We start from the raw sequence: 120449 nt of genomic DNA, 5'->3' as shown, positions 1-120449 counted from the left end.
TTTTTAAAGATTTTATTTGACAGCATGCACAAGCAGGGGGAGCAGGAGAGAGAGAGAGAGAGAGAGAAGCTGGCTCCCTGTTGAGCAGGGAGCCTGATGCGGGGCTCCATCACAGGACTCTGGGATCATGACCTGAGCCAAAGGCAGATGGTCAACCAACTGAGCCACCCAGACGTGCCTAAAAAGACTTCTCCCATAAGAGACACGTCCAGACCACTTAGGGTTTTTTGTTTTTTTTTTTGTTTTTGTTTTTTTTTTTAATATATACTCTTGAGCCCAGTTTCCTCATCTGTAAATGGGGTTAACCTATTTAAGTTGTTGTAAAGGTTGAAACAAGATAATTTTAAGAATGTTGTACTTGGTAGGGACATCAGGCTGGCTCAGGAAGTACAGCATGGGACCCTTGATCTCAGGGTTGAGTTTGAGCCCCACATTAAGTGTGGAGATTACTTAAAAAAATAAAACCTTTGGGGCACCTGGCTGGCTCAGTCTCAGGTCATGGTCTCAGGGTCCTGGGATCGAGCCCCACATCAGGCTTTCTGCTCAGCAGGGAGCCTGCTTCCCTTCCTTTCTCTCTGCCTGCCTCTCTAGCTACTTGTGATCTCTCTGTCAAATAAACAAACAAAATATTTTAATAAATAAATAAATAAAATCTTTAATAAAAAGATTATGGGGTGCCAGGGTGGCTTAGTCTTTAAGTATCTGCCTTTGGCTCAGGTCATGATCCCAGGGTCCTGGGATCGAGCCCCCACTGGGCTCCCTGCTCAGCAGGAAGCCTGATTCTCCCTCTCCAGCTCGCTGTGCTTGTGTTCCCTCTCTGTCATAAAGAAATAAAATCTTAAAAAAAAAAAAAAAAACGTTGTACTTGGTAAACTAAAGCTTTCTACTAGAGCTGCCCCATCCTGGCTGCACATCAGAATAACCTAGAACCTTTTAAGGAATACAAATGAATGCCAGCCCTATCTGAGATATACCGAATTGGAATTTCAGTTGGGGGAGGCAGGGCGGGTAGAATCTAACCATGGATATCTTTAAGAACCTAAACAGGTCACATGTGGCTTGGGCTGAGAACCTTTGCTTCAAAGGTAAGAGATCAGTCCCAAGGAACCCTTTTAATCTAATGATTTGTAAAGAAGAATAAATTATGTAAAGCATATCTGATTAAGGCCATAGGAAAGGCCTGTTTGGCGCATTGTATTTTTAAAGTAAAATTGCCAGGGGTATCTGGCTGGCTCAGTTGGTGGGCATGTGACTCTGGATCTCTGGGTCGGGAGTTCAAGCTCCACATACAGCTTACTTAAAATAGGGTTGCCTTTGTGGCTCAGGTCATAACCCCCGGGTCCTGGGATGGAGCCCTGCATCGGGCTCCCTGTTTAGTGGGGAGTCTGCTTGTCCCTCTTCCTCTGTTCCTCCCCCTGCTCATGTTCTCTCTCAAATAATTAAAAGCTTTTAAAAAAATAAAGAATCCTGCCTTAAGTAAAATTGCCAGAAATTTCCAGAATAACAAGCTTTTCCGTTGACTTGTTCATGTCCATAATAATTTTGACTAAAATCACTGTACTCCACTTTTTTCTCCAAGTCAAGAGATTTGGGATAAAACATGACATACAGGTTTGCTATAATGACCTTCGCACCAGATGACCAACTCCACTGAAAACGGGACATTAATAAAATTAGTCTGTTCGGGCGCCTGGGTGGCTCAGTGCATTAAAGCCTGTGCCTTCGGCTCCGGTCATGATCCCAGTGTCCTGGGATGGAGCCCTGCATAGGTTTCTCTGCTCAGCAGAGAGCCTGCTTCCCTTCCTCTCTCTCTGCCTGCCTCTCTGCCTACTTGTAATTTCTGTCAAATAAATAAATAAATAAAATCCTTAAAAAAAATTACAGTTTGTTCAAAAGATCAACACAGATCAGATCAGTCAGTATCAAAAGATTCAAAAGGATGGCTGTTCTCAAAATCATGAAGGCCCATCGTTGATTTGTAAAATTCATATTGAGGACTCAAAGTCAATACAAAATTCTGAACCCTTAAGTTGACCTAAAAACCTAATGAAATAGGGGCGCCTGGGTGGCTCAGTGGGTTGGGCCATTGCCTTCGGCTCAGGTCATGATCTCAGGGTCCTGGGATCGAGTCCCACATCGGGCTCTCTGCTCAGCGAGAAGCCTGCTTCCCTCTCTCTCTCTCTCTCTCTGCCTGCCTCTCCGTCTACTTGTGATCTCTCTCTGTCAAATAAATAAATAAATAATCTTTAAAAAAAAAAAAAAACCTAATGAAACATTAGATGAATTCTTATGACAAGGAATGGTCCAACAGCTATTTCATGACTATAAGCAATGTTTTTCAAACATTTATGAAGCAGAATCCAAATATATAAAATAGATGAACAGACCAGCTGTGACTGAAAGTGAGCAGAGGGTCCGAAATCCTGGCCCCTTCCACTTCTCCATCCCTGGCTGGCCTTCTCTCCACTGTCCTCTTTTGCACAACCCCATGGTTCCACGCAATTTCAAAACCACGGCCCTCTATGTATGTTCCGTTTTCACCTGCTTTTTAAACACAGTGAAGGGGGGCATGAGCAGTTAGCCATACTCTGCACAATTTCTCACATCTTTAAGCAGTCAGTGCCCCCTGATTTCACTTAGTCCCATGCTGCCACTTCCATAGTAGGGAGTATAGGCTATTTGGAAGATAGTAGCTTCCAAGTACTAGGCTTTCATTTGTATTTCAATTCAGAAAGCCTAGTGATCAGCGTTCCCAAAAGGTTTTGGTAAACCCAGTATTCTCAGAATTTCCTCAGAACACAGTCTATTGTTCTGAAGCGGGTGGCAAGAAATTACTATTTAAAAGATGTCAAAAAATGTTTAAAGCTCTAATAATTTTCCTTTAACATGGACATAAATCCTATTGGTTTTTAAATTTGTTACTGGGTATGTGGAGAGTTTTATTCAAGAATGCAATGTACAACTTACTCAGAATAGAATAATCTGGAAGTCATTCTTCACCACTTGAAGCCTACTAAGGTAATAACTAAATTTAAATGAAACACAAAAAGATGTATTGACATAGCATCTCTTAGCTCTCAAGCATGTTTTTTGCCTTGAACTTTACCAACTTTGTTCTCAATCCAGTTCAATCTGCCCCAATTTATTCCAGAATGCCAATGGAAATGGGCAATCTCCAGCACCTCATTATTGGGATTTACTCTACCGAGATTATGCAATCAAGTTTGAACCAATTTCTTGGATTAGTGTCTCTCACACTCTGATCCAAACACACATACTGGGCTGAACCCATATGAAATTGCAGACATTGGACTAGTTCTGACCTACAAGAACAGTAATTGTTTTTGTTCAACCATACTTTAATGTGTTTTCTTTGTTTTCTTAAATAATCTCTATGCCCAACGTGGGGCTTGAACTCATGACCCTGAGATCAAGAGTTGCATGCTCCACGGACTGGGCCAGCCAGGTGCCCCAGCACATTTTCTTCCCATTTTCTATTCCTCCTATTGTTAAAAAGAATTTGCTGCTCTTGTGCCTTTGAACTTCACGAAGTAACTGAATTAATGACTCATTGACAAGTATTTCTAACCAGCTTTTCAACCCCAGGATTCCAGGGTGCCTCCATGTTACTTCTGTGTGACTTAGCCATACATATTTACACATACATTCTGTATCCATCACTCCTAAAGCCAAATTTAGTATGCATCTGTCCATTCTTTTCTTAGCTGTATCCCCCCACACACAAAGGCAGATTAATGTCACAGAGAGACAACTGAAGGCGTTTATTTCCTCTTGAAACTCATTTGCCATAAAACAAACCAACTACCTGATATGGAAAATGGTGGTCATGTTCTACCTTCTCTTTGTCAAAGGTAAACAAAATGACACATACTCCCTACTAGATCTGACATGCCACTCTCAGGTCCTTTTTAATCACTGGATTGTGGCGGGACAGCATGATTCCTATCTTCTCATCCTTTCCCCTTCTCTCAGACTGACCTGAATAAAATGATGTGGATTTAAGTTTATTCGCTTTCCCCAAACCCAAGCTAATATTTATTTAGTAAATAAGCAAAAAACTCCCCTAAACCATCTGTCCTGCTCTCCTAGAGATGAATTTGGCCTCCTTTGCAAAAATAATTGCTAAAATTACAAAATCAAATAATTTTAAACAGCATGCCCTGAAAAATGTGAGAAGATTCTTAATATTCCAAATTCTGTAACTTGTGGCAAAGTTAGCCATATAATATGCCTTAAAATACGAACTGCAAGAAAGCAAACATTACACAACAATTCTGAGACTTTAAACGGTTTCATAAAGGCCCCAGGGGTATAGGAAATCCTAAAATGATCTCATAGTCACATGTCACTGCTTACAGGGAAATAACACTCCACATTCCAAATAGATTAAATTCCTAACCTGTTTATATGCTCTATTCTAATTATGTTCCACTCTGAAGGACTCTTTTCATTAGCTAACTAACCACTTTACAGACTAAAGTCTCAAAAAAGCACCTGTGTATGCTGCTACATGGAGGGCCAGCTCTCAGATCACCACCTACATAATGAGAATGCCAAAGCATGTTGTGGCTCGGTCTTTTGGTTTTCAGAATATTAGAAAATCATTAAAATCCTCAGGACTGTTCTTCCTTAAAGACTCCTTAGGGCACAATTTAGCATTAAGCATTTATTTAAAAACCTAACAAGATGAAGACTACATTGTTTCAGAAGTGAATAGAAAATTCTTGGCCTTTATATGTTAAGTACAAGGCATGGGCACAGATCACAGAATTCTGTTGAGCCTCAGCATCCTATGTGGCAGAGCCTTTACTGCACACCGAAAATAATAACTTTTATTTAAAGAGTTCGTGGGAGGCATTGTGCTAGGTGGCTGAAACATTTATTATCTCATGTCATCTTCACCATCCATTAGGTGTTAATTTTTTTTTAAGATTTTATTTATTTGACAGACAGAGATCACAAGTAGACAGAAAAGCAGGCAGGTGGGGGTGAGGGGAGCCCACAGAGCACGGAGCCTGATGCGGGGCTCGATCCCAGGACCCTGAGATCATGACCCGAGCTGAAGGCAGAGGTTTAACCCACTGAGCCACCCACGCGCCCCTGCTTATTAACTCTTATTTTTAAGATTTTATTTATTTATTTGACAGAGAGATCACAAGTAGGCAGAGAGGCAGGCAGAGAGAGGGGGGGAAGCAGGCTCCCCGCTGAGCAGAGAGCCGGACGTGGGGCTCGATCCCAGGACCCTGACATCACGACCTGGGCCGAAGGCAGAGGCTTAACCCAGAGTCACCCAGGCGCCCCTGCTTATTAATTCTTAAGAGTTGTGATGATGCCTCCCAGGATTGCTTCTCATTCCATTGCTGTGAAAATATATGTCTAGGGGTAGGACTCAGGCATTGGTATGATTTTAATAGCTCACCAGGGGATTCTAATGCAAAACCACAATCCAGAATCACTGCAGCAATATCTGAACTCAAAAATAACCCGAACCAGCACAGCTGGCCCTCTCCAATACACCCTAATGCCTACAAGGGCCCCAACAGGCTTCCCTCCTGTCCGGGATTCCACTTCCCACCGAGCTCCTGCTGGCACAATCTCCTATAGCCCTACACACTCTGACCAAAGTCTACCATTTCTCCTCTATGCTGCTACTCGCCACCTTCCCTTCCATATCATCCCCTTTCGGGAGAATATAAACGAGGTGTTAGAATGCAACTAATGAATTATTGAACGCTACGTCAAAAACTAATGATATACTGTATGTTGGCTAATCGAATTTAAATAAGAAAATAAACTGATCATCAGGTTACAGTAATTTCCACAAAAACATGAACAAGCAAAAAAAAAAAAAAAAAAAAAGAACCAACTTGACACTCCTATTTCTGAAAAGTTGCTAATACCTTTTGTTTTGGCCTCAAGCAGTGTGGATGAATAGGAGGGGTGCTTCGGAAGAAAAATTCTCTCATTTCCCTGTACAGAACTGTGTTCATTTAGACACTATTTCCTACTTTCAGGATATAAATATGGGGATATTAATGTGAGAGCAGCCAGAAAGAGTTCAGTTCAATTGTTCCAACAATTAATCAAAATGCAAGTATAACTCCTATCATTTGAACCTCCCTACCAAAGGTAAAAAAAATTAAAATGCAAAGATTACTTCCAGCATTTTCAACAATTCACTTATTTTCCAAGTGTTCTTTAAAAAGCACTCCTCATGGGACGCCTGGGTGGCTCAGTTGGTTAAGCAGCTGCCTTCGGCTCAGGTCATGATCCCAGCGTCCTGGGATCGAGTCCCACATCGGGCTCCTTGCTCATCAGGGAGCCTGCTTCTCCCTCTGCCTCTGCCTGCCATTCTGTCTGCCTGTGCTTGCTCTCTCTCCCTCTCTCTCTCTGACAAATAAATAAAATCTTTAAAAAAAAAAAAAAAAAAGCACTCCTCAGGGGCTCCTGGGTGGCTCAGTGGATTAAGCCTCTGCCTTCAGCTCATGATCTCAGGGTCCTGGGATCGAGCCCCGCATCGGGCTTTCTGCTCAGCAAGGAACCTGCTTCTCCCTCTCTCTCTGCCTGCCTCTCTGCCTACTTGTGATCTCTGTCAAATAAATAAATAAAATCCTTAAAAAAAAAAAAAAAAAGAGCACTACTCAGGGAGCTGAGGAGCTGGCTGGCTCAGTTGGGAGAGTGGGCAATTTTTTTTTAATAGATTTTATTCATTTATTTGATAGACAGAGATCACAAGTAGGCAAAGAGGCACACACGGAGAGAGAGGAAGGGAAGCAGGCTCCCTGCCGAGCAGAGAGCCCAATGCGGGGCTCGATCCCTATGACCTGAGCTGAAGGCAGAGGCTTAACCCACCGAGCCACCCAGGCGCCCCGGAGAGTGGGCAATTCTTGATCTTGGGGCCATGAGTTCAGGCCCCACTCTGGGTAGAGATTACTAAAAAACAAAACAAAACAAAAAACCCTTAAAAAAAAAAAAAAAGCTCCTTAAGTTTTTGCATAGAAAATCTGTCTTTATGGTAACAAGGTAAGTGAAACGGGAACAATGAAGAATACTTAACAACAGTGGTAGTTATACACTGACCCAACTATTAATAAGCTACAACACACATTACCAAACAGTGCCTTTTCCATGCTTTCTCCTCTGGCTTTTTAAAATTCTAACAGGTTTTCCTACTATAAAGTTTATATTCCCCCCCAATATGGCAAAAGCTCAGACATTAATCAGTAAACTCCTAATTAAAGAAGAATACAATTCAAGACCCTTTATATAATAAAGTTCCCTAGCTTGAATTTCAATCCTAATTTTTAATTTTTAGGGCACCACCAAAGTCCACCATTCAACAGTACCTAGTACAACATCTCAAGAGACATGCACTTACCTGATCTAAGATTTCTTGGGTGGTAGCCTTCCCACACAGGTGCACAATACAAATTGTAAACGGAGGTTGGTAACACTATACATACAGGAAAATAAAAGTTGTTGGTTCGAGATTAACTCATATATACAGAGCGAAAGAACTATGGAATAGGGGAGCCTGGTTGGCTGTCAGAAAAGCATGCAATGCTTGATCCTGAGGTCATGAGTTCAAGCCCCACACAGGGTGTAGAGATTACTTCAATAAAGAAAACTTTAAAAACCTACAGAACACCTGCTGTCTAGGGAAGCTCATTCACCATAAAAATGGATGTAAAAGACAAAACCAAACCAAACCATACTGCAACAGTGGTAGAGTGAACTAAGTGAATGACAAGGCATGATAGGACATGGGGACTCAATCCCAAAAGGCCACATTGGTGAATAGCAGGGGTGGAAATTCAGTTTCTTGAGAACCAATACAGAAGAACTGAATTAACAGGCACCAGACCTGTTCTCTAGTCCTAGTTTCACAATCATCTAGCTGTGTGACAAGTAACAACCCTCAGGGCCTCAGCTTCCTTATCTCTAAAACAGGGGTTAGAGTTAGGGAATCTGTCTTTCCAGCTCTAAGATTCTATTTACTGGTTCTATAGCTGTTACCCTTCCTCATACATTTGGGTTTAAAAACTGTGGTGCCCTGCATATTTAAGGCTCTAAGAGTGGATATCTGTGGATATTTACTGGCCTTCAACATCCTCAAGGAACAAAGACTCTATTTTGGGTCAGGGAATATTTATTCACCAAAAGAGGCTAGCATGTTTAAGTGATTTATCAGCAGTTAGCAAATTCATAACTTTCTCTTAGCTGCATGTACTAACCCATTCTGCTAGGTAGTGGTTACAGAAAAGAATATTTGGGAATAAATCCACATTACGACCCAATTTTTTTTTTTTTTTTGCTAGTAAAGTTGCATATTTGGAACTGCCTAAGCTTTTTAAACAAAGAGGCTGTAACATTAGTTGCTAGTCACTTATAAACTTTGTTATTCTTTGTTTTGTATCAGTCTGTCAGGAATGCAATGTAGCTTTGTCTTCCTTGAAATGTTACTTCTAGTAGGCCTACTCATTTCATGGTTTTTTTTTCTAAGCTTCTCAATATTCTTCAGAATAAAGAAAACAGCTCATTTTAAACAAGAAGTTTATTTAAACAACAAGACGCTTGACTTGAAGGGAAAACTATCTAGGATTCATTTCTTTTAGAGTAATTTATCCCTACTTAAAGACAGATTGCCCTACATGTAACAGCTACGTACAAAAAAGTTATAAAATTGTCCTTGGTTTTACAATGATAAATGAAAAACATTAAAATTCTCCAATCGAACAAGGTATGCAAGGATTTTTATGTTGTTCTTTTTTTTGTTAAACAGTGAGAGCAAAATAACTTACTGGAATATAAAGATAAGAGCTGACTGAGCATGCCACTAATGGAGAGAGGGGGTATTTTCACAGAAGCAGTATTTTCCCCCATCCCATCTCCATTTGATGTCGATCAAAACATACCATTGGCCATTTAGTTAAAAAAAAATGCAATATGCTTGTGCACATACACAGTTACTTTATGTACAATAAAGGAATGGGGAAGGGGAAAATGAAAGAATAGAGAAAACTATACTGTAGTAGTCAGGATGTGGTGGAACCAAATTGCGGCTTTCTAATTGAGAATGTCTTCTTGGTCTGGAGGAACAGAGTTCTGGAGTAAAGTAGCAGGTTTCCTTTTTAGTAGACACCTCCTGTCTGCTGCTGGAACACATCAATTGTATCTTCATCCTCCATTTCCAACTGGCATATGAGAGAAGAAAAACAAATGGAAGGCCACTGATTATCAGCTCTTAAGATTTTTAACTCTAGGACTTAAGTACCCCCAAAACTCCACAAGTTCCACCCAAATCCAGTGTTCATTACTGTAGACCTCCTACAGCTTAATGTAGCAATAGTCTTCGGTTTAAGTTAATTTTTCACTTGGTCTTCCTTATATGGAGATTATAGAAAGCTTAGGGGGTTGGTTGGTTTGTTTTTGAAAGGAGGGGTGGGAGTTGTTGCCTTTTTTTTTAAGATTTTATTTATTTATTTGACAGGCAGGTATCACAAGTAGGCAGAGAGGCAGGCAGAGAGAGAGAGGAAGGAAAGCAGGCTCCCTGCTAAGCAGAGAGCCCGATGTGGGGCTCGATCCCAGGACCCTGAGATCATGACCTGAGCCAAAGGCAGAGGCTTAACCCACTGAAGGTGCCCCGAAAGCTTAGTTTTTAAGTGAAAAAGCTTGGGAGTGCCTGGGTGGCTTAGTTGCTTAAGCATCTGCCTTCTCTGCCTGCCTCTCTGCCTACTTGTGATCTCTGGCTATCAAGTAAATAAATAAAATCTTTAAAAAAAAAAAAAAAAGGTTGTAAAAATGGTAAAATAGGGGTACCTGGGTGGCTCAGCGGGTTAAAGCCTCTGCCTTTGGCTCAGGTCATGATCCCAGGGTCCTGGGATCCAGCCCTGCATCCCATCACATCTGGCTCTCTGCTCAGCAGGGAACCTGCTTCCCCTCCTCTCTCTCTGCCTGCCTCTCTGCCTACTTGTGATCTCTATCTGTCAAATAAATAAATAAAATCTTAAAAAAAAAAAGGTAAAATAATTCATCATGATAAAAATAAATGATATAAAAACAAAATAAACGAAAATAAAAATGATACGTGTAAAGGATCTCACTGCAATGTTGTTTAGATGAGCAAAACCCTGGAAATAACCTAAATATAAAAAACTCAAAGAAATGTGGTACACTCTTAACATAAAACACCACACATATTTACATGTGTAGAAATGGAACTATCCCTAAGATACAATATTAGGCTAAAAACAAATTTAAAAACTAGGTAGCAGAGTGCCTGGGTGGCTCAGTCAGCTGGGCACCTGACACCTGATTTCAACTTGGGTCATGATCTCAGGGTTGTGAGATCCAACCTTAAGCTGGGCTCTGGGCTCAGTGCAGGGTCTGCCTGGGATCCTCTCTCCCCCTCTTCCTTTTCCCCTTCCCTCTGCTCACGCTCAATCAAATCTTAAAACAAAAAAACAAAAAACAAAAAAAAGAGACAGAAAAATTGGTTATAGTATGACTATATTTGTATTTCTAAAAGTTTTGTGTGTGTGTGTGTGTGTGTGTGTGCGTGCATGCGCACAAACAGCACGGCAGTTAGCTCTGTGCAGTAAGGGAGGAGATACATATAAGGACAGACTTACTAAGAAAGTACTTTAAATTTTAAACTGCTACTCACAAACCAAGTTTGCAAGACTCACTACCCATACATAAAACAACCATCCTTTCTACCAGAATAGCAAAATCTTGGTACATATGGCAGCGCTGTAAAATAAATAACCTTTGTAACAGTTTATTATGCTGATAATTACCCCCAAAAAAATACGTTCTAAAAACTGGTAATTTGGGGGGCGCCTGGGTGGCTCAGTGGGTTAAGCCGCTGCCTTCGGCTCAGGTCATGATCTCAGGGTCCTGGGATCGAGTCCCGCATCGGGCTCTCTGCTCCGCAGGGAGCCTGCTTCCCTCTCTCTCTCTCTCTCTCTGCCTGCTTCTCTGCCTACTTGTGATCTCTGTCTGTCAAATAAATAAATAATAAAATCTTTAAAAAAAAAAATAAAAAAAACAACTGGTAATTTGGGAAGAAAAAAACAAAATACAAAACAAGAACCCTGGGTACCTAAAGACAAGAAACAGAATCATTTCCAACAAAGTTCAAAAACACTAAAGTAGGACCATAGCATTAAAATGTTAATGACTTGGGCGCCTGGGTGGCTCCGTGGGTTAAGCCTCTGCCTCTGGCTCAGGTCATGATCCCAGGGTCCTGGGATCCAGCCCCACATCACACTCCCTGTTCATCAGAAAGACTGCTTCTCCCTCTCCCACTCCCCCGACCTGTGTTCCCTCTCTCACTGTGTCTCTGTAAAATAAATAAATAAATAAAATCTTTAAAATAAGGGCGCCTGGGTGGCTCAGTTGGTTAAGCGACTGCCTTCGGCTCAGGTCATGATCCTGGAGTCCCAGGATCGAGTCCCGCATCAGGCTCCCAGCTCCACGGGGAGTCTGCTTCTCCCTCTGACCTTCTCCTCGCTCATGCTCTCTCTCACTGTCTCTCTCTCTCTCAAATAAATAAATAAAATGTTAAAAAAAAAAGAAAAAAAAAAGAAAAAAAATCTTTAAAATAAAATAAAATGTTAATGACTAAGTTTCAATTCCCTCTTTGTAAAATGAAATAGCATTCAGTTATGAGAATTAAATGAGTCGAAGAGAGTATTTAACAGAATGTGGACACATAATTACATTACTATTAAAAATGGTCATTAAGATATTCTATTTTTCTTAAATATTCTATTTATTTATTTGACACAGAGAGAAATCACAAGTAGGCAGGGGTAGGCAGAGAGATGGGGAAGCAGGCCCCCCCGCTGAGCAGAGAGCCCGATTTGGGGCTCGATCCCAGGACCCTGAGATCATGACCTGAGCCGAAAGCAGACCCTTAACCCACTGAGCCACCCAGGCACCCCAAGATATTCTATTTTATATAATTCTATTTAATAAACATTGGGAGAATAATTCTAAAATGAATCAGTTTCATTCTACAGCAAATTCAATTCCAAATACTCAAAGGAGTTTGAGTCCACTTTCAACGTAAAATTTCATAATGCAGTTCCAAACAAATCCTTCTCGCAGTTTAATATTCGCAGCCAGCAATGTAGAGACCAGAACTTGGTTTTGGGGGCAGATGAGAGCATCAAAAGACAGCAAATGCATTCTAAACATCCGAGTTTAGTGTAAATAGGTTTCTATTCTTTTTAAACCATCAAAACATGTCTTCAGCCTATCTATTGATATAAAACCCCAGGGATGTTACATTTTACAGTGAAACTTGAAATGCCTCAAAGGATAGAAGTGTCTTTCCTGTCTCTCACTCACCAAGAGAACGCAGCTCCTCCTTGTGGCTATCTACTATAACTGCTTCTTAGAGACTCGGGAAATTACTTCAAAACATTCTCTCCTCAATTACAACCCAGACATTTCAAATTTTTTTTTTGACATTTCAAATTTTTAAAGATTTTTTTTTTTTTATTAGAGAGAGAGATCACAAGTAGACGGAGAGGCAGGCAGAGAGAGAGAGAGAGAGGGAAGCAGGCTTCCTGCTGAGCAGAGAGCCCGACGTGGGACTCGATCCCAGGACCCTGAGATCATGACCCGAGCCGAAGGCAGCGGCCCAACCCACTGAGCCACCCAGGCGCCCCGACATTTCAAATTTTTAAAACACAACCAGAATAGGCTGCTTCACTCATACCATATTTATTACTTTCTAGTTTTTATGGACTGATAAAACATTTGAAAGTAGACAAGCTTCAATTTAAACTTCTATAAAAATATTTTTTTCCCCAAACTAAGTCTTGAGTGGAATCTCAGAGAGTAAAAAGAAACAAATATGAAGAGCTTTTGCCACAGAAGACCACCCAGCTGATCCCTTGCAAAGTGACTCGTAAAGAGATTAAGGGAGGGGCGCCTAGGTGCCTCAGTCTTGTTAAGCGACTGCCTTTGGCTCAAATAAATAAAATCTTTAAAAAAAATTAAAAAATAGATTAAGGGATCAGACAGCATCACCTTTTGCAAAAGGCTTTGGAAAGTCACCTATTATCAAAAACCCTATTGATCAAGCTAAACCATCAAGAGACTTCCAGTTAGAGCCCCCAAGGTCCCTTTAGTTCACAAGGGCTGGTGAAAGAGAAGTCAGCATGAGAAGTGAAAATGCTCAGGGTCTACAGCCAACCAATCACCTGCTGGGAACCTGGAGCATGATCAAGAGCTGTGGCGACAAAAACAGCATTCTGAAGTATTGTCTCCAAATAGTGCTGGCAATGGGAAAGATTAGACTAAATTAACTAAATGACCTGTCAGCTTTACAAAATGGTAACTGGATATTTAAAAACCACTAACATTTCCTGATGAAATACTAATATTCATGATATTTCAGAGTTTTGCACTCTGGTGAAAAACTCTACTCCAATGTCTAAAAGTCTACAAATAAAAACAAGGCTGCTGAGCAAATCACAAAACACACTGACTTTTCTAATTAGCACAAAGAGATTTTTACCTGTGCAGGTGTGTCTGTTTCATTGATTGGCTGCCCATCAAATCGGAATCTGATCTGCCTCATTGACAAACCCTGCAAGAGAGTTTAAAAGCAGTTAAGAATGCAAGGAAACACTAAGAACTAAAATTATATGCATATTTAAACCTAAATAAATGATCATCAACATGTTCACATTTCTATGTGGTTTGGCATGACTTTCACATCCTCTGAACTATGTTTGAACTTCTTAGGAAGAATGATTTTTTTTTTTTTTAAAGATTTTATTTATTTAATTGAGAGAGGGAACAAGCTGGGGGAGGAGCAGGAGGAGAGAGAGAAGAGAGAGAAGCAGACTCCCCTGAGCCAGGAGGCTGAATCTCTGGCGTTCTCCCAGATTCCAGGATCATGACCTAAGCCAAAGGCAGACGCATAAACAACTAAACCACCTGGGCGCCCGAAAAATGACCAAAAGGTCTTTTTTAGGGGTGCCCGGATGGCTCAGTTGGTTAAGCAGCCAAATCTTGATTTTGACTCAGGTCATGACCTACTTGATTCTCTCTCCCTCTCCTTTTACCTGTCCCCAGCTTACTCTTTCACTCTCTCAAATAAATAAATCTTTTTTTTTTTTTTAAAGGGTCGTTTTAAAAAAGGTGTATTACTTTGAGACCACAGCTACTCCAAGTTTGAACAGATCATAGCTTGAGTCAAACTGCATTTAAATGAGTAGAAAAATAACTGAAATTTATTTTTTTTTAAGATTTTATTTATTTGACAGACAAAGATCACAAGTAGGCAGAGAGGCAGGCAGAGAGAGAGAAGGAAGCAGGCTCCCCGCTGAGCAGAGAGCCTGATGTGGGGCTCAATCCCAGGACCCTGAGATCATGACCTGAACCGAAGGCAGAGGCTTTAACCCACTGAGCCACCCAGGCGCCCCAACATACTGAAATTTAAAGTAACATATATGCACAGCAACATTCTCCATTGCAGAAAGAGCTCTCAAAAAGGGAAAAAAACCCACCCTTAATAATGAAAACTGGAAGTCACCTAAATGTAACAATTAAAATTTTGCCTTAGAGCTACTTAAGCTTCGGATGCCTAGGTGGCTCAGGTCATGATCCTGGAGGCCCAGGATCAAGTCCCACATCAGGCTCCCTGCTCAGCAGGGAGTCTGCTTCTCCCTCTGACCCTGCCCCTTCTCATGATCTCTTTCTCAAATAAATAAAATCTTAAAAAAGAAAAGAAAAGCTACTTAACCTTCATTTCTATCCAAACAATTCCTATCACCAAGCAAGAGTAACCAAGCACAATGTTAGGCGCGCCACAAGAATTCAACCCTTGGCTAAACAGCATTTCCACCATTACTGTCCTAAAACCATCCATAAGCATGTAAGCTTAAAAACGTGGATACCTCAAAAGAACCACCTGCTTTTTAAATTCCTTCTTAGTACTTACCCAGACCAGCAATGATTATTTGTCAACCTCTCACTGAAAAGCAAGCTCCAGGAGGGATAGGAACCGCTGACTGTCTTGGTTACATACTGCATTCCTTGCACACAGTAGGTGCTGATGGATAGGTTACTGATGGAATAAAACGGATGAAAAGGAGTACCTACCTTACCATGCTTCGCTTTATTTAAAATAAATCAATTTAAAATAAATCTAAAGCCTACTAAGTTGAGGAGCAGCTTTATTACAAAAAGGAAATTTTAAAATTACAAGTTCAGCTTCAAGAAATTTTTGTATGTATTTGAGGAGATAAATGAGCTTAAGCATGCCCCTTCTGCAAAACAGATTCCAGTGTTTCACTAATCATTACCTACCTGACATAGGAGTGGGGAAAAGGGGAAAGGAGCAAAGCTGGCAACTGCAGCCAAATAAAGACAAGATGGGAAAATAAAGTCTCTATGGACATAAGCTGTAAATATACTGACTGGAAAAAGAGCTTTTTAGGAAGCACCCTACCAAAAAAAAAAAAAAATCACTCCTGTATCGTCCTCATACCACAAACTGTTACTATTGTTACACAAATCCCTGCTTCAACTAAACTGAGTTCCTAGGACTAGAATATTGAAACAAAGTGCTCAATACTTACTTGACTCCTGTATTCCTTTATTAAACATGGATTCATTAAGTCTGTCTTTAAAACTACCCCTAACATCAAGATTGTATTACCTACTTTGAACACGCTAGCCTGTGACACATACCACTTTCAGACTAGCCTTTGTCTTAAAGAATGTGATTCCCGGACCAGATAGGGGACACAACCTTAATTCATTCCTCATGACATCCAAATTTAATTTGTGATTATGCAAAGCAACCATGAATTAAATGCCAAGCCATTAACTACTAATTACACATTTAGAAACACTCCATTGAAGACCCATTGCTTTAACAAAATATGAAGCCATATGCTGGTTTCTTCCTCTATGTCCATAAGTAAGGTCCTAACATCAATGGCATGGCCGTTCAAAGCAAGAAGGGAAAAAAACACAAGGCCAGAACAGGCATCATATTCCTTTATTACTACCTGTTTGCATGCTTTTCCTCATCAATAAAATGTTTTATTTTGCTACAGACCAAACGTCCAAATTCAGGAGACCTGCCTTTCAGATTCCATAAACCACGTAAATTCAATGAATTTGGAAACCAGTATTTGGGTTCCACTTCTGAGTAAATCTTATCTCTGAGCTTCAGCTTCAGAGTTGTGCCACAGAAGAGCTGTGTGAGGGTATCTCTTTGGATCCCTACTTCTTCATTTCACAAAACCGAACAGGACTAAACCAATGAATCAGTCTGGGCTCTCTAAAGCCACTTAACATTCCACGAAATCATTAGTTATAGTAAATGCACACTAGAATGGAACAGTATGCCCTCAGCCAAAGAGGGCAAACTCAATTCTACCTTGTGAACAGAAAATTTATTTACATCCCAACTTCTGGAGGCAGCTTGAATGTTCGCTATCACTTTATAAGCATTTACCGAACACACTCATATATACATCAGGTACTAGTTTAAGTTCTAGAGAAACAGTGAACAAAAAGGCCCTACGCTCGTGTAGCTTACATTTTAATGGAGGGGCAATTACAGTGATCAATAGAGAAAACAAAAACAGTGAGAGGACCGAGTGATGGGAGCAGAAGCACTGTGAATTAATCAGAAAAGTCTCCAAAGATAGTAATCAACGAGGAGTGGAATAAAACGGCTAAGGGCTCAGCACTATCCAAGAGAAATCTTATTATGTGAGCTACACATCATTTTAATTTTTCTAATTGCCACATTAAAATCAGGTAAAATTTTAATGTTTTAAATCAATATGTTAAAAATCCTTTTAACATGTAATTGACATTTGAAAAATTAAGATATTTTACTTTTCCCACTATGAGTTTTCAAAATCGGGCACATACTGTACACTTTGCAGCACATATTAATTTGGACTAGCCATGTTTCAGGAGATGAGCAGTCACACATGGCTTGTTATCTACTGTTCTGAACAGCACAGGTTTAAATAGAGAACAGAATTTGTTGATGGATTTTATAGGAGTTATAAAGCATCATCAAGGATGATCCAAGGTTTTTACCTCCCAACTAGATATAACATAGCGCTATTTACTGAGTGGGGATACCAGAGAAAAAGATTTCTAGGAGCACAATCAAGAGTCTTTCAATAAATAAATAAAATCTTAAAAAAAAAGGGGGGGGGCACGCCTGGGTGGCTCAATGGGTTAAAGCCTCTGCCTTCGGCTCAGGTCATGATCCCATGGTCCTGGGATGGAGCCCCGCATCCGGCTTTCTGCTCAGCAGGGAGCCTGCTTCCCTTCCTCCCTCTCTGCCTACTTGTGATCTGTCAAATAAAATCTTAAAAAAAAAAAAGTCTTTTGCACATGCAATTTTGAGATGCCTATCACACAGCTACTGGAACTCCTCCAAAGATCCAATTGAGTTCATTAGAAAATAAATATGAGCATTCAATTAATCTTGATAGGAAATCCTTAGTCAAGAATCCTCAACTGTCCAAAACAAACAAAACAACAACCCTTTAGCTATGCAAATTAAATTAAGTAAATATTCTAGACTTTTGAGAGGCTATACCCACACCTAAAAAGAAAATGGGGGGAGGGGCACCTGGGTGGCTCAGTGGGTTGATCCTCTGCCTTCAGCTCAGTTCATGATCTCAGGGTCCTGGGACTGAGCCCCACATGGGGCTCTCTGCCTGCTGTTCTGCCTACTTGTGATATCTCGCTCTCTCTCTGTGTCAAATAAATAAATAAATAATCTTTAAAAGAAAAAGGGAACTAATCTTTCCATATCTTCCTGAATCTTATCTTCAAATTATATTTGCATTCCAAGTGATATGCAGTGGAATTATATTTTTAATGGATTACCAATGCTTTTCCCCCAGTGCAAATTAAGAGTGGCCCCAGTTTAGTCAACTTAAACCTGAGAAAATTCAAGAAAAACTTTATTTACATGAGTAATATACTAAATTTTAACATACCAGGAAAACTGCCTAATTCTTGATTGACCCACTAACTCAATCCTACAGAGCAATTTCTTCTATTTTTAAAAATTTTTTAAATAAAGATTTTATTTGACAGAGAGACATAGCTAGAGAGGGAACACAAGCAAGGGGAGGGGGAGAGGAGAAGCAGGCTTCCCGAGGAGCAGAAAGTCTGATACGGGGCTCAATCCCAGGACCCTGGGATCATGACCTGCGCCAAAGGCAGATGCTCAACCAACTGAGCCACCCAGGTGCTTGTAAAGACAATCTCCATATGGGATGTACTATATGTCTTTGTTTTTCTGGTGCACAGTACGATGCCCCATCACATGGTAGGCATCTGATAAGTATCAGATAAGTAAAAAGATCCTTTGGGGCCCCTACAGGAAATAAAGGAAGACTTAAATATGAACTTTTAGGATTAATAGAGGTTATCAATAGATATGTCTAGTAAAATGCTAATGGTTAAACTAGGTGGTAAGCATATGGGTATTCAATGTAAAGTTTTTTCAACTTTGCTCTACATTTGAGTTTCCATGTTAAGTTTTGAAAAATAGGACTCTTTAAAAAATGTGTGACGATTTAAAATCTAAAACTTGGTAAAAAGATATGCTAAGAACTTTGTTGAAAACCACTAAATCTAAGCATGAGTTTCTACTTTGTAAGAAGTGTGCTATGTGAAAGTTCTACAAGACGATTACCTTTTAAAATTCCCCTGTAACCTGAAGGGGCGCTAGTGTTCAAATATGGAAGATGCTAGAGCAAAAAATTCTTTAGCACAAGTAGGAAGTACATATTTATTAGTTGTTCCAAGGAATTTTACCAAAATTCTTCAAATAAGATACACTGAAAATCATTATCTTTTAAGGAATTATAGGATTAGTTTACATACGAAGCTAAAAGAATCCTATAAGCACAGTGTTCTATTACAAATAAATTATGCATAAAATAAAGCTTCAATCTCAAAATGAAGTTTATCTTCAGTTTCCTCCAAATGGCCTTAGAGCTCATGCAGGAAGTCCAACAAGTATCAGCTCAAACTCAATCTCCCAACTTCCACAGTTGTTTTTTTTTCCAACTTCTACAGGTTTAAGTCTTACTCTATTTTGAGCCTATTTTTTAAGGCAATTTGCATTGCAGACAACTTGTTTTAGTCTAAAAGAATGACTTTCCCAACTTTAATGGTATGCATTCAGAGTTGAATTAAAACAAACAAACAAACAAACAAAAAAACCTTCTACCAGGTTATTATTAACTGATAAAGGTATCAGAGTTTTTGTTAGACTTGCAAAAGTCATCTTTAAAGTTACCTCTTTATTGTTACAGATTCAACCTCACAAAAGGAAGCTTCTTTGTCTTAAACCCTGCATTCACCTCCCAGCATCTATTCATCTCTACTTCCTCTTCTTGCTGTCCATTTACTAATTTCTGAGTAAAACGCAAGTGTCCCTATAACATAGGAATGTTTTTGCCTGACTCAGGAGGTTAAATTTCTTGACCTCTACCATTAGTTAAGAAAATACTACAATTTTACATGCTTCAGGAAAATTGCAATGTTGTTAAACTCACAATTTAATTTTATATCCAAATTGGTTTAAATGCTCAAAACAAACTGTTCTGACAGGATACAAATTCTAAATGGATTAAAAAAATTAAAAAAGAGCCTGAGATGAAATTTTATCAAGTTCATGCTTATTCTCTTATCAAAGTAGAATCAAGTCCCCTGGGGAACAAATTGCATGTTGTGACTATAATTTGATGAATTCTGGCATAGGACTAGAATCATACAGAATATTAACCAAACCATCCTAAGGGTTTTCATGAAGCATCAACATACCAAGCGTAGGACAGAACTGATATGTGAAGTATATAAATGCATTCATTCAACCAAAGATAATTATATTATGCCAGTCTAGTTTCTATTCTCAAGAAAATTAAGTTTTTCTTAATAAGTTTTATTGGAAGTGCATATGTCAGTTCCTCACCTGTCGTTCACAATAGGCTTTCATTAGTTTACTAAGTGGTGTATGCCTCTTAATCTTAAACTGCACCACAGAACCATCCTGCCCCGCCACCTTCAAATTAATATGATCGTTGTTCTCAGTCTTGACTCCTTCCTGTTGAAAGAAAAATAAAAGTATAATTTGGAAAATGTGAAAAACAAACACCTTTTAAAGTAGCAGCAGCCCAACTTGCTTCAGAAATCAACAGGTTTCTCATTCTCTATGATAAAAGAGTATACAGCTGTTTTCAGCCGCTGAAATCAATCTGAAAGATGGAAAATCCTGGAGCAACGATATTAAATAGCTGTCACAGAAACAGAAAAGCAGACTACATGCAATACCGGCAGCGATCACCATCGATTTTTAAAGATGGGTCCCACTCAATGCACTGAAAGGTACCCCTGTATCTGAATTTTCTAAAATGACATATTTTATCCCCCCAAAATATATCATTTCCCTTAAAAAGATTAAAATAACCATCTTTTCTCTTTATAAAATACAGAACGCACAGATAAAAATCTAGACCTTGCAACTGAAAACTCATTACAACTGTCTTGTTAAAAAGTTACTAAACTCAGTTTAATAACATATCTCAACCACATTTTAAAAAAACCTCACTGAGGAATATCCCCCGATTCTCCGAAGCAGCGGTAATAACTCAGAACCACTATTCCTGATCGCCTCTATTAGCAGCCTCGCTTTTGTTTATTTTCAGTTAAGGGCTCTTATTCTCCCCTCCCCTTTGTTGTCATGGGTCAAATGCCGTTTTCTTCCAAGTCTTCCTCGTAGATTTCCACCCAACCTGAAGTTCGCCAAAATCAAGGGCTGATGGGATTCTGTAGCCCCCAAGTCACTTCAGAAAGGAAGGGGCAGGGGGTGTCACAGAACAAACCCTACCAATATCCCGTGTGCCAGGAAGAAGTGTGAACCTCAGTCCTCACGGGAAGAGCCTCCCGCTGCCTCAAAACCCGCGTTAAAAAGTTCAGCCCGACCAAGTCTTTCTGCTCTCCCTCTGCCTGCAACTTCTCGAAACCGCATGGTCTCGGCAGGTTAGGGGTGATCTGGCACCAACGGAAAAGCCCCTGCCCAGCCCCCTGGGGACCCCGAAGCCGGGAAAGTGGGAAATACTCCCCGGGAATCCCGGAACCCCAGACCCTTCACGACGGCCCGATGGGGAACCCATCGGCAGCCCATTGATTCTCCTCGAGCCCTCGCCAGGCCAGCGCGGCGCGGGGCAGGGGTCCCCAGATGCCCTCAGCCCCCCATCTCTGAGGGGAAAGCCGGGAGCGGAGGGAACTCCCCGCCACCGCGGAGGCGGCAACACTCGCCACTGCTCCGCGCGGGGTCCGCGGAGGGTGGGGACACCGCGCGCCCTAACGCCCCTCCGCACGCGCGCCCGGCTGGCCGGGCCCGAGGAGCTCCGCTCGCGGCCGGTGGGGCCGCGGGCGTCTGCGATCCGCCCGCCCTACTCGCGCCCGGCGCGCACTCCGAGGCGGCCGGGGGCGGGGGAGGGCGGCGGGGCCTCCTCCGGCGCGGGAGGGAGGAAGAGGGGAGGGAGGAAAATGGCGCGGAGCGCCCGGGCCTGAGCCGCGGCCGGCCCCGTGGGGGGCCCAGGAAGGCGCGGGGAGCCCGCGGCGGGCTCAGGCCGGACCCCGGCCCGCGCCGTGACCCCGACCGCGCAGGGAGCCGAGGGAGCCGGCGCCGAGCTCACCTTGGGCTTTTCGTCGGCCATGGCGAGCGCCGGAGTCTCCTCAGCTGCCGCTTCACAAAAGAGGTACCAGGTCCGCACCGAACGAGCACACAAGCAGCACCAGGAGCGGCAGAAGAAGGAGGCGGCAGCGGTGGAGGAGGGAGAGGGCGCGCGCACGTCGTGCGCTCCCTCCCCCCACCCTGCGTGCGCGAGCACGAGCCGCCGGGGCTTCCCATTGGTTGCCGCCTCGCGGGAGCGCGCAACGCTTACATAACCACCCCCACCCCCCGCCTCGCACCGCCCCGGCCTGGGCCCGGCGCCCGCCAGGCCGGCGGGAAGAGGCGCGGACACGCGCACCCGGCCCGCCGCGGGGGCGCGCCTGGCTCTGGGCGGGGCTGTATTGTCCTCCTTCTGTGGTGGAGCTTAATCAAAATGGCTTCCAGCTGGTCCTCGGTGGGGACGAGGAGGCTTGAGGCCTAGACCTGAGACTCAGGCTGGAGAAGGCAGACTGACTAGAGCAGGAAGGGGGAGCCTAAGTCAAAGCCTTAGCATGAGGTTCTGGGGAAGAAACCCTCTTGTTGGTGGCCCAAATGCAGCTTTCTACATGGTTGGAGGAACATCACACTCACTCAGCCTCTCATCCTCTGAATTTCAAAGCTTCAGCCTCAAAGCGCTTCCCACCTGGCTCTTGCTTCAGTGCGGTGCCTACTCCTTTCTTGCTGGTAAATCCGTACTTTGCTAGCTGAGGAAAAAATGTTCATCCTACAAACTCCTTACTCATGGCCTGGGTCCCAGCCTCCAAGAGGAAACAGGATCCCTGACAGTGAACCACCCAATATGGAGCTTCCAGACCAATCGGTCAGGTTAAAAAATAGAAGTAGGTCCTTCCTGTCTTAGGAGCAGTCCTGACTTCAAGGCAGTGGATTCCTCCTGCTACTCTAGGTAGGTTTTATTATTCCCTTCGTCTTTATGCTTTCTTCCACTCCTCCCTTAGCATAGAAAAGGCCTCTCTCCATTCTGTTTCCTTCTTAAGTTACCAACATATCTTGCTCCATTCTTGGCCAAACATCTTGAAAAACTGTCCATGCCAGCTGCCTCCACTCCCTCACCTCCCACTCCCTCCTCAATCCACTGCAGCCTGGTGCTGTCCCTGGAGCTCCCCTAGAAATGCTCTCTGCAAGGTCACCACAGACTTCTGTGCGGAATCCAGTGTGCTTCCCCAATCCTCACTCCTCGGAATCCCCTGTCCGTGACTTTGGGCTGTTGATTCCGGCCTGTCCTTGATCCCTTTGCAATTCTTTTCCTACTCAGGCCTTCCCTTAAATGTTCCATGCGTTGTGTTTTAGATCCTTTTCTCTTATCATTCTGTTCCCTCTCCTGGGATGATTTCACCCACCTTCTATCACCACCTATTAGCTAAGGATTCTCAAATATGTGTTTCTAAACTAGGTCTTGCTCTGAGCATCCAACCCACAAATCCAGCCGACCTGTGAAAATCCCCACTTGGATGTCCCAGAGGCACATCAAACTCAGCAAATCTCAACTAAAATTCCTCACTTCACCTTCTGGGAACCCACTGCCTTTCTCCTTTGAGTTCTTGGTTCACTGAATGGCACACCATTACAACTGTTGCTCCTCTAGGCCGGAGAGCCAGGGGGCTTCCTTGATCTTGTTCTTCTTCACCCTCACCCCCTCACCTCCCCATGCAATGGATCTCCGAGTCCAGTCTATTCCACCTTCTAAATACCTACCAAATCTAGCTGCTTCTCTTTCAGGCTCTGTCTGGTCTCCGAGCCCATCTGCATTTGCTGGACTTCCGGCTGATCCTTCATGGGGAAGAGGAGGCTTAAGGCCCTACATGAAAGACAGGCCAAGGAAGGCCGATTAATCAGGGTGGGCAGGGGAAGCCTAAATTCAAGTCAGCTTACCCCGAGACTACTGCAATAGCCTCCTGTTTTGTTATTGTTTTTGTAAGGTAAGTTCCTCTTGTGCCTGTATATTTGAGTGGCTCAGAAGCATCTGAGGTACCATTTTTTGTTTGTTTGTTTTTGTTTTGTTTTGTTTTGTTTTAAGCAAGCTCTACTCCCAGCATGGGACTTGAACTCACCTCCCAGAGATTAAAAAAAAGTTGCATGCTCTACCAACTGAGGCAGATGGGTGCCCTTAGAGTACCAGTTTAAATGCATATTTGTAAGAAAATAAAAGAAAATAAATGCATATTCTTGGGCAGTGTGGCTCTGGAATCCCCCATTTTTTGGAAAGATTTTATTTATTTATTCATGAAAGACACAGAGAGAGGAAGAGGGATGTGGGACTTAATCCCAGGACCCTGGGATCATAACCTGAGCTGAAGGCCAGCATTTAAACAACTGAACCACCCAGGTACCCTAGAATCCCCCCTTTTTAACAAGCTTCCCTGATGATTCTTTTTTTCCCACCTGATGATTCTTAACACACACTGGTCTGAGAACCACAAACCATTCTAAAGTAAAAACAACAACAACAAAAATTTGCCACTCCTTGGTTCATTGGCAGTCCTCTGCCTTGAAGGGTAAAGTCCAAAATTCCTATAAGGCCTACAGAGCCCTTTGAGAGTTAATCCAGGCTAACCATTTTAGCTCTTTCTCATCATTTCCTCCTGGAAATCTCTGCTTCAGTCATATTCAATTACTTGGGATTCCTGAATGTGCCAGCTCTCTATCAACTCCAAGCTTTCATCCATTGTAAGTACTCAAAGATTCACTGAGTGAGTAAATAAATTGAAGCTATCACTATGTGTAAGGTCACATGCTAGGCATTGGGCAAAGTCCCTGATTCAAGTAACTTATAATCAGGTCAGGGGTGGGTAGGAAATACACAAGAAGTGAAAGGGGAAGAGAACCAACTTCTGGGCGTCAGGCACTGAGTGGGGCTTTACTAATATTAGCTCGTTTTCTCCTTACACAAACCCTTCCAAGTAGGTGTAGTATTTATTGGCTACTGAGGGTCAAAGGAGTTAAATAACTTGCCCAATATCACACAGCTGGCAAGTAGTGTTGATTGAGGTTCTACTGTATGCCAGGGAATGAACAAGCTGGGTGCTATGCCAGGTACTACAGAGAAAGAAAGAGAGAAGCTATCCTTGCTCTCCTGTACCTAGGTCTTCTGTTGCCATCACATACCTTCCCAGCCTGATAAGACTGGAGAACCATCAAAAAGGAATATGTCCTGTTAAACTTACCCTGATTAATATATGTGAGTCTCCAATAATCAAATGGTTGTTTAGTCATTAGCTTTTAGGCGACAGGTGTGTCTTACAGTATCCTTCCTCTCCAAAGTTATGCTAAATTACAAAATCACCTTCAGGCAAAGGAGGAACTCCTATAAAAAGTAGTTAACATATTCAAATGTGTGAGCAATATATATTCCAATGGCAGGGGCACTTGGGTGGCTCAGTTGTTAAGCCTCTGCCTTCAGCTCAGGACATGATCCCAGGGTCCTGAAATCGAACCCTACATCAGGGTCCCTGCTCAGCAGATTCTGCTTCTTCCTCTCCTACTCCCACTGCCTGTGTGCTCTCTCTCTTTTTTCCTCCCTCTCAAATAAATAAAATCTTTTTTTTTTAAGATTTTATTTATTTATTTGACAGAGAGATCACAAGCAGGCAGAGAGGCAGGCAGAGAGAAGAGGAAGCAGGCTCCCTGCCGAGCAGAGAGCCCGATGCTGGGCTCGATCCCAGGACTCCGAGATCATGACCCGAGCCGAAGGCAGCGGCTTAACCCACTGAGCCACCCAGGCGCCCCTCAAATAAATAAAATCTTTAAAAAAGAAAAAATATAGTACATTCCAATGGCAGACTGGAATTCTATGAGCTGAACCTAGGGGATCTGCTAAAGTTGTATACGAGAGTCTCTTTACAATTTCCAAAGGGAAAAAAATGTGAAAAGATAGAAATTTCCCAACATTAAGCTTGTCCTCCATCATTTAAAAAAAATATATTTTAGTTATTTATTTGACAGAGAGAGGAGAGACAGCGAGAGAGAGAGAACACAAGCAGGGGAAGTGGGAGAGGGAGAAGCAGGCTTCCTGCTGAGCAGGGAGCCTGATGTGGGGCTCTATCCCAGGACTCTGGGATCATACCCTGAACCAAAGGCAGACATTTAAGGACTGAGCCACCCAGGCCCCCCCCCCATCATTTTTATGGGGGAGGGAAAGGGGGTGGCTGTGCACTGGAAGAGGATGCTTTAGAGTAAAAAGTAGAAGGGGTAGCAGATACAGAAGACAACAATGGCAGATTTTCTTTTTTTTGCCCCAAAGATTGATTGATTGATTCATTCATTCATTCATTTGACAGACAGAGATCACAAGTAGGTAGAGAGACAGACAGAGAGAGAAGAAGGGAAGCAGGCTCCCTGCCTAGCAGAGAGCCTGACACAGGGCTTGATCCCAGGACCCGGAGATCATGACCTGGGCCGAAGGCAGAGGCCTAACCCACTGAGCCACCCAGGCACCCCCAATGGCAGATTTTCATCGAGTGATTATTATCTGGGGATTCTGTGCTAACCCCTTGATCCTCACTAAACCTCTATTATTGTCCCCATTTTACAGAAGAAGAAAATAAGACATAGAGAGGTTGGCCAACTTGGTCACCCAGCTTGAAGTGGCAGAGCCAGAATCCTATGGAACTCGGGCTTTCCAACTCAGAGCCCAGTGCTTAGTTCCTGTGGAACCACATATAGATCCCTATGCAAGGAAGAGAAAAAACAGGCAGAAAAAAAATCCTAGAATAGTCCAGGAGCACCAGTTGAATTGTTTTGACTTAAATTTTTGTTTGTACTCTCTTGGCAGAATGAAGGTTCCATGAAAGCAGAGACCTGTCCGTCTTGTTTGCAGTTTTATCCCCAACACCTTGCATAGTTCTTGGATCCTGAGGATGAGAGAAGTGGTAAGTGAGGAGGAGAGCTGTGTGGTGAGTGTTTTCACCATTAGGGGTTGAGTAGGGGGGCGCCTGGGTGGCTCAGTGGGTTAAAGCCTCTGCCTTCGGCTCAGGTCATGATCCCAGGGTCCTGGGATCGAGCCCCACATCGGGCTCTCTGCTCACCAGGGAGCCTGCTTCCCTTCCTCTCTCTTTGCCTGCCTCTCTGCCTATTTGTGATCTGTCTGTCAAATAAATAAATAAAATCTTTTAAAAAAAAGGGGGGGTTGAATAGGAACTTGGGCAAAGAAAGGCCTCATTCCTCTAGAAATCTAATTAAATATCAATAATTGGTGTAAAAAGGTAAGTAAGGGTAGGGTAAACCTGCCAGAAGGTACTTCTCATGGCCAGCTGCCAAAGAAAAAACAATATTCCTACAAGTAGTAGGAAAACAAGAATCACAGAGTCTTTTTTTTTTTTAAGATTTTATTCATTTATTTGACAGACAGAGATCGCAAGTAGGCAGAGAGGCAGGCAGAGAGAGAGAGAGGGAAGAGGAAGCAGGCTCCCCGTCAAGCAGAGAGCCCAACGCGGGGCTCGATCCCAGGAGTCTGGGATCATGACCCGAGCTGAAGGCAGAGGCTTCAGACCCAGGCACCCCAAATCACAGAGTCTTATTTAGAGCTTTAAGTCTTTGCCAAAAACCCCAAGAAACACATAACTGAATTTATAACACAGACAACTAAAGCGTGTAGTTTATAACATCAAATTTCCTTCCCATTCTAACAAAGGTTAGTTGAGTCCTTGAGCTATGTGTGTGAACACTGTAAGAACACTGAATACTAAGGGGCGCCTGGGTGGCTCAGTGGGTTAAAGCCTCTGCTTTCGGCTCAGGTCATGATCCCAGGGTCCTTGGATCAAGCCCCACATTGGGCTCTCTGCTCAGCAGGAAGCCTGCTTCTCTTCCTCTCTCTCTCTCTCTCTCTCTGCCTACTTGTGATCTCTGTCTGTCAAATAAATGAATAAAATCTAAAAAAAAAAAAAAAAAAGAACACTGAATACTGAATGCCTAAATACTGCAGAAATCTGGAGGCAGAACAGTGATATTATAGAAAACTTCCAGCTTTCTATCTTTGCGTCATGGCAAAGATGGGACTCAAGATAGTGCCAACAGCCAAAGCCAAGAACCTGCTATATTGCACTTTAAATGTGTCAGCTGGGGTATAACTGTAGGGAAATATTGTCCCACATCACAATACCATACATCACTATGTAGTAATATACATATTGCACACACATGACTTAGAGGATGGCTCTGTAAGGACCTTTTTGAAGGCAGGTATCATTGCTATTCTTATCTTCGTAGTCTCAGCAGGTAACAAAGTCCTGAGATCCAGTGATCGATAAATATTTACTGACAGAGCAATACTTACATAGTACTTGTCATGAGAATACCAAAAGTGCCTGCAGTGGGTTTCCTGAATGCAGCTTCTACACTGGAATGACAATTTCTTCTAACCCGTTAATGCTCTAGTCCTTCTCTGTCCATTTCTGGACTCTAGCAGGGCCCAGTGACTCGAAGCTGTTTGCTCCATAAAATGAACAGAAATCGGTGCGCCTGGGTGGCTCAGTGGGTTAAAGCCTCTGCCTTCGGCTCAGGACATGATCCCAGGGTCCTGGGATCGAGCCCCACATCAGGCTCCTTGCTCTTCGGGAAGCCTGCTTCTCCTTCTCCCACTCCCCCTGCTTGTATTCCCTCCCTCGCTATGTCTCTCTCTCTCTCTCAGATAAATAAATAAAATGGTTAAAAAGTTTATATATCTATACTCTTCAAGCTCCTGTTTGTGAGTGATTCCACTCACCCTGCGGTGGAGAAGATAGCTGGGAGAATGGTTCTCGAACAGTGGTCCCTTGGGCAGCAACATCACCTCTACTTGTGAATTGGGTAGAAGTGCAAATCCCCGGGTGGTACCCTAGACCTTCCGAATAAGAAGCTCTATTGATAGAGTCCATGAGTCAGTGGTTTAACAAGCACTCTAGATAATTCTGAAGCTTCCTGAAATTTGAGAGCCACAGGACTAGAACAGCTTTTACTCCTCCAGTAGTGACTTTGTCACATATATAATTTTATTTCTCAACTTGAAGTCTTACATGGGGCTATAAAGCAAGTTCTCACAAATAAGGCCTTATTTGTGTATGTGCACATATGTATGTATCAATATACATATATATGTATATGTTTAAAACATCTATCAGGGACACCCGGGTGGCTCAGTTGGTTGAGCAGCTGCCTTCGGCCCAGGTCATGATCCCAGCATCCTGGGATCGAGTCCCACATCAGGCTCCTTGCTTGGCGGGGAGCCTGCTTCTCCCTCTGCCTCTGCCTGCCTCTCTGTCTGCCTGTGCTCGCTCTCTCTCCCTCTCTCTCTCTGACAAATAAATAAATAAAATCTTTTTAAAAAATAAAAAAATTATTATAAAACATCTATCAGGAAATTACTTTTATTTATTTATTTTTTTTAAAGATTTTATTTATTTATCTGACAGAGAGAAATCACAAGTAGGCAGAGAGGCAGGCAGAGAGAGAGAGGGAAACAGGCTCCCTGCTAAGCAGAGAGCCCGACACGGGGCTCGATCCCAGGACCCCGAGATCATGACCTGAGCCGAAGGCAGCGGCTTAACCCACTGAGCCACCCAGGCGCCCCAGGAAATTACTTTTATTTTTATTTTGTAGTTTTGTAATTAAAAAAAATTTTTTTACAGCTTTTTAATTTCTTTGATGGATGGAGAGACCTAGCACATAAGAAGGGGGAGCAGCAGAGGAAAAGAGAGAAGCAGGATCTCCACTGGGCAGGGAACACGACGTGGGGCTCGATTCCAGGACCCTGGGATCATGACCCAAGCGAGCCGAAGGCCTACATTTAATGGACTGCGCCACAGAGGCGCCCCTGTTTTTTTATGTAGGGTCCATACCTAGTGCAGAGCCCAATGTGGGGCTTGAACTCATAACCCTGAGATTAAGACCTGGTCTGAAATCAAGAGTCTGATGCCCAAATGACAGTCACTCAGGTGTTCCAGGGAATTATTTTTATTTTTATTTATTTTTATTTTTATTTTTTGTTAAAGATTTTATTTATTTATTTGACAGAGAGACACAGTGACAGGGAACACAAGCAGAGGGAGTGGGAGAGGCAGGCTTCCCGCTGACCAGGGAGCCAGATGTGGGGTTGGATCCCAGGACCCTGGGATCATGACCCGAGGCAAAGGAGGACACTTAACAAATGAGCCACCCAGGCGCTCCTTTACTTTTATTTTTAAAGATTTTATTTATTTGTTGAGGGGGTGGTGAACACAGGACCAGGGGACGGCGGGCATAGGGAGAAGCAAGCTCCCTGCTGAGCAAGAAGCCTGATGTGGGACTTGATCCCAGGACCCTGGGTTCATGACCTGAGTCAAAGGCAGATGTGTAACCCACTGAGCCACCTAGGCATCCCGGGAATTATTTTTTAAAGGAATAAAAATTTGGGGGACGCCTGGCTGGCTCAGTTGGTAGAGCATGCAACTCATGATCTTGGGGTTGTGAATTCAAGCCTCACAATGGCTGTGGAGACTACTTATAAATAAGTAAATAAAATAAAGGATAAAAGATTTTAATTCCTTCACATTCCCATAATACCACACTTATCTCTCAATTTTGTCCACTTATTTTTCAATGTTATTTATTTATTTTTAAAGCTTTTATTTACTTGAAAGAGTGTGCGTGCCCATGCACACTGTGAGCAAGGGTGCAGGGGTGGGGGGTGGGGGAGGGGCAGAAGGGGAGGGAAAGGGAGACTCTGAAGCTCACTCTTTGCTCAGTGTGGAGTCCTATTTGGGGCCTTATCTCAGAACCCTAAGATCATGACCTGAGCTGAAATCAACTTAACCAACTTGCCACGCAGGTGCTCCTTATCTCTCAATTTTAATTTGGTCTTTATCCACATGTAAATGTCTTTATATAATTGTAGAAATGTTAATTGTAATTAACTGTAGAAAATTTTTTTGTTTACTTTTGAATTTAAAATTATCTGGTAAACATGCTAAAAGAGGACTTTTTATTTATTTATTTATTTTTAAGATTTTATTTATTTGACAGACAGAGATCACAAGTAGGCAGAGAGGCAGGCAGAGAGAGAGGAGGAAGCAGGCTCCCGGCTGAGTAGAGAGCCCAATGCGGGGCTCGATCCCAGGACCCTGGGATCACGACCTGAGCCGAAGGCAGAGGCTTAACCCACTGAGCCACCTAGGTGCCCCAGAACTTTTCTTTTTAAAGATTTTATTTATTTATTTGAGAGAGAGAGAGAGAGCGCATGAGAGGAGAGAGGTCAGTTGGAGACGCCGACTCCCTGCCCAGCAGGGAGTCTGATGTGGGGACTCGATTCAGGGACTCCAGGATCATGAACAGAGCCAAATGCAGTCGCTTAACCAACTGAGCCACCCAGGTGGCCCTAAAAGAGGACTTTTTCTTCCTTTTTTTTTTTAAGTTTTTAATTTCAGTTAGTTAACATAAACAGTGTTATATTAGTTTCATGTGCATTACATAGTAATTACAAGTTCAGAAAAGATGACTTTCAAAAAAATTTTTTTTTTATTATTTTTTAAAGATTTTATTTATTTGACAGACAGAGTTTACAAGTAGGCAGAGAGGCAGGCAGAGAGAGAGGAGGAAGCAGGCTCCCTGCTGAGCAGAGAGCTCAATGTGGGGCTCGATCCCAGGACTCTGAGATCATGAGCTGAGCCGAAGGCAGAGGCTTTAACCCACTGAGCCACCCAGGTGCCCCAAGATGACTTTTTTTGATGTTAAGGTAACAATACTCACTCCTACTAGTCTTTCTTTTTTCTTTTTTTTTTTTTTAAGACACTCTCTTTTTTTTTTTTTTTCCTTAAGATTTTATTTATTTTTTGACAGAGAGAAACAGCGAGATAAGGAACACAAGCGGGGGGAGTGGGAGAGGCAGAAGCAGGCTTCCCGCCAAGCAGGGAGACCGATATGGGGCTCGATGCCAGGACACCGGGATCATGATCCGAGCCAAAAAGCAGACACTTAAGGACTGAGGCATCCAGGCGCCCAAAATTCTCTTTTGAAGTAATCCCTACAACCAGTGTGGGGCTCAAACTCATGACCCTGAGACCAAGAGTCACGTGCTCTACCAATTTAGCCAGCCAGGTGCCCTTCTTTCCTAGTCTTTTTTTCTACATGAATATTGATAGATATCTTTTATTTTTTATGAAATTTTACTTTTATCTTCGTAAAATTTTGCTACAATTACCTTTTAATGATTACATAAGGCTTTTCTGTGGGACGTTTAGATTACTTCCTTTTTTCTGGTCATTATTCAAAATGTCCTTGATCATTTCCTGGAAATACAATTATAGGGACAAAAAAGGTGAACATTTTAAAACATTTGAGAGAGTTTTCCATGTTCTTTATGGTTCTTCGAAATAGCTGAGCAATCTCATTGCTGTTAGGTTTAGTTCTTTCTCTGTTCCTCTACGGTGGAACATCGATACCAGCAATTGTTAGCAGAGGTGATTTTTGTCACCTAGGGCACACTGAGAATACCTAGAGACACTTTAAGTTGTTAAAATTGTTGAGGGGTATTACTGGCATCTAGTGGGTAAAAGCCAGGGATTCTAAACATCCTGCAATGCACAGGACAGCTCTTATAACATAGAATTTTCTGGTCCAATAGGTCAATAGGAGAAATTTTTTTTTGTTATGTATAGCACATATAAAAATTCATGTACCATTTTTGTACTGAAGTTATTTGAAATAAAGTTTTTTTTTAAATAATTTATTTATTTATTTGAGAGAGAGAGAGAGATCACAAGTAGGTAGAGAGGCAGCAGGTAGAGAGAGAGAGGGGGACACAGGCTCCCCACCTAGCAGAGAGCCCGATGCGGAACTCGATTCCAGGACCCCAAGACCACAACCCGAACCGAAGGCAGAGGCTCAACCCACTGAGCCACCCAGGCGCCGAAGTTTGTTTGTTTGTTTGTTTTTTAAGATTTTATTTACTTATTTATTTATTTGAGAGCGGGCAGAATGAGAGAGAGCACAAGCAGGGGGAGTGGCAGAAGCAGACTCCCCACTGAGCAGCGAGCGAGATGCGACGGAGGTCTGGATTCCGGGCCCCCGGGGTTCATGACCTGAGCCAAAGGCAGACGCTTAACCAACTGAGCCGCCCAGGCCTCCCTCTTGATTGTAGGTTTCTACCTTGTTTCCAAAATAGTTATGTTGCTTGATACGATTATGTATTTATTCCTCTGTAGGCTAGGGAGATTTGATTTTACAAGGATGGATGAAATGTATCTACTTAGCACTTTTTTATAGGCCACATCTAGAGCTAGAGCACAATTCTTCTGGCTTGATCTGAGAATGATTCTTAGTTTGACTTTGGAGTGACTGAAAGTGATTTCTGGTTTGACTTTTGGGCAATAAATATGTTTTGTTTTAGGAGATTTTCATTTGATTCCAAACATATTTTATTCTTTCTGTCTTCCTTGGGTTCTGATATACCACAGGTTGAAATTTCTCTTGCATAATTGAAGAGTCTTCAGTATAGATACAGGAATTCAGGAGTTAAACCAACTGATATAAGGAGAGGAGGAGACTGGGGAGGACAAATTAGACAAAAAGATTTGTATACTGATCATCTGTTTTTTCCAGAAGTATTCCTTTATGATTATATGAAAGAAAAAGAGGATTTTTTTATATGATTTTATTTATTTGATAGAAGTCAGAGCAAGAGAGGGAACACAAGCAGGGGGAGTGGGAGAGAGAGAAGCAGGCTTCCCGCTGAGCAGGGAGACTGTTGGGGGGCTCAGTCTCAGAAACCTGGGATTATGACCTGAGCCAAAGGCAGACGCTTAATGACTGAGCCACCCAGGTGCCCTAAGAGAAAGAGGATTTATAAACTATGTAATTGAGGGACGCCTGGGTGGCTCAGTTGGTTAAGCGGCTGCCTTCGGCTCAGGTCATGATCCCAGCGTCCTGGGATGGAGTCCCACATTAGGCTCCTTGCTCGGCAGGGAGCCTGCTTCTCCCTCTGCCTCTGCCTGCCTCTCTGTCTGCCTGTGCTCGCTCACTCTCTCTCCCTGTCTCTGACAAATAAATAAATAAAATCTTTAAAAAAAAATAAACTAGGGGCGCCTGGGTGGCTCAGTGGGTTAAGCCTCTGCCTTCGGCTCAGGTCATGATCCCAGGGTCCTGGGATCGAGCCCCACATCGGGCTCTCTGCTCAGCAGGAAGCCTGCTTCCCCTCCTCTCTCTCTCTCTCTGCCTGCCTCTCTGCCTACTTGTGATCTCTCTCTCTGTCGAATAAATAAATAAAATATTAAAAAAAATAATAAACTATGTAATTGAAACATCATTCTTGGGGCGCCTGGGTGGCTCAGTTGGTTAAGCATTTGCCTTCAACTCAGGTCATGATCCCAAGGTCCTAGAATGGAGTCTGGCATCTTCCTTTAAAAAAAAAAAATTATTTATTCATTTGAGAGAGAGCGGGAACGCACTTGTGAGCAGGGGGGAGGGGCAAAGGAAGAGGGAGAAGCAGAATCTCTGCTGAGCAGGGAGCAGGACACAGGGCTCAATTCCAGGACCCCGAGATCATGATCTGAGTCGAAGGCAGATGCCAACCAACCAAGCCACCCAAGCGCCGCCAAAATATGTTCCCAATACTTTTTCCCAGTATTATCCAGCCCTAAATCAGACAATTTCAATGTTTCTCTTATTTTCAAATGAGAGTCTTTCAGGAATTTTTTTTACTCTTTAATCACTACACCCAACGTGGGGCTTAAATGCACAACCCCAGGCTCAAGAGTCACATGCTCTACTGACTGAGCCAGCCAGACACCTTACAAATGACAGGTTTGTTTGTTTTTTTTTAAGATTTTATTTATTTGACACACACACACACAGAATCACAAGTAGGCAGAGAGACAGGCAGAGGGAGGGGGGGAAGCAGGCTCCCTGTTGAGCAGAGAGCCTGATGTGGGTCTCGATCCCAGGACCCTGAGACCATGACCTGAGCCAAAGGCAGAGGCCCAACCCACTAAGCCACCCAAGGCGCCCCAAAGACAGTTTTAAATTTTTTTTTTTAAAGATTTTTATTTATTTATTTGACAGAGAGATCACAAGCAGGCAGAGAGGCAGGCAGAGAGAGGAGGAAGCAGGCTCCCTGCTGAGCAGAGAGCCCGATGCGGGGCTCGATCCCAGGACCCTGAGATCATGACCTGAGCCGAAGGCAGCGGCTTAACCCACTGAGCCACCCAGGCGCCCCCAAAGACAGTTTTAAAATATCAAGAAGCTATACTACTAAAATTTTCTAAGGTCTTTTGTCATGCAAATAGTTTTTTTTCTCAGGTCTCCCTTTGAGAAAGGTGGTTTTTCTTTTTGGTCTTTCATCCTGTTATTATTCTTTTTTAAGATTACATTTATTTGAGAGAGTGAGACCGAGAGAGCATGAACAGTGGTGGTGGGGGGGGGACAGAGCAAGAGGGAGAAGCTGGCTCCCCATTGAGCAAGGAGCCTGATGCAGGACCAGATCCCAGGACCCTGGTATGACCCAAGCCGAAGGCAGATAGATACTTAACTGACTAAGCCACCCAGGTGCCCCTTTATTATTATTTTTTTAATTTTATTTTTTGAGAGAGAGTGAGAGAGTGGGGGATAGGTGAAAGGAGAAGGAGAGAGAGAATCTTAAGCAGGCTCCATGCTAAAGGCAGAGCCCCATTCCGGGCTTGATCTCACCACCCAGATTATGATCTTAACTAAAATCAAGAGTCCGATGTTTAAACCATTGCCACACAGGCACCCCAAGATTTTATTTTTTAAGATTTTATTTATTTATTTGACAGAGATCACAAGTAGGCAGAGAGGCAGGCAGAGAGAGAGAGGAGGAAGCAGGCTCTCTGCTAAACAGAGAGCCCGATGTGGGGCTCGATCCCAGGATGCTGGGATGGTGACCTGAGCGGAAGGCAGAGGGCTTTAACCCACTGAGCCACCCAGGCACCCCAAGATTTTATTTTATTTATTTTAATTTTTATTTTTATTATTTTTTAAAGATTTTATTTATTTATTTGACAGAGAGAAATCACAAGTAAGCAGAGAGGCAGGCAGAGAGAGAGGAGGAAGCAGGTTCCCTGCTGAGCAGAAAGCCCGATGTGGGGCTCGAACCCAGGACCCGGGATCATGACCTGAGCCGAAGGCAGCGGCCAAACCCACTGAGCCATCCAGGCGCCCCCCAAGATTTTATTTTTAAGTAATCTCTATACTCGATATGATCAAGAGTCACATGCTCCCCCCCCCCCCCCCGCCAAAAAAAAGAAAAAGAAAAAGAAAAGTTGCATGCTTTACTGACGGAGCCAGCCAGGCACCCCCTCAATGTTCGTTTTACTTTCAGAAAATATTAGGTTTCTTTTCACTCCCTGGAAAATGGGCATGAATACTTTCCTCATACTTCATAGCTGCACCACTGCTGTTCGAAATTCTCAGATCAGTGAAACTGAAACATTTGGAAAATGCATTAAGACATAGGTGGTAGAACAGTGCGGAATTTTGTGCAAAACTGCATTAAAGTTCATCCTAGGGATGGCAGTCTTCAGAGACAAGGATTTTTCTTCCCTTGCTTCACGATCTGTACTTCGAAAGAACGAACTATTGAGGTGACAGGATTTTCCTAATCACTCCAAGTCATCTTTTTCTACCCATTGAAATGCGCTGTTCAGAAGAACCTCAGGGAAGGGAGCGTTTTGAAATTTTGTTTTCAGATCAAATTTCTTCTCTAAATAAAAGCAGCTGCTACATTTTCAGACAGTATTTCCTAAGACTTACTATCTTCAATTCGTTAAAAAACTTATTTGCTAACTTAGAAAGTCCTGTTCTCTTCCCTGTGTATTTGCAAATATGGCATTTACGAAATAAATCACTCCTTTAAGTTACTGGAGCACTTCTGAGCTTTCCATAACAAGGTCTTGGATTCCCTGATTTGAGTCCTCTTTTCTGCTTTGCTTTGGTGAGACAACAAACTAGTCTTTGTATTTAATTAAGCAAGCCCAGCTGTCTCGGTTTCACAGTTGTTTCAGCCGCTTTAATTTTGTCTGCGTGCCTTACAAGCGTTTTGGGGGTGGGAGTGGGCGGCAACCGCCTTTCGTACCCAAGCCCAGTGCACCGACGGGGACTGGGCAAGGCCTGGATACCGTTCAGAGAAGCAGCTGCGACGACCTTAACTTGCAGACCCAACAGGGGCGAGTACAGCCAGAGTAGACAGACACCACGGGTTCGCTCACCGCGGCTCCAGGCCCTGCGCTCGCCCCAGAAGAGCCGCCCCAGTCCGCGCAAGCGCAGCCGCACAGCCGCGGCTCCCGCTCTCTCCGGGGGCCTTTTCCCGGCCCGGCGCGGGGCTGTCCGCAGCGGCGCCTGAGCAGGCTGAAGGGTTACTGTGTGGACCGGTTGCCCTGGCTCTGTTCTCCCTGTCCCGTTGTCGCCGGCCAGGAAGGAGGGACGTGTGTCGAGTGTCGCGGAGGGAAGATCGTGGCCGAGAGGAGAGGCCCCTGCGGCGTTGGGTGCTTGGACCTGCAGGCAGTGCACGAGGCGCTCGCCAGGGGGTCCTCTCTCGCAGGTGGCTGTGAGCAGGAGGCCTGAGCCGGGAGCGTCCGCGGCCGCGCAAGTTCCGGGGGGCTGAGGCGAGGCGCTATGGAGGAGCTCGACGGCGAGCCGACCGTCACTGTAAGGGCGCCCGCAACAGTCTTGCCTTTGCGGTCCGAGGATTGTGTCTGCTTTGTCACTGTAGGCTTGTCTACCTCCCGCGAGGCTCCTGGCCTCCTCCCTCAGCTCAGTAGCCACAGTTGGGAGGTCCCATTAGCTAGGTGCTCGTGTTCGGGTCGCAGTGGTCGCTAGGTTTTTACTCTTTCTTTGTATACTCAGAAATGCCTGGCTCGGAGGCCTCACTCCTCACTCCATCCCTCACCCTCTCTTGCCTTCCCGACTTTCCCGTCCCACTTCCGTTCCTTCTCCCGTTGGACTAGTGCTCTCGTGAGCGGGCTCCGACCGTGCCGAGGTCCAAGGGGCTTTTATCTTCCGCGGAACTAAGCTTCACATGGCAACACCATGGGCTTGGCTTCTGCTGCTTTTTGTGCCGTGCTGGCCCAGGATTTATTAGAAGTATTTGTTCTCGGAGACTTCTTGTACTTACCGCCCTGCTTGCTTTCAGTTCTGTCTGGACTTTCAACAGAGTGCCAAATGTGAACGATCTGTGATGTTCGAAAATAGATTCCTGGCGTTTAGATAGGAGATACCTACCGATCCTCCGCTTGGAACGCTCTCTTTTTCTCTGTATCTCCTCGCTTTTCAAATGCAAGAACCAGCACCCTCTCCCCCAGGAAAGCCTTCCCTTACCTCGCTGGCTAGGGCAAATATTTCTGTCCATTATTGGCTTGGTCTGCACCTCTTTGCTCTTGGTAAGTGGTAAGCTTCGCTGAACTGCAGGTTGCCTGATCTTGGGTTTATTGCTTTTGAGAAGGTTGAGATGCGTGCAGTTTTCTGCTAAAGCCAACAGATGGAAAAGCAGTGCCTGACAAAACCAAAGATGGGGTCATTTCAAAGCTAACTGGACAAAAGGAGGCCTGAGATCGTAAATAGCAGTTAATGTGGGTTGTTACTCTATAAAACTTACTGTTGTAGCGTGTTAAAATTTTAAGACCCATATAAATTACTTTAAATGTTATATATCAAGGCTGTGTCAGTGTCAGTGGGAAGAAAAATTAGAATATCAGAATCACTGGAACTTTTTCAAACATCATCTTGCCTTTCCCTCCTCCTCTTATATCAGAGTCTTTTGATGGGGGCCTCTTTCCAGTAACCTGCACAACCCTGGGGAGTCACTACTTTGATACTGAGCCTTGATAATTAGCCTTGCTTTTACAAATTGAATGAAGATGAGCCAAGCATATTTTTAACACCAGCAGTGGTGATGGACTTGTGATAGCTCAGCTCCACGCTGGTGTTGGGGAGACCAGGAAGGAAATTGATTGACCTTGTTGACACAGCCTTACAGAGAGGCGTTTTCTTTCTTTCTTTTTTTAAAAAATTTTTATTTTTTTATTTGACAGAAAGAGACACAGTGATAGAAGGAACACAAGCAGGGGGTGTGGGAGACGGAGAAGCAGGCTTCCCACAAAGCAGGGAGCCTGATGGGGGGCTCGATCCCAGGACCCTGGGATAATGACCTGAGCTGAAGGCAGATGCTTAACGACTGAGCCACCCAGGTGCCCCTAGCATTTTCCCACTTTTCTTACTGCCTATTTGTTTAAGATTTTATTTATCTCTTTGACAGGGAGAGAGCACAAGTAGGCAGAGAGGCAGGCAGAGAGAGAGGAGGAAGCAGGCTCCGTGCCAAGCAGAGAGCCTGATGCAGGACTCCATCCCAGGACCCTAAGATCATGACCTGAGCCGAAGGCAGAGGCTTAACCCACTGAGCCACCCAGGCGCCCACTGCCTGTTGTTGTTTTATTTTTTGTTTTTTTAAATTGGACTTCCTCAGTAGACTGCTAGCTTTTGGAGGGTAGTAACTGTATTATACAGTGTTGTATTTCTAGAGCACAGTACAGATAAAGGCTTACTAGACATTGCTTAGTTGCATTAGCCCTTCCTCAGAACTAACTGCACTTGTCCTTTTTTTCTTTTTTTTTAAGATTTTATTCATTTATTTGACAGAGAGAGAGAGAGAGATCACAAGTAGGCAGAGAGGCAGGCAGAGAGAAGGGAGGGAGGGGAGCAGGCTCCCTGCTGAGCAGAGAGCCTGATGCGGGGCTCGACCCCAGGACCCTGAAATTGTGACCTGAGCCGAAGGCAGAGGCTTAACTAACCCACTGAGCCACCCAGGTGCCCCTGCACTTGTCTTTAGACCAGATTATTGCCAGCCAAATTTCTTCTCTGTCAAAAATATTCATGGAGTGCCATCTTTGTGCCAGGGTCTCTTCTGAGCAGTGAATGAGAATCCCGGAATCTCCTGCCCTTGTGAGCTTTTTTAATCTTTAAAATTTTATTTATTTATTTATTTATCGGGGTGGGGGGAGAGAGAGAGAAAGAAAGAACAGCAGGTAGAGGGAGAAGCAGACTCCCCGCTGAGCAGGGAGCCAAATGCAGGACTCGGCCTCCCATCCCAGGACTCCGATTAACAACCCAAGCTGAAAGCAAGTGCTTAACCAACTGAGCCACCCAGGTGTCCCGTCCTTGTGAGGTTTTATCTGTTTATAGGGCAAGGTAATAACCATGTAGGATAGTCATTTCAGGCCCTGAGAAATGTTGTTGCAGTCATTTGAGAGTTGATGGTGGCTTGGGTTAGACTGGTAGACATGATAAGTGGTTGGATTCAGGCTTATTTAAGAGTAGGACAGGATTTACTGATTGGACAAAGGTAGTAAAGGAAAGTGAAGAGTCAAAGATTACTCATAACATTTGAGGAAGGCTTTGTCCCAGTGGGGGAAGGGAATGAGACTTGGAGGTGAGCATCAAGAGTTTTTTTTTGGTTCTGATGTTATGAATATAGCTCTAGAGGTTAGGTAACCTATGAAAGTGTGAATTAGGTAGTTGAATGTATGAGGCTGAGGCTCAAAGGGGTTGATCTGAGTTGGAGAGAAGAATTGAGTCTTTATCAAAGGGATGGCACAGGGTCGCCTGGGTGGCTCAGTGGGTTGAAGCCTCTGACTTCGGCTCGGGTCATGATCCTGGGGTCCTGGGATTGAGTCCCGCATCCGGCTCTCTGCCCAGTGGGGAGCCTACTTCCTCCTCTCTCTCTGCCTGCCTCTCTGCCTACTTGTGATCTGTCTCTGTCAAATAAATAAATAAAATCTTTAAAAAAAGAGAGAGATGGCACAGAAGCCATGGTATTGGAGGGCTCCTTTTAGTAAGTAACAAACAGTTCAATTTCTTTTTTTTTTTTTTTTAATATATTATTTATTTATTCATGAGAGAGAGGCAGAGGAAGAGGGAGAAGCAGGCTACTGTTTCTGAGCCTGATGCGGGACTCAGTCCAGGACCCCGGGATCACAACCTGAGCTGAAGGCAGAGGCTTAACCAACTGAGCCAACCAGGCGCCCCAGACAGTTCAATTTCTTTTCTTTCTTTCTTTCTTTCTTTTTTTTTTTTTTTTAAAGATTTTATTTTATTTATTTGACAGAGAGAGATCACAAGTAGAGAGGCAGGCAGAGAGAGAGAGGGAAGCAGGCCCCCTGCCGAGCAGAGAGCCCCATGTGGGACTCGATCCCAGGACCCCGAGATCATGACCCGAGCTGAAGGCAGCGACTTAACCCACTGAGCCACCCAGGTGCCCCCAAACAGTTCAATTTCTTTTCTAGTTTTAAAAAAAATTCCCTTTTCCTGAACTGTAGATCGTTAAATTACAATATAGCAGTTGATTAAGGATAGCTCTCCTTTTTATCAACACTTGCAAAGTGGCAGGCTGGGTTGAGGTGCTCAGGAAAGCTCACTTGCTTATTCAGGGTCTTAACAGACTGGGCTGATCTCATCCACACTTAGCTGTATACATAGATTAGCGCTTAACTTTCATGATCACTTATTTCTAGGGCTCTGCTTGCAAAGCATTTGAAAACAAAGCCTTTAGTAAAAGTAACAGTGTCTGTGCCGTTTTTTTTGTTTTTTTTTTTAACTAGTTGATTCCAGGAGTGAATTCAAAGAAGAAGCAAATGTGTTTTGATTGGGGTCCAGGGGAGATGCTGGTGTGTGAAACCTCCTTCAACAAAAAAGGTAGGTTTTTGTGTTTTTCTTCTAGGTTATCCATCTTGGCACATTTGTTTTCTTTTGTTTTTGTTTTTTTTTTTTTGTTTTTTTTTTTTAAGATTTTATTTATTTATTTGACAGAGATCACAAGTAGGCAGAGAGGCAGGCAGAGAGAGAGAGAGAGAGAGGAGGAAGCAGGCTCCCTGCCAAGCAGAGAGCCCGATGTGGGACTCGATCCCAGGACCCTGGAATCATGACCTGAGCCAAAGGCAGAGGCTTTAACCCACTGAGCCACCCAGGCGCCCCTTGTTTTTTTCCTTTATTCTCAGATTTAACTAACTGAAGCAAGAAACAGTTGAACTTAACTTTGTACCATTTTCATTTTTAAACTGTTACCTGTTTAAGATTTTCGTTAATTTATGGGATCTGGAAGATGTTGAGTACAGGAAAAAAAATTAGTAATGTTTGTGGTATTCCTTTATATTTAAAAATTTCAAGTTTTTTCCCCTTGTCCAGAATGACTAAATTCCCTTGACAGCAGCCCTCTTTCCATGAAACTGGAACAGTTTCCGCATAGTCCTCATAGTCCTTGCTTTTGTAGTATTATTGTAAACTTGATGAATTCTGTTAGCTGTTGATATAAAGCACAAAAGATCTGGAGAGTGAAATACTCTTCCTTTTTCTCTAAGCTCCTTCAGATTTTGGACATGGATCTTTTCTTTCTGTTACAGACTTCTACTAGCAAGAGAAAACTAAATTTTCACATTTGATTTTGCTTTCTCCATTTCAAGAGAAGTCTCTGGAAATGTTGTAAGAGATTTTCTTGCAAATATTCGACAGGTTCTTTATCCAAATGTGGAGGCTTTCCTCTTCTATAAGGAGGGAATTGATCTAATGGAAGTCTTACAATTTTGACAAATCATGTGATGTGCAGGTCCTGCATTTTGAAGTGATGTAGTTAAAAAAAATATTTTTCAGTATAGTTTTTCTTAATTTTATCATTAACAGTTCTCCGTGATGTTGCCAAATGTTTATGGCATATTTTAGTATTAAAGATCTCAAGCTTGGCAAAGCTCTAGAAGCTGCCAAAGAGACAGTTGCTCAGGAGAGAACCTTCTTTGAATATGTCTAGCCTCTTTTCATACTTAATGGGAAAGCTTATCAGCATTTTTAGTTTGTCCTCCATTGTTGGAAACATGAGGCTTTCTTTTTGTTTATGTCTATTGAAATCTGGATAGAGACAAGCCGTTGAACATCATCACAGCTTTTTCAAGAAGCTGTTATATAAGGAGTGTCTACAAGTTGGTGGTTTATAATTTCTCATTATAGATCCTTTTTATCACTGCCACAGAATAATTTAGTCAACTCTTGATTCTTTGTTTTAGGGGTAAGGGCAGTACAAAGAAATATAGAAATAATATTTATTTGAATTTGAGGTTATATAAAATTTCAGCTCTAGGTATCTTTTCCTTTTTTTATTTTTATTTATTTATTTATTTATTTAAAGATTTTATTCATTTATTTGACAGAGAGAGATCACAAGTAGACGGAGAGGCAGGCAGAGAGAGAGGGAAGCAGGCTTCCCGCTGAGCAGAGAGCCCGATGCGGGACTCTATCCCAGGACCCTGAGATCACGACCTGAGCCGAAGGCAGCGGCTTAACCCACTGAGCCACCCAGGCGCCCCTCTTTTCCTTTTTTTAGATTATTTATTTATTTGTGAGAGAGCAAGAGTGTATATGCACGAGCAGGGATCAGGGGCCAAGGGAGAGGGAGAAGCAGACTCTGTTGAGTAGGGAGTTCAACACAGGGCTCTATTCCAGGACTCCAATCATGGTCTGAGCTGAAGGCAGACGCTTAACTGACTGAGCCACCCAGGTGCCCCTCGATGTAGGTTTATCTTATTTATTGAGTTATCCATAAGCTAATATTAAGTGACCTTAAATTTTTTTTAGAGATTTTATTTATTAGAGTTCACGAGCAGGGGGGAAGGGTAGAGGAAGAAGCAGAATTCTTGTTGAGCAGGGAGCCCGATGTAGGACTTGATCCCAGGAGTGAGAGAGGAGCACAAGTGGTGGTGGGGGGCATTGAAGGGCAGAGGGAGAAGCAGACTCCCTACTGAGCAGAGAGCCTGATGCAGGGCTCCATCCCAGCATACTGGGATCATAGCCTGAGCCAAAGGCAGACGCCCAACCAACTGAGCCACCCAGACACCCCCAGTTCATACTTTTTAACATGAAATCAGTAGCAAAGGAGCTGAAGCTTTTGTAATTAGATAACTCAATTAAAAATTTAAAGTGTAGGGCACCTGGGTGGCTCAGTGGGTTAAGCCTCTGCCTTCAGCTCAGGTCAGGATCTCAGGGTCCTGGAATCAAGCCCCACATCGGGCTCTCTGCTCAGCAGGGAGCCTGCTTCCCCTTCTCTCTCTGCCTGCCTCTCTGCCTACTTGTGATCTATGTCTGTCTGTCAAATAAATAAATAAAATCTTTCAAAAAATAAATAAATAAAAATCTAAATAAAATTTAAATAAAAATTTAAAGTGAGAGGTTCAGTCAGTTAAGCATCTGCCTTCGGCTCAGGTCATGATCCCAGATTCCTGGGATTGAGCCTCACATCAGGCTCCCTGTTCAGCGGGGAGCCTGCTTCTCCCTCTCCCTCTGCCTGCCACTCCCCCTCCTTGTGCACACGCATTCTCTCTCTTTCTGTCAAATAAATAAAATCTTTTTTTTTTTTTTTAAAGATTTTATTTATTTATTTGACAGAGAGAGAGATCACAAGTAGACAGAGAGGCAGGCAGAGAGAGAGAGAGAGAGAGGGAAGCAGGCTCCCTGCCGAGCAGAGAGCCCGACGCGGGACTCGATCCCAGGACCCCGAGATCACGACCCGAGCCGAAGGCAGCGGCTTAACCCACTGACACACCCAGGCGCCCCAGAATCTTAAAAAAAATTTAGTGCGTCTGGACGGCCCCGTCTGTTAAGTGTCTGCCTTTGGCTCAGGTCATGATCCCAGGATACTGTGATCAAGTCCTGAATTGGGCTTCCACCTCAGCTGGGAGTCTGCTTCTCTTTCTATCCTTGCCTGTACTTGTGATCTCTCTCTGTCTCTCAAATAAATAAATAAAATATTTAAAAAAATTTTGAAGTGAGTTCTTGTATGAGGGTAATGGTGATTGATGTTAATTTTTTCTGTTTTAGAAGAATCAGAGACTGAGCCAGGCTGCCCCTTTATCTATATCATCCGAAAGGATATAGATGTTTACTCTCAGATCCTGAGAAAACTCTTCAACGAATCCCATGGAATCTTTGTGGGCCTCCAGAGAATTGAAGAAGAATTGACTGGAAAATCCAGAAAAGCTCAGTAAGTTGGCTGCTGATAGGTGCTGAAGTTCAAAACTAAATTATGAAAGCCAAATGAAATGCATTGTTTTCCTTTTTTCTTTTCCTTAAGATTTTATTTATTTATTTGAGAGAGGGAGAGAGAGAGGGAGCAAGCACAGGAGTGGTGGGGGAGGGCAGAGGGAGAAGGAGAAGCAGATTCCCAGGTGAACAGGGAGCCCAACACGATGGGGCACAGGGCTCCATTTCAGTACTCTAGAATCCTGACCTGAGCTGAAGGTAGCAGCTTAGCTTACTGTGCTACCCAGGCCCCCTTAGAACTGTTTTTCTTGCTAAAGATTGCATCTTAATAACTAAACCAGTTGCTTTCTTGTGGATGTTTGTTTAGTTTTGTCATTTCCTTTCTAATTAATTAGTTAATTATTTATTTATTTTAAAGGTTTTATTTATTTATTTGACAGAGAGAGAGAGATCACAGGTAGAGGCAGGTGGTGGGGTGGGGTGCAGGCTCCCTGCTGAGCAGAGAGCCCCATGTGGGGCTTGATCCCAGGACCCTGAAATCATGACCTTAGCCGAAGGCAGAGGCTTAATCCACTGAGCCACCCAGGCGCCCCGTTTCCTTTTTTAAAGACTTTATTTTGAACTAATTTTGGACTTACAGAAAAAGTACAAAAATTAAAGATTCCTGCGCATCCTTCACTTAGTTTTGTTACGTTAGTATCTACATAACCATGTTACTGTTACTTAAACCAGGAAACTTAAAACATCAATGCGTTATGATTCAAGGCCTCATTTGAATTTACCAGTTTTTCCACTAAGGTCCTTTTTTCTCCGCTGCAACTCAGGTTGTATTTAGTTTTTTTTCCTTAGTCTCTCTCTCTTTTTTTTTTTTTTTAAGATTTTGTTTATTTATTTGACAGGTAGAGATCACAAGTAGGCGGAGAGGCAGGCAGAGAGAGAGGAGGAAGCAGGCTCCGTGCTGAGCAGAGAGCCCGATGCGGGGCTTGATCCCAGGACCCTGGGATCATGACCCAAGCCGAAGTCAGAGGCTTTAACCCACTGATCCACCCAGGCGCCCCAAGATTTTATTTATTTGACAGAGGTCACAAGTCAGCAGAGAGGTGGGGTGGGGGTGGGGAGAAGCAGGCTCCCCGCCGAGCAGAGAGCCTGACAAGGGGCTCGATCCCAGGATCCCGAGATCATGACCTCAGATCATGACCTTGAGCCGAAGGCAGAGCCTTAACCCACTGAGCCACCCAGGCCCCCCTTTTCTTAGTCTCTTTAATGACCTTGACACTTTTGAAAAACACTGACCAATTATTGTGGTGACAGTCCCTCCATTTGGGTTTCTCCGATGTTTTCTCATGAATAGAGAAAGGTTATGCATTTTAAGGTTATTCATTTTTAGTAAGAATACCACAGAACTGGTATGATGTGTCCTTAGTATGTCATGTCATAGGGTTCATGATGTTTTTGTTTTATTCTAGTTTTGTTGACCTTGATCACTTGCTTGATGTGGTTTCTACTGGGTTTCTTGACTATAAAGTTACCGTCTTTTCCTTTGTAGCAGAAACTTTTTTTTTTTTAATTTAATTTTATTTTTTCAGTGTTCCAAGAGTCATTGTTAGTAGCAGAGACTTTGAGATTATGCAAATCCTATTTCTCCTTAAATTTTCAACCACTAGTTTTAGTGTCCATCAGTGGATCTCATCTGCAGCAATTAATGTCAGTATGGATTCGTGGATATTTATTTCAGCCCACTGATTGTCTCATATATTACTTACTTGGTTGCTCGAGTTCCAGCTTTCGCTGTAGGAGCTCTTTCAGGTTGGTTCCTGTCTTTGAGCAAGCTCCTACCTTCTATTGAGAATTTCCTTGTTTTTTGTCACCACAAGATGCACCAGGCTCATCTTGTATGTCATTTCATTTTTTGTAGGTTGGTCCGAGTGAGTAAGAACTACCGATCAGTCATAAGGGCATGTATGGAGGAAATGCACCAGGTTGCAAGTAAGGATTCTATGTGTGTATATGTGATAATAATTGAAATGTTTATCTAGCTGTAAATACTGCAAGGTAGAATCTATTTGACTCTCCAGTTTAAAATTCTTACTTTCCTGTCTTCCATAATTCTTAATTTTTTGGCAGTTGTCTTGAGTATATTTTTCAAGTTAGAGCATACTGAGCCGACAGGTGTGCGACTAGGGGCCAGATTAACAACCTTTGAAAGTCACATTCCTGGTTCTTTAACCTTGGTGACTTCTTTGTTTCTTTCTCCTTCCTCCCTCCCTTCCTTCCTTTCTAAAAGACTTATTTTGAGAGAGCATGCGTGAGCCTTGAGGAAGGGGCAGAGGGAGAGAGAGTCTTAGACTCTGCCAATCGCAGAGTGCGACTTGGGGCCTAGTCTCAAGACCCTGAGATCATGATCTGAGCTGACTTGTTCTCTTAACCAACTGTGCCACCCAGGCGCCCTAACCTTGGTGATTTAAAGTCACCACGCCCTAACCTTGGTGATTTAAAGTCACCATAACCGGGGCGCCTGGGTGGCTCAGTGGGTTAAGCCGCTGCCTTCGGCTCAGGTCATGATCTCACGGTCCTGGGATTGAGTCCCGCATCGGGCTCTCTGCTCGGCAGGGAGCTTGCTTCCTCCTCTCTCTCTGCCTGCCTCTCTGTCTACTTGTGATCTCTGTCTGTCAAATAAATAAATAAAATCTTTAAAAAAAAAAAAAAAGTCACCATAACCGTGAGAGCCACGTGACTCCTGGATGCTGAGTAGAGTCTTTTATAACCTGATGGTCTCTGTAGTTTGTAGTTGAAAGTGTCACTTACAGCTTGAGAGCATTGGGTGTGCAAATCATTGATCTGCAACAAAGAGATATAAAGCATTTTTTAAAAAAATCTGTAGTGAAGTGGTGCCTGGTTGGCCCAGTCAGTTAGGCGTCCGACTCTTGGTTTTGTCTCAGGTCATGGTCTCAGGGTTGTGAGATCAAGCCTTACTTCGGGCTCATGCTCAGTGTGGAACCTGCTTAAATTTCTCTCTCTCTCTTCTCCCAGCTCCCTTCCCCCACCAGTACATGCTCGTAAAAAATAAAAATCTGTAGTGAAAATGGGTGGGCATTAAAGGAAACAAAGGCACAAGCCAAAGAACCTGGTATATGAAGCTGTAACTATGAGACTAAAAGTTTAATTGCTCACTTAAAATGTTTTGTGTTTTGTTAGTTGCTGCTAAAGATCCAGCCAGTGGTCGCCAGTTCAGCAGCCAGGTAAGGGGGGGCACTTTGTTGTCCTGCTGGGGCCATTGTGTCCTCTTGCATCCTCAGCCTGGTGTGGGGCTCGATCCCAGGACTCTGGGATCATGACCTGAGCCAAAGGCAGATGGTTTTTTGTTTTTGTTTTGTTTTTTAAGATTTTGTTTATTTATTTGACAGAGAGGTCACAAGTAGACAGAGAGGCAGGCAGAGGGGGAGGGGGAAGCAGGCTCCCTGCTGAGCAGAGAGCCCGATGTGGGGCTCGATCCCAGGACCCTGGGATCATGACCTGAGCTGAAGGCAGAGGCTTTAACCCACTGAGCCACCCAGGCGCCCTGAGTTTCCGGTTCTTATGGGAAATGTCATTCCTAATCACGCTGTGTCACCTGAGATATAATGAGCTGAGCTTTTGGAATCACCAGTTATTTAATAAACTGTACTCAGCTCATGAACCCAGTATTTTTACTCAGTTGTTTATTTTTTAATTTTTTTATTTTTTTTAAGATTTTATTTATTTATTTCACAGAGATCACAAGTAGGCAGAGAAGCAGGCAGAGAAAGAAGAGGAAGCAGACTCTCTGCTAAGCAGAGAGCCCGATGTGGGGCTCGATCCCAGGACCCTGGGATCATGACCTGAGCCGAAAGCAGAGGCTTAACCCACTGAGCCACCCAGGTGCCCCGATTTTGTTTTTTTTGTTTTTTTTTTTTTTTTTTTTATGGCTGCATACTATTCCATTGTATGTATATACCACATCTTCTTTGCCCATTCATCTTTAATGGACATCTAGGTTCTTTCCATAGTTTGGCTATTGTGGACATCGCTGAAATAAACATTCGGGTGCACGTGCCCCTTTGGATCACTGCATTTGTATCTTTAGGGTAAATACTCAGTAGTGCGATTGCTGGGTTTTAGGGTAGCTCTATTTTCAACTTTTTGAGGAACCTCCATACTGTTTTCCACAGTGGCTGCACCAGCTTTCATTCCCACCAACAATGCAGGATGGTTCCCCTTTCCCCACATCCTTGCCAACACCTGTCCTTTCCTGACTGGTTAATTTTAGCCATTCTGACTGGTGTGAGGTGGTATCTCACTGTGGTTTTGATTTGTATTAGAATTTTAAATATTATTTACTGAAGGGACATCTGGGTGGCTCAGTTGGTTAAGCTACTGCCTTTGGCTCAGGTCACAATCCTGAGCTCCGAGATTAAGTCCCAAATTCGGCCTCCCAGCTCAGCAGGGAGTCTGCTTTTCCCTCTGGCCCTCTCATGCTCTCTCTCACTCTCTCTGTCTCTCAAATAAAGTCTTAAAAAGTATATATTATTGGGGCACCTGGGTGGCTCAGCGGGTCAAGCCTCTGCTTTCAACTCAGGTCATGATCTCAGGGTCCTGGGATCAAGCTCCGCATCAGGCTTTCTGCTTAGCAGGGAGCCTGATTCCCCCTCTTTCCATCTGCCTCTTTGCCTGTTTATGTGCTCGCTCGCTCTCTTCTCTCTCCCTCCCCCCAAAAAAAGTGTGTGTGTGTGTGTGTGTGTGTATAATTTACTGAATATTTTTCTACGAATCATCTCCCATTTACTTAGAGCTTCTTTCTAAATCAAAATGTTCATGAAGATTTTTGGTGTGATGAGCTAATTATATTCTTCTATAATATACATTAAACTAAAACAAGAACCATTAAAACAAACAAAAAAAATTGTTAATCTGCCTACCACCCCCTAGAATTCACTCACTGGCTTCCCTGTGGGAAACCCTGCTATAGAAATATTCAGTAATTGTTGAGTTAATAATGAATGACCTCATATGATTCAAGCCCTGCTTCATTCCTTTGCTCTAAGAGAAATGTCAGGAATGTTTTCAGTTAAAACTTTGTCTTCATTTCTTCTTTAGGTCTCCATTTTGTCAGCAATGGAGCTCATCTGGAACCTTTGTGAGATTCTGTTTATTGAAGTAGCTCCAGGTGAGCAAGAAATCATCCCTTCAACAGTACCAAAGGTGTCCTCCTGCCCTTTCCTCTTTGTCTTTCCTGTGTGTCGTGATGAGCATTTTATTGCCAAGAATGCTCTTTTCCTCACCCTTCTTCAACATAACCAGCAGAAAGCTATATATAACACCCCCAAACCCTGCTGTTTTGTCTGATACTACCAAAAAAACTCAGAGATTATGCCTTCTAAAAACCTAAGATGTTGGGCAGGTGACCCCTGAAAAACACCATGAAAGCACAGTGGACTAGTGTGTGGCAGGGGTGGTCAGGATTCATACGGTGGACTGGTCAAGCTGAAGAAAGTTTTAGGATCAGGGAAGAGGCATGGAGTGGGTCTCCCTCCCAGCCTCAGAAAGAACCAACTCTGTCCACTCCTTGATCGCAGACTTCTGGCCTCCAGAAATGTGAAACAATAAATGTCGGTTGTTTAAAATTAAAAATTAAAAGAAAGGAACAAAGTTTTAGGGCTGTGAGGAGGGATTAGATGGTGAGAAGCAAAGTCACTTGGAGACTTCTGTCCCCAGAGATTGAGGGAAGGGGCAGCCCGACCTGTGAACTGTGCACTCTGAATTATTCCGTGTTCTTGAACTAAGTTGTGGTTGGTATGGTATCCTGGCCTGAGTGGGCTCTCTGTGGAGGTGCTGCAGGGTTTTTTTGCATTCTCTTGATGACTTATGTTTGCTTTTATCCATAAATGAATGTTAATAATCTGTGCAGTCATAGCTTTTTACTCCTACTTCTGCTAAAGCCCTGAGCAATGTGAAAATAAAATTAGTTGATTCTGTTTTTATCTCCTCCCGTATATTTTGAGGGCTGTTGCTGTGGTTTTGTCATACCTAGCACCTAGTCAGTAGCAATCCCTACGTGGCCATTCCTTATGTAGCCACTGAGTACTGCATAGTCATGAAGAATTAGAGGTGGAAGGTGAGATTCAGCCCTTTCAAAAATTCATGAAATGTGGAGCTGCCTGGCTCAGAGGAACTATTTGTAAGTCCATTTGCTAGTCCAGTCCTTTATTCAGGACCATATGGGTACCCACCGAAGTGGGATAAAGTACTTCCTACCTAGTCATCTTGTCTGCCTACATTTTCTGTCTGTACAATGGGAAAGTGGAATTTGCTGCAGATGAAGCTGAGGTTTTTGTGTGTAACAAGAGTTTTTTCTCCCAGCTGGCCCTCTTCTCCTTCACCTCCTTGACTGGGTCCGACTGCATGTGTGTGAAGTGGACAGTTTGTTGGCAGATGTCCTGGGCAGTGAGAATCCAAGCAAACATGACAGCTTCTGGAAGTTGGTAAGCATCTCCTGCAGGCTGGGCCTTCCTGACTTCCATCTCATGATTTGTTTTTCCCAGTGCTTCAGGCAGGCCCGAGGATTGCCTGCGGAGCCTGCTCAGAATCCGACTGGCTCTTTGGGTCTATGATTATGGGGATGCTCTTAGATCTTTTCTTCCCTGCTCCACAGGAGAGTTTAGAACTAAGTTGTTGTGTAAGAAAAGCAATGCTTTGTAGACTTCCCACTGAGCAGGGACGTTTAATTTCTTTGTGAGTCTAAGGAAGAGAAGATGTGATAAAACTGCTCGATAGGAGCTGGAGGGGGTTGGAGGTTAAATGAGCAGGAAGAGTTTTGATGTGATAGAAATGTTCTAAAACTGGATTGTAGTGATGCTGCACAACTCTGTAAACTTAGAACTTAAATAGGTGAGTGTTTATAGTGTAGCTCCAAAATTGTAGCTCCAAATAGCTATTGAAAACAAAAAGATGGATGATCCTGGAGTTATTTTGGGTTATCAGTGTGGAAGTCCGTATGTGTATTGGGGTTGTGAGTGTGTGTGTGGGTGGGTATGTATATACTCTGTGCCTACTGACCTGTGACCTAATTGGGAGGGACTGGGGAGAGATTGCTAGTTGACCTGAATAATGGAAAGTTGATTAAACTTAGAAAATCTGGAATTCTGATAAATGTTGCCTTTGATGCTATTTCTGGGCCTTTTGTTGCTGGGAGATCTGTGCAAGTGTGGGGAGAGCCTTTGTTCAGGAAGTCTTAGGCTCAGATTTTGTGTCTCTGATTCATTCACTGAGTATTTATTGAGTGCTCCTGTTTGCAAGGCACTGAGGAAACAGTCATGAACAAAGTGGGCGAAGATTTCTTTCCTTAGGAAGCTTTACATTCTGGGTGGGGAGACAGGAAACAAGTACAGAAACAAGTAAAACATGTAGCATGCCTAACAGGGGAGCACTGTGATGTGGAGGGCAGTAAAGCCAAGGTGGGGCATGGGCAGTACTGGAGCCGAGTAATCAGGGAAGGCCTCCCTCATGAGGTGATGGTGGGGGGAGGGGCGCTGGGCCAGAGGAGGGGGAAGAGTGTTGCAGATAGTGAGACCTGCACATGCTCTCGCCTGGAGGCGTGTGAGATGAGGAGCAGTGTGAGCAAGGGCAGAGAGTCACGGGGTTAGATCAGAGGGTTCCTTGGACTGTCATAGGGACTTAGAGGCAGTAGAGCAGTGTGGTAAGAACATGGTCTGTGGTGCCAGACTGTCCAAGTAACTGGTTGCCAGCTCTGCCTCTTGCTAGCTGTGGGGTATTAAATATGTTACTTAATATCCTTTAGTTTCTTCTGTACAGTGCAGGTAGTAAGGTTATTTTTTTTGTTTGTTTGTTTTTAAAGATTTTATTTATTTATTTGACAGACAGAGTTCACAATTAGGCAGAGAGAGAGAGAAGAGGAAGCTCTGCTTCCCGCCGAGCAGAGAGCCCAATGTGGGACTCGATCCCAGGACCCTGGGATCATGACCTGAGCCGAAGGCAGAGGCTTTAACCCACTGAGCCACTCAGGCGCCCCTAAGGTTATGTTTAAGATTATGTTACGATTAGGGCTCCTAGGTGGCTCAGTCAGTTAAGCATCTGACTTCAGCTCAGGTCATGATCTCAGGGTCCTGGAATCAAGTCTTACATTGGGTTTCCCTGCTCAGTGGGGATCCTGCTTCTCCCTCTCCTTCTGCCCCTCCCTCCCGCTCATGCTCTCTTCTCAAATAGAGATTATATTTTGATTAAAAGATATATATGTGTGTAAGCTAGTTGATGGTCACAGCCCCTGAGTCAGATGGGGTGGGCGCACGCATAGGAGAGCTGAGCATTCACACTGTGATTGGATGTAGGTTTCCAAGGCTCTCTGGCTGCCCTACTAAGGATGGAGCAAGGGCAGAAGCAGAGACCGGTCTAGAAGCTCTGGTACTAAACCATGAAAGATGGTGGTGACTTGGACAAGGATGGAAGCTGAACAGAGGAGGTGGTGAGGAATGATTACATTCTGGATGCAGTTTGCAGATACCATTGATGGGATTGGCTAATAGATAAGATGTGCATGTGTAAGAAATGAGAGAATGTGGGAGGATCAGGTTGGTGAGTTGGAGGCGGCCAGCTGTTTACTTTTAGAGATGCTACATTTAAGATGCCCATGAGGTCTAAGTGGAGACACTATCTCGGGCAGTACTGTGTACAAGTCTGGAATCCAGAGAAGGAAGTACAGGCTAGAGAGAAATTGGGGATTTGTCAGCATGTATATCTCGGGCAGTACTGTGTACAAGTCTGAAATCCAGAGAAGGAAGTACAGGCTAGAGAGAAATTGGGGATTTGTCAGCATGTATATCTTTGGCACTTAAAAAAAAAAAGATTTCGTTTATTTATTTGACAGAGAGAGAGATAGTGAGAGAGGGAACAGAAGCAGGGGTAGTGGGAGAGGGAGAAGCAAGGCTTCCTGCTGAGCAGGGAGTCCAGTTCAGGGCTCGATCCCAGGAATCCCAGAACACTGGGATCATGACCTGAGCCGAAGGCGGATGCTTAACAACTGAGCTACTCAGGCACCCCTATCTTTGGCTTTTTTTTTTTTTTTTTCCTAAAGATTTTATTTATTTATTTGACAGAGAGAGATCACAGTAGACAGAGGCAGGCAGAGAGGGGTGGGGGACGCAGGCTCCCTGCTGAGCAGAGAGCCCGATGCGGGACTCGATCCCAGGATCCTGAGATCATGACCTGAGCCGAAGGCAGCGGCCTAACCCACTGAGCCACCCAGGCGTCCCTATCTTTGGCTTTTTTGAGCATGACTTAGTATGGGAAAATGTTACTTTGTATGTTTTACATATTTGTTAGTGTGTATGTACTGTTGGTTGTCATTATGCATGACAGTTAAAGTCTATAAAGTTGCCCGAACGTTGTCTTGCTGATTATTGTAATACAGGATTCTTCCAACCTCTGATCCCATTTTTGTGAGCTGATCAATGTATAACCTTGTTTTATGTATGGTTTTGCTTAAAGACACCTCATTTATTTTTTTTTTAATTTTTTTTTTAAAGACTTTATTTATTTGACAGACAAAGATCACAAGTAGGCAGAGAGGCAGGCAGAGAGAGAGGAGGAAGCAGGCTCCCTGCTGAGCAGAGAGCCCGATGTGGGGCTCGATCCCAGGACCCCGAGATCATGACCTGAGCCGAAGGCAGAGGCTTTAACCCACTGAGCCACCCAGGCGCCCCTTTTTTTTTAATTTTTAAAAGATTTTATTTATTTATTTGACAGAGATCACAAGGAGGCAGAGAGACAGGCAGAGAGAGAGAGGAGGAAGCAGGGTTCCTGCTGAGCAGAGAGCCCGATGGGGGGCTCCATCCCAGGACCTGGGATCATGACCTGAGTCAAAGGCAGTTGAAACCCACTGAGCCACCCAGGAGCCCCAGGACACCTCATTTAATATATACTGTTGACTCATCATGGCGAATAACACAGTAGCGCGTGCCTGAACGAGGCTAATCTAACACATTTTCTCCCTGTGGGCCGCCATCCCTCCTTAGCACTTAGCACTTCAGCACCCTGCTCAGCAAAAAGCACAACAATACAAAAAAAGTGGCCCTAGGTAGAACCTGAAAAAGACCCTTGTTTGGTGTGAGAGTTGATACAGGAAGGTAGAGTTCTGCCTTGTTCATCCTCAGCTGGGAATGTGCACATCAGTTAGTTCGTTTTTGCCACTCTGCACACATCCACAAGTAATGGTGACACTACCTCACATACTGACTTCGGGGAACAAGTCGGGAAATTCACAGATGCAGAATCTGAGTAACGAGGACTGACTTGATGTTGAGCGTATGTGTGCGTCTGTGTTTATTTGAACTGAACCTTTTATGAACTCATCTTTACTTGATGTACTATGCCATTTTTGTTTTTTTTTTAAATATTTTATTTATTTATTTGACAGACCGGGAACACGGGCAGGAAGAGTGGGTTCCCATGGAGTAGGGAGCTCAGCCATTTTCTGTTCTCTGTTTCATTCATTCACCATTTATTAAGTAAATTCTACATCCAATGTGGGGCTTGAACTCATGACTGTGAGATCAAGAGTTGTGTGCTCTACTGAATGATCTAGCCAGGTGTCCCCATTTCATTTATTTTTTAAAAAGTTGGTTGCAATCTGTAATGTGTTAAAACATGCAGTTTGAAAAGCATGGTCCAGTTTAAAACCCTTAGACTAGATAAGCTAGATGACTGCTGGAGGGAAGGAGCCAGCGCATTTCCGTAAGGCTAGGAAGCCCAAGTGCAGACTGAGGAGACCGGCTCCTGGGTGTGCGTGAATGTTATGCTCTTGTGTGTCCTCCAGGTGACCATCTTGGTGCTACAGGGCCGGCTGGACGAGGCTCGGCAGATGCTCTCCAAAGAAGCTGACGCTAGTCCCTCCTCTGCAGGCATGTGCCGAATCCTAGGGGACCTGATGAGGACGATGCCTGTTCTCAGTGTATGTGGGAGCAGCCCTGTTCTGCTGGGTCACAAGAGAGGGGTTCGTTTATTAAGCACAAAGCATTTCTGTGGTGATGGCATCTCACCGTGTCTCTCCCCTTAGCCTGGTAACACCCAGACGCTGACAGAGCTGGAGCTGAAGTGGCAGCACTGGCACGAGGAATGCGAGCGTCACCTCCAGGACAGCACGTTTGCTGCCAATCCCCACCTGGAGTCTCTCTGCAAGGTCTGTGGGAGGGAAGTCCAGGTTGGGGTCCAAGCTGGGGCTGTGCCATCCAACACAGCAATGCCAGGAACGTGATCCTCTCCGGACAAGGCTGTCCATCAGCTCTGCCAGGAAGAAGAGGGCTCTCAGACCTGATACTTTGGTTGAGATTAGCAGAGGTTTTTTGTTTTTGTTTGTTTGTTAGGATTTTATTTATTTATTTGAGAGAGAGAGAGAGCCTGTGCTCAAGAAAGCACCAGCAGGTGGGGAGGGAAGGAGAGAAGCAGGCTCCCTGCTGAGCAGAGAGCCGGACGCAGGGCTCCATCCTAGGACCCCAGGATCATGACCTGAACTGAAGGCAGGTGCTTCACTGACTGAGCCACCCAGGAGCCCCGAGACCAGGAGAGTTAACAGAGAAGTTGGTCTGGAACTGAAGGAAAATCTCTCTTTCCTTAGATCATGCTGGGAGATGAAGCCGCTCTGTTGGAGCAGAAGGAGCTGCTGAATAACTGGTATCACTTCCTAGTGACGCGGCTCCTGTACTCTCATCCCACAGTGAAACCCATTGACCTGCACCTCTATGCCCAGGTGAGCTTGAACTCCGAGGGATGGCTGTGGCGAGTACGAATCCTGTGGGCTAGGTTATTGTCAGTATGCGGCCTTTTTGAGTTGAACCTCCCTGGAGAACAGGAGGGTCTTTCCTTTGCCCCTCCCTCCTCCTTTTAAGCTTATTTTTTTAGTGATCTCTGCCCCCAGCATGGGGCTCAGACTCATGACTCTAGAGATCCCGAGTCACACGTTCTTGCAGCTGTGCCTGCCAGGTGCCCTTCCTTTGGCCCTTTTTGAAGGACCCCGTCGCCCTTCTCCAGGGTTCCCTACACAGCAGCCCTCCTGTCCCCTTGAGTCTCTGCTTCCATCTGGGAATTGAGTGGGTCCCCAACTTTCCACAGTCCAGCCTTGACCTGTTTTTGGGAGGGGAGAGCAGCCCGGAACCCCTGGACAGCATCTTGTTGGCGGCCTTTGAGTTTGATGTGCACCAGGTGATCAAGGAGTGCAGGTAGGCCCTGCTGCGCCGTCCCTGCGCGCGGTTCAGTGAAGCCAGGCGAAGTCCGAGCGTTGTGCAGCCGGCGCCACCGTCTTCTCTTAGAATGTCTTGTTGCTTCTCACGGGTGTCTTAACTTGCTTCCCACACATTCTCCCCTCCTGAGCCACATGGAGGGAGATAATGGCTTCTTTCTGGACAACCTTGGGGACCTTCCTGAGGTACTATGTTTACTGTATTCATAACGATTTTTAGGGATGTTGACTTGAACAACATTGCAGTAAATGACTTTGATATTTAAAATCCAGAAAAAGCCAGCAAGCCTATTTCTTGGAACCTGATGGATATGCAAACTGCCTTAAGGGAGAGCACTTCTCTGTAGCCTCACTGTCTAGTGAGCCATGAGCTGCCTCACCAGCAGGCCCCTGGCTGAGTCTGTGTAGAGCAAGGATGCTACACTACCCCCTCCTCAAAAGGGTGTCTTGTCAGTGCATTGAATCTTCAGCAAGGTGAGAAAGGGAGTGTCAGACATAACGAATCAAAGGTATAGCTTGTTGGGAATTTTCATATATAGTAAGTCAGACGTCATTTTGTGTCCCTTCTTGTGCAGCCTGGACACGTGGGTCTTGCATTGAAGACCCCCAGCAGACTACTGTTGGGAACTACAGCAGACGGCCTTGCTCAGTATCAAATTCACTGACCTCTACCAGATCTTTTTCAGTAGATCTGGGCAATGGGAAGGGATTCCCCTCCTGCTATGCTCCTCCTGTTTGAGCTAGAAGACAGCTGGAGCTTGAAGAAAATGGTGGAGGAAGAAAACTAGGTTTTGTGTCCATATTCTTTTCACAGATGTGTAGCTGGAGCTGGAAGATGACTTTCAGAATCCAGCTGTGGGAGGGCTATCCACACGGAGTGGTTAGTGAGAGTAACTTACAGAGGTGCACACACACGTCATTATTTGGCTTTGTCATTGTCTCTGCCTATAATTTGAAGTAATGGACATTCCTAAATATATTGGCTGTTACAGGAGTGGGTTATTTCCACCAGGGCTTCCTTCATAATCCACATCTCAATTTTTGGGAACAAATCAGATTTGAGCACAACCAGGAGGAAGGACAATGAAAAGGGAAAGCACCCTGTTCTCTTCAGTGACAACAGAAAAAAAGAGAGGGGTGCCAGTGGAGTGGCTTTCATGAATGCCACAGAAAATGGCTCCACCCTCCTGCCAGTCACACATAAAGAAGGATCAGGCTCCCAGTCCATTAGTCTGAACATCTATCTGTCCTGGCAAATAGGAAAGGGTCTAAAGTATTTCTGTTTCTTATAAATTTTGGAGCTAGGGTTTTTCTTTTCTTTTTCTTTCTTTTTTAAAATTTATTTATTTGATCGAGATCACAAGCAGGCAGAGAGGCAGGCAGAGAGAGAGATAGGAGGAAGCAGGCTCCCCACTGAGCAGAGAGCCTGACGAGGGGCTCGATCCCCGGACCCTGGGATCATGACCTGAGACAAAGACAGAGGCCTCAACCCACTGAGCCACCCAGGCGTCCTTGTTTTGTTTTTTATAAAGATTTTATTTATTTGGCAGAGCACAGGTAGAGGGTGAGCTAGGAGCCTGATGTGGGACTCGATCCCAGGACCCTGGGATCATGACCTGAGCCAAAGACAGAGGTCTCAACCCACTGAGCCACCCAGGCGCCCTTGTTTTGTTTTTTTATTATTATTATTTTTTAAAGATTTTATTTATTTGACAGAGAGAGATCACAAGTAGGCAGAGAGGCAGGCAGAAAGAGGAAGGAAGCAGTCTCCCCGCCTAGCAGAGAGCCTGACGTGGGACTCGATTCCAGGACCCTGAGATCATGACCTGAGCCGAAGGTAGCGGCTTAACCCACTGAGCCACCCAGGCGCCCCTGTTTTGTTTTTTTAAAGATTTTATTTATTTGACAGCACAGGTAGAGGGTGAGGTAGGAGCCCGATGTGGGACTCAATCCCAGGACCCTGGGATCATGACCTGAGCTGAAGGTAGACGCTTAACCGACTGAGCCACTTAAGTGCCCCCAAAAGAATCTTTTTAAAGCTATGTTATATCCATTTTCTCATTTTTTTTTTCCTTAGAACAGTCTAGGTAGACAAACGATAAAATTACTTTTTTTTTGGGGGGTTAAAGCCTCTGCCTTCAGCTCAGGTCATGGTCCCAGGGTCTTGGGATTGAGCCCCACATCAGGCTCTCTGCTCTGCGGGGAGCCTGCTTCCTCCTCTCTCTCTCTCTGCCTGCCTCTCTGCCTACTTGTGATCTCTGTCAAATAAATAAAGTCTTAAAAAAAAAAAAAAAACCTAGTACACTCCTTTAAAAAAATAATAAAAAATTTTAAAAAATTATTTTTTCTAGATGAAGGGGACAGAGAGGTAGGAACTGACTGAAACTGTGGTCTCGAGTACCGTTTGTGGTACTTTTTTTGTTAAAACACTATCTAGTTAAGACCCTGCGATGGGTCCTAACATGGGGCTCCCTGCTCAGCGGGAAGCCTGCTTCTCCCTCTTCCTCTGTCCCTGCTTGTATTCTCTCTCTCTCTGTCAAATAAATAAAGAAAATCTTAAAAAAAAAAAAAAAACTTGAACATGATAGGACTTTGTGTAGCTCATAATGAATTTATAGACCTCTTAGTATTTGAGGATGATTGTAGAAATACGGGTGTTTTTGAAAATTGGCAAAGATAATTTTTTTTTTTAAATTTTTTAAAGATTATCGAGAGTGAGCAAGAGCGAGAACACAAGCAGGGAGAGTGGCAGATTCCCCACTGAGCAGGGAGCCCATCATGGGGCTCAATCTCCTCATCCTGAGATCACAACTTGAGCTAAAACCAAGAGTCAGACACCTGACTAAGCCACCCAGGCACCCCAGTTTTCTTTTACGTAATCTCTGTGCCTAATGTGGGGCTTGAACTCATGACCCTGAGATCGAGAGTCACATGCTCTGCCAACTGAGCTAGCCAGGCACCCCAGCATACATAAATTTTTTGAATGTCACAGATACGGTTATTAATAAAGTTTGAAAAAGCTATTCTTCGGGACGCCTGGGTGGCTCAGTTGGTTAAGCAGCTGCCTTCGGCTCGGGTGATGATCCCGGCGTCCTGGGATCAAGTCCCACATCGGGCTCCTTGCTCATCGGGGAGCCTGCTTCTGCCTCTGCCTGCCATTCTGTCTGCCTGTGCTCGCTCTCTCTCCCTCTCTCTCTCTGACAAATAAATAAATAAAATCTTTAAAAAAAAAAAAAAAAGCTATTCTTCAAAGTGAATGTTAGGAAGACCAACAGGGACATTCTGTAATGGTAGAATCCTGAAACAGATGGAGTATCTAAGGATCTGTAGCCCTAAGAACAAGGCAGAAGTTTTACACATTTGTCCAGTAATTCAGTATAAACCAATCCCTGTTCTTTTTTATTATGAAAGCAGAATATTTTTTTACCTTAGTGCACAAGTACACCTCAAGACTGTTTGCCTCGATAGTCTGCTTCCACTTTACTTGTGCTTGATTTTGTTACAGAAAACAGTCATTAAAAGTTCCCTTACCTGGGGTGCCTGGGTGGCTCAGTGGGTTAAAGCCTCTGCCTTCAGCTCAGGTCATGGTCTCAGGGTCCTGGGATCGAGCCCCACATCAGGTTGTCTGCTCAGCAGGGAGCCTGCTTCCTCTATTTCTGCCTACCTCTCTGCCTTCTTGTGATCTCTGTCAAATAAACATATAAAATCTTAAAAAAAAAAAATTTCCCTTACCCAAGATTTTAAAAAATAGTCAAATATTATGGCACTTGGGTGGTACAGTAGGTTAGGTGTCCTACTCTTGGTTTCAGCTCTCGGGGTCTTGAGATCAGGCTCCGCAGAGGGTTCTGTGCTCAGCAGGGAGCTTGCTTGAGAGTCTCTCCCTGCCCCCCCCATCTTCTCACGCTTTCGCTCTCTGTAAAGTAAATAAATCTTAAAAAAAAAAATAGTCAAGGAGGGGCGCCTGGGTGGCTCAGTGGGTTAAGCCGCTGCCTTCGGCTCAGGTCATGATCTCGGAGTCCTGGGATCGAGCCCCGCATCGGGCTCTCTGCTCTCTCGGGGAGCCTGCTTCCTCCTCTCTTTCTGCCTGCCTCTCTGCCTGCTTGTGATCTGTCAAATTAAAAAAAAAAAAATCTTAAAAAAAAAAAATAGTCAAGGATTGGGATGCTGGGGAGCCCCATTGGTTAAGTGTCTGCCTCCATCTCAGGTCCTGATCTCAGGGTCCTGGGATTGGCTCCTGCATCAGGCTCCTTGCTCAGTGGGGAGCTGCTTCTCCCTTTGCCTCTTCTTGCCACCCCCCGTCTGTGCTCTTTCTGACAAGCAAAAGCTTTAAAAAAAAAAAAGTGTTCTATGTATATAGTCCTATTCATAAAGTAAGTATACTAATTAAAAGGTATATAAGAAACATTAACAGCGATGCCAGATGCAAGTAAAGATATTCTCCTGAATTCCATGTTTTGTTTTGTTTAAAGATTTTTATTTATTGGGGTGCCTGGGTGGCTCAGTGGGTTAAAGCCTCTGCCTTCGGCTTGGGTCATGATCTCAGGGTCCTGGGATTGAGCCCCACATCGGGCTCTCTGCTCAGCAGGGAGTCTGCTTCCCTCTCTCTCTCTCTCTGCCTGCCTCTCTGCCTACTTGTGATCTCTCTCTCTCTGTCAAATAAATAAAATCTTTAAAAATAAATAAATAAATAAATAAATATTTTATTTATTTATTTGTTGAGAGAGCAGAAGTACAGAGAGCTGCCCACAGAGCAGGTAGGAGAAGCAGGCTCCCCGCTGAGCAAGGAGACCGATGTAGGACTTGATCCCAGGACCCTGGGACCACAACCCGAGCCAAAGACAGATGCTTAACCAACTGAGCCACCCAGGTGTCTCTCTTTTCTTTTTTTAAGATCTCATTTATTTTTGAGAGAATGACAGAGATAGCGAGAGAGAGCACAAGCAGGGAGGAGAGGGAGAAACAGGCTCCCTGCCAGTGCGGGGCTCGATCCCAGGACCCCGGGATCATGACCTGAGCCAGGGGCAGGTGCTTAACTGTGTGAGCCACCCAGGTGGCCCTGAATTGCATGTGTCATCAAGCACCGGACAAGCATCAAGCACTAGACAAATGTTTAAAAACACTCTTAGTGTTTTTCTTTTTTTAATTGCTGTATCGTTGACATGTTAGGTTTAGGGTTACAACATTTGACAGTTCTGTGGATTACAAAATGCTCACCGCCAGAAGTGCCGTGACCACATAAAGTTATATTATTCTCTGTGGTCCTTAGGCTATACTTCTCATCTGCATGACTTGCTCATTTTGTAACTGGAAGTTTGTTCGTCTTCACCTCATTCTCCCATCCCCCCACCTCCCTCCCTGTGGCAACCACCAGTTTGTTCTCTGTGTTTAGGTCTGTTCCTTTTTATTCTTCTCTTACACATTATTCTGTATTCATATTCTCTGCATCTGATTGGATCCCTGGATTTTATTTTCACCGCGACAGTCTCCAGACATCTAGGTTGGTGGCGGCCGCTTAGGGTTGATCATCTTAGGTGTCCACTGTCAGTCCCCAAATAGCACCGAGAAGTTTCTCACTATGTGCTTCCAGACAGATTTCCACTTGTCACTGCCCCTCCCATCTTTTTATGGAAAGGATCTGTGGGGTCCCTGCTCACCTGTGCCACACTGTCACCCTGACTCTCCTCCTTGCCCTGGCATTTGAACCCGCAGCATCGCACTAAGCAACTGGTGGTTTGTGGCCCATCTGACAGACCTGCTGGATCACTGCAAACTCCTCCAGTCGCACAACCTCTAGTAAGTGCGTGGCAGCCGTGCCAGCCCTCGGGGATGGGGCTGCGGGAGGGCCCTGAATGGAGCAGGCCAGGGGTTTTGGTCTCCTGTTATGTTTTATTCCAGCTTTGGATCTAACATGAGAGAGTTCCTCCTGCTGGAATATGCTTCGGGACTGTTTGCTCATCACAGGTAGGAAGGCCCAAGGGTGTGAGGCGGCAGCACGGTGTTTCTCAGCATGCACGTACCCCTGGATCTTGGACCGAGTTCTTGCCCATCTTACTTCCTGAAGGTTACAGGGGTTCAGGGGAGGAGCCATCTTGGAACCAGCCCCAGGCTGTGGGGCAGCACATGGGCTCACCAGGCTCTCATGTCTGTCCTTGGACCATTGCAGCCTGTGGCAGCTGGGAGTGGATTACTTTGACTACTGCCCTGAGCTCGGCCGCGTTTCCTTGGAGCTGCACATTGAACGCATCCCCCTGAGCACTGAGCAGAAAGCCCTTAAGGTGCTGCGGATATGTGAGCAGCGGCAGATGACCGAGCAAGGTGAGCCCGCCCTGCCCCTAGCGTGCTTTCTGCTCATGCTGCTCCAGCCAGACTGGAGAGAGGCCGAGCACTGGGGTCAATAAATAAGCCAGAACAGGAAAATTATTTAGGAAGGACAAACAACTAGGGATCCATCAGGACTTGTAAGCAGTGGAACACACTGCCTTTTAAAAAGATCCTGACCCACTTCCTCTCTCCTGCTTACTCTAAGAAGGTCAGGACTGGGTCAGCTTTAATTCACTTCTCCCAGGTGGGTTGCTGTGCTAGCCAAGGCTGGCTCAGTGGGAAAGCAGGACCAGAGGCAGCTCAGGAAGAGCACAGAAAGAAAGCAGTGATATTTGCTTGAGTTGAGTCGAGTGGTTAAAAACCTAAGTTGTTCTTTCCAGAGGCATTTGCTTGCTTATGACCATCTCTGAAAGCATACAGCCATTCAAGACCCAAAGAATGTTTTTGGCACCTGGACAGATAATGAAGGAGCTGATCTGTGGGGAGCCATAAAAATCTTCTTGCCATCCCTGAGGTCAAGCCCACTCATAAAGCCAGTCCTGCCAGGGTGGGTCATGGTGTTAATAAAGCCAGGAGACCGTTTATAAATCCCAGAGTCCCCAGTGTTGCCAACCAAGTTGTATTTGGAGCCCGTGGGGAGGCTGCAGAGAACTCAGAGGAGGTGGGAAGCCTGATCCTACCTGGCAGAGTTCAGGAATGGCCTGATTGGCGGGGTGAAAAGTTTATCTTTTCTCTTTTCCCTGCAAAGTTCGCAGCATTTGTAAGATCTTAGCCATGAACGCCGTCCGCAACAACCGTCTGGGCTCTGCCCTGTCTTGGAGCATCCGAGCCAGAGACGCTGCCTTTGCCACGCTGGTGTCAGACAGGTGGGTTCAACCGCTCCTGGCTTTCTAGGGACTGTCCAGGAAGTTGGGAGGCTGAGGAAGGGGCCCTGGGACAGCTGCTCAGACCTCTGGGCCTGGCCTTGCAGGTTCCTCAAGGATTACTGTGAGCGAGGCTCCTTTTCTGACCTGGATCTCATTGACAACCTAGGGCCAGCCATGATGCTCAGTGATCGACTGACCTTCTTGGGTGAGTCTCTGGTCTCTGTGCCTGGGACCTTTGGCATAGTGGTGGGTTGTGTAGATGGGAGGGACTGATTTAGGCATCTCCAGTGTTCGTTCCTGTTGAGCCCAAACTCATAGAACCATGTATGCCGGACTCTGCAAAGCATATTTTCTAACATTTCCCAGTAATGTCAAACTTAAAAGTCTGAAAGTAGTATAAGGACTAAGGAACTCCCATGTACACTTTCTCCAAATGTACCATTTTTATTTTTATTTATTTTTTATTTTTTTTGGGGGGATTTTATGTATTAGAGACAGAGAGCATGAGCGAGAGAAGAGTGAGCAGTAATGGGGGACAGGAAGGGCAGCGGGAGAGGGAGAAGCAGGTTTCCCGCTGAGCTGGGAGCCCCATGCGGAGCTCCATGCGGGGCTAAAGCCCAGGACTCTGGGAACACTAGCTGAGCCAGAGGCAGACGCTTAACCGACTGAGCCACCCAGGTGCCCCATTCACTCAGGTTCTTGGGGAACAATCTGAAAGTAAGTTGGAGACTTTGTTCCCCTAAGAACAAGAACATCCTCTTTAGAGAACCAGCTATCTGCACTGCTTTTATCAGATCTGCGGTCCCAGCGGTGTCTTTTTTTGTTGTTGTTGTTAAAGATTTTATTTATTTGACGGAGAGACAGATCATAAGCAGCCAGAGAGGCAGGCAGAGAGAAAGGGGGAAGTGGGGAGCCGACGTGGGGCTCGATCCCAGGTCCCTGAGATCATGACCTGAGCCAAAGGCAGAGGCTTAACCCACTGATCCCCACCCCCAGGCGCCCCCCAGCGGTGTCTTTTGTTCACGAGTTCAGTTTTCCTCTCTAGTGTTTCCGCCTCTCTTGGTCCTTCTTTACCTTGACATTTTTGAAGAGTCTGTTCTGCTCTCTTGTAGAATGGCCTCAGTTTGGATTTATCTCGTGTTTCCTCATGATCAGATTGAGACTTGCGGGTTCTTCACTCTGTTGTAGTCTCTTGTTTGGTTTGATGGTTACATTCTCCCAGGTTTGGCTCTTCAAAATGTGTTTTTTTCAGTCCCATTGGTCTCACTGGTCCATGAGTTTGGAGACAGTTCTGGAAGGATCTCCCTGCTCTGGAGTCTGGGATCTTTTTGTCTTGTTTGGACCAGAGGTGAACTAGTGCTCTGTTTTCTCACTAGGAAAGTACCGCGAGTTCCACCGATTTTATGGGGAGAAGCGTCTTACTGATGCGGCTTCTCTTCTCCTGTCACTGATGACTTCCCAGATTGCCCCACGGTCTTTCTGGGTAATACTGCTAATAGATGCCTTGCCCCTTTTGGAAGAGAAAGAGGTACAGTTTGAATGATTTTCTTCTCGGTCTTCTAGTCCCTGACTGTGCTTCCTTCCTTAGCTGTTGTAGATGCACATCCGTACGTCCTCTCCCAAGTGGGGCCTGCACGTGTGTGCGGATTCCCCCATAATGCCCACTCTGGAAACCCAGTATCTACACAAGAAAAGCTACTTAATTGGAAAGGAGGCAGCTGTCTACTGACAGTATTCAGCTTAGGGCCCTGACAAGAAGGGCTGGGAGTGAGCATAGGGGCTGTCTGTCCTCCCAAGGCTGCATATCCGCTCCCGGAGGGCACGCACAGAAGGCCATCTCTGAACCTGGACACATGCCCAAACCAGTGGAAACCAGCCAAGGGGAGCAGCTAAGCACAGCGGCCTCTCTCCTCTCTCCTAGGTGGTTTTTTCAGCAGAGCAAACATACGAGTTGATGAGATGTCTAGAGGACTTCGCCTCAAGAAGGCCAGTGTGGAGAGAGCCTGGTGTTCAGCGAATCCAGGTTATTTTAGCTTTCAGATTGTTGATTCCATAATGGCAATGAGAAAAGGCTTCTTCTATTTTGGACTCCCCTGCTTCCCTCCAGAAACGCTGCCACCTTACAAACTTGTGCTTCTTGAGTTACCGCTTAACCTGTAACTAACATACCCAACTTCTTTTAGGAGGAAGCGGGGTTTCTAGGTGTTCTCATCTCTACTTTTCTGGCGCTCAGTCACAGTGGGCCTTTGCCTGCAGTTCTGTCAACAATTTGCTGGAAGCTCCTACTAAATGTTAAATGCCCTTGGTCTGCTTTTGGGTCAGATAGAGCCTTGCAGAGCTTTAAAGAAGGAACACTTCCTGCCGTGCCTCACGCTGGCTACCTTTGCTTTTAGGAGGACGTCGAGAACACCAAGTTGGAAATGCTGAGACTTGCTCTTGCACGCAATCTCGGCCGTGCCATTATAAAGGAAGGCTCTTTGGAAGGCTCCTGAGACCACCTGAGAGCAGCTTCAACGTGGCATCTTTGGATGGCAATGTATATACATTTTTGAAAGAATAAATTTCCGCCCCCAAATAGAAGGGAAGTTCTTAAGAGTCCAGCTGGGGAGTTTTCCCTGCCTTTACTGTGAACCTGAGGTGGTAGAAACTGAGAAAGTGCTGCTTCTTGGATGGAACTGATTTCTCGGTCTCCCAAGAGAAAAAGCCACTCCTAGCAGTTAGGGTGGTGAGTCCAGTGCCCTCCTTCCTACTAGCAGCTCAAGCAAGGTGGGGAGTGGTTTATTTATGCTTCAAAAATCCAGCCTTTAGAATCAACTGTAACATTTATCCTTTCTTTCCTTTAGAAAAGGTCCAGGAACCTGTACTTTCATCAACTAAAGCGTCAGGTGATGCCAGCGTATTTGTCTATATTTGGAATTCCTAAGTGGCACTTCGCCCACAGTGGTGAGGATGGGGTATTAGGATTCCAGGTAGGGCAGAAATCATTTTATTTAACATGCAGCACAGCAAGGGCAGCAGATCGGTATATGTATACAGCCATTTGTCACAAAGCAGTGACCTCAGTAGTAACACTCAGATAATTTTGATGTCTAAAGCTTATTGTAAAGGTATATTTCCATATAGTAATTCCACAAACCTTCCGAGGGCTGCAAGCAGCTGGTCTCTGGGAAGCTCTTGGGTTTCTTCTGTAAGTAGTGAAACTGATTCACCTTTGACCTGTGCTAATGAAGCTGTGAATCCTGCTCACTCAGGGTGGAGGGACATAGTGGGGACACCTGGCAGTGCAGGGAGGGATGAGGGAGTGTGGTCTGTGCCACTTTTCCCCAGAGATGGCTCTGTACCCTCCAGCTGAGCTCAGGCGAGCTGTGTGCTCTTTCCGCAGCTGGTGACCTTCACTGGCCTGTTGCCCCGTGAGGCCTCGAGGCCCCGGCCCGGTTGTACCTGGTGTACGGAGCAAGTGGGACAAGCTCTTTGGAGCCGAGCACTGTTGAAATAGGGCCTGGTGACTCGATTTAAGCATGGTCCCTAACCTCACCACCTCCAGAGCGCGTATCTCGCCGGCAGCTGGGGACGGCCACGGCTCCGGGGCAGCAGGGACGGAGAGAAGTCTGGTGCAAACTGCCCGAGCCTGAGGCCTCCAGTTCCCAAACATGTGCCGCACCGCAGGCCATCTGGTGGGAAGAGGGGGGCGCCCAAACAGGAGGACACAGGGTGATGGGAGTTGTTCTCCCCTTCAGAGACTCGAAGGGCAGAAGAGCAGTTTATTTCGTGCCAAGCAAGAGGTAGTGAGTAGGATGGCCTGTTCCCAAGGCAGGAGGCACACTTTCCCCAGAAGGCTCTGGGTACCTGCTTCCAGAGAAGGGGAAATACTGGTTCTCTTCCATTTTCTTTTGTATCCCTAGTTTTGACTGTCACAAGGCCAAGTTCTGACAGGCTAATTCCCCATTTTACTGAGATGTCCATAGGACACAGCCTGCCACCACCAGAGACAAGCACACAATGCCTCACCCGGCGGCTGTTCCAGCATGCTGCCCAGGGAGGGCAGAGCCGGAGACGCAGCAGTGCGCCAACTCACTCGGTGCCCAGGGCTGTTGAGGGCTCCGGGGCTTTGCCTACCTCCCTGGAGGTGGGAGCAGGAGTCTGCCAGCAGGGGAAGCACAGAGTAGTGACATGGGGCTGAGGCCTCTAAGGGTGTGAGGATGTGGTCCTTGAGGGAGAGCCCCAAGTCTCTTAGGGACCTCCCCCCACTTATGGCATCAGGATGCCAGCATGAGGGGGAAAGCCTGCTCCCACCAGGGCCAGAGTGCGGAGTCTGGGGCCACTCCCCACCCCTGACAGTACATGGCCACTTCAAGTCACACAGGTAGACAAAAATCAGGTCCTTTTAGGGGGCCAAGGGAGAGAGCATCACAGCAGCAGCCTGGCTCCCAGCAGCGATGCCCAGGGCCCCTGTTCCATATCCAAGCTCCAAATGCTGTATCCAGGATGTGGAGGATGACTGGACCAGGGAGCCCTCCCTCCCGTCTTGCAGCAGCCTGCCTGGCTTCAGTGTGATGACAGAAAGTCCTCTGGGGTCATAGGTTACCCCACTGCTCCACAGGAGGGAACTGGTCCACCTCGCCCACCTCTGTGCTCAGCTGCTCTCCCAGGGCGAAAGTCAGCCTATACCGAAGCCTCGCCTTCTCCTGTGAGGGACAGAGGACGTTAAGACACCTTAGGGCCCTTTCCCAGCCACTCCTCCCACTTTGTCCTCATTCAGCCATTCAACCCTGGGCAGGGGAGGGACATGGCGAGTGCTACAGTATCAAAAGCAGGGGCTGAGGGCCTGATTGGGGGAGGGTGGTGGGGGGTGTAGGGTAGCCAGGGCTTCAGGCCGGAGCCGGGTTCTAGCTCACCTTCAGGGGATTGGCCAGCAGCATGACCTGGGTGATGGCTGCGGGGGGCTGGATGGGGCTAAATGGAGACAGCTCTGTCCCAGAGGGTGGCTGTAACTTCACCTTCATCGACTGAAGAGAAAGAGAAGCTCTTTTGAAGAGCATGGCAGGTGCCCCTGAGCAGGAGCCCACTAGAATCCCGGACACATGCTGCTGCCCATTGGCCTCGGGGTCCCTCAACACAGTGGGGTGCCAGGGGTACCTTTGGCACAGCGGCCTGGAGCACGATGCTCTTGATAGGCAAGGGAGCGGTATTCAGCATGGACACCACCACCACCAGCACGTCAGGCCGTCCAGGCGGACACTCCTTGGCAAAGTGGAAGAGGATGCGGAAGCCATTTTTATCATAGGCTGTCACAGGAAGGGCGCTGCCTGTAAGCAGAGATCAGGTGGGTGTGGAAGGAGAAAGCCCACAGTGCCCTGAGGGGAGGGTGTGTGGTTGGGCCTGGGCTCCACCTGTGGCCAGCAAGCTCCCGGAAAGAATCAGCCAGAATCCCCGAGAGAGCACAGCGGCAACAAGCACAGGCTGAGACAGCAGGAAGACCCGTCACATTGGGCTCTAAGGGGGGGGGGGGCAAGGAGAGCCTGGGCCCACCCCTCTCCCCGGATCACAGCAAGTGGTGGGTGCCGCCTCCCCCTCCCACCCCAAGCTTCGCACACCTACTTGGCTTGATAGATTCCAGGGGGACGTGGACACTGGCCAGGGAGAGCTCTGGCCCCTTCATGGGGCTGCCCTGGGACTGGAAGGCAGGCGGCTGGAAGAGAGGGCTGCCAGGCCCTGGGGAGAAGGGGAGGAGAGGCCTAGCAGTGGTGCCGGCGGGGATCAGGGGGGAGGTGGTAGCCCCAGGAAAGAAGATGGAAGAGACCGGTTTCACCAGGCCTGAGGTCCTGAGAGGCAGGAAGGAGGACAAGGCAAGTCAGGGACCAGGGGCAGCTGCTGGGCCAACCCTCACACGTCCTCCAGGGCACACGGCTGGGTCTTACCACCCCTGCCCATTTCCAGAGTCCAGCCAGTAGACCCAAAAGGAACATCCCCGGACCCTCCGGAGCTGCCCTCTGGTTCTGTCAAGTCCAGGCCCAGCCCCCCGACCCCCACATATCCCACTCATTACACTCTGGTCTCTTCAAGAAGATGGTCAAGGGCGTCTAGCTGGTGCAGGCTGCCATCCCCCAAAGCGGAGCCAGGGTACCCGAGCGCTGTGGACTCAGCCTTCGGGGCCGGGGCCAGTCCAGTTGGGAACAAGAAGGAGCCTGCTCTGGGGGCAGGAACACTGGCTGGGACCACAGGAGCTGGGAAGGGAGGAGGCAGCGGGGCCTGGGAGCTGCCCGCAGAGGGTGCTGAGGCCGGGACAAGAGGCCCGTCTGAGGGGCCGCAGGAAGCACTCCCAGGCTTGGGGCTGCAGAAGGCCAGGTCCGGCTGCTCGTTCTGCTCGGAGAAGAAAGTGTGCGTGAGCTAAGGGCAGGGAGGGCTCCTGTAGCTGGTGGGTTTAGGGTCTCTAGCTGGAGGCCCTACTAGGACTGCACTGGACTAGCAGCCCTCTGAAGGGCTCGGGCCCACCCTTATGGGATCAGTGTTCTCCAGTGCAGCCGGGGCAGTGCCGCAGCCAACCACCTCGGAGGATGAGCTGGGAAAGAGGACGCCTGTGGAGCTGGCTGAGCATTTTGGTGCTGTCCCTACCTGGAACAGGGACCACTGGCTGTTTGCAGCTGACTCTTTGGGAGGAGCAGTGGGGGCTGGGTCAGCAAGGCCTGGAAACAAAAGAAGACAAAGGTGAAGGGGCTCTGGCCCTGGGGTAGTTCCGTTCACCCCTGAAGGGTCCCATGACAAAAGTTGCTGACAAAAGGGTGACAGGTGGGGACAAGGTATTTTTCCAGGTAGCCTCCAGAGGGAGAGGGATACTCTCCAGTCCTTTCGCAGTGGGGGAGGCCTCCAGGGCAGAGGGGACAAAGCAAGACCGTGCACCGTGTCCATTCTGGAGCTTGTGCGCACACCGTCCTGCAGGCCTGAGCACACTGAACTTGACCCTCCTCACACCTGAAGTCCCCTTCCCTGCCCTGCTAAGTCCATGAGGCATTCCCGATCCTTCCCAATTCCGCATGCCCTTGGCTCTGCTGAGCCCATCACGAGAAGCCCTTCACAGCCTCCCTCCGAGACGCACCCAAGCAGAGCAGCTCCTCGTCCAGCAGGCAGAGGGCGTTGCTTGTGCTGTTGGGTCCCGCCGTGGCTTCAGCCTGGCCGGACGAGTGGCTGCGCCCAGGACCCGAGGTCTGGGGGGGCGGAGGGAGGATAGGGATGCCAGAGGCCAGTGGGGCAGCGGCTGGGGCCGACGTGGAGGATGAACTGCTGGGGGTGTCCAACTCAGCCAGGTCGATGAGAGTGCCCTGGTTCCTAGAGTGGGTTCCTGGAGGGGTGGAAGGAAGGGGACACGAATGATTGGGGGCCACTCTAGTGGCTGCACAGCAGGAAGCAGAACCCTGACTACAGCCTCCAGCTTAACTAATACTGAAGGAAAGCAAGCAAAGAAAACCCTATCCACAGCTCCTGGCCCCTGGGGAGCCGGAGGAGCACCTGGAAGGGCTCAGAATCCCCTTGGGCCGCGTGGGAGGACATGCAGGTCACGCACTCATGGCTGGCTGGTGGGGCCTGGGGCTGGTCTGGATGGGTCCAAAATGGGGAACTAGAACATTTTACCTTCCGCGTCTGGCACGGCCGCGTCGGCCATCTCACCATTGATAACCTGCTCTTCAACAACTGTCTTGTAAGAGTTGATGACCCGGGAGAGGTTGTCGCTGGCCTGGAGGATGTCCCCTAGAGCAGAAAGAGGTACTTCTCACTCTTGGCCATGACACTCCCCCCATGCCCCTGGCCAAATCCAAATTCCTAGGTCATCCTTGTCAACTATTCTTTGACTCACCCAAACTATTGTCATTGTCCTCTGTCTCACTGGCTAGTTTGAATAATGTCCGCCTCTTATTCTCGCACCGATCAAACAGCTCCTGAAAGAATCCCAGACCTTAAAGTGAGCCACAGGGTCCCCTGGCAATGACCTAATTCAGTGTCCATGTCCAGAAAGTCAAGGGCTCCCCTACTGCCACAGTCAGTCACTGGTGGCACGGGGCTCTGAGGACGCCTTTTCCTGCTGCCAGCTTCCACTGCACTGTGTCACCTAGGATATCTGCTTAGAACCAGGGGAAATAGGTCCCTTCCTGTCCCTGAGGCCGGCATATGGCTCAGAATTCAGAGCACGGAGCCAAGGACTAAGGTGCGGCATCAGGCGCACGTGGTGGGTGTCTCTGCCCAAATGTTGCTGAGGCAGAAGGCGCGGCAGAGAGACGTGAGCCCCAGGGGCGGGTCGGCAGAGTCCCCCAGACTTGGGTGTACCCGCAGCTCTTCTGTCCTGAGTAGGTTAGCCACAGCAGGTGTCAAGGCGGGGTACCACCCCCAAACCTGGTTGCTATGCTGATTAACAAGGAACAGCAGGGCCGGTACTGGGCACAGGCTGGCTGGCTTTCCCGGAGTGTGGCTCTCCTGGGATGCGCCTACCTTCATGAGCTCTTTATCGGCCTCCGAAGAGTCCTCTTTGCTGTAATGAAGCAGCATCTCACTGAGCAGCTTTACGTTGTTATTAACCTCCTCTAAAGTGTGCAGACGCTTGGTCACCTTCTGGATCCGCGCCTCATCCTACAGCAAAGATGATCAAGGAGAAAAAGCTTAACCAGACTCATCCCACCGCCCCCCGCGCCCCACAGCAAGGATCGCACCAGAGAACGTGAGCAAAAGCTAGTCCCAGTGGAAGCTCCTTTTAATGCGTGGTTCTTGGGAACCGTAAGGCCTCAGTCTCAACCTAGTTTGTCTTTTAGAATAACGGCCCGCCCCCAGCCCTCAACTGCCCCCGTCTGTGCGAGCTCCTCTAACCCATTCTACCCCGCAAGCTCCAGGGCGCCTCCCGCTCTCTGGCCTCAGGCTGGGGGAAGGGACTCTTGCTCTGTGGTCACGGGTTCCTCCACCCCAAGGCCCTGGGCCACTTACTTCCTTCACCATGGACTTGATGAGCTTGTTGGCCTCTTGTAGGTCATCTGGGTTTTTGCTTTTCAACAACTTGGCTAAAAGCTGGAAGAGGAGGTACCAAAGGGAAAGGGAAAGGTAGCACCCCACCTGGAGAGACCACGGAGGAACCCCTCCCTCCCCATCCAAGGACGCCATTGGCTGGGGCGTGCTTTACCTTGGATTTCTCCTCATCATCAAAAACAGGATTCTTGGGACGAGGCGGTGGAGACGGGATCAGCGTCCTGTCCACAGGGATCAGTGGGTCAGACTGCACGATGCCTGACAGGAACACAAGGGGGGCAGAGTGCTGGCTCACACTGGGGTCATTCTGATCCCTCTTCTCACACAGCAAGGCAAGGCCCATCCCTGGGATGACGGCCTGCCAGGGCTTCGCCCATCAAACTGCAGCTGAGCCCTTCTTGTCCTCAGGGGGAAGAAAGGGACGGCAGACACCCCTCATTCTTCCTGGCCTTAGCCAGCCTTTGGGGATGCTTTAAGGCTGAGGGAAGGTAAGCACATACCCTGTCTCTTCAACATGTGGTAAGCATCCTTGATCTTGGTTTCTTCCGGCAGGGCTAACGTCCAGCTGTAAAGCAGCTCGATAACCTTGGTCTTCACCTTCTCAGACACCCTGTCCCCTAGGTACTAAGAGGCAAAAGGAAATGGGAAAACCTCATAACTGCCGTCCGGAGGCGGGAACCGCGGGAATGAAAGGCTGCTAGTCCGCTCCAGTCTTCAGGCCTACCCCAAACCAGCAGGTGTTAGGTATGTGTGACAGTGCGGGGACGGGAGGAAACCACCCGTGACAAAGCTGTCTCAGGGATACAGTCTGCTCAGGCAGGGAGCCGGGAGCCCGCCACTGCATTTCCACGCACAATTTCCCAGAAACACTAGCATTTTATCTCAAAGGAATTAATGAGAATGTCTTAACTATGAAAAACCGCTCCCTGTGCTTTAAGTGGTGCCCAGAGCAAACGCCACGCCAGCGTGCCACAGAAGCTGAGAAGCTGAGCCTAACTCTGTAAGACGGACCCAAGTGACCACCGTCCCCAGGAGCCCTAACTGCGTCCGTAAGACGGACCCAAGTGACCAGCCCCCAGGAGCCCTCCCCACCCGCATGCAGCCGCACCTGCTGCCACATCACTTCTCACCATCAGGCCCGGAGTCCGAGAGAGGGCTGCCCGCCCCGTGGCCTCCTGGCCCCTGTGCTGCCCTCAGGGCCTAGTCCCTAAGGCGCGGACACGGGCAGCTCTCTAAAGACAGCTCTGTGGAGAGGGGCTGCACCGTGAAGCCAGTAGGATGGGGGGCGGGGGACGCAAAGGAGTTCCCGAATGAGGACGCTGCCCCGACTGACCTTTGGAGAGACGACTTTGATTAACTCATTCAAAAACCGGAACTTCCCCACTTCGTTACGAAACCTCCTCCCGCAGTTCTTCGCGCACGCCTCCAGCACCTGCGGCCACAGCACGGGGCGCTCAGCCAGGCCCCACGCCGAGGCGCGCTCCACTGTGTTCCCTTCCTTGGCTGCCGACTCTGTCAAGCTGGGTTTTTCAGCCACGCCACTGCTGACGTGCTGGGCCGGTCATTCTTTGCGTGGAAGCTTGTCCTGTGCATTAGAAGATGTCTAGACACATCCTCTAGATGCTAGTAGCACCCCATGAGGTGACAACCCAGTGTCTCCAGACACTGCCAAATGTCCCCTGGGGAACAAAAGCGCCCCCAGCTGAGAACCACAGCTGTAAGGCCTTCGCTCTACAGTGCAAACAGGTGCGCATGTGCGCCGGCCAGAAGCCCAGGGTCCTTTCCTTCTCAGCGTCTTTTCCCACGCCCCGAATGAAGTCAGGGGAGAGCCCCGGGGGTCCTGTGAGCGCGGCTATGCTCTGAATCCTCTAAGACCTGCCGCTCGGTGTGATACCTTGAGTAGGAACAAGCATTACTGTAGCTACAGAACAAGTTATACTCGCCGGACTCTTCTTTAGTTGGCCAACTCTTTAAACAGCAAGACAGCTCTGTCAGCATCTCTGCAAGATGCCACCGTTGAGCTCCACCCTGGGCTCAGGGCCCTGGCCTCTGGCCCCCGCCCTCAGTCACTCGGCCTCTCCCACTGGACCAGCAGCCCAGCCTGCAGCGACCGCACCCCGGGCCTCTCTGCAGCCTCGGTGCCTCACGCAAGAGCACACACATTTGTGGCGTAGTTTATGGAACACGTTCCGGACATTAGTATCAAGAACCTTCAGCTGCCATAGGACGTGAGCCCTGAAAACCTCTGAGAGCCCAGTGGGTGCTCGAGGAAAGGCCTGGGCTCGTTAAAATCCACCGTCAGAGCAAAAGGACCTACCGTCAGCGCCTGGACCGCCTCCCATTCCTGCGGAGACTGGATCTTATGGGCCAGTAGTCGGACAGCGATCTGCGGCCTGCAAGGAAGCAGACCAGGCTTTCAGGCACTGAGCCCGGTGCTATGCGCCGGGCCCTCCTTGGCCAGTCGGGACTTCTCCAGCAACACTCCCGCTTGCCCCCAAACTCCCTGGAGACTCACCCTTCAAGCTCTTTGTTGATCTGATCACAGAAGCCAATTATGTATTCCCAGTCCTCCTGGCGGTTGGAAGGGTTGGTGGCCTTATCTTGGGACAGAGCAAAGTGGAGAACAATTGTTATTGTTATAAAGAGCAAGGAGGACATAATGGAGGGTTTTTTAAGGCACTGATATGCAGCTGAGTTTGTTTCCAGGGGCGCCTGGGTGGCTCAGTCGTTAAGCGTCTGCTTTCAGTTCAGGTTAGGACCCCAGCATACTAGGATCAAGCCCTGTGTTGGGCTCCCTACTCAGCAGGAAGCCTGCTTCTCCCTCTCCCACTGCCCCTGGTTGTGTTCCCTCCCTCCCGGTCTCTGTCAAATAAATAAAATCTTCCAAAAAAAAAAACAAAAACAAAAACAAACAAAAAAAACACCCCACAAACGTTTTCAAGACCTAACTTTTCTTAATGCTTTAAATGTTATTTATTTTCTTAGAAGGGTGGGGAGAGAAGGGGAAGAGGGGAGAGGGACTGAGAGAATCCCAAGGACGCTCCACGCCCAGTGTGGAGCCCAATGCAGGGCTCGACTGCAAAACCCAGAGACCATGACCTGAGCCATAAACAAGAGTAGGTCGCTTAACTGACTGAGCCACCAAGGTACCCCCTGTGTTCCATGTCTTTTTTAAACTGCATTAAAAATATATATATATATATTTATTTGAGAGAGAGAGAGAATGAGAGCATGAGAAGGGAGAGATCAGAGGCAGAAGCAATCCTCTCGCCAAGCAGGGAGCCCGATGTGGGACTTGATCCCAGGACTCCAGAATCATGACCTGAGCCAAAGGCAGTTGCTTAACCAACTGAGCCACCGAGGCGCCCTAAACTGCACATTTTAAACTGAGCTAATATTTACCGTGCCTCTATCAAGCACCAACCATTGTGCTATCTATCCATGGGATTAGAGAAACAGAAACTGAACTTAAGTATTCAGCACCCTCAAGTCTGAATGGTCTCCTACGATTAAGGACAAAGGCAAGTGTTGGAGAGTTCTCAGAGGATCGTGGAGGGTTTAAAAGCCAGGAGCTCAGTGTCAAGTCTCTTAGCATCTGGTGTGGGTCCCTCCCCTGTTACCTCCAGAACCTGTGCTAAGGAGCACCCCCCACATCACCGAGGGTGGGTAACCGTGTTCCCATCTCTGATTCACATCCTGGGAGTCTGCCTCTTCCAGAAAGCACCCTCAAGCTGTTTGCTAAATTTAGGGCTGCAGGTTCAGAAGACAAATGGGAGGCTGAAGGCGTATATCCTTTTTAAATACCCACGCTCCTGCAGCTGTCCCGCAGCGCCAAAAGCAGAGCCACGGAACCCTGGAAAAGCCCCTCCACACAAAAGGCATCGTCAGAAGTTCCGGAATTCTGATTTCTCGTGACTGTTTTAACTTCCTTTTTCCTGACATCAAAAATCACTAGCTCCATGACCAGATCCTAACTAGGGCTCCCAGCGTCCTCCCCTCCCCTCCCCCACCCTCATGGGGCTCTGAAGCACGACAAGGCAGCAGAGGCCACCCTGCGGCAGAGGGAAGGCCTGCAGTGCTTCCGCTCCGACTTCGAGAAGATTCGGACTGTTTGGTTCCTATTTGGAGGAAAAGGTAAGTATCTGTCCTCAATCTTGAAAAGAGAATTAAGAGGCCCTTTAAAATGTCAAGCTAGGAGGGAAGCAAGGTTAATTCTATCAAGAGTGGCTCTTTGGGCGCCTGGGTGGCTCAGTGGCTTGAGCCTCTGCCTTTGGCTCAGGTCATGATCTCAGAGTCCCAGGATCAAGTCCCGCATCGGGCTCTCTGCTCAGCAGGGAGACTGTTTCTTCCTCTCTCTCTGCCTACTTGTGATCTCTGTCTGTCAAATAAATAAATCTTTTTTTTTTTTAAACCTCATCACAGATGAGATATTGTTTTTTTTTTCTTTAAAGATTTTATTTATTTATTTGACAGAGAGAGATCACAAGCAGACGGAGAGGCAGGCAGAGAGAGAGAGAGGGAAGCAGGCACCCTGCTGAGCAGAGAGCCCGATGTGGGACTCTATCCCAGGACCCTGAGATCATGACCTGAGCCGAAGGCAGCGGCTCAATCCACTGAGCCACCCAGGCGCCCCAATCTTTTTTTTTTTTTTAAGACTTTATTCATTCATTTGACAGACAGAGATCACAAGTAGGCAGAGAGGCAGGCAGAGAGTGAGGAGGAAGCAGGCTCCCCACCGAGCGAAGAGCCCGATGAGGGGCCTGACCCCAGGACCCCGGGATCATGACCTGACCCGAAGGCAGAGGCTTTAACTCACTGAGCCACCCAGGCGCCCCCAAATAAATAAATCTTGGAAAAAAAAAAAAAAGAGTGGCTCTTTATTGCCACAGTGACCTACAAGCTGTCAGCTTCCAGAGGCCCCATGTTTCTCCCATTGGTTGACGGATACCTTCTCAGTTGTTGGCGAGGATTTGTTACTAATCCCTACCTTGCTTAAAGTTCTCATGTGACATCAAGAAGCTAAAGGCTACAAAAACTAAGATGGTCTGAGAGGCCCCACCTTTCCCATTGCTGCTCTTACTATTTTGAGAAGAGTCACATACCCCAGGCTGTAAGAAAAAAATCACACACTCTCGCCTGCACTGTTCTCAACCCAAAAGCAAGGTACAGAGGACAGCATAGATGCGGCTGCCCCCACACCCACCTGAGCAATGCGTGCTCACCCAACACGCACCCCAGGCCTGCACCCCAGGCCTAAGTCTGGAATATGCCCACTTCTTTCCCACTTGTGCTCAACTTCTCTAGTGCCCCACTTCCTTTCACCTTGACAGACTTTCCTACTGCAACTCTGTGGGGAGCTCTCTGCCCACACGTGGGCACAAAGAGCCCTGGTTTCAACAATGGCCAGTCCGAGTTCTGAGTATCTCCTCCAACTCTCCAGCTCACAAGCACCCTTAGGAAGGGGAGGAAAGTTCTAGGGATAATTCCAGGTAACTCGATCCCTCCGATTGCCCATTGCCTCCCTCCTGCAGATGCACACAACTTCCCACCCACTCAACATGCTCCATCACCTGGCAGAGAGGGGATACCAGCGCCTCCCCTGTAAGCCCCACCATCTAGAACTGGCTCTAGGCTCTACTGACTCAAGGTTTCTATTTTCAGGTCTCTCCTCAAAGCCTTGTTTTCTTGTGTGTCTGTGCCTCTAGATTCCCGGCTCTCATTTTCAGCTTAGTTCCATCAGTAGCCTTGACTGTAGTAGGGCCTCAAAAGGTCAAGCAGGGTTGGTTCCAGTAGGGCCAGCACTGGCTACTTAATCCCAACACGACTCAGACATTTCGCAGATGACAGAGTCTATGTATCACATGACTTAGAGAGGAGCGGAGGCAGCAACACAGGATGCAGAGGAAATCAAGAGGCAGCCTTTGGTGCTACGGTCTTGAATTAAGAGAGACTTTGTCACCAAGTCTTTGTTGAGCACCTACAGAAAATTAACTACACAGGTCAACTACCCTGTACAATACTATTCAATCAGTCAATAATGGAACTAAAAGAAAACGAGTACACAGCACATGAGGCCATGGTAGGCCATGGGACTACATAAAGAGTCCAAGACTCAGAGCCTACCTTTGGGGCGCTTATGGTCTTCTGGTGCCACTTGTGTGAGGTAAAGAGAGCAAAAGCTTAAGAGTATAATTATATAATTTGGATCAAAAAGAGTTTTTTGTTTTTTGTTTTTTAAGATTTTTTTTTTCAAAGATTTTATTTATTTATTTGACAGAGAGAGATCACAAGCAGGCAGAGAGGCAGGCAGAGAGAGAGGAGGAAGCAGGCTCCCCGCTGAGCAGAAAGCCCGATTCGGGGCTCGAACCCAGGACCTGGGATCATGACCTGAGCCGAAGGCAGCGGCTCAACCCACTGAGCCACCCAGGCGCCCCAAAAAGAGTTTAAAAACAAACGCAATACTTCTCTTTCCTGACTTCCCCATTTCTATAAATGGTGCTATCATTCAAAAGCTCGCTCTGCCCCCATGCCCAGGCATCCGGATTTGAACCCCCCATTGCTGACTCCTTCCTTCTCACCCACTTCCAGAAGCCCAGGGTCCTTTCCTTCTCAACGTCTTTTTAAATCTCTCCCTTTCTTACCCCTGCCCTCATGCCTCCTTACTTCTTCACCTGCTTCCAGAACTTCTGCTCCTTAGCATCTTATACAAAACCCCTATATTGATCCTCCTAAAAACATGGATTTCACCAGGTACAGTAAGAATGGGGACCTGATAATTGTCAAAATTTAAACTTCTTGGGCTGGAATTCAAGCTTTTCCAGAATTTGGTTCTAACTTCCCAGCTTTCTCTCCCACCACACTCCTACAGGAGCTCCCTGAAGTCATCAAGAGACAGTCCGTGGCAAGGAGAATCTGGGATGGGTCTTAAAGCATTTAGTTGAGCAAAGGGGGACAGGGCTTCTGGGGAACGAGAACACCTGACTTACCACAGCAAGGAGACTCTCGGGAAGCCACAAAGAGGCGGCAGTAGGTGTGCAGCAGTGGAACGACCGGATTATACAGAAGTGCTCTTCTAGGAGCAGAATGCAGAGTGGACGGAGGGGAGGTACGGAGACACCTGAGGCACTGAGCCAGCTAAGGCTTCTATAATAATTCTGGCAAACCATGGAGTGACAAGGACCTAGACTAAGAGAGTGCTAAACCAAACACTGGTTCATTCAACAGATAAAGTTCACGCCAGTAAGTCATAAGAACTGTGAAGGTGAACAATGGGTAAGAATGGAATCTTTTTTTTTAAAGATTTTATTTATTCATTTGTCAGAGAGAGAGAGAGGGAGAGAGAGCAAGCACAGGCAGACAGAATGGCAGGCAGAGGCAGAGGGAGAAGCAGGCTCCCTGCTGAGCAAGGAGCCCGATGCGGGACTCGATCCCAGGACGCTGGGATCACGACCTGAGCCGAAGGCAGCTGTTCAACCAACTGAGCCACCCAGGCGTCCCAAGAATGGAATCTTAAAAAGAGAAAAGAATGGAATCTTGACACCGCCCCTAATGTCAATTTAAGTAATAGGAAAAGGCCAGTCTCAGCTCCAGGGTCTAGAGATCCCATCCCACTCTCTGACTCACCACTTCCACCCTCCCTCAAAACCAAGCCTGTCCTTCTCCTATTTCAAAATATAACTCTAAACCTAGCCTACTCAACTCAGCTTAGGTCAAATTACTCCAATGTCCCCCATTATTATCTATGAATCAAATCGATTCCAGCGCAGTTATATCTGGTTGGATGGCACTGGGCAAGTGGTTTGATTACAGTCAGGGTGTCCTCTTTTTGCGAACTTGTGACAGTAGTACCTACTGCCCGAGGATACCTGATGAATGAATTAAATGAATATCTTTGGAGCACTCTGAGCTCCTTGAAGAACAGTTCCCTATACACGGAGGACTTTATGACCTGCCTGCAACTGCAGATTTTGCAAACATAACCTAGGTTCAACCACCTGAAGGGGGTGGTTTCTTATTAAGAAAGGTCAGAAAAAAAAAAAAAAAAAAAAAAAAAAGGAAGAAAGGTCAGGCCATTGGAGGAAAGAGCCATCGCCTGCAACAGCTCTGGATCTTGCACAAGGCCGTCTCCAGGCATCCTGTCTTAACACTCCGTCTAATTTGTCTTCACTTAAAGAGGCCTCCAGGGGCCTCTTCTAAGCCCATAAGAAAGTTAATTTATTAACCCTTCGGCAGAGTACTGTGTGCTAACAAGGTCAACACGTATTTCCTTAATAGCAGTATGAATTAGCAATTAAAGCTACAGGCCGCTGTGACTACGGCACTAGGCTGTGCTCCTCAGCTTTGCCCGGAACGTTACCTACAAATGACTAGTGAAGATGTTCAAGTGTGTGTGTCCCCAACACGGACATCACCAAACCTTGGACACTGCAGGAAAAGGGTAGAGCTGTTCTTTATCCCTTTTTGGATTCTTCTACTTCAAACATCCTGCCTGCGCGAGGCGACCACTTGTCAAATACAAGGTCGCAATTCTGAAGCTGTATATGCCCAGCGGCACCCACACCGCTCCCGGAGTTTCGGCCCAAATCCTGAGGCACTGGCGCCCCGGAGTCACGGCGGCGCGCGGCCCCACCACAATGTCCCCAAATCGTCGATGCCGTGTCAGCCGGAAGCACTTGGCCGCCGCTTCCCCGGAGCCCGCGGAGGCCCGGACAGGACCCGAGCTCACGCCGCCGCGCGCAGAAGTGGGAGGCGGCGCCGGGCGGGGGCCGGGACGCCCTGCTGGGGAAGGGGCGTGATCACGGAATGCTCGCGGCGAGGGCGAGCCCAGGCGCGGGCTGCTAGGCGACGCCGCCGCGGGCCCCTGAGCGCGGAGGGGGGCGGAGGGGGGCGGAGTGGGGCGGGGAGGGGGCTCGAGGGCAGACAGAAGCGGCCGCGGCTACTCACTCAGCCAGGACTCCAGGCTCTCCCCTTCCGCCTCCGCCATATTGCAGCCGCCCGGGCCGGCCCAGCGGCCTCAAACCTCGCGAGAACCTGTGAGAGACGAGCCGGGGCGGGGCCTACATGGGGGCCTGAGAGGAGAGAGCCGGCCCGCGTAGGGTCGCGTCGGGCTGCGGCGGATGATGAGACGCAGAATGTTTCTTTTTGGCTCTTGCCTTTCGACCTCGGAGTGAGAGACTCTTAACCCCCGGATGAATGCAGTGATGCACAGATTTAGGACCCTGCGTAGCCTTTCCCCCGTCTTCCGTCACTCGCTCAGGCACGCAGAAGGCAGCCTTCGTGGGGTCCTCGTGGCCCGCCAAGATGGCTGCCCCCGCGGGGAAGGTTGCGCGAGGGTGGTCGGTCCTGGGGCTGGGCCTGCGGAGTGCTGTCCCGCGGCTTCCAGGGTGAGAGGGCAGTAGGAAGCTGGGGTGCCCCTTGGGACTTCACGGAGAGACCTGTAGGGAAGGAAAGGGCCACAGACCGGGCGGGAACCTGGAGAGAGCCTGCGGGCCAGGATACCTCGGGCCAAAGCTCTGAATTGGCTGCGTGACTATGAGCCAATGTGCAGGCGTAGTGATTCTGAGTCGAAGCTGAAAGCGCGCCCTTACCAAAGAGAACAGAGCTGAGATTTTCAGGGGGCGGGAGGCGGAGATCCTTAGGCAGGGCGCCTCTCCTCGGGTTCAGGAACCTCGCCTTACCGTTGGCACTTGACGAGAGGGAGACTTTCCTGGCCTGTTGGGGGAGGTCCTCCCACCTCTTAGGACAAGAGCCAGAATTATTGCGTTCAGGTTTTGTCCAGCGGTCTCCGTGCCTCTTACTCGTCGGCGGGTTGGTCAACCTGCCCATTATTAAGTCAAGCCTTTTCACTTGTGGAGTCAGCTTTTGCCGGCTTCTTCCCCTTCTCAGGCTAACCCAGGTGAGGTGGAGCCGCTATAGTCCTGAATACAGGGATCCACAGACGGACAAGGAGTATTACCGCAAGCCCTTGGCGGAGCTGACTGAGGAGGAGAAGTGTGAACAGGAACTCAGGAAGACTCAGCTTATCAAAGCTGCCCCAGCAGCGAAAACAAGCTCTGTGTTTGAAGACCCCGTGATCAGGTTAGATGGAAGCAAATACTTTTGTTCCAGGGACTGGGACTGTACCAGGGAGGGTCTACAGTAAGGATTGGGATACAGCCTGGGAAATCACTAAGCATTTTGTTTTTCTACTTGAAGTAAATTCATCAACATGATGATGAAAGGAGGAAACAAAGTACTGGCCAGATCCCTCATGACACAGGTAACTAGCACGTCTCTCCTGTCTGCTTGTTTATACCTTTGTCTCTGACTCTTTCAGTTTAGTATAAAAAAGAACAGGTTCATATACTTGCCATTAGAATTACCTTTCCTGTTTGGGGTACCTGGGTGGTTAAGTGTCCAACTTTTTTTTTCAAATTTTATTTATTTGACAGAGATCACAAGTAGGCAGAGAAGCAGGCAGAGAGAGAGGGGGAAGCAGGCTCCCCACTGAGCAGAGACCCCGATGTGGGGCTCCATCCCAGGACCCTGAGATCATGCCCTGAGCCGAAGGCAGAGGCTTAACCTACTGAGCCACCCAGGCGCCCCTAAGCGTCCAGGTCTTGATCTCAGCCGAGATCTTGGTTTCAGGGTCGTGAATTTGAGCCCCATGTCAGGCCCCACGCTGGGCGTGGAGCCTACTTTAAAAAAAAAAGGAAAGAAACAGGAAAAAAATTACCTTCCCTGGGATACCTGGGTGGCTCAGTCAGTCAGGTATTTGCATTAGGCTCAGGTCATGATCCCAGGGTTCTGAGATGGAGCCCCACTCTGGGCTCCCTGCTCAGCAGGGAGTCTGCTTCTCCCTCTCCCTCTGTCCCTCCATTCATGCTCATTCTCTCTCCCAAAATTTTTTTGGGGAAAAAATGATCCTCTTGTATATGTGTGGAAGTGGTAGCTATAATGAAGGCCAGTAGGTATCAGAACCACCATTCACTCCCCCAGTCACCAATCTCTGTGGTCCTCCTCCAGGAAAGAGGAGGCCTTTAAGAACTTTGCCTTAGGGGCACCTGGGTGGCTCAGTCGTTAAGCATCTGTCTTCTACTCAGGTGGTCCTGGGATGGACCCCTGCACTGGGCTCCCTGCTCAGCGGGAGGCCTACTTCTCCCCCCTCCCACTCCCCCGATTATATTCCCTCTCTCGCCTGTCTCTCTGTCAAATAAATAAAATCTTAAAAAAAAGAAAAAAAGATGGGACACCTGGGTGGCTCAGAGCCCCGCATCAGGCTCTCTGCTCAACAGGAAGCCTGCCTCTCTGCCTACGTGTGATCTCTGTCTGTCAAATAAATAAATAAAATCTTTAAAAAAAAAAAAAAAAGAACTTTGCCTTAGAAGTGCTGAGAGAGGGTCCGCACTGTCATAGAGAAACAGGGTGACAGGAGTAAAGGGCAAAGTACTAGTTCAGCTGGATAAACCCTGCAGGGAGCCCGGGGCAGCATCTTCCAGTTCTATCCCTTTGCAGACTCTGGAAGCTGTGAAAAGGAAGCAGTTTGAGAAGTACCATGCTGCTTCTGCTGAGGAACAGGCAACCATCGAACGCAACCCCTACACCATCTTCCACCAAGCTCTGAAAAACTGTGAGCCTGTGATAGGGCTGGTGCCCATTCTCAGAGGGGGCCATTTCTACCAGGTGAGTGGTCGGGGCCAGAAAGCAGGGCTCCCTACCCACAGAACAAGCTGGTAGTGGTTGGGTGGGGAGCACTTGGGAGTGGGAAGGTCCAGAGTTGGGCTAAGATTGATCGTTTTATAGGGACCAGGTTCTGTCAGGATCCGCCAGCACCCCCCCCCGATGCCCGCACCCCTGCTTCTGTTCCGTCCACGATGCTGTGTTGTAAGCTGTCAGCTTCTCGTGGTGAAGGATGTGTAGAACTCATCTTTGTACACCAGCGTCTAGAGTAGCACTTGACCCGTAACTGGTGTTTCGTTGCCATTTCTTGAACTGAACAAGGCTCTCTCCTGGCATTTAATTCTGTGTCACCGTCATAAGCCAGTGTTCTCGGCTTCTGTTTTTTTTTTAATGTAAACTTTATAAGGGTGGAGGCTCATTAATATCTGGGTCCCTAGCGGTGCCTGGCATATAATGGCGGTCTAGCAAATGATTCTGGACAAGAGGGGCTTGTTTTTAGGTACCCCTGATCTGCGCTGGCTGAGTCACCCCGGCTTGATGGGGCTTCTCCCAGCTGATGCTCGTAGCAGCTGGGCTGAGCTTCCATTTAGAGGTGAGAGAGGTCAGTGCCTCATGAGCGTGTGCTCAGTGAATGCCTCTGCTAATGGGTGAGGGCCCCCAGGGCTGCAGGGGACTCAAGGAGAAGCCAGGCCCCTCAGGAGTGTCGTCAGAGCTGGCCCAGAGGGAGCCTGTGGCTCTCCTTAGAGCTCAGGGCAGAAGGAGGCTGCCACCCCGACAAGGTCTTGGACTGACTTGCCGTGTCTCCTGTCCAGGTCCCTGTGCCACTTCCCGCCCGGCGTCGTCGCTTCTTGGCCATGAAGTGGATGATCACTGAGTGCAGGGAGAAGAAGCACCGGCGGACGCTGATGCCGGAGAAGTTGTCACATGAACTGCTGGAGGCTTTTCACAACCAGGGCCCTGTGATCAAGAAGAAGCATGACATGCACAAGATGGCCGAGGCCAACCGTGCCCTGGCTCACTACCGCTGGTGGTAGGGGGAGGGGGCGGCGCTCTGCTGCAAGAAACAGTGGGAGCCACTGTCCCTGTCAGCGAAAACCCCTTGTGGGTGAAGTAGTTCCTTTTTAAGGGCGTGCAGGCCTTGTAAGGGGGGAGCAACGTATTTATGCCCATTAGTCCTTTCTTTGGGCGCTAGAACTTGCTTTTCCTGTCCCAGCTCCTCATAAACCGGGAACCTATCAATTTGGATTTCCCCCAGGAACTTCGGGCCCATCCAGCTTCTCTTCCTTTATTCAGGGTAGAACTTTGGAAGTTATGAAAGGAAGCAGTTTTAATGTTAGAAAAGGTTTATTAGAAAATTCTCGCCCTGAACTGGTGTCGCATGTGTGGTACCTGCCATTTACTAAAATCGACTGGAAATTTGTTTCCAAAGTGGTCCTTGTACAAAATGTATAAAAAGCAGTTTCTGGTGTGACTTGTGCTCTGCTCCTCAGTATCCCAAAGTATACCACCAGTAGCTATGGGTACCCCTTTTACAGATGGGGAAACTGAGGCACCAAGATGGCTGTTGCACCAGTGGTTACACAGTGCGGTGGGTGTTGGAAGCTGCCTTTCTCTGCCTGGCCCAGGCTGGAGGTGATGGGGGGAGAGGCTGATGGGACATTAGGGGCAGGTCTGTTTGGGGTCTTCCCTGGTCCCTGAACCCGGGGAATGTGCTCAGGCAGGACCGCCGCGTGAGTGGGAAACCCCCATGAGCTGTTCAAGGTCTGGCAGGGACAGGCCGGTGCTGCTGGTGAGGCAGCCTGAGCCGGAAACCTAGTCGGAGACCTCGCTGTAGTAATACTTGTGCGCAGCCGGGGTCGTCTTCCAGCCGGCTGCCCGGAATTCGATGATCTCCAGCAGCAGCAGCTGGGCCAGGGAGCTGAGGCCGCTTGGGAGCAGGAAGCCGTCTCGGATCAGGACAAAGAGCTCATCCATGCGCTGTCGGTTCATCTTCTCCAGCTGCTCCCCCACGCGGTGCAGCTGCAGCACCAGGCAGTCCACCTGCAGGGGGCGGGGGAGGTGACCCCGGGGCGCACGCGCCGCCTTTCCGGAGCAGCTCGGCTCCAGCTGTGCCTGCCTCTCCCGTCCTGCTCCCGGCACCTGGTGGGCGTTCGCCACATCTTACGTGAAAGGAGACCAGTTCGGAACTTGCTTAAGGTCTCCGGGCCAGGCTGGATGCGGGGTTTGCCTCCAAGCTGCCGCTTAATCCAGACCTCCCCCTCCCCCCACCCCACCCGGCTCTGCGTTTCCGGGCCTTCTGTATCCACAGCTGGATTCCTACCACAGGTTGGCTCTACTATTGGGAAGAAAGACTCTGAGCCTGTAGGTTTTGGCTGCTCTGTTCTGGATAAATTCCAAGCCTGGCAGCTTGTCCTGGAACTGAGACAGGCCTTGAAGAGCCCCCCAGGCTCCCGCCCTGGGAAGTGCCGCTTGGACGCCTCCAGGGACAGTGGGCGGGTATTCTGAGCTGAGCCCAGGACGGCCCACCTCCACAGCTGTCTGAACCTGGGTCACCCACCTCCTCCTCCTTGCTCAGACTGTCAGGCTGGGCCAGCCGGAAGAGGCAGTCATAGACGGGGTTCACCAGCGCCATCATGGGCATGTTGTTCACCTGTGGGGGGAGACCGGGGAGGGGCCAGAGCACTTAGCGGCTGAAGGAGACCAGCTCGGCTGTCTCTGCCTCCCAGGGTGGTTACCGGGGCCTCACCCTCAGGTAGTCAAAGACGTTGCAGATAAAGGTGACGTAGCAGACCCAGCCCTGCAGAGACCGGGCTCGCAGCTGCTCCCGAGCCTGGTACTCCTGCTGCAACCGGTTGAGGAGTCCCCGTCGGAAGACACTCTGGCCTGCTTGCTTGCTCTCAGCCTGTGAGCCAGGGAAAGGGCAGTGCGCTGGGGGGGCGGGGTGTGATGCCGTGGCGACCCCCACTCAAGCTTCAGCAGCTGAGGACTGTCGGGTCTGACTCTCCACCTCTGCCCTCCACTGCGCCCTTTCCCAAAGCGTCTCCCTGCTTCTCTACCAGTCCCAGCCCACCTGAATGATGGCATAGCACATGCGTCCTGCTTCTTTGCTGAACACACAGTCGTGCAGAGAATGGTCCACAATCACATTGGCCACCTTTTCCAAGTCCACAGCACCTGGATCTAGGGTAGAGATAGGTGGGGAGTCTAGAGCTGCTGAATTACCACATCCGTCTCCCCTTGCTTCTAAGAAGGATCTGAGATGTGTTTACAAAAGGGCACTCCCGTGATACACTTACATTTAAAGAGACCAGACTTCCCAGCTCCACTGGGAGACCGATGGCCAGGATACATGGCTGTTAGAGACTAATCAGCAAACGCTAGTTTTTAGGGCACGTATTTCCTGGCCCTGGGTTGCGGAAGGAGCACTAAATAACAATGTATTTGACAGCAATTTCAGGGAAGAAAGTGTTCTTAGAACACACATACAGGAACCCCTGACAAGGGCAGGCTAGGCAGGGCCCCCCCAACAGGCTTAGCTTGGCATGTGACGGGCTTTACTAATTGTTAGCTGAGTCAAACTTCTGTTCTGAGGGCTGCAGAAGGCACCGATCCAGGACGATGACTGCATCTCCTCTGCGAGGCAGAGTGCTTCATCCTGTCCCAAGTCAGCCAGCTCTGCACATTCAAGACGCCCTGCTGGGCGACGCAGAAGCCAGGTCCAATGCAAGGGCTCAGGAGATGAGAACTCTGCTCTCTGTGCCCCACCCCACTCTCATGGGGACTTAAACTTTAAAAATGGCTTTACTGGCCGAAAGGTGACTCTATGATTCATACTTTCAATTACTGGCCTGAATGTAGCTTGTCCTCCAGCTTGTCCTGACTTCTATTCTCAGAAAGCAAAGGGACAGGGTTGGTTGGGCATTCACCAGGCTAAGGCTCAGGCCTCCAGGCCTGTCCCCTTGGCCCCTTCTCCGCAGCTCAGGGCTCTCACGCTCACCTTTGAGTGCTGTCTTCAGCAGGTGCTGAGTCTCTGCATCAAAAGACTGGATTTTATACTCCTCTCTACCGGGATCCCCCATGACCGTTCAGCCCCAGCAGCTCTTTATTGAGGTGGGACTAATGACAGCACCTGGGGAGGAGGAGAGGGAAAGGGAGAGGCCTCAGGTGTGCAGCGTGGGGTCAGGGTTTCTAGTTCTGCAGGCCTCGGGGCAGGGCTGGCCAGTGCTTGGGACAGGTGCTCCCAGCCAGTCTACTGCCTTGGCTGGTTGGCTGAGGGCCCAGCAAGCTTGGCCTCTCGTGGAGACCCGACACCAGCCAGGCACCTGCTGCTAAGTTTAGGAACCCCTGTAGCTTCTGGGATTCCAGGAGCCTAGAGCGGTGAAGGTGAAAGTGCCAACCGTCCAGTCTCCACAGGAGGCAGGGATATTCTCCGGTGATACTAAGGTTGGGTTGCGATGAGCTGCGCTGGAGTGTGGACAGGGGCATATCAGACGCCCCCCTTGCCTATGGAAACTGCGGCCCCACCTTCCAGGGGACATGTCTGTCCCAGCAAGGTTCCAATCCCCTGGCCGCGACGCTTCCTTCTGCTTTGGTCAGAGTCCTTCTCAGTCCCCAAACCCGCCCCTCCAGCCTTCGGCCTGGCCAGTGTGGGCGGGTGCGGGGTCCCGAACTGCTCCTGTCCTGGCCAACTTCTCCCCGAGACGGACTGGTTAAACTGGCCTCCCGGGCGGCGGAAACCCGGCCTTGCCCACTCAGGACTCCTAATTCCTGAGCTCCATTCTGGAGCCTTCCTCTTAAAGAAGGCGGGAGCGGGATGACGGGAGAGGCTGTCCCTGTTGGAGTCCCCTCTCCGGGCGCGACACCTCCTCCCTGGTCGAAGGACGACCTCGGGGATCTCCAGAACCCGGCGGCTTCCCCGAGCTTGGAACGCCCTTCCGGGCGGGGCAGGACCGCCGTCCGGGGTCCCGCGGGCGGGAGAGGCGGAGCCGTGCGAAAGGAGCGCCGGGACCCACCTGCCGGGCGGGCACCGCGCCCCCGTGCCCGGAGGCAGCTCGGCAGGCATGGCGCGCGCGCCCCCCGTCCGCCGCGCCGCAGAGCTGGAACGACCCGCCGGGCCTCGCCGCCGCTTAGGTCATTTCCGAGCGCGGCGCCGGGGCGGGGCCAACGCGGAGGGGCGGGGCAAGACCCGGGAGGGGCGGGTCCCTTCCGCCAGCGCCACCTGCCGGAGTCCCGGTGACGTTCTCTTCGCCGCGCGTGTTCCGGAGGTCCGTGGCGGGGCCGAGGGAAAGGCCCTCGACGTCGCCCCCACCCTGTCCTTACTCGACTCGTCCGCGCCAGGCTGGACCTTCCTCGGCCCAGAGAAAGGCCTCAGTCGCCAGCGGTGGCGCCCCCTCCCCCCCAGCCCACTCTCACGCCCGGGGTCCGGTTAAAACGGGATCCAAAAAGGAAACTAGGCGGGGCCGCGCGGCAGTGGGGGGGCCTGCGGCAGGGCAAGGGTGGCTGGAGGGGCAGGAACTGATAGGCGGCGGCCACCTGCCCTCCACTTCTACCCCCCACGCGAGACAAGGCAGGGGGGCTGTAAGGGCTGGATCAACCCCCCCCACACCCCCTCTCCTACTCCAAATACAAACGGTACTGGTAAAATAGTTGAAAATTAACGAGCCAGCTCTAGAATAAGGACATCCTCCCCACGACCCCCGTTAGCTTGCCGCCTCCGCCAGGTGCTGCGAGTGACAAGTCGAACAAGGCCCTGACTCGGTCGAGGCTGTGGCTGGGGAAGAGGCGCGGGCCCGGCAGCTGAGGGTCATCCCCGACGCCGGCCCAGCGCTGCAGAAGGGCAGCCAGAAGGGGCTGGAAGCCTCTTCCCGTCGCGCAGACAAGCGTGCTTGGTAGTTTCCTGTTAAAAGGGCTGGCCGAAGCGGTCACCAGGAAAGGGATGAGAAAGGGCAGCTGCAGCCAATTAATGAGTAGGAGAGATGAAGAGAATAAAGTTTACTTTATTCCACTGAAGTGTAATTTCTTAAAAAAATACATTCAGGCAGCTGCTTTCCTACAACCCCAAGCCCAGGCCTCCAGGGCCCCAGACCTTGTGGGTGTTGGAGCTCCCCCTACCCCCAGCCTGGGACTCCATCAGCAGCAGCCGGAAGCAGGGAAGCTTCACGATTCAGGGTCTCAGACGTGTCACAAAGCTCCAGGCCAGAGCCAGTTCTGATGACAGAAGGGGTCCAAGGGCCATGACACCCACACAGGTCTATTCCGCCCCTGCTTTCCTCCTAAGTTCGTGCAGAGGCTGGCACAGAGGCTAGAGCTGGAGCCCAGACTGAGGGCAGGGTGAAGTCCTGCGGTGCCTGGTGCTTCTCCATCCTGACTCCCCCTGCAGAGGGACCCCGCAGGCCAGGCTCCCTGGGGTGGGGGGTGCAGAACTGGGTGGAAAGGATGGTGGTTGTGTTCTGTAGATTTCCTGGGCTCACCCCCTAACTGCAGTTTCTCCTCTGTGCCCACATCAGTAGCTGTGTGACAACCCCCCCACCCCCAGACCCTGCTGCCCTCAGCAGGCTGGCTGCTCAGCCCTTTCCTTCTACCACCCCCTTCATGAGGCTGCTCCAGAGCTGTGGCCCTTCCGGGATGACAGAGGACACACACAGTGTGTCACCACAGTGAGCCCAGGAGGGAGACACTGAGCAGGTAGCTGCTGCCAACTGGCCCAGCTGTAAGGCTCCCGCCCTGACCCCATGGAAGTGGAGTGACCCCAGGTAGGCTGGGGAAAAAGGCCACGGCCTTCACCCACAGCTCCTCCCCATCAGCACAGGTCCCCACTTCTTGTGGGCCACTGAGATCGGTCTTCCCCAGAGACCCTTAGCCATGCTCCGTCCCACCCAGGGGAGAGAACAGGCTGAGCGGGACGTCACAGGAGGACCGGGGCCTGGGGGGTGTGGCTATAAAGTGACTAATTCTCCCCCCAGGACCAGAAGCAAAGCTGTATGAGGGATGCAAGTACTGAGAAAAATAGATTCTGAGGAAGGCCAGGGTTCCTCCCCTCATACTTTGTGAGGAGGGATGTGATATGGAAAGGAAGATGGAGTGAAATAAGGAATATACTTTCAGCTTCAATGTGTATTACATCAGCTGGTGGGAGGAGGAGCGCACTCGAGAGGACCAGGCCCCCGCAAAGGGCCCAATCCCAGCCCTCAGGCTCTAGCCATGGCCTCCCACCCCCAGAGCGCGGAGAGGTCTCTGGGCAGAAGGTGCTGGAAGTGCAGGGTGGCCACTACTGCCTTTCCTGCAGGCTGGACCACAAAGGAAAACCACCTTCTGACCGCTTGGCTGCATCCCCACAGGCCAAGCCCTGCCTTCTCCCCGAGAAAGCGCTTGCCCTTCGAGTGACAGCCGAGCTGGCTGGCAGGCAGGCGCGGGCAGCAGCTCTCAGTGCAACAAGAGATGGTAGAGGCGTCCGCCTTCCTTCGGGGGGCCGCCCTTCCTCCCCTCCGGGCTAGCTGTCCACCTTCTTCATGTGGTGGAAGAGGTTACAGAAGAGCTCATACCAGAAGAACACGAAGCCGGTGGAGAGAGCAGCCTTCAGCAGGCTGGGGGACAGGCCCTTGAAGAGGCCCATAGAGCCTTCCTCTCGTAGCACCTGCTGGGCACAATCCAGGAGGCCCCTATAGCTGCGAACCTGGGCAGAAGAGGAGGACAGAGGAAGCGATTAACACACGGATGTTGACTCTGTCCTTCTGTCAGTCCAGCACCTGGCACCTCACAGCTCCTAGTCAACACTTGCTGGACAAAGCAATGAAGACAAAAAGGACAGAGCAGTTAACCTTTGCTTTCTCTTCTAAGCAGACCGGTAATTCGGATTTAACAGAGGCAGCGCCTGGAAATCAACACTGGACAGAACTCTTAAGGACCCTTTCCCTCATCCCACCAGGCCCCCTTGGGCAGTGGATCTGAACCTGGCCCTCGTGAGCTCTGGCTTCCGGTCTGGCCTTCTCAGTTGGCCACACACCGCGGCCAGACTCACGTCCCCAGGACTCAACTCCCCTCAAGCACCTCTCTCGTCACATCTCCACTAACTCCCCGTTGTGATGACAATGACGTTGTAAAGAATCAAGGGGCACCTGGCTGGCTCAGTTGGTAGAATGTGGGACTCTTGATCTTGGGTCATGAGTTCAAGCCCCACACTGGGCATAGAGCTTACTTAAAAAAAAAAAAAAAAAAAAAAAAAGAGAGGGAAGAAAAAAGAATCAAATTCAAGCTCCACTGCCTGGTGTTCAAGGGGTTGCTCCATTTGGCCTCAACTTCCCTCCCTGATCTTCCGTCATCCCCCAGAGGTCCTCCCACCACACAGGCTACAAAGTCTGTGAGGAGCACAGCTCTCTCCTCTGTCCAGGGCTCCCACCAACTGTCCCTGCGCAAACCTAAACCATTCCTTCCAGACAAGTTCCTAAGTGGAAAAAGGAGATTATAAAACCTTGTATTGCGCCTGGTGTTAAAACGTACACGTGTGTGTTTATGCAAAGAAACGAAACAACAGCCAGAGCTTCCGTGTCATCATCTCTGGGTGGGTGGTACTGGGAGCTCCATTATCAGTTTTATCTTTCTGTCTCGGGACTTCTCTGAATTTCCGACACAGATGTATTACAACTAACTCGATACTTCCCCTTCCCCCAAGGAAGGAGTGCTCCCTTCCTCCCGACTCCCATTCCAGTGCACTCTTCTTTTCTGACCTCTGTCAGGCGTGTTCCCTCCTGCGTGGGAGGGGACATGCCCGTTTCCCCCCCCCGCCCCACCCCCAGCCCACCACTGCACGGCGCCCCAAAGCCGCCGTGAAAATCCGGTTGAGACTAAGGAATGACTATTAACAGTACAACATCACCCATGATGGGGGCTTCTGCGAATGACAAAGCCTTCTAGTGCCTTTAAAATAGAATTTAGCGGATCAGGTTCCATTCGCCCCTCTCCAGGAACCCCTACAGCATACACGAAACAACCCCACGCACCGGTGGGGTCTCCTCCGTGTTCTTTAGTATTCTGGGGCCCTATCTCGTCTTAAGGTTTTATTCATTTGAGAGAGAGAGAGAGAGAACGCGCTTGAGCTCAAGGGCAGGGGAGGAGCAGAGGGAGAGGGACAGGCAGAGTCCTCTAAGCACACAGCCCAACGTGGGGTTTGACCCACAACCCCGGTATCACAGCCTGAGCGGAAACCAGGAGTCAGACGATCAAGCAACTGTGCCAACCAGGCGCCCCGGGGACCCTTCTCATGTGATTATATTCTTTGACCCAAATTGAACTGAACACTTTATTTTTTCTCTTTTTCACTTGAAGCGGGCTCCCCACTGGGCGTTCAACACACGGCTGAACTCACGACCCCAAGATCAAGACCAGAGGTGAGCTCAAGAGTCAGACACTTAACCTACGGAACCCCCAGGCGCCCTGAACACTTTTTAAGAGCGAACCCTGACCCCTCCTTCTCCTGGATCACCCCACGGCGCTCCACATGCACAGGGCGGTGCATGGATTCTCCTGTGTGTTTGGGGATCCCCAGGGACAGGCTGCAGGGGCTAATGCTGAGCAGTGGGCAGGTGAGGGGCAAGGCTCAGAGCCCCCTGCAGGGGGATGGCTCACCTGGCCGAAGGTGGCTCGCGCCTGCTCAAAGCCTCCGACCTGCAGCCGTTTCTTGAAGAGGTCCAGGGGGTACGTAAGGGTCTTGCTGATGATGCCAGCTCCGCTGCCACACAGCAGGTTTTTGAGGTTCTCTGAACCAAAGTGGGGTGGAGGGGGGAACATGAGGGAAGTGTAATTGGGGAAAGACACGTTCAAGGTCAAGAGCTCTAAGCCTCCACCACGAAACTAAGAGCCACCAGCCTCCTGAATCTGCAAGGAGAAGCACACCGGGCCACTCTGGGCCTGGATGGCAGTAAGGCGGGAACAGAAGTGGGAGCCTGCAGGCTGTGTGGTGTGACTCGGTTCAAGGCTTGGGAGGAAATAAATGTCCTCGGTACCACTGCTGGGGTGGCACGAGCTGAAAGAAAGGGTCCGCCAGCAGCTGGCTCGGTTGGTTTGGTCAACAGTGCGACAGAGCAGGGTTCAGAGGACAGGGACATCCTAGCCTCTGCCAGGAAAGCCTTAGCCCCTCCAGGGATCAGAAGGAGGTGCTCTGGCTTGGGGGAGGGGGACAGCGGAGACCCGGATTCTCTTGCGTGAGGGCTGTCTCACCGTTCTTCCTTCCCTCGGTGGGCAAGACCCGCTCGTGCACGTGCTTCAAGGCGCTGTAAAAGGAGAACTGGAACCCGGCGTAGGGGAAGATGGCAATCAAGGTGGGGTTCAAGCCTTTGTAGAAAACCAAGGGGCCCTCGGTCCGGTACATGGTCACCACGGCGTCTCGCAGGGTCTTATACACCTGGACGGCACACAGGCAGCTGGAGTGAGGGCACACGGGCGATCTGGCCCTAGAACACAGCCCGTCACACGCACCTCCCCTCGGCTAAAATCCCAGCCGCCGGGAGCATGGCTTTTCTAGGGGTACAAAGAAAATGCTGAGCAAAAGTCCCAAGGTAAGGGCTTCCAGCAACCCCCCTTCTAGCTATTTACAAGGCCAGTACGTTCGCACAAGTGCGCAACAGCACGAGTCCGAGCACCGCTGCCACCGCATCCCGCAGAACAGCAGGGACACAAGGTCTGCCCCTGGGTGACTGGTCACACGCACGCCGACACACCCGTTCCGAAGGACACAGAGCAGCCACTGAAACAGGATCACGTCGTCTACACAACAGATCGGCCATAATCCCCCAAACGTATAGCTGAATGGGCACAGCGAGAGGCTGAAGGGCGGGCTTAGTGCTTGTGGAAGAAGAAAGTAGGCAGGGATCACCCCCGGGGATACACGAGAAGTGAGGAAGGGCGAGCGTGACCTCCACAGAGGGAGAGGCGGGGCAGGGATGAGGGAGATCAACTCTCACCATTTTATGCTACAGGGATGTTCTGGCGTGTGCGTGTATTTAACCTTTTGTAACCTGTCAACAGGCAATCTCCATGCGGGAGACCACAGGGCACTGATGTTTTCTCAGCACCTTCCATCCCGCACTTTGTTTGCAGGGGACCAGAGGGGCTCTGGGCGCGGTGATGAGGGAGGTTCTCTGCACCGAGAAGGGAGGACCCTGGCTGCCTCCTCACCTCCTGGCTCCCAGACGCTGGCAGCCACACTGAAGGATTTCACCCCGGAGACCTCCAAGAAAGGGCCCGGACTCAGAGGAAGGCCACGGGGCAACGAGCCCGCCCTGTACCCACAGCCCCACTCTGCTTCTCTGTGCCCCCTTTAACACCAGGCTGGCAGCCAAGAGTCACCAGACATCTGAGGAAAGGCTTCATAAAAAAAGGAGACCGGGGGGCGCCTGGGTGGCTCAGTGGGTTAAGCCGCTGCCTTCGGCTCGGGTCATGATCTCAGGGTCCTGGGATCGAGCCCCGCATCGGGCTCTCTGCTCAGCAGGGAGCCTGCTTCCTCCTCTCTCTCTGCCTGCCTCTCTGCCTGCTTGTGATCTCTGTCTGTCAAATAAATAAATAAAATCTTAAAAAAAAAAAAAAAAAAAAAAAAAAAAGGAGACCGGGGCGCCTGCCTGGCTTGGCTGTAGAGCACACCACTCCTGATCTCAGGGTCATCAGTTTGAGCTCCGCGGTGGTTACAAAAGACCAAAAACCAAAAAATCCCCAGAGACCAAAATGATCACAGGGGCAGAGAGGGGCACAGGGATCGTGTGGAAGGAAGAGACGGTGTAGATAGAAGAAGGAAACTAAAGGAAACAGAGGCCAACCACAAAATTGGAATTAATATTCTCAGGCCACAAAGAAGGCATCACCTCCGTGATAAAAGGAAAGGGTCTATTTAAAAATAAGGTAAGAGGGCACCTGTGTGGCTCAGTCGGTTGGGCGACTGCCTTTAGCTCAGGTCATGGTCCTGGAGTTCCCGGATTGAGTCCTGCATAGGGTTTCTAGCTCCATGGGGAGTCTGTTTCTCTCTCTGACCTTCTCCCCTCTCATGCTCTCCCTCACTCTCTCTCTCTCTCTCAAATAAATAAAATCTTTAAAAATAAATAAATTTAAAAAAATAAAAAAGAGGTAAGATTCAGAGAACAAGAGAAACTCCTGAGGGAAAAAAATCTTTGTGAGTTTGAATTAGGCAGATTTCTTTTTTTTTTCTTTTTAAGATTTTATTTATTTATTTGAAAGACAGAGTGAGAAAGAGTGGGAGGGAGAGGGAGAGAGAATCTGAAGCTGACCCACGCTGAGCACAGAGCCCCATGTGGGGTTCAATCCCATGACTGTGAGATCATGACCTGACGTGACACCAACAGTTGGACACTTAACCCACTGAGCCACCCAGGAACAGAGATTTCTTAGATAAAAAACCCAAAAGCAAAATGCATAAAAGGACAAATTGATAAGTTAAGACTTTATTGGGGCTCCTGGCTGGCTCAGTCAGTTAAATGTCCACCTTCAGCTCAGGTCATGATCCCAGGGTCCTGGGACTGAGCCCTGCATCGGGCTCCCTGCCCAGTGCACAGTCTGCTTCTCCCTCCCCCTCTGCCTGCGACTCCCCCTGCTTGTGCGCACGCTCTCTGACAAAGAAATAAATAAAATCTTTTAAAAATTAAAAACATCTGCTCTTCAAACAACAGGCTATAAGGACGTGAAGGCAGCCACAGCCAGGGACACAGAAAAAAATATGTAAAACAAAAACAACAAGCCACCAAAATGGGAAAACAATTTGAACAGATTGTTTTGGCCAAGAAGGTGCTCAGAGGGCAAATAAACACATAAAAAGACATTCAACATCTCCGTGGTAAAACCACAATGAGATACCACTATTCATATCTAGCAGAGTGGCTAAGATTTAAAAGAATAAAAATAGGAGCGCCTGGATGGCTGAGTCGGTTAAGCACCCAACTCTTGGTTTTGGCTCAGGTCATGACTTTAGGGTCGTGAGAGTGAGCCCCGAGTCAGGCTCCTTGCTAGCGGAGAGTCTGCTCGAGACTCTTTCCCTCTGCCCCTCGCCCTGCTCACAGGCATACTGGTTGTCTGCCTCAAGTAAATAAGTAAATCTTTAAAAAAGAATAAAATTCTGGATGGAACTAGAGGTATCATGCTAAGTGAAATAAGTCCATCAGAGAAAGAAAATTATCATATGATCTCATTGATAGGTGAAACTTAAAAAACAAAGCAGAGGATCATAGGGGAAGAGAGGAAAAAAAATGAAACAAGACGAAACCAGAGAGGGAGACAAACCATAAGAGACTCAATCCTAGGAAACAAACTGAGGGTTGCTGGAGGGAAGGGGGGTGGAGGGATGGGCTAACTGGGTGACAGGACATTGGGGAGGGTATGTAGTAATGAGCACTGGGTATTATATAAGACTGATGAAACAAAGACCTGTACCCCTAAGACAAATAATACACTACATGTTATTTAATTGAATTTAAAATTTTTTTTTAAAGATTTTATTTATTTATTTGACAGAGAGAGAGATCACAAGTAGATGGAGAGGAAGGCAGAGAGAGAGAGAGAGGGAAGCAGGCTTCTTGGTGAGCAGAGAGCCCGATGTGGGACTCGATCCCAGGACCCTGAGATCATGACCTGAGCCGAAGGCAGCGGCTTAACCCACTGAGCCACCCAGGCGCCCCAATTGAATTTAAATTTTAAAAAATAAAATTTTAAAAAGAGTAAAATAAAAACAAAAACCAGGTAACAATAAGCACTGGTGAGGATTAGGAACAGCTGGAACTGTTGGTGGGAATGCGAAATGGCACAGCCATGTAGGAAGCAGGCTGACTTTTCCTCATAAAATTAAACATTTTCACCATACAACTCAGCAACCCCACACCCAGGTTTTCACCCAAGAGAAACAAAACGTTCACAAAATAATCTGTTGTGGGTTTCTGTTTGTTTGTTTTGTTTTAAAGATTTTATTTATTCATTTGAAAGGGAGAGAGACAGAGAGAGCACAAGCATGGGGAGAGGCAGAGACAGAGGGACAAGCAGACTCCCCGCTGAGCTGGGAGCCTGACGTGAGGCTCGATCCCAGGACCTGGAGATCATGACCTGAGCCGAAGACAAATGTTTAACCCTCTGAGCCACCCGGGTGCCATGTGTGTGTGTGTGTGTGTGTTTAAGATTTCATTTATTTATCTGACAGAGAGAGACAGCGAGAGAGGGAACACAAGCAGGGGAGTGGGAGAAGGAGAAGCAGGCTTCCCGCTGAGCAGGGAGCCTGATGTGAGGCTCCTGGGATCATGACCTGAGCCAAAGGCAGACGTCTAATGATGAAGCCACCTGGGCACCCCTTAGACAATAATCTGTATGTGAATGTTCATGGTGGTTTTACTCATAATCACCAAAAAACTGGAGAATATGCCTGACATCTTTCCACTAACAAACCATGGTAGGGCCACATGACAGAATACTATGCAGCAAGGAAAAGGAACGGACCACTCACACATGTGGCACGCATGAATCTCAAAGCCAGATGCCAAGTGAAGGGCAAGGGTGCCTACTCAAACAACTACATGAGACGTAATTCCCTGTGTGACATTCTGAAAAAGGCGAAACTTTAGACAGAAGACAGACCAGTGGTTTACAGAGGCAGGCAACGGAGGGACTGACTAAAAAGGGGGACAGGAAGACATTTTGGGGGTGACAGAACTTTTGTTTTATATCTTGATTCTAGTAGTGGTTATGTGACTGTATGCACTCATCGAAAGTCACAAAGGGGTGCCTGGAGGGCTCAGTTGGTTAAGCGTCTGACTTGGGCTTGGGTCATGATCTCGGGGTCCTGGGATAGAGCTCCGCATTGGGCTCCACCCTCAGGAGGGCCTGCTTGTCCCTCTAACCCTTCCCCCACCCCCACTTGTGCTCTCTTTCTCTCTCAAATAAATAAAATCTTAAAAAAAAAAAAAAAGTCAGACAGCTCTATACTAAAAAGAGTGAATTTTACTGTGTATGTAAGGTATGCTTCAATAAACTGGACTAAATCAAACCAAAGAGCTCTTGGGAACTAACATGCATCAGCAAACATTTTCTAAATTCAGTAGAGGTCCCAAACAATAGAGGTAAGGAAACCTCCCAGAAAGTAGGACAGAAAAACAGAGAGTTACACAATAGTAGGGAAAAGATAAGTCAACCAGAGAACAGACCCAGGACGTCCAATACCCAACTGACATGAATTACTGAAGAAAGAAAAGGGAAAAACAACAACAACAGAAAGTAGCAATTGTGAATAACGATTCATGACCATTTTATGGGCAGGAGTAACAGGAGTGTCCAGACTAAAGGGTCGAGAAGTGTCCATCACAATGAATGAAAGAGACAAGGACCAGTGCCCACCATTGGTAAATCTCTAGAATGACAAAAATCAAGAAGGGATCCTGAAAGTTCCCAAGACAGGAAGGGTGATAGTTTCATATAAAGGATCATTAATCAGAGTGGTTCTGGACTTCTCTACAGCAACACTGAGGGCTACCTAGAATCCTATGCCCAAATCATGAGTCAAATAAAGGCATTTTCTACTAAGGCTTCTCTAAAGAAGCTGTATCTCCAATATATCTCCACCAAAATGGGGGATTAATCAAGAAAGAGAAGACATGGGACCCAACAAGAGAATTCCTAACAAAACAGCTGCTAATAGTCCCGAAGCAAAGAGTCCATACTGAAGCCAGAGAGTGAAGACTGCCAGAGTTGGGGGCTCCAGGAGAGGCTCCCTGATAACGTAGGACTGATGACCACAGGCTGACCCTATCAAGATTGTTTGAGGGCGCCTGGGTGGCTCCGTGGGTTAAGCCTCTGCCTTCGGCTCAGGTCATGATCTCAGGGTCCTAGAATCAAGCCCCGAATCTGGCTCTCTACTCAACGGGGAGCCTGCTTCCTCCTCTCTCTCTGCCTGCCTCTCTGCCTACTTGTGATCTCTCTCTCTGTCAAATAAGTAAATAAAATCTTTAAAAATAAATAAATAAATAGATAAATAAATAAATAAAATACAGGGCAACCACTAACTTCAGGCAAGACAAAGGTATACAAGAAAATGTAATCATAATGTATTTCAAGGCTCAGCAGTAACATTTACATAATCATAACAGCACACTCAGTACTAATTTAGCCAAAATCTATAAATCAGTTATACTGAAATTAAAGGAGGTGCAAGCACATGAGGGTGGTGGTACAAGAGATAAACTCTTGGGGCGCCTGGGTGGCTCAGAGGGTTAAAGCCTCTGCCTTCAGCTCAGGTCGTGATCCCGGAGTCCTGGGATCGAGCCCCGCATTGGGCTCTCTGTTCAGCGGGGAGCCTGCTTCCTCCTCTCTCTCTGCCTGCCTCTCTGCCTACTTGTGATCTCTGTCTGTCAAATAAATAAATAAATTAATTAATTAATTAATTAATTAATTAAAAAAAAAGAGATAAACTCTTATCTCCCACAGTAGCCATCAAAAGCTAATGCCTATAATTTAAAAATTAGGAAGAAATAGAAAGAGAGAACACTAGTAGTAAAAGAGTATCACTAAGAATTAGGAAGTTAAATAATGAGAAAAGAACCACAAGTATGAAAAGTGGTTGCAGGGGCACCTGGGTGGTCAGTGGGTTAAGCCTCTGCCTCTGGCTCAGGTCACGATCTCAGGGTCCTGGGATCAACCCCCGTGTCAGGCTCTCTGCTCAGCAGGGAGCCCGCTTCCCCTCACCCCTGCCTGTCTCTCTGCCTACTTGTGATCTCTATCTGTCAAATAAATAAATAAAATCTTTAAAAAATAAAAACAAGGGCACCTGGGTGGCTCAGTGGGTTAAGCCGCTGCCTTCGGCTCGGGTCATGATCCCAGGTTCTGGGTTCGAGCCCCACATAGGGCTTTCTGCTCAGCAGGGAGCCTGCTTCCTCCTCTCTCTCTGCCTGCCTCTATGCTTACTTGTGATCTCTCTCTGTCAAATAAATAAATAAAATCTTTAAAAAAAAAATAAAAAATAAATAAAAACAAAAAATATATATAAAAAATAAAATAAATAAAATAAAAATAAAAGTTGTTGCCTCTGGGGACTGGAATCAGGGGTTGGCTGGTAGTGTTAGTTATAATTCATGCAGAACCACCTGTCTTTTTAACCTCTATACACCATATAGATCACTGATTTAAAAACGTTTTAAAGATTTTATTTATTTATTTATCTATTTAGAGAGAGCGTGCACACAAGCAGGGGGAGGGGCAGAGGGAAAGGGAGATTGGATCTCAAGCAGTCTCCATGCTGAGCGAGGAACCCTGATGCAGGACTCGTCACAACCCTGAGATCATGACCTGAGCCTAAAGCAAGAGTCGGATGGATGCTCAACCAACTGAGCCACCAGGCACCCGATTAAGAAACATTTTAAAGATTTTACTTATTTATTTGAGAGACAGAGATTGCAACAGAGATAGTGAGAGAGAGAGAGGGAGCGAGCATGAGTGGAGAGGAGAGGGAAAAGCAGGCTCCCTGCTGAGCAGGGAGCATGACACAGGGATCCATCCCAGGACCCTGGGACCATGAACTCAGCCAAAGGCAGAAGCTTAACTAGCTGAGCCACCCAGGTACCGCTAAGAAACATTTTAAAGGTGAGGACTGACACCACGGCTGCTACTGTTCTACAGAAGTTGGAGGTTCTACAGCTTTTAAACAGATCTCTTCCACTCACTTTTGCACACAACTTGCTGATCATTCCAGAATCTAGAATCCCTACCTCAATCATCTCAGCCAGAGGGCTAATGAGTTTATTCTCTTTTCCTTTTCCTTCTTACAGACCTCTTTTCATTTGACAGACAGAGATCACAAGCAGGCAGGAAAGCAGGCAGAGAAGAGGAGGAAGCAGGCTCCCTGCTGAGCAGAGAGCCCGATGCGGGGCTCGATCCCAGGACCGCAGGATGACCTGAGCCGAAGGCAGAGGCTTTAACCCACTGAGCCACCCAGGTGCCCCCATAGATTTATTTTCTTAACTAAAGGCTGGGAAGTCATGGAAGAGGACGCCGGCATCCCAGAGCAGAGAAGCCAGTGGAGTACCACCACTCATTTTTTTCATCCCAGCAGCCACCACTTTGCTGGCGGCTGTCTGTCTTCTCCAACTACAAACACGCTTCTCCTCCAGCTCTCTGCTCAGTGGCTAGGGCCCCTCATCGCATTTCCCCACCAGGAGAAAGCTCTATTTCCCACTAACGGGCCATTCAGAAGGACCTAGCTCTCATGCCCCATTCGTTTGCTTGCACACTGTTCCCAAGACACTTTGCCCTTCTAAACCAAAAAAGCCATTAGGGTGGCTCCTAAACAAAAGGGCTCCACCAGCCCAGGATGTCCACCCCGGGCAACGGAACTGAACCAAAACCACAGTCATTCTAAAGTACATCAAATTCTTAAGCAGTGCCATTTCCCACCCAAATACCCTGAAGCAGAAGGGAGGTGGAAAAATCACTCTTCCTTGGTTGAGTATACACGTGTGTGCGCGCACACACACACGGCCGCGCTGCTATTCTTATGTGTGTCCAGGAAACAAAGATTATGGTGGGGAGGTCTATTTCAGGATTTAATCCCTCCCTTCCACTCAGTAAGTTCTTCCTGGAATCTGACTCAATCATCCCATTTTCTCTATCCATGCTTTGTGTGAACCAAAACCACTCTCACAATAATCCAGAAATAGGATCTCAAGTCTCAGTCTCCCGGACGCCTCTCTGTCCAGCCTACTGCTCCTGACTTGCTCTGTTTCCCACCTGTAGGCTCTGTCCCCGGCATGAGGCTGCGAGCGCCCGGCACGGTGCTCAGCAGTCATGGGTCTTACAGACAGACCAAGGCAGGGGCTGCACACCCCAGCAAGCCTGGGGGTTCTGTTCCCTCTAAGGAAAAGAGCTGCTAGTCCTGGAATGCCTGTTACATGGGCACCCCCGCTCCGGCCCAGCCACTCACCTTGGGCTCACCCTGAGCGGCAAACCGAGTGCGCAGCACGTCCACGGGCTGCACGGCCAGGGTGGCGGCGCTGGCAGACAGGCCGCCACACACAAAGTGCACGGAGAAGTCGCGGGCATCGTACGTGGTGGCTCTGTGCACCAGCTCGGTCAGCAGCTCGAACGACAGAAACTACAAGAGCACGTGACAAAGTCATTGACAAACGGTCCCCCAAGCCCACTGGGGGCCTGTCAGGACAGTCTCCTGGGGCAACGCCTAATTAATATTCAGTTTGGGCTAAGTCCCCGCGGTGGGGGGAAGGTATGGAAGGGAATGCCCATATGGTACAGCTTGGTCTGACGCTGTCTTCAATTTCAGACTTCAAACTTCACGTAGTGTCCCCGTTAAGACAAGCAGAAGTGTGGGGACCACCTCCTGCTGCCCCAGCCAGGCAACGTCCCTGCAGGCCCCACCTTCCCAGTGCTCCTCTGTTGAGCAACACAACCCCAGGGCCCTGGCCCATTCCCCTGCCACCTACTTGGACAGCTCCGTAGCCTATAGAGAGAAGCTGCGCTGGGACATGTCCTTTCCAGAATGCTGTGGGGCCTTCCTCCTGCAAAATCTGTCTCCCAGCCTGTAGGATCCCATGGTATTTTGCACTGGGGTCACTGCGAGACAGGCGCTCAATCTGGAGCTGGGAATCAGAATCGAAAAGGTCAGGATGACAAGGCAGAGTGGGGTGAGAAGGAGAAATTTTGGAAAATGTAACAAAGGCAGCGAAGCTCTTCTCCTTGACGAAATTCCAAACTCTGGAAACTGCTTTGACGAGAAAGAGAGAACTGGTCCTCCAGCCCATTACATGGGGAAAAAAAGGAGGAAAGGATACCTGGAAACGGATCTTGATGACATCCAAGGGGCTGATCATCACCCGAGTGACAAGTCCAGACACAGACCCGGCCACCGCCACCTCAAAACTGGAGATATTCCTGCCATCAGCTTTGGGGTCATAGCCAACCATCCCTGCCTCTGGCCCATACAACGTCCATCAGTTCCAATCTAAAAGCAAGAGACACGGAGTAAACATCAGAGCAAGTTCTTAGGGTCTCTGCTCACAAGCCACTTCCTCAGAGCAGCCCTCCCTGACCATCCCATCTTGCCCTGCTTTATTCTTCTGCATAGCATTAATATACTGGACATTTATTCTGGACATCTGTTTCTTGCCACCTTCCCCCACTAGAATGCGAACCTATGAAAACATGGCCTTGCTCTCATTTGCCCACCTCTGTATTTCCAATGCCTGGAACACAGCCCAGCACGGTGAGTGCTCCTGTCTGTTGACTGAACGAACCGACAGGGGTGGTAGGAAATCATTCACTTTCAGAGATCAGCTCGCTTTCCAAGACACCTGGCTTTATGGCTGGAGGGAAAGTCCCAGCCTGAGCCAGGGGGCAGAGCCCACTGCAGCTGAGCACCGAGGCAGATGCCCGACATGCAGGCCCAGGAGCACCGTGCGGGATTCCCCAATAAGCCCACGTGATCCAGAGAAACCCAGCAACTCCTGAGACCTCCTGCATACCGCCCCCTCCCGCCCCACCACTGTCTGCACACCGCAGGTCAGCTGCAGCGATGCAGCCATGCTTGGCTTTGAAATAATGTTCCTTGGCCCACTTGATCCCTGTTGACCTCTTCAACCTCCCCCTGGACCACTCTTCAGCCACTTCAATAGGGTGGGCTCTGCTCCTGACCAGTTTCTAGAAAGCACTGCTTGGGTTCCTATCTGCCAACCTTGCCTCTGCACCTACTGTTCCCCATGTCTGAAACACAGCAGCTCTCCCCGTCCCCCTGCCCCATATATCTCCCCTCACTCTTCCCCAGATGAGCCCCTCCCATGCACCACAGCTCAGCTAAGTAGCATTGCCCCCCCAGTCCAGGGGTCGTCCTCATGTCCTCTCTAGTATTCACAGCACTTGCTCCTGGTTGAGAACCACTGTTCTAAATTCATCTTTTTTTTTTAAATTAATTAATTAATTTTCTTAAAAGATTTTATTTATTTATTTGACAGACAGAAATCACAAGTAGGCAGAGAGGCAGGCAGAGAGAGAGAGGGAGAAGCAGGCTTCCCGCTGAGCAGAGAGCCCGATGCGGGGCTCGATCCCAGGACCCTGGGATCATGACCTGAGCCGAAGGCAGAGGCTTTAACCCACTGAGCCACCCAGGCGCCCCATCTTTTTTTTTTTTTTAATTTTATTTATTTATTGGGCAGAGAGAGATCACAAGCAGGCAGAGAGGCAGGCAGAGAGAGAGGGGGAAGCAGGCTCCCCGCTGAGCAGAGAGCCCGGTGCAGGGCTCGATCCCAGGACCCTGAGATCACCACCCAAGCCGAAGACAGAGGACTCAACCCACTGAGCCACCCAGGCACCCCGAGAACCGCTGTTCTAGAGAAACACTCCCATGGGTGTGTAAAATGTCATGAATTACGTCACTGTTTGTAAAACTGAGTATCACACAAATGCTTATCAACAGACGGATGGATAAATACAGTAAGTCACATCCACTCAATCCTCTGCAGCCATGAAGAACGAGCTAGAGAGATACTCACACTTGAAAAGATGACCACAATACACTGAAACATGGGAAAAATGTTTCAGAACAGTATGTCTAGTATAACCCCATTTTTGCAAAAGAAAAACAGCAAGACCTATATACACCCTGTACAGTAGTAGAAAGCACAGGGGAAAACTCTGTATCAACACACACAGGGACAGGTTGGTAAGATCACCTCTGGGGGAAGGGTTGGCAAAGGAAGAGAGAAAACACATCTCTCCCTTTCCTTGTACAATTCTATATCCTGTGAATCTGTTATGCCCCACCCCACCCCACCCCACCCCAAGACAATTAAAACTAAATATAAAATGAGTTTAGAAGGGGCTGCAGAGCTAACCTAGTTCTTGAATACCAACAGTAACAGGAAAGTCAGTGTCCACACAGGGCCGAGCGGATTCTTTTTTGCCTCTGAAACTGTCTGCTCTACTCCCTCAGCCCCAAATTTGCTTTCGTGTATGAAAGCAGTGCTCCAAGCCATCCTTAACATTAACATGGCATTTCTACGAGGCACTCGCAGCAAAGCATTCCAAGATAATATATTTTTTTTAAAGTCTAACGGTGGGGTGCCTGGGTGGCTGACCAGGCGACTCTTGATTTCAGCTCAGGTCGTGATCTCAGGGTCGTGAGGTCGATCCCCACAACCCGTTCTAGGCTACTCTCTTTCCCGAGTCCTCCAGGCTATAGCTAAATTCCCCCAGTACCCGGGGACGCTTATTTAACCTGGGTTCTCCCCTCTCTCTTCTGGATAATGGGAATGATGTCTGCCCTACCTAGTCCAGACTGCTGGGACGATCATGCAAGACACCATATGTGGTAAGCCTTGTAAGAAAGGTAAAAGTCTAGGGACGCCTGGGTGGCTCAGTTGGTTGGACGACTGCCTTCGGCTCAGGTCATGATCCCGGAGTCCCGGGATCGAGTCCCGCATCGGGCTCCCAGCTCCATGGGGAGTCTGCTTCTCCCTCTGACCTTCTCCTAGCTCATGCTCTCTCTCACTGTCTCTCTCTCAAATAAATAAATAAAATCTTAAAAAAAAAAAAAAAAGAAAAAAAAAAAGAAAGGTAAAAGTCTAAAACAAGCGAAAGGGCTGGTTAAATATAGTTGCAGTTACTTTACTTTTTCCACTTGCTCGAATTTCCTTCTTGTACCAGTAAGCCTTGGTATTTACCTAAAGAGACAAAATAAAAATGAAGTACGACTGTATATGCGTAATATACAGAATAGAGCACGTAGAGACGGGGTCCCTAGAGTGGACAGGGGGGGCGGGGGGCGGGACAGAGAGCGCCTCCGCCATGCCCCTTCCCTTACTGCGGAAGCCCCGGGCGCTGGGCTATGAGCGGTGAGCTCCCGAGCCCGTGTGTCCCTATGTTCAGCGAGGGGTCCCCAGAGACGTCCCCGCGTGTGGACACACATGTCCAGCTGTGCCTTGGGGCATTTTCGCCCCAAGTCCAAGAAGACGCCCGCGAAGCACGCACCCACGTGTATGGGTGTCCCCTATGGGTGTCCAGCATGTGTGCGAGCTTTTGGCCCCTGCGTCCCTGAGGATGCTTCTCAGGTCAGGTATGACACGTGCGCGTACAGGCCCTGCCTCCACGTGAGTGCCGGCGCCTATGTACGACCCCCCAGTCCCCGAGAGCACGTCGAAGAAGGAGACGGTAGAGGTTACTCACCCGGCACGAAGGGCGCGGCACAACTCCGCGCGCGCTTCTCTTCCTACCTCCTCACGCAGTCTCATAGCAAAACTAATTGAGCCTGGCAGTAACTGGCGGGCTTCCGGACCAATCACCAGGCAGCTTCCGACAGGGGTTGGACCAATAGTTGTATAGTAACAGATGGGCACCACCTCTTGCAACGTATCGCTGGGTAATGTAGTTCATCGCTAACGAGGCTGTCCCCGTTTTGGGGGCAGAGCCTTCTGGGAGGTGTAGTCTCACTACGCGCGCGTGCGCGAATGTTATCACGCGTGGGAAGGTGGAGCTTCTCGAAGTACGGATGTGCCCTTGGGAAGTCGCAGCACTAAGTGGCGCGTGGCTGCTATCGTCTTTCGAGCGGGGGCAAGGTTGTGTGCTCTGAATTTGACCCGCTTTCTTCAAAACCCTCGTAGTCCCGGAACCCCGATAATCTAAACTTGGGAAAGAGATGGCGGGAAGTTTAGCTAAAACCTGGAGGACTTGGGAAAGAGAGTAGATGGGTTTTTGAAACCAGGAAGAGGACGGCAAAAATGTAGAATTTTGTTTCCCCCTAGGGTTTATTATGTATAATTTCTCATAAAAATAAAATACATTACAGACACTACAGAAAATGTAGAAACGCAGGGGGAAATGGCTCATCCTACCACTTTCACGCCAAGTAGCATTAGTGTTTTGCAGGACAGTATTTCTTCCTGATTTTTTAATTGCATTTTCCCCGTTAGTGCAATCACTTTGACACACAATTTTATAACTCTTTTTTTTTTTTAAGATTTTATTTATTTATTCGACAGAGAGAGATCACAAGTAGACGGAGAGGCAGGCAGAGAGAGAGAGAGAGGGAAGCAGGCCTCCTGCTGAGCAGAGAGCCCGACGTGGGACTCCATCCCAGGACCCTGGGATCATGACCTGAGCCGAAGGCAGCGGCCTAACCCACTGAGCCACCCAGGCGCCCGACACACAATTTTAAAACATCATTCCCCAACATTATTTTGAAATAAATACCAGACATCATATGATTTCACCAGTTAACATTTCAGAATGTATCTTTAAAAAGACAAGAATTTCCCTTTTAAACACTTTTTTTTAAAAGATTTTATCTATTTATTTGACAGAGATCACAAGTAGGCAGAGAGGCAGGAGGAAGCAGGCTCCCCACTGAGCAGAGACCGCCCCCCCTTCCCCAATGCTGGGCTCAATCCCAGGACCCTGAGATCATGACCTGAGCTGAAGGCAGAGGCTTAACCCACTGAGCCACTCAGGCGCCTCTATTCATTTCTTTTTTAAGAAAGTAGGTGGTTTGGGCGCCTGGGTGGCTCAGTGGGTTGAAGCCTCTGCCTTCAGCTCAGGTCATGATCCCAGGGTCCTGGGATCGAGCCCCACATCGGGCTGTCTGCTCAGCAGGGAGCCTGCTTCCTCCTCTCTCTCTGCCTGCTTCTCTGCCTACTTGTGAACTCTGTCAAATAAATAAAAATAAAAATAAAAATTAAAAAAAAAAAAGAAAGTAGGTGGTTTGTCCTGTTGAGTTTTCTGCAAGCTGGATCTTGCTGGTGGCATCTGTATGGAATTGTCTTAAGATCTTCCTCTGCCTCCTGTGTTCTCTGGATATTGGTAGTGAGATCTAAGCGGTCTGATCAAATCACGTTTGATTTTTTTTTTTTAACAAGATTACTTATGTGGAATTGTGTACCTCCATAAGGAGAATTAAAATGCGTTCTTGTCTCTCATTTTGTGGTGTTTGCAGCCATTAATATCATTGCATTGATTAGGGGCTGTAAACAGTGACATCACTTTAGCATTTAAGCTGGAATACCTGGAAGAGGAACATCCCTTCATTGGTTAATTAATCACATGAGGTCCACGTCATAGAAGAAAAGAAGGATAAACTCGTGACTCTTTATTTTTAGCAGTTTTCAAAGTAATTAATTGGTTCCCTAGTATATTCCAAAGGTTATTGATCAATGAGATTTTTTATTGTTATTATCGTTATGACCATAAAACATTTTATTTTGTTTTAATTAATTTATTTTTAATTTTTTAAAAAATAAGCTCTATGCCCAACATGAGGCTCGAACTCACGAACCTGACATCAGGAGTTGCATGCTCTATGGACTGAGCCAGCCAGATGCCAACATAAAACATATATATATTTTTAAAGATTTTATTTATTTATTTGACAGAGAGAGATCACAAGTAGACGGAGAGGAAGGCAGAGAGAGAGAGAGAGAGGGAAGCAGGCTTCCTGCTGAGCAGAGAGCCCGATGTGGGACTCGATCCCAGGACCCCGAGATCATGACCTGAGCCGAAGGCAGCAGCTTAACCCACTGAGCCACCCAGGCGCTCCCATAAAACATATTTTATATCTATCTTTATGAACACATGGATTTAAACATATTCTCGGGGCATGTGGGCTGTCTCAGTTGATAGAACATGTGACTCTTGATCTCGGGGTTGTGAGTTCAAGCCCCATGTTGGATATAGAGTTCACTTAAAAACAATAAAATAGGAGTGCCCGGGTGGCTCAGTAGGTTAAGTGTCTGCCTTTGGCTCAGGTAATAATCCTGGGGTCCTGGGATCAAGCCCTGTGTTGGAGTCCTGGGATGGAGCCCCATGTTGGGCTCCTTGCTCAGCGGGAAGTCTGCTTCTCCCTCTCTCTCTGTCCCTCACCCTGCACATGTTCACTCTCTCTCTCTCAAATAAATAAGATCTTTTAAAAAATAAAGGGCACCTGGGTGGCTCAGTTGATTAAACATCTGTCTATAGCTCAGGTCATGATCCCAGGGTCTTGGGATCTAGCCCCAAGTTGAGCTTGCTGCTCACTGGGGGCCACTTCTCCCTCTCCCTTTGCCTGCAGCTCCCCCTACTTGTGCTCAGATAAATAAATAAAATCTTTAAAAAAAAAATAAAATAATTTAACATATTTGTTCTCTTTCAATCCATTCTAGTTAGTATCCTAATTGACACATTTCCCCTTCTTTGGCTAGGTGCCTATTCAAGTTGGCACCTAAATCCTTTTGACAAAATGACTAGTTTTCTCACTTGCGGGTGTAACAAGATGTTCTAGGCTCATCACAATTTTTTTTTAAAGATTTTATTTATTTTTTTGACAGACAGAGATCACAAGGAGGCAGAGAAACAGGCAGAGAGAGAGGAGGAAGCAGGCTACCCGCCGAGCAGAGAGCCCGATGGGGGGCTCGATCCCAGGACACTGGGATCATGACCCGAGCCAAAAGCAGAGGCTTTAACCCACTGAGCCACCCAGGCGCCCCTCATCACAATTTTTAAATAGTTTTATTGAGGTATAATACAGATATAATTGACTACATGTATTCCAAGTGAACAATTTTATGTTTTTTTAAAGATTTTATTTATTTATTTGACAGAGAAAGATCACAAGTAAGCAGAGAGGCAGGCAGAGAGAGAGAGAGAGAGAGAGAGAAGCAGGCTTCCCGCTGAGTAAAGAACCCAATGTGGGGCTCAATCCCAGGACCCTGAGATCATGACCCAAGCTGAAGGCAGCGGCTTAACCCACTGAGCCACCCAGGCGCCCCCAATTTTATGTTTTAATGTGTGTGTACATTGCCACACAATAGTTAACATATGTCTGTGACTCCAAAAGATTCCTCACCCTCCTTTACTATCCTACCTTCTTCTTCCTTCTTCCCCAGGCAATCACTGATCTGCTTTCTGTCATGTAGTTTAGTCAGCCTTTTATAGAATTTTCTATAAATGGAATTATACATGATGTTCTTTCTGTCTGGCTCCTTTCCCTCAGCACAATTACTCTGAGATTTATCCACATCGTGTGTATTATGAGTTGATTCCTTTTCCTTGCTGAGTAATATTCCCCTGTATGGCTGGGCAACAATGTATTTATTTGGGTTGTTTCCAGTTCAGGGCTGGAAACAAATAAATCACAAATAAAGCTGCTGTAAATATTCATTCATAAGTCTTTGTATGAACATCTGCATTAATTTCTCTGGGGTATAGACTTTGGTGTGAAATGACTGGATCATAGGGTCAGTGTATGTTTAACTCTTCGAGATACTGCCCAGTTTTTACAAAGTGATTGTACTATTTCACGTCCCTGCGTGCAGGATGACATTTTTTTTTTTAAAGATTTTATTTATTTATTTGACAGAGAGAGATCACAAGTAGGCAGAGGCAGGCAGAGAGAGAGGAAGGGAAGCAGGCTTCCTGCTGAGCAGCGAGCCCGATGCGGGACTCGATCCCAGGACTCTGGGATCATGACCCGAGCCGAAGGCAGCGGCTTAACCCACTGAGCCACCCAGGCGCCCCCAGGATGACATTTCTAGTTCTTCCACATCCTCGGTGAGGTCATTCTTTATAAATCTATGTATTTTAACAGATAAGTAGTAAAATCTCACTGTGGTTTTAATTTGCATTTCCCTAGTGACTAAGGTTGAGTGCCTTTTTGTGTACTTACTTGCTATCCTTATATCTTCTTGGTGAAGAATTTGCTCAAATCTTTCGCCCATTTTCAGTTGGATTGCTTTGTTTCTTATCGTTGAATTTTGGGAGTTTTTCCGCTTTCTGGATATAAGCCACTTATCATTACATATGTAGCTTACTATTCTATATGTGGCTTGAAAAACTCATGTCTTTCAAAGAGAAGAAGTTCTTAATTTTAATGAAGTCCAGGTCTTTTGATCTTTTTTTCCCTTTACTGGATCATGCTTTTGATATCAGAGTTCCTAGCCTAGCCAAAGGCCATAAGGATTTTTCTCCTACGTTTTCTAATAGAAATTTTGTAGTTTTACATTTTACATATATGTCTCTGATTCATTTAGGGTTTTTTGTTTTTGTTTTTGTTTTTGTTTTTTTTTAAGGCAAGCTCTAGGCCCAACATGGGGCTTGAACTTGTGACCTCAGGATCAAGAGTCACATGCAAAATGCCTGGCTGACTCAACTGGAGAATGTGTGACTCTTGATCTCAGGGTCATGGGTTTGAGCCCCACATTGGGTGTAGAGATTACTAGAAAATAAATAAATAAACTTTAAAAAAAAGAGAGAGAGAGTTGCAAGCTCTCCCAACTGAGCCAGCCAGGCACCCGTGGGTTCACTTACGTGTATGTGTGAGATATGGATTGAAGTATTTCTTCCTTTTTTTGGTCTTTGGGTTTTGTTTTTGTTTTTTGTTTTGTTTTTGCATTTGGATATTTCATTGTTTCAGCACCTAGAAGTCACTATTTTTGTTGAAAAGTCTATTTTTTTTCCCCCTGAATTGCCTTTTGCACCTTTGTTGAAATCAGTTGTTCATGTGCACATTTTGACTTCTGCTTCTCTTCATTCAATGCTAAGTGCTGATAAGCATTGTCCCCACGGGAAAAGGGTAGTTAAAAATGTTAAGGTGGGGGGCGCCTGGGTGGCTCAGTGGGTTAAAGCCTCTGCCTTCGGCTCAGGTCATGATCCCAGAGTCCTGGGATCAAGCCCTGCATCGGGCTCTCGGCTCCACGGGGAGCCCGCTTCCCCCTCCTCTCTCTGCCTGCTTCTCTGCCTACTGTGATCTCTGTCTGTCAAATAAATAAAAATAAAATCTTAAAAAAAAAAATGTTAAGGTGGGGGCGCCTGGGTGGCTCAGTCCGTTAAGTGTGCGACTCTTGGCTCTGTCCGATTCTTGATTTCAGGTCAGGTCTCCATCTCATGTTCCTGAGTTCGAGCCCCTCGTTGATCCTGCTTAGAAAAAAAAATGGGGGCGCCTGGGTGGCTCAGTCGGTTATTGTCTGCCTTTGGCTCAGGTCATGATCCCCGGGTCCTGGGATCAAGTTCCACATCCGGCTTCCTGCTCATTGGGAAGCCTGCTTCTCCCTCTCCTTCCTGCATGTAGTTTCTCTCTCTCAAATGAATGAATAAAAATCTTAAGGAAAAAAAAAAGAAAAAAAAATGGGGCATCTGGGTGGCTCAGTTGGTTAAACGTCTGCCTTTGGCTAGGGTCATGATCCCAGAGTCCGGGGATCGAGCCCCACGTTGGGCTCCCTGCTCAGCAAGAAGCCTGATTCTCGGGCGCCTGGGTGGCTCAGTTGGTTAAGCGACTGCCTTCAGCTCAGGTCATGATCCTGGAGTCCCAGAATCGAGTCCCGCATCAGGCTCCCAGCTCCACTGGGAGTCTGCTTCTCCCTCTGACCTTCTCCTCGCTCATGCTCTCTCTCACTGTCTCTCTCTTCTCTCAAATAAATAAATAAAATTAAAAAAAAAAAGAAGAAGCCTGATTCTCCCTCTCCCTCTGCGTGCTGCTCCCCCTGCTTACGCAATTTCTCTCTCTGTTAAATAAATAAATAAATAAAATCTTCTAAAATAAGAAAAAAGAAAAAAAAATGTTAAGGTGGCCCGCAGTGGGCAGAACCAGGTACAGAAATTTGATTTTCTGTCCTTCTTGAAAATGCGCCCCACTTTGTCCTCCCTTATCTCCTCTAGCTCTTTGCTTGGTCATTGCCTTATATCCCCACGAAAGCCCAGCCTCTGTGTTATATCTCTGTTTTCATCAGTTTTGTGGACTGACGGCTACCTTTCTCCACACAATCTCCTCAGCTCGAGAGATCTTTGGTTCTATTTTGTTCTGGACTAGAACGAGCCCCCATTTCAGAAGAGACCTCCCGATGGCCACCCCACACCTAAGCCAGCAGGACTTTAGCTACTGGCTAATTGCAGGGTGAGTTAGACTCAGGGAACTACAGATCATGAGAACTGGAAAGACTTATGGAAATCACTTAGTCCTGCTGGGTCGGATGGCAAATTTCTGGCCCAGCTGAAATGAGATCCGTAGCAGGTGCCAGCTTTCCTGGGCTTACACCTTGGCTCCAGTTTTTGTATATTTAAAATCTGGTCATTTCATTTCAGGTTAAATATGTTAAGTAAGTAAGTCCTATCACGTGAAAAGAGAAACCGGAGAAATACGTTTCCCGTCAGCATGGGGAAGTGAATTCTTCTGTGACCTCATCAAAATTTACCCTAAAGAGACCTATTAAAAGCTTCCTTGGACTTCCCCTGCCTCCTCAGAGGAAGTAAATACCCCCTTGGCCTTGACCAAATAGTGTCGGTATTTATCAACTGCCTCACCGATGATCTTTTCAATCACAGGGGGAAGAATCTCTTATTGCCCGAGTGGGCTGGTCAGCCGTGCCACCCAGAAGACCCCCAAGAGCCAGGAGGTCATTCGCTAGGTCTCTGTGGCAAGGCGCTCCTTTCCCTGGGCTGCAGCTTCCCCACCTATGAAAACGGAGGCGTTGGATTACAGACTGTACAGGCTGTCCAAGCTTTGCTGCTTCTATACCTCTAAAGGTCTAAAAATATCTGCATTTGCAGTGGGCATTCAAGGGTTCTCAACTTCAGCTCATGATCTGGAATGCTTATTTTAAAATGCAGATACCCCTCCGTAGGGACACTCATCCTGATCAAGCAGGTCTAGCTTGTGGGCCCGGGAATAAGGATTTTAGCTGGTGGTCCATATTTGGATGGACATCGAATTAGGGGTACACATCTTAGCTGATCATCCAAGGCTCCCCTTGTTTCTTTCCTCTTTCTTATGATTCGGGAGGAGATGAAGGGCCTCTGTGCCCCATCACTTTTTTCCATCATATATTGATTGAGGGTCTGCATAGCCAGACACTGTGTTAGATGCCGGGGATCTAGCAATGAACAAATCAGACTTTCTTCTTTTTTGGAGCTTTCTTTCACTTAGAAATATGTATCTAAGTTTCCTCCATATCTCTCTGTGGCATGGTAGCTCACTTCTTTTTCGTGCTAAGTAATTGTCCACTATCTGAACGTGTATCACTCATTCTCCTACTGAAGGGCATCTTGGTTGCTTCCACATTTCAGTGATTATGAATAAAGCTTCTGGAAATAGGGCGCCTGGGTGGCTCAATTGCTAAACGTCTGCCTTCGGCTCAGGTCATGATCTCAGGGTCCTGGGATGGAGCCCTGCATCGGGCTCCCTGCTCAGCAGGAGGTCTGCTTCTCCCTCTCCCACTCCCCCTGCTTGTGTTCCCTCTCTCTATGTGTCTCTCTCTATCAAATAAATAAATAAAATCTTAAAAAAAAAAGCTTTTGGAAATATCTGTATGTGGGTTTTTGTGTGCACGTAAGTTTCCTCCATTTTTACTTGCTTATTTTTTAAGGTTTGGACTGTAAGTTTGAGAAAATCATGAAAAAGCAACAAATGATGGAGGGCTCTGGAGGAAGCTCTGATGGGCCACATGAGGCCAAAGATAGAGGCACGGCTGGTCAAGTTCCCTTTTCTGTCCTTTCAGATTTACTCAGCAAATGAGTCAAAGACCAGTAAATTAACCAAAGGGCAAGGGGGGAAAGCACAAGAAAGAAAGAGGATTCACTGTCCAGTAACTTTAAAGAGCTGATTCCTTATGCGTTTTAACTTTCTTCTGCTGTTCTTCTCAGTAGAGCCAAACATCAAGGGGATATCAAGAATGTCAATGTCAGGGGCGCCTGGGTGGCTCAGTGGGTTAAGCCGCTGCCTTCGGCTCAGGTCATGATCTCAGGGTCCTGGGATCGAGCCCCGCATTGGGCTCTCTGCTCAGCAGGGAGCCTGCTTCCTCCTCTCTCTCTGCCTGCCTCTCTGCCTGCTTGTGATCTCTCTCTGTCAAATAAATAAATAAAATCTTTAAAAAAAAAAAAAAAAAGAATGTCAATGTCAGCCCAAAGAGAAAAAAGCTTCCCAAGTTAGCTGGAGGGGTGTCTGGCTTCCAGCTTTCTGGTTTTCAGCATTTGGTTCTTTCTGATAAGATCGTCCACCTTCGTGGGTGACAGCACCTTACCTGCTACCCATTTCTGAGCTCCCCCAAGGTGTTTCCTGGGGTGTCCATGTGAAGACAGTCTTCACTCACCACCTGGTGCTCAGAGGGAGAGTGGGTGCAGCTCCACCATGAAGGAAGGGCTGGTGTGTGCCAAGTCAACTGCAGACCACCTCTTCTTCCTCCACGACTTCTAATCTCACCAGACTCAAGGACCACTGCTTCTGGGACGGTCGAACTTGCATGCAGAGTTGACGATAAAAAGGTGAACAACCCAATAAACAAATCAGGCAAGAGAGTTGCGCAGACATTTCACAAAGAGAGAAACAAATGGGTAATAAACAAGCAGAAAGGCACTCAACATCATTAGCTGAAAGGAAGCGCAAATTATATCCGTAATGAAATACCACCACGCATCTGCCAGAAGGGCTAAAATTTAAGAGATCCATGACATCAAATGTTAGCGTATCTGTGGAGCAACTGGAAGTCCTGCACACAGCCGGTGCGGTTAAGAAATGGTACAAACATGAGAAGAGGTCAGGCAGTTTCTTATTAAATTAAATATCTACACACCTGCGGCCCAACAATCCCACTTCAAGGTTTATCCAAGGGAAATGAAAACATGTTTACAAAAAGATTGTGTAAGGACGTTCAGTGCAACCCAGACTGGAAAGATCTGAGATGCCCATGGACAGAATGTATAGGAAGTGATACATCCAGGCCACGGACTGCCAGTCAGTGATAAAAGGGAAAGAATGACGGACAACCACCACAAGACGCATGTCTCAAATACATCCATGTCTTCTGTTACATTCTGCTCTATTCATCCAACTCTTCTGAGAGCAGAATTAGATCGTCCAGAGCTTGGAGTGGAAAAAGAGAAAGCGGTAAGATAGAAATCACCACGGAAACCCAAACAGTCCTGATTCAATAAGAGAAAATCACATGCTCCTGCCCCCTGGCCTCCAGCCTCAGCAGTAACCATTCCCTTGCAATGCCCTACGCTTGATCTGGTGGGCAAGTTTGATTCTTCTAGAATTCAACATCCTTTGTGTACATGTGTGTGTATATGTGTATGTGTATAATTTGCTATTTAAGATAAAAAAAATTAAAAAGATTTTATTTTTAAGTAATCTCTATACCCAACGTGGTGCTTGAACTCACGACCCTGAGATCAAGACTCACATGCTCTATGAGTAAGCCAGACAGGCTCCCCATTTTCAACAACTTTTTAAAAAAAGACTTTATTTATGTTTTTGAGAGACAGAGAGAGAAAGCATGAGCAGGGGGAGGGGCAGGAGAGGGAGAAGCAGACTCCCGGCTGAGCATGCAGACTTCTGAGGGGCTTGACCTCACCGCCTCATAACCTGAACTGAAATCAAGCATCAGAGGCTTAACTGACTGAGACACCCAGGTGCCCCTGCAAGGTGGATGAACCTTGAAAACATTCAAAGTGTTTTGAATGTAAAAGAGTGAAAGAAGTGAAAGAAACCAGACACAAAAGGACTATTGTATGGTTCTACTTATATGAAGTATCTAGAATAGGTAAATCCATAGACATGGAAAGTAGGGTAGGGGTTCCCAAGGGCCAGCAGGAGGAGTGGGATGGGGAATTATTGTGAAATGGATACAAAGTTTCTGTTTGGAGTGATGAAAAACATTTTAGAAATAGTGATGGTTGGAAAAAAAAAAAAGAAATAGTGATGGTTGTACAACATTGCAAATGGAGTGAATGCCCCTGAATTCTATACTTAAAAATGGTTGAAAATTGGGGTGCCTGGGTGACTCAGTTGGTTAAGCATCTTTTAAAAAGAAGGATTTATTTATTTGAGTGAGAGAGAGTGAGCAGGGGGAGGGGCAGAAGGAGAGGGAGAGGGAGAGAAGCAGACCCCCCACTGGGGACAGAGCTGACACAGGGCTCAATCTCAGGACCCCAAGACCACGACCCAAGCCAAAATCAACAGTTAGATGCCCAACCAACTGAACCAACCAGGTGCTCAATAAATACATCTTTAAAAAAATCTTAATTATCTTAACTATAGCATGAATCAGAACTTCATTTTTTTATATGGCTGAATAATATTCAATTTCCATACATTGAAAAGGTTCATGCATTCACCTTTTGTTTTAAATTTATTTGACATAGAGAGGTCGCAAGTAGACAGACAGAGAGGGGGAAGCAGGCTCCCTGCTGAGCAGAGAGCCCAACATGGGACTCAATCCCAGGATCCTGAGATCATGACCTGAGCCGAAGGCAGAGTTTTAACCCACTGGGCCACCCTGGTGCCCCTGCATTTATCTTTTGATGGACATTTGAATTGTTTCCACTTTTTTTTCTGAAGATTCTATTTATTTATTTGTCAGAGGGAGAGAGAGAGAGAGAGCACAAGCACGGGGAGATGTAGGCAGAGAGAGAGGGAAAAGCAGACTCCCCGCTGAGCAGAGAGCCTGATGCGGGACTCAGTCCCAGGACCCTGAGATCATGACCTGAGCCAAAGGCAGATATTTAATGACTGAGGTACCCAGGTGCCCCATTAAAAAAAAATATTAATTTGAGAGAGAGAAGGAGAGAATGCAAGTGGGGAGAGGGGTAGAACGAGAGGGAGAGAGAATCCTCAAGCAGATTCCCTGCTGAGTGGACCCTGATGCAGGGCTCCAGACGTCACGTGCTTCTGCATATACAATTTTCTCTTCTTTCCCTCAGCGTCTCTCTGAAGCCTGTGTTCCCCCTGCCCTCCCCCTGCTCCCACCCCTGTCCTGAGATAGGTCATTGGTCAGATTCCTCCACGTTTTGAGCTCCCTGAAGGTTGGCGTTTGGTGACCTTCCCATTCTCTCTGTCTCCAGTACCTGGCACAGATCCACGTTCATCTGCTCCGCTGTAGCTGGGGCGCCTGGCTGGCTCAGTCAGTAGAATGTGTGACCCTTGATCTCGGGTTCATCAGAGTTCACGGCCCATGTTGGGTGTAGAGATTACTAAAGACAAAAAAACCAAAAAAACTGAAAAGAAAACCAAATGTTCAGTGGTTGATACTGTGGAGTGTAGGGATGGAAGAAACCGTACCCCACTCTGGCTTCAAATGAGATGATTTCCCTCTTCCACATCTGCCTCCAGCCCTCAGAAAGTATTTATAGACCGGGGAATGTGGGTGTGGAGGAGGGTTATACACGTCGGAGAGCTGAATGGGGAGAGACTGTGAGGCATCTTTGGATGTCTTTTTTTTTTTTGGCTCACCTTGGGTGTGTCCCCCTGCTCACTCCTTGAACTCTGGAGAAAAAGAGCAGTCAGGGAATGTGGGGAATGAGCCCTTGGTAGGCACGCAGGAATAGCAGGGTATCAGGGTTAGAATCAGCCACAAGGAGAGGGACAGAGCCCTACAGGAGCAGCGGTTAAATTCATCAAAGTCAGGGCGCCTGGGTGGCTCAGTGGGTTAAGCTGCTGCCTTCGGCTCAGGTCATGGTCTCGGGGTCCTGGGATTGAGTCCCGCATCGGACTCTCTGCTCAGCAGGGAGCCTGCTTCCCTCCCTTCCTCTCTCTCTGCCTGCCTCTCTGCCTACTTGTGATCTCTCTCTGTCAAATAAATAAATAAAATCTTTAAAAAAAAAATTC

General features: G+C 47.6%; 6 protein-coding genes and 1 non-coding gene across 18 annotated transcripts; 2 read left to right on the top strand and 5 right to left on the bottom strand.

The window, feature by feature from the left end:
• Positions 1-8557: 8557 nt before the first annotated feature.
• SUMO2 (small ubiquitin like modifier 2) lies at positions 8558-21910 on the bottom strand. 2 transcript variants are annotated; one of them, XM_047707326.1, is made up of 4 exons: positions 21747-21910; positions 20018-20149; positions 13556-13627; positions 8558-9215 (listed from the first exon to the last, which is right to left on the bottom strand). In XM_047707326.1, the coding sequence occupies exons 1-4, from the start codon at positions 21765-21767 to the stop codon at positions 9153-9155; spliced, it is 288 nt and encodes a 95-aa protein (XP_047563282.1). In that variant the 5' UTR covers positions 21768-21910; the 3' UTR covers positions 8558-9152. The 2 variants fall into 2 exon arrangements, with proteins under 2 accessions (XP_047563282.1, XP_047563281.1); XM_047707325.1 differs by lacking the exon at positions 21747-21910 and adding an exon at positions 21168-21354.
• A 4712-nt stretch (positions 21911-26622) lies between these two features.
• Positions 26623-66801, top strand: NUP85 (nucleoporin 85). 4 transcript variants are annotated; one of them, XM_047707288.1, is made up of 19 exons: positions 26623-26649; positions 41332-41425; positions 44591-44753; positions 46668-46738; positions 47948-47991; positions 49865-49934; positions 51128-51249; positions 55596-55730; positions 55836-55958; positions 56394-56525; positions 56807-56994; positions 62724-62807; positions 62910-62975; positions 63178-63329; positions 64084-64201; positions 64306-64406; positions 65578-65729; positions 66123-66224; positions 66595-66801. In XM_047707288.1, exons 1-19 carry the CDS (start codon positions 26638-26640, stop codon positions 66691-66693), a joined length of 2028 nt encoding a protein of 675 aa, XP_047563244.1. In that variant the 5' UTR covers positions 26623-26637; the 3' UTR covers positions 66694-66801. The 4 variants fall into 4 exon arrangements, with proteins under 4 accessions (XP_047563244.1, XP_047563243.1, XP_047563242.1 ...); XM_047707287.1 differs by lacking the exon at positions 26623-26649 and adding an exon at positions 37114-37387 and having other exon boundaries at positions 44594-44753; XM_047707286.1 differs by lacking the exon at positions 26623-26649 and adding an exon at positions 37116-37387.
• Positions 59900-59972, bottom strand: TRNAE-CUC (transfer RNA glutamic acid (anticodon CUC)). Its single transcript has one exon. It is a non-coding gene; the product is annotated as a tRNA-Glu (tRNA).
• A 1115-nt stretch (positions 66802-67916) lies between the features above and the next one.
• GGA3 (golgi associated, gamma adaptin ear containing, ARF binding protein 3) lies at positions 67917-82280 on the bottom strand. Of its 3 annotated transcripts, none has more exons than XM_047707283.1 (17): positions 82148-82280; positions 75720-75804; positions 75522-75597; positions 74538-74636; positions 73705-73828; positions 73359-73462; positions 73166-73246; positions 72680-72817; positions 72051-72132; positions 71828-71944; positions 71295-71537; positions 70814-70884; positions 70248-70564; positions 69800-70023; positions 69338-69507; positions 69097-69207; positions 67917-68886 (listed from the first exon to the last, which is right to left on the bottom strand). In XM_047707283.1, exons 1-17 carry the CDS (start codon positions 82185-82187, stop codon positions 68776-68778), a joined length of 2193 nt encoding a protein of 730 aa, XP_047563239.1. In that variant the 5' UTR covers positions 82188-82280; the 3' UTR covers positions 67917-68775. The 3 variants fall into 3 exon arrangements, with proteins under 3 accessions (XP_047563239.1, XP_047563240.1, XP_047563241.1); XM_047707284.1 differs by having other exon boundaries at positions 70248-70561; XM_047707285.1 differs by lacking the exons at positions 74538-74636; positions 75522-75597; positions 75720-75804; positions 82148-82280 and having other exon boundaries at positions 73359-73562; positions 73705-73824.
• Positions 82281-82314: 34 nt separating this feature from the next.
• On the top strand, positions 82315-86333 carry MRPS7 (mitochondrial ribosomal protein S7). Of its 2 annotated transcripts, none has more exons than XM_047707312.1 (5): positions 82315-82460; positions 83090-83281; positions 83399-83462; positions 84698-84865; positions 85675-86333. In XM_047707312.1, exons 1-5 carry the CDS (start codon positions 82393-82395, stop codon positions 85894-85896), a joined length of 714 nt encoding a protein of 237 aa, XP_047563268.1. In that variant the 5' UTR covers positions 82315-82392; the 3' UTR covers positions 85897-86333. The 2 variants fall into 2 exon arrangements, with proteins under 2 accessions (XP_047563268.1, XP_047563267.1); XM_047707311.1 differs by having other exon boundaries at positions 82455-82587.
• On the bottom strand, positions 86188-90684 carry MIF4GD (MIF4G domain containing). Of its 2 annotated transcripts, none has more exons than XM_047707314.1 (6): positions 90571-90684; positions 88860-88991; positions 87933-88042; positions 87609-87764; positions 87420-87512; positions 86188-86902 (listed from the first exon to the last, which is right to left on the bottom strand). In XM_047707314.1, exons 2-6 carry the CDS (start codon positions 88939-88941, stop codon positions 86675-86677), a joined length of 669 nt encoding a protein of 222 aa, XP_047563270.1. In that variant the 5' UTR covers positions 88942-88991; positions 90571-90684; the 3' UTR covers positions 86188-86674. The 2 variants fall into 2 exon arrangements, with proteins under 2 accessions (XP_047563270.1, XP_047563269.1); XM_047707313.1 differs by lacking the exon at positions 90571-90684 and adding an exon at positions 89875-90028.
• Positions 90685-90838: 154 nt separating this feature from the next.
• SLC25A19 (solute carrier family 25 member 19) lies at positions 90839-108200 on the bottom strand. 4 transcript variants are annotated; one of them, XM_047707305.1, is made up of 8 exons: positions 108056-108155; positions 107502-107553; positions 104671-104840; positions 104323-104478; positions 103806-103976; positions 95075-95258; positions 94484-94614; positions 90839-92534 (listed from the first exon to the last, which is right to left on the bottom strand). In XM_047707305.1, the coding sequence occupies exons 3-8, from the start codon at positions 104800-104802 to the stop codon at positions 92352-92354; spliced, it is 957 nt and encodes a 318-aa protein (XP_047563261.1). In that variant the 5' UTR covers positions 104803-104840; positions 107502-107553; positions 108056-108155; the 3' UTR covers positions 90839-92351. The 4 variants fall into 4 exon arrangements, with proteins under 4 accessions (XP_047563261.1, XP_047563264.1, XP_047563262.1 ...); XM_047707308.1 differs by having other exon boundaries at positions 107497-107553; positions 108056-108138; XM_047707306.1 differs by lacking the exon at positions 107502-107553 and having other exon boundaries at positions 108056-108200.
• Between the last annotated feature and the right edge of the window lie 12249 nt (positions 108201-120449).

This window comes from Lutra lutra, chromosome 16, assembly GCF_902655055.1.
Source record: "Lutra lutra chromosome 16, mLutLut1.2, whole genome shotgun sequence".
Lineage (NCBI taxonomy): Eukaryota > Metazoa > Chordata > Mammalia > Carnivora > Mustelidae > Lutra > Lutra lutra.
The sequence above is the reverse complement of the archived record's forward strand: the minus strand, read 5'-3'. Positions and strand labels throughout refer to the sequence as shown.

Excerpts from the sequence above, each read along its gene's own strand:
- SUMO2 (XM_047707325.1), bottom strand. The coding sequence starts at position 21,218 with ATGGGTTCCCCATCGGGCCGTCGTGAAGGGTCTGGGGTTCCGGGATTC. Across the intron at positions 13,628-20,017 it reads AAGCCTATTGTGAACGACAG|GGTTTGTCAATGAGGCAGAT; the intron begins GTGAGGAACTGA and ends ACTCTCTTGCAG. Across the intron at positions 9,216-13,555 it reads AAACAGACACACCTGCACAG|TTGGAAATGGAGGATGAAGA; the intron begins GTAAAAATCTCT and ends CTCATATGCCAG.
- NUP85 (XM_047707286.1), top strand. The coding sequence starts at position 37,355 with ATGGAGGAGCTCGACGGCGAGCCGACCGTCACT. Across the intron at positions 63,330-64,083 it reads GCGGCAGATGACCGAGCAAG|TTCGCAGCATTTGTAAGATC; the intron begins GTGAGCCCGCCC and ends TTCCCTGCAAAG. Across the intron at positions 64,407-65,577 it reads TGATCGACTGACCTTCTTGG|GAAAGTACCGCGAGTTCCAC; the intron begins GTGAGTCTCTGG and ends TTTTCTCACTAG.
- GGA3 (XM_047707283.1), bottom strand. The coding sequence starts at position 82,187 with ATGGCGGAGGCGGAAGGGGAGAGCCTGGAGTCCTGGCTGA. Across the intron at positions 72,133-72,679 it reads CCGATAAAGAGCTCATGAAG|GAGCTGTTTGATCGGTGCGA; the intron begins GTAGGCGCATCC and ends GGATTCTTTCAG. Across the intron at positions 70,565-70,813 it reads GCCAGTGGTCCCTGTTCCAG|CAGAACGAGCAGCCGGACCT; the intron begins GTAGGGACAGCA and ends TTCTTCTCCGAG.
- MRPS7 (XM_047707311.1), top strand. The coding sequence starts at position 82,505 with ATGGCTGCCCCCGCGGGGAAGGTTGCGCGAGGGTGGTCGGTCCTGGGG. Across the intron at positions 82,588-83,089 it reads GCTGTCCCGCGGCTTCCAGG|GCTAACCCAGGTGAGGTGGA; the intron begins GTGAGAGGGCAG and ends TCCCCTTCTCAG. Across the intron at positions 83,463-84,697 it reads CCAGATCCCTCATGACACAG|ACTCTGGAAGCTGTGAAAAG; the intron begins GTAACTAGCACG and ends ATCCCTTTGCAG.
- MIF4GD (XM_047707314.1), bottom strand. The coding sequence starts at position 88,941 with ATGGGGGATCCCGGTAGAGAGGAGTATAAAATCCAGTCTTTTGATGCA. Across the intron at positions 88,043-88,859 it reads GCTGAAGACAGCACTCAAAG|ATCCAGGTGCTGTGGACTTG; the intron begins GTGAGCGTGAGA and ends TCTCTACCCTAG. Across the intron at positions 87,765-87,932 it reads TGTGCTATGCCATCATTCAG|GCTGAGAGCAAGCAAGCAGG; the intron begins GTGGGCTGGGAC and ends CCTGGCTCACAG.
- SLC25A19 (XM_047707306.1), bottom strand. The coding sequence starts at position 104,802 with ATGGTTGGCTATGACCCCAAAGCTGATGGCAGGAATATCTCCAGTTTT. Across the intron at positions 104,479-104,670 it reads TCATCAAGATCCGTTTCCAG|CTCCAGATTGAGCGCCTGTC; the intron begins GTATCCTTTCCT and ends TCTGATTCCCAG. Across the intron at positions 95,259-103,805 it reads CCGCTCAGGGTGAGCCCAAG|GTGTATAAGACCCTGCGAGA; the intron begins GTGAGTGGCTGG and ends TGTGCCGTCCAG.